Source organism: Dromiciops gliroides, chromosome 5, assembly GCF_019393635.1.
Source record: "Dromiciops gliroides isolate mDroGli1 chromosome 5, mDroGli1.pri, whole genome shotgun sequence".
In the NCBI taxonomy this organism is placed as follows: Eukaryota; Metazoa; Chordata; class Mammalia; order Microbiotheria; family Microbiotheriidae; genus Dromiciops; species Dromiciops gliroides.
The window spans coordinates 241,096,988-241,241,166 of NC_057865.1; the positions used below are offsets into that span (position 1 = coordinate 241,096,988).

At 40.1% G+C, this 144,179-nt stretch overlaps 2 protein-coding genes, 1 non-coding gene and 1 pseudogene across 3 annotated transcripts; 2 read left to right on the forward strand and 2 right to left on the reverse strand.

Annotated features, from left to right (window-relative positions):
- Positions 1-7,128: 7,128 nt before the first annotated feature.
- LOC122729005 lies at positions 7,129-30,857 on the reverse strand (annotated as a pseudogene).
- An 18,408-nt stretch (positions 30,858-49,265) lies between these two features.
- Positions 49,266-56,184, reverse strand: LOC122729978 (lysozyme C-like). Its single transcript, XM_043969139.1, has 4 exons — positions 55,981-56,184; positions 54,306-54,470; positions 52,753-52,828; positions 49,266-49,443 (listed from the first exon to the last, which is right to left on the reverse strand). The coding sequence occupies exons 1-4, from the start codon at positions 56,114-56,116 to the stop codon at positions 49,377-49,379; spliced, it is 444 nt and encodes a 147-aa protein (XP_043825074.1). The 5' UTR covers positions 56,117-56,184; the 3' UTR covers positions 49,266-49,376.
- Positions 56,185-59,593: 3,409 nt separating this feature from the next.
- Positions 59,594-59,696, forward strand: LOC122730314. The gene has a single exon (XR_006353498.1). It is a non-coding gene; the product is annotated as a U6 spliceosomal RNA (small nuclear RNA).
- Positions 59,697-121,375: 61,679 nt separating this feature from the next.
- Positions 121,376-124,604, forward strand: LYZ (lysozyme). Its single transcript, XM_043967205.1, has 4 exons — positions 121,376-121,555; positions 122,101-122,265; positions 123,638-123,713; positions 124,406-124,604. Exons 1-4 carry the CDS (start codon positions 121,420-121,422, stop codon positions 124,470-124,472), a joined length of 444 nt encoding a protein of 147 aa, XP_043823140.1. The 5' UTR covers positions 121,376-121,419; the 3' UTR covers positions 124,473-124,604.
- The last annotated feature ends 19,575 nt before the right edge of the window (positions 124,605-144,179 follow it).

Genomic DNA, 144,179 nt, shown 5'->3' on the forward strand with positions numbered 1-144,179 from the left:
TGATGAACTCGGTGCAAAAAGAAACATATTTGGATTTGACTACTGGGTGGATTTGGTTTGCTTGACTATGCTTATTTGTTACAAGGATTTGGTTTTGGTTTTGCTTTCCTCTTTGTATTTTCAATGGCAGGGGAGGGAGAGGAGAGATAAAGTTAGCAGTAAAGATAAAAACCAAAAGAGGGCCATTGTTAAAAATGCACAGTAGAGGCCATTTGGAAGGATGCAGAGACAAACAAGATGGTTTTGAAAATAGAAATTATTTCTTTTTTTAAAAAAGCAAATGATATGAATTGAAATTTTCATCAATGAGTGTGAGCCTTCCCTATGTTAAAAAGCATTGATGGCAACATTGTGTGATAATCAATTATGATAGCCTTAACTCTTTTCTGCCAAGACAATTCCAAAAGACTCATGATGGACAATGCTCTCCACATCCAGAAAAAGAACTATGGAATCTGAATGCAAATCGAGGCATACTGTTATCATTTTTCTCTCTAGTGGTTTTTTTCCCTTTTGTTCTGATTTTTCTTTTACAATTTAACTAATGTAGAAATATGTTTAACATGATTGTACATGTATAACCTTTTAAAAAGCATTGATGTATGCTAAAAATTATATTTATTTTTGCAAATGTTTATGTGTCTACTGCATACAGAGGACCGTACCAGCTGCTGTTATTGGTTGTCCATTTTCAAAGAGGACTAATGACATCACAGTGCGTCGGGGTCAGGGTACAGTGTATTCAGCTGTGACTGATCAGTCAAATATGAGCTCAGAAAGCTATTTAGCACAGGCCAGGCACAAATGATCTGTTAACGTTTGGTATGAAGATGTCTCTAGATTTGCTCAGCTCACGTTTCCTTTGTGCTACTGTGATTCTGCTTTGGTCATGGAGTACAGCCCTTTCTTTGAGGTGGGTATGCCATGCTAGCTGCTAAGAGAAATGCAGATATTAAACAAGACAAGAGTCTTCTCATCAAACTAGGCCATAGCCTAGCATGTGATAGAAACAATGCTCAAATTAAAATTTAAAAACACCACAAATGACAAAGATATGTTCAAAGTGCTATATGAGGTCTGAGGGGCAAAAAATGAGCAATTAAAAGGTCTTGTGGAAATCTTCATGGAGGAGTTGCCATTTGAATTTGACTTTAAAAGATGGATAGAATTTCATTAGTTAAGGGATTGGGGATAGGTAGGTAATTAACCAAGAGATTTGAGTGCTTTATTGTACATGGACTTGTCATCCAGACCATTCCCTTCTGTTTTTAATGTAAAATTCTTAAAATAAATTTTTATTGTTTCTCAATTACATGTAAAAACAATTTTAACATTTTTAAAAATCATTTTTGAGTTCCAAAATCCCTCCCTCCCTTCTCTCCTCCTTGAGAAGGCAAAATGCTTTGATATAGATTATACATGTGCAGTCAGATAAAACATTTCCATATTAGTCATGTTGTGGAAGAAAACACAGACCAAAAAAAAGAAAGAAAGAAAAGGGTTAAAAAGTATGCTTTGATTTGCATTCAGACTTCATTAGCAGGGGCAGCTAGGTGGTGCAGTGGATAGAGCACCAGCCCTGGAGTCAGGAGTACCTGAGTTCAAATCCGGCCTCAGACATTTAACACTTACTAGCTGTGTGACCCTGGGCAAGTCACTTAACCCCAATTGCCTCACTAAAAACAAAACAAAACAGACTTCATTACTTCTTTCTCTGGAGGTGAATAGCAATTTTTAATAAATCCTTTGGAACTGTCTTGGATCGTATTGCTGAAAATATCTAAGTCATTCATAGTTGATCATCATACAGTATTGCTGTTACTGTGTATGATGTTCTGGTTCTCTTCACTTGGCATCAGTTCATGTAATTCTTTCCATGTTTTTTTAAAGCATCCTGCTCTTCATTTCTTATAGCACAATAATATTCCATAACAGCCATATACCCCAACTTGTTCAGCCATTCCCCAATTATGGGCATCTCTTCAATTTCCACTTCTTTGCCACCACAAAAGAACTGCTGTAAATATTTTTGTACATATAAGATCTTGTTCTTTTTCTTTGATGTCTTTGAGCTACAGACCTAGTAGTGGTATTGCCAGGTCAAAGGGTATGCACAGTTCAAAATTTATTTATAAACTCTAGAAAAATTGGTAAATGAAAAAGAAGAATACATACATACAAGTACTGAGATAGAGCGTTTTAAGTTATTAATACTTCTGTAGATAAGTTAAGCAAATTTTGAAAACGTAATTTAATAAGAGAGGCACTATGACTGAGTACATAGTCACCCAGGAAGACTTGGTTTCCAGACTTCTGACCCTTACTGGCAGTTTGGGTGCTCACCATCCACAGGCAACTCTCAAAACTCAACCCTTGCCAAACCCCAACCCTGGATTATTCCCACCACTCCTCTTCTCTGCTGCTACTTAGATATTGCTGAAAAGAGCTGGAAGAAGTAACAAATATGACTGGGTATATTACAAATTCATGTTATCTAACTCCAACTGGGCCTTTGCTGCAGCAAAAATGTTTTTATTTCTCACTAATTAATTTCCTATCTCATGCCGAGTAGAAGATACTTTATTCCCTTTCCTCAATCTTCCTATACCTCCCCTTTCTTCTAAGGACTTTTTACTGAGAAAATTGAGACCATTTGCCAAGGGCTCTCTCTCTTCCTCTTCCTCTTATTCCTTTTCCTCTTCTTCTTCCTTCTCTTCCTCTTCCTTTCTCTCCTCTCCTCTCCTCTCTTCTCCTCTCCTCTTCCCTTAATCATTTCCTTCTCTAATTTTCCCTCTACTGATTCCTTTTGTAGTTCCTTCAAAAATGTCCAAGCTGCCTCCATCCTTCATATAACTTCACAATATCCTGTTGTCCATTCAATGCTATTGTCCTATATCTCTTTTCCCTTTCTCAGCCAAACTCCAAAGGGGTAAAAACTGTCCACACTTGTTGCCTCTGCTTTCTCTTTTGTTCATCAGCCCTTTACAATCTGGCTTCTGATCTCATTATTTGGCTGAAATTGCTCTGTCTAAAGTGTGATTTCTTAAACTGCCAAATCTGATCATCTTTTTTGGGTCTGAATCTTCTTTGACCTCTGCAGCTTTTGTCATTGTTGACCACCATCCCTTCCTGGGTACCTTTCCCTCTTTGTATTTCCATCACACTGTTATCTTCCTGGTTGACTCATCATGCATATCATGTCACTTAATTTGGGGGTCTATCCCAAGGCTCTGACCTTGGCTTTCTTCTCTTTCTCCAGATTCTTGGTGATCTCAACAACTCCTATTTGTTTAATAATCATCCCTATGTAAATGATTCACTGATCTATATATCCAATCCCTGACTTTCCCCTGACCATCATAGGAGCATAGATCATAGAACTATAGATTTTTATCTGAATGGAACTTTAAAAGCCATCTAGTCTGATCCCTTTAATTCCCAGATGAAGAAACTGAGGCCCAAGTCATACAGGTAGTAAGCAGCAGAACTAGAATTTGAACCCAGCGCCTCTGACTCTAGAGATAGCTCTTGTTCCACTGTATCACACTGCTTCCCCATTCCCATATGACCAATTACGATTGAACACTTCAAATTGTTTGTCCTACAAACTAACTCAACATATGCAAAACAGAACTTAGTGTCTTTTTCCTCAAACCCTTTCCTCTTTCAGACTTCTCTTATTCTATTGAAAACACTACCATTCTCCTAGTCTTCCAGGATCATAATTTTGGCATTATCCTTGACTTTTCACTCCACCTTACCCCACATATCTTAATTGTCTGTTATTAGTAAGATACTACCTCCACAGTATCTTACAGTGGATCCTTTCCTGCTCATACAACTATCCTCCCTAATTCTGCCCTCATCACCTGTCATCTAGACTATTGCAAAAGTCTCCTCCTTGGTCTGTCTCCTTGCTCCAAGTCTCGTCCCACTTTGGTCCATCCTCCTTGAATGCAGATCTGACCATGTCCCTCTAAATCCTAGTGGTTCTTTATTGCCTTCAGGATCAAATATAAATTTGGTTTATTTTTTTAGAATCCTTCATAATCTGAAGCCCTAGCTGCCTCATATATTAATCCTCTTCCTTCACTCTATCTTCTAGCCAAACTGGCCTTCTCTCTCTCCTCCTTACACTGAACACATCATTTCCCATTTCCTTCTTGTCTTTATACTGGTTGTTTCCCAAGTCTGAAGTGCATTCCCTTCTCTCCTCTGCCTCCCCTCTTCTTCAAGACACAACTCAAGCACTTTCTTCTTTTTTCTTTCTTTTTTTTTTTCAGAGGGGCAATGAGGGTTAAGTGACTTACCCAGGGTCACACAGCTAGTAAGTGTCAAGTGTCTGAGGCCACATTTGAACTCAGGTCCTCCTGAATCCAGGGCCGGTGCTTTGTCCACTGTGCCCCACTCAAGCACTTTCTTCTACATGAAGCCTTTTCTGATCCTCCCTGCTGTTAGCTTCTCTGCATAGTCACTTTGTATACTTATACATGTTTTTATTGTTTCCCCTATTTGAATGTAAGCTCCTTGAAAGTAGAGATTGTTTCATTCTTAGTATTTGTAGCCTCAGTGCCTAAAGCACCTGGCATGTAGGATGTGTTTAACAGATGCTTGGTTTTTTTTTTTTTTAAGTCAAGCAATTGGGGTTAAGTGACTTGCCCAGGGTCACACAGCTAGTAAGTGTTAAGTGTCTGAGGCCAGATTTGAACTCAGGTACTCCTGACTCCAGGGCAGGTGCTCTATCCACTGCGCCACCTAGCTGCCCCCTTAACAGATGCTTGTTAACTGATTAACTGATGATTACTGGTCTTCATTGATGGATGGAGTTTTCACTTTAAGATTTCTCAACAATGATGAAATCACAGGTCTAGATGAAAAACAACCACCACCACCCTAAATTTGGAAAGTACTACTTTCTCTCTCAAGTCTTAGATGTGTATTCTCGGTGAAACTTCCCCTGAAAGAAATACAAGTCTGGTGCCATGAAGCCATTCTGGCATCAAAATGGAATCTTTATAATTGAATGTGCAAAAGATTCTGTCTATTCTATATGTACTTTCATAACTGTGGGAGAGGTTATTTGAATGAAGTACTGTAGAGAGTTTCTGCTGGGCTTCTCCAAGAGAGCAAGAATTAGGATCCTTACTATTCTCGTTGGCAACCATCTTTGGGATGTGGACATCACCAAACTTTTCCAGATACTTCCCTTCTCTCATCAGGTATTACTTTATCTCCAGTCATCCAGACACTGTCCTTGGCTTTCTCCCCCAGATTCTCCTTGAACATGCTCAGAAATTGAGCTCTGGCAACAGCCAAGTGGCCCAAGACAGTAGCTTGCCCAAGCTTTGTGTTCCACTAGGCAGAAAAGTGCTGAATTCCTCCTTAACCTAGTGGATTCATGCTTTTGCCCTCATTTGGGAAGTTATAAAGGATGGATGGATGGATGGATGGATGGATGGATGGATGGATGGATGGATGGATGGATGGATGGATGGATGGATAGGCAGGTAGATAGCTAGATAGGCAAGCAAAAAGCTATGCAGACATAAAGAGAGGAGAGAGCATTTATTAAGTACTTACTGCATTCTAGGAATTGTGCTAAGTGCAAGATAGTCCCTGTCCTCGAGGCACCAATGCATTTACATTACGATGAGGGAAAACTACATATAAAGGAAAGCTGGAAGGGAATAAGATGTGCAAATGGCTGGTTGGTCGTGTAAATGAAATATTTGTAAAGTACTTAACACAGTGCCAGGCACAAAGAAGGTACTATGATAGCTATTATTGTTGTTGTTTGTTGTTATTAGAGGTCTGGTTCCAGGTAAGATAAAGCATAAACTCATCTATCAGAGCCTAGCATCCCAGGAGCAGAGTACAAGGTTCTGGTAGAAGGGGAAAAAAGAGATGACAGCCAAAGTGTGGGGAGCATGGCGCGGAGATGACAAGAAAGCGTTGAAGCCTTGGATTAGGAAGATCCCAGCAATTTACAATGGAATCTACTTTCTCCATCTCTATCTATTTAATTACACTCATCACTGTCTCCTCCCTACCCCCATTCCCATTGCCTAGCCTCTCACATTGCATCCTAACTCATGCAAATCAGAAATTACTATGGTTGACCACACTTTTGTCTTTCAATAGTAATTGAACAGAAAATGTAAACTCTGAGATGATCTCCAGTTTATCATGTACACGTCTTGTTTGTACATAGTGGTTTGCATATTCTTTCCCCCATTAGTTTGTAAGCTCTTTGAGAGTAAGGACTGTCTTTTGCCCCTTGTGTTCTTTTTGTTGTTGTTGTTGTTGTTGTTGTTGTTTTTATCCCTATCAAATAATGTGGTGTAGGTCCAAGGAGAAGGACAGGCAACAATCACCAGCTGATAGCTCTTCTCCTGAATGGAATTTTAGCAATGACCAGTCTATAAAGAAATGCCTTTCATCTGGGCCTGGTTCTACTCTCCCAGTGTTGGTGGACAGAGGAAGCAGGGGCAGTGGCCAGGGTCTTGTGACTGCTCTAACAACGGCAGCCATGTCTGTGTCCCATCATGCTCCAACTTTTTTCTCAAAACTTCCATGCAAGGTATCCAAGCCTACCCCTGGGATCACACACTTCTCACCTGTGATGGGATTTCTCCAGGGCAGGTGGAAAGAAAAGATAACTCTGTGTCTTTAATGAATATTCCCTCTGGCCAATGGGCGGAAAAAAACAACAAAACCACAACTGAATATTTCCATCCCACTCAGCAGGTTTTATGCCAACTGCACTAAATCCTTTGGTAGTTGGGGTATGATATCCCTCTCTGGAATCATGAATTGTGATTACAAATCAGCTGTGGTATATTTGACATCTGTATTCATGCATCGTAACATCAAAATGATGCCAGAACTTAACTGAATGAGATAAGTGCAGCATCAGCTGGCACTGTATAAAACATGACTTGACAGGTTACTTCAGTGGCAACCAGCCTAAGTGACATGTAGAATGTATTATATGTACATGTCACATCAATACATGAGTATCCATCAAGCACAAGTAAATATGCCTATTACCAGGCACCATGATAATTGCAGGAGGCAAAAATAATATAGTCCTTGATCTCAAGCTTAGTAGGCTTCCAGAATAACAAGTTACACCAACATCTGTGTAAACGGTGCAACTGTATAGCTATCAAAAATATGTTCAATACCTATGTGATAATACAAGCAAATAAGCACGAACAGCAAAGTAATAAAAAAAGAGTCATACTTCAATATACTAATTAATAAGGCATGAAGGAAAATATATTCAAGAATAACAATCTATGCATAAACTTTGGGACTGTCACATGGCTACACTGGGAATATTTTTTCTAGTTTCCCAAGAAATATCACAAGTTACTCTGGTCTCCAGTCAAATAAGCTTAGCTCTCTTGTGACCTGCTGATATCTCCTGCCCTTCTGCCTGAATTATGGTGGGTGCCGACCATCTTCATCAGAACTATAGCCTTACCTTCTTAAATATGACATTTTGGAGGACTCAGACTAGCTGGCAATGTTATTAACCATGTCGGGGAATGTCCATACCCTAGGAGTCTTTCTAGTTTTGAAGTAGAAGGCAGAAAAGTGATTGCTTCTGGTTGCAATTTCCTACCATTATTTGAATTGGTGTGGCGGTTATAGTACACAGAGCCTTCTTCATCTGAAATATGTTTCTCATCCATTGTTTGGTTCAGTTTATCTTTGTACTACTAGTACAGGTCTCATTTGCTTACAGTGTCTATTAGTTTCTACCTGCTTCCCAGCAAATCCCACTAACACCTATAAACAGTAAATGGTTGCATTGAATTATCATTACAGTGCCCCCATCTACCTCCAGAATTATTCTGCAAAATAGACAAGTTGCCCAGTCTTTTCACAACTCGTTATAGGATAGCTTTCCATAAATCTGACAATTTGTGTGTCCCATGAACACCAGGATTTCTCAGCAGAAACTGACTCCTTGTTGAAGATGTTTGGCAATGAATTTGGGCATTGTACCATTGTTTTTGTCATTAATCTTCTGGCTAAAGTTGTACCTAGGTGGTTAGCTTCTTAGTTGACAGTTGTATTGGTTGCTACTGTCTACAATTTCTCTATCCTTAGAGATCCCAAAGTACAAGTCAATAGGCAGGCATGACACCCAAATATCAAGAGATCAGTTGTAAAGTTTGTAGTATTATTACTAGTGGAGTTGGGCATATTAAAAAAAAAAAACTACTGAGGTTTTTGCTCTAGTCTCAGTGTTCTTGAAATATTTGTACAATGTTTCTCCATAAGGGTAATATAGTTCTGGACTTAACACAAAGCTGACATCTCCTGGAACAGTGTGCTTACAAAGTTTCTGATTTGATCCAAATGGATACTAGCAAGATGTCCATATACTGAAAAATACTTTCTCCCACAGAACCTGAGCAACTGTGGAACCTTTCTCATTCTAAGTTGGGCATGCCCGTGCACAAACTAGGAAGTTGTCCATCAACACCAAAAGATGGTTTATGAGCACTAATCACTATTATTGCACAAGTACCTTATTGCTTGAACCAGTAAAATTGATTTTGACAGCCTTTTTGCATCAAATGTCTAGTCATCATGTAAAGCTCTCATGGCCACCTCAGGAAATGCCCAGTTTCCAACTTATGCCATTGCTTCAAGAGTAAAGTTCTTTGGGAGCAGCTAGGTGGCAAAGTGAATAAAGCACTGGCCCTGGATTCAGGAGAACCCAAGTTCAAATCTGGCCACAGACACTTGACACTTAGTAGCTGTGTGACCCTGGGCAAGTCACTTAATCCTCATTGCCCAGAAAAAAAAAAGTAAAGTTCTTTCAAGATGCTGGCACTTGAGATCTTTACCATCACATCTTCACTTCTTGGCTTGGCTCACTTCAAAGAGTCTTTCATCAGTCATCCCTCTCTTTACCAATTGTCCACAGATAACCAAAGTGAAGAAGATTGGTTCAATGAAGCAGAGCTCATGCACACTACTGCTATGCTGTCTGGCACATTTCCTATACTTTGTGCTGGACCACCACAATTTGCTTGTAACTCAGCTCCTTGTCTGTTACAGATGGCTTCCACTCTTTCTTTAAATGACACTGTAACTTAACCATCATGTTGTATTCCAGACAAGTCACCTACCCATGTTAGTCCTCCCTGGCTGGTAATATGGGCTGAATTCATGATTGGTTAGTGATGCCACCCAACTCTGGGAAACATCACCTTAACTTGGCGCTAGTCAGAATATGTCAATGGAAGTCCATATTTACATCATTCCATACCTGCACTGGTCAGAATATGTCCATGGAAGTCCACACTTGCAATTCCATGTCCATTATCTTTGAATGTCTCAGTGACCACTTCAAAACTAGAAGACCAAGAACTTCAGAACAGGTTTAATATTCAAGCCAGTGCTGACAGATGCAACTGGTTTCTGGTGATCGAACCTCACTTGCCACTGTACTGTTCCTAAGCTCTCCAAGTTGGCATTTGTATGCACAACAAAAAGCTTGATTGGGTCTGCATCAGCCAGCACTGGCACATGTGGGGAAGACATTGACCAAGTCTTTGTTAGCATGTTCACATCTCTTCACAGCTAATCTCCACAGAGATTTGTAGGTTTTAAAGCAACGCATGAGCAAAACCGTTCAGTGGTTTAGCAGTGACAGCATAGTTCTTAACAAATTGCTGATAACCACTAAATCCTTGAAAGGTCCTTATAGACTTACACGGACTAATGTGAAGTGAAGTGAACAGAACCAGAACATTGCACTCAGTAACAGTAATATTGTATGATGATCGAATGATTTCGCTATTCTCAGAAATACAATAATCCAAGATGGTTCCGAAGGGCTTATGATGAAAAATGCTATCTCCAGAGAAAGAACGGATAGAGTCTGAATGCAAATTAAAGCATATATTTTTTACTTTGTTTATTTTTGTGTGTGTATGTTTTCTTTCACAACATAACTAATACGGAAATATGTTTTGCATGAGACCATATCTCTAATGTCTATCAAATTGCTTACCTTCTCAATGAGGGGACAGAAGAAGGCAAGGTGAAAGAACCTGCAACTCAGAATTTTTTAAAAAGTTAAAAATTATTTTTACATGTAATTAGGAAAAATAAAATGTTTAATTTTTTTAAAAGCCCTTTTATCTTGAAAGTTTGGGGTGGGGGTGGGGATGTGGCCCAGTCAGGGGCACTTTTTTTTCTTCTCTGGCTTGGAGTTTGTACCTTGTCTTGATACTATGTGGCACACTTACTTGACAAAAACTTTGAAAAGCTGGCACTTGTTAATGAAAAGGTTCACACCATCTTCTTCTAACTGATCCAACACTTTCATCAGTCTCTCCTCTTGTTCTAGGGTCTTCCTAAAGGCAATAATGTCACCAGGATCTATCAACACTTGAAGGTAGTTCACGTCTTTACTTTCTCCATCAATTGTTGGAAATTGTCAGGTGCCCTCAAGATGCATTGTGGCATGTGCTCAAACTGGTAAAATCTAGCTGGGAAGATGAAAGTGATCCTTATCTTCCTCTACTGTAGGAATATTTTTTAAATTAAAATATATGTATTTTTGTTTTTACAGGAATTTATTTCTTCTCCCTCCTACCCCTCTACTACCTCACTGGAAAAAGAGAAACAAAATTCTTGTAATAAAATTCATAGTCAAGCAAAACAAATTTCCATATTAGATGTGTGCAAAAAAAGTTTCATTTTGTGCCCCAAATCCATTGTCAGGAAATGGACAGCATGTTTCATCATCAATCCTTTGGAGTCATAGATGATCATTGTATTAGTCAGAGTTCTTATAGCTTTTAAAAGCTGTTGTCATGAGGCAGCTAGGTGGTGCAGTGGATAAAAGCTGTTGTCATATAAATTGTTCTGTTTCTGATTACATCATCCTGCTTCAATTCATACAAGTCTTTCTGCAGCTCTTTGAAATCATCTTTTTCAAAATTTCTTATGGCAAAATTGTATTTCATTAAATTTATATCCCACAATTCGTTTAGCCATTCCCCAATTGATGAACATCCACTTGGTTTCAATTTTCTTTGCCACTATAAAAAGAGTGATATAAATGTTTTTGTACATATAGAATCTTTTCCTCTTTCAGAATTATTAGATACATTCACCATTCTACCAGCAGTGCACCAGTGTGCCTGTTTTCCATAGCATATTCAATATTTGTCCCTTCCTTCCTTTCTTCTTTGTCATCTTTGGAGTTGTGTAGTGAAGTAGATAGAGAGTTACTATCATCAGGAAGACCTTAATTCAGATCTGTCCTTGGACATTTACTTGCTGTATGTCCCTAGGCAAGTCACTTAATCACTGTTTGCCTCAGTTTCCTCATCTTTATGATGAGGATAATAATAGCACCTCCTTCTGAGAGTTGTGAGGATAAAATATGTTAATATTTATAAAGCACTTTGTAAACCTTAAAGTGCTATGTCAATAAATGCTAACTATTGTTTGTTACCTTTGCCAATCCAATGGGTATATGGTGGAACCTCAGAATTGCTTTACTTTGTATTTCTCTGATAATTAGTGATTTGTAAAATATGCCTGTAGATACCTGTTGAGAACAACCTATTCATATCTATAGACCATTCATCAACTATGGAATGGCTCCTATCCTTACAGATCAATAGTGATTTAGGGCATTTTTTCATATGACTATAGATAGCTTTGATTTCTTCTTCTGAAAACTGATTGTTCATATCCTTTGACTATCAATTGGGGAATGGCTCTTATTTTTATAAATTTGACTCTGTTCACCATATATTTAAGAAATGAGGCCTTTATCATAGAAACTTGCTGTAAAAAAAGTTTTCCCGTTTCCTGCTTTCCTTCTTATCTTGGCTACATCATTTTTGTGTGTGCAAAAGTTTTTAATTTAATCTAATCAAAATTATTCATTTTACTTCCCATGATCTCTCTATTTCTTTAGGTCATAAATTCTTCCTTTATCCATGTATCTGACATAAAAATTTCCATGCTCCCCTAATTTGCTTACAATATCACCCTTTATGTCTAAATCATGTACCCATTTTGACTTTATCTTTGTCTATAGTGTAAAAAATGTTGGTCTATATTTAGTTTCTTCCAAACTGTTACCTAGTTTTTCCAACAATTTTTGTCAAATAGTGAGTTCTTGCCTCAAAAGCTTGAATGTTTGGGTTTATCAATTATTGTGGTTATTTATTACAATGTACTGTGTACTTAATCTGTTCCACTTATCCACCACTCTATTACTTAGCCAGTACCAGATTGCTTTCATGATTACTGCTTTGTAATACAGTTTAAGATCTGTATTGCTATGCTGCCTTCCTTCAAATTTTTTCCATTGATTTCCTTTATACTCTTGACCTTTTGTTCTTGCAGATGGATTTTTTTTCTAGCTCTATAAAATAATTCTTTGATAGTTTGATTGGTATGACACTTAGTGCTGTTTTATGCATGTGTATCTACTAAAGTAATTAAGGAACTAAAGCTTAAAACTGCCCTAGGACTTTTGGGATGCCCTACATGTCTTGGAAATAATATTTGTCAGAGAAACTTGCTATAAAGATTTTTTCCCAATTAATTGTTTCTCTTTTAATTATAGCTTTATTGTTTTTGTTTGTGCAAAACCTTTTTAATTTTATGTAATCAAAGTTATCCATTTTATCTTCTGTGAACCTTTCCACCTCTTCTTTGGCCGTGAATCTTTCCTCTATGTATAGATTTGGTAAATAATTTTTTCCTGTTTCTCTAAATTGTTTTTGATGTGAGGTGTTGGTCAAAATTTAATTTCTTCCATACTGCTATCCAATTTTCCCAGCAGATATAATCAAAAAATGAGCTATTGCTCAAGTAACTTGGGTCTTGTATTTATCAAATATTAAGCTATTTTGCTGCTTCTGTATTTTGTGTGGCTAATCTGTCCTATCGATCAATTCAAAAAAACAAAAAACCCAGTAGCATATTGTTTTGAGAACTACTGCTTTGTAATATGGATTAGGGCAGCTAGGTGACGTAGTTCCTAGAGTGCCAGGCCTGGAGTCAGGAAGATTCATCTTTCTCAATTCAAATCTGGTCTCAGACAGTTAGTAGTTGTTTGACCCTGGACAAGTCACTGTTTGCCTCAGTTTCTTCATCTGTAAAATGAACTAGAAAAAGAAATGGCAAATCACTCCAGTATCTTTGTCAAGAAAACCCCAAATTGGTTCACAAAGAGTCAGACTAAAAAAAACTGATCAGCAACAAAATATATTTTAAAACCCACTACTGGTGGCCCCTTTTTGTTCTTTTTTCCCCGCCATTATTTTCCTTTGAGATTCTTGGCCTTCTTTTGTCTCCATATGAATTTTATTTTTTTCTAGTTCTATAAAGTAATGTTTTGGCAATTTGATTATTCTGAGCTTCTAGGTCATATATCAACAAGATGGAGCATTTTCTCTATCCTCATGACCTCTCAAACTTCTCCAAAACAGAAATTCACCAAAGACAAAGCAACTTTAGCCATCTCCATGATCAGAGACACCAAGAACTCAAAAGAAGAATAAAAAGCAACAACAACAACTCAGTGAACTGAAGCCTAACCTGTGCTCACTTAGCAACAAACCTACAACAAAATACCTTGATCCCTGCATCTTTCTAGGGCCTGGATTTCCAAACCACAAATTACCGAGGCTGCTCTAGCCAGGGCAACCACGGCACACTGTGCTTCAATAAAACTGCGGGAGAGTGATGTGTCTGGGCTTATAATAGAGCTCCAATCTACAACCTGACCCGTGCCTCCTCCCTCTTTCCCAGAGATCCAAACTCGAAATGTGAGAAATTTGTCTAGGATAAAGCAGTGTGTTGATGTTTTGTACTGCTGGGCCAAGGAACTAAGGAAGAGGGGCAAGGAACAGGACACCATGTGTGTGGACACTTAGTAGATTGAGGAAAAGAGCCCAGCATCCAGCTGGGGCCAGTATTGTCCCACTAAAAGTCTCTTGGAGTAGAGACCTAGGCTGGTGAACTGTGAAGAATTGCTCAAATGGGAGGAGGCTGAGATTCTTTGAAATCCAGCCCCCAGGGGAAAAAACCACCACCAGAAGAGAGCCACAAGGTAATCAATAAGAGAAAATAAAGGGGAGAGAAGACTAAAAGAGCTCAGGAGGAAAAAATCTCAAAGACTTTGAGCATAAACATAAATCAACAGGGAAAACATTAAAAGCAGAAGGAAATTTGACCTCCATATCTAGTAAGTGAGTTTAGGCATCTATGAATAAATACTGTATAAACAAAGGAAAACAAGTCAATATTTGCAGATGCAGAGAACCCTGTGGATTTTGAGGGGAGCATGGAATTAAATCATGACACACTGTTCCTGAATGGTTTAAAACAACAATTAAGAATTGTGAAAGTAGAATTTATGTCCTGTGCAGCAGAAATAATTGGCAGAATAAAAAAACTTGAATCTTTGATGGTGTCTCACTGAAGAAACAAAAGAGTTCAATCTCAATTACTAATTGGGAATGGAAATACAGAAAAGTAAAGGACAGTCTGAAGAAGAGAAGCAGAAAGGAATAATATTAAAAGAAAACACGTTCTCTAATAAGAAAAATTAGTAGTCTTGAAGACAGGATGTGTAGAGACAACCTAAAGATTACAGGTCTCCCAAAAGAACACAAGTCAAAAAACGTGAACACCATAATGCAAGAAGTAATATTAAAAAATTGCCTGGAACTTCTGAACACAGAAAACAAAGTGCCAGTTAAAGGAATCCATAGGTCACCTCCAGGGAAAAAAAAAAAAAAAGAGGGAGGGGATACAAACTCCAATATATCATGGTTAAGCTTAACAGTCCCATTGAGAAACAAGTCTGCAGGCGAGAATCTGCAAGCTAATTTGATTGCTAAGGCATTGAGTTAATAAATTAATTTGTGTAGTATTCTCACTTTTATTGTTATCCTCATAAACAGTTAATATGTTTCCAATTATTTGGGTCTATTTCTATAAATAGTCGTTGTATTTGTATTGTTCTTGTGTATATCTTGGTAGATACACGCCCATGTATTTTATTCATTCAAAGTGATTTTGAATGGAATTTCTTCCCATTGGGTTTTATTGGTATTATACAGAGATGCTGATGATTTGTGTGAATTTATTTTATATCCTATAACTTTGCTGAAGTTACTATTTTAGTTAATTTTAGTTGACCTTGGGAAACCTATCATATCATCTCCAAAAAGGGATAATTTCCTTTTTTTACTATGCTTATTCCCTCAATTTTTTTTTTCTTTAAAAGGTCAACTAGATGGGGCAGCTAGGTGGTGCAGTGGATAGAGTACCGGCCCTGGAGTCAGAAGTACCTGAGTTCAAATCCAGCCTCAGACACTTAACACTTACTTGCTGTGTGACCCTGGGCAAGTCACTTAACCCCAATTGCCTCACTTAAAAAAAAAAAAAAGGTCAACTAGAAGTGGTGACAATGGATATATTTATTTCACCTCTGATTTTATTGGAAAGGATTCTGGTTTATTCCTGTTATATATATAATGCTAACTTGATTTTAAATATATTCTATTTATCATTTTGATGAAAGGTCTATTTATTCCTATGTTCTCTACTGTTTTTAATGGAAGTGAGCTGTATTTTGGCAAAAGCTTTTTCTGCATCTATTGATATAACATGATTTTTATTGTTTTTGTTATCAATATAGTCGCCAACATTTTTCTTTATATTAAGCCAATTCTGCATTCCTGATATAATTCCAACCTTGCCATGGTATACAATCTTTGTGATATGTTGTTTCAGCCTCTTTGCTAATATTTTATTTAAAATTTTTATATCATTATTCTTTAGAGATATTGGTATATAGCCTTCTTCATAGAAGAAGTTTGGTAGGATCATTGTTTTTACTATTTTTATAAACAGTTAATGGAATATTGAAATGAATTGTTCTCTTATTATATGATAGAATTCACATATGAATCCATGTGATCCTGTGATTTTTTCCTTTGGAAGTTCATTCATGGCTTGTTCAGTTTCTTCCTCTGACATTGAGTTGTTTAAATTCTCTATTTCTTGTTCTCTTAATTTGAGTATTTTACATTTTTGTAAATAATCACCTATTTCATTTAAATTGGTTTTATTGACATGTAGTTGGACAAAATAATTTGTAATAGTATCCTTTATTTTGTTGTGAATTCCAAATCTGACTTCTGGTACTGATAATTTGGTTTTCCTTTTTATTCTCTTTAATCAAATTAGATAATGATTTATCTTTTTTTAACTGCTGGTTTTATTTATTAATTCAGTCAATTTTTTGTTTTTAATTTTGTTAATCTCTTTCTTGATTTTCAGGATTTCTGTTTTAGAGTTTGATTAGGATTTTTCAATTCATTGGTTTCCTAATTTTATTTTAGTTGCATGACCAATTGTTGATCTGATCTTTTTTCTTTTTTGTTAATGAAAGTGTTTAGAGATAGCAGTTTTCCCTTAAGGACTGACTGTTTTGGCATACGTGTCAAAAATTGTGATATGTTGTCTCATTGTTGTACTTATCTTTAATGAAGTCATCTATTGTTTCTATCATTTATTCTTTGACCTACCAATTCTGTAGAATTGTAACTTAGTCTTCAGTTTATTTTTAGTGCTTTTTTCAGAGGACCATTATTTAATATAATTTTTATTGTAGTCTATGAAGCACATATTTAATATTTCTGTTTTTCTGCATTTGTTTGTAAGATTTTTATGACATAATACATGGTTGATTTTTGTAAAGATTCTGTGCACAGTTGAGAAATATGTTTCCTCTTTTCTCCCATTCAGTAATTCTCAAAGACCTAGCATAGCTCACTTTTACAAAATTCTATTCAGGTCCTTAACTTTTTTGGGGTTAGTTTTATGAAAGGGGGAACATTGAGGTTCCCTACTATTTTGTTTTGCTGTCTCCTTGTAATTCATTTACTTTTTCCTTTAAGTATTTGGATGCTATGCTATTTAGTCCATATATGTTAAACATTGAAATTAAGGGTTCATATGACCAAAAAGATCAAGGACTAGATACTTTCTGTGATCCTCACAATCTCTCAAACCTCTCTCCTACAAACTATAAAGTGTGTGCCAGAAATAAAGCATTTTAGCTGTCTTCATGATCTAAGACACCAAAAACCCAAATAAAGTAAGAACCCAAAACTAATAGCAAAAACCAATAGTCCCTAACCCATAATACTCAGCACTACTTTCCCCACCACCAACCACAATCCTGGCAGCAAGGTTGCACAAGTCAACCCACAGATTTGCAAAGGACCTCAAACCTACACTCTGACGTCCTCTACCTCCTCCCAGTGCCACAGAAATCCTAAATCCCAACAGCAGGAACTTGTTTAATAGTCTAGGCTCTAGAGCTCTGCAGGAGGGCAGAGGAACAGAGGCAATGGGGCAGAACACACAAATGGCCTTTTAATAGAGCTCAACTCTACAAACTGACCCTCTACCTTTCCTCCTCAGTGCCCCAGAGATCCAAACCTCAATAGATTAACTCAGACAGCTATAGGTCCGTAGCAGAATTCTGTGCCACAAACAGAGCTCTGCAAGAGAGTGGAGAAATAGGAAGAATGGAGCAGAACTCATGTCTGTGGTTGTAATAGAGCTCAACTCTACATCTTCTCTTCCCCGGTGCCTTGGAAATTTGCTTAAGCTGAGAAAACAGCATGACTGTGCTCTATACTGCTGCAACAACAATCTGAAGAACAAAAAAATGGAGTGGGCTATGTGTTGGGGTAGAGGGGGCTTGTGTAGCACTCCATTAAGCCTGAGGTAAAGAGCTCAGCATCTAGCTAGGGCCAGATGTGTCTCCCCTCCAAAGTCACTTAGGGCAGAAACCCAGGCTGATGAAGAATTGCTCAGCATGGGAGGAGACCAAGACATTTTTGAGATCCAACACTCAAGGAAACCACCAAGGGGAGAGGGCAGGTAGACTCATCTTCCTGAGTTCAGATACAGCCTCAGACACTTACTTACTAGCTTGTGTGATCCTGGGGAAGTCACTTAACACTGTTTGCCTCGCTTTCCTTATTTATAAAATGAGCTGCAGAGGGAAATGGCAAACTGCTCCTGTATCTTTGCCGAGAAAACCCCAAACGGGGTCACAAAGAGTTGGACTTGATGGAAACAACTAAACAACAAGGGGGGAAAGACCAAAATTACCAAAGATGTCTGGAAGAAGAAAATGCAAAGATCTTGAACATAAACAGTTAAACTAACAGGAAGGACATTAAAAGCAAAAGAAATGTGACCTCCAGATCTAGTAAATAAGTTAGGCGTCTATGAAGAAGTACTGAAAAACAAAGTAAAATAATTAAACACCTAATGAATGATTTAGAGGATCTATAGATTTTAAGGATAGCATGGAACAGCAGTAAACTGTTTCTTCATTATTTAAAAGAGAAATGATTGTGAAAACAATTTATATCCTCTGCAGCAGAAATAATTGGCAGAATATAAATTAATTCATTGTCTATATTACTTTTCTGCAAAATATAGTTTCCCTATTTATGTCTTTTAATTAAGGTTTTTTTGTTTTGTTTTGTTTTTTGCTGTAGCATTGTCTGAAATCATAACTGCTTCACCTACTTTTTTTTGGGGGGGGGTGTTCACCCAAGTCCTAAGAGATTTTGCTCCAACTCCTTATTTTAACTCTGTGTATTTATGTTTCTAGTATATTTATTGTAAATAACATATTGTTGGATTTTTGCATTCTAATCCATTGTTATCGTCTTCAATTTTAAGGGTGAGTTCCTCCCATTCACATCACAGTCATGATAGTTAACTGTATATTTCCCTCCATCCTATTCTTTTATACATTTTTCTACTCTTTTACTCCTTTATCCCTCTTTATTACATGCTTTTACACTTTCCTTTTAACAATTTCACTATCCCCCTTCAAGTTTAGAATTTGCTTATGACTAATTCCTCCCTAAATCTACTTTCTCCTTATATTACCTATTCCTATCTATGCCCCTGCTGAGTTGATTAAGTTCCTACACCAAACTCTTGGTGAGTGTGTTGTGAATTTTTGTATACTGCTATCTTTTAATCAATTTAGATGAATGTGAAGTTTATGTGTTACCTACTCTCCTGTCCCATTCTTCCATTTTTATATATTTATATATTCTACTTGCACATCCTGAGATATTAGATAATAAATTTCTCCAGCCTTCCTCTCATTTTTCTCCCAATATTCTCTTCTTTTGATGTGGCAAAAACAAAACTATTTCTAAGTCTTCTGTTTCATGTGACTACATACATAAACCCTTATGCTATTATGATTCTTAAAGGATCTTTTCATTGTACCCTCTTCCATTAGAATGCAAATAGTTCATCCTTATAAAGTACTATCTGATTGTTCACTAGTGTGTCTCTTGCCTCCCATATTTATATTTCAAAGTTCCTTTCAATTCAGATTTTTTTCATCATGAATGTTTGAAAGTCACCTATTTTTTTTGAAGGTTCTTCTCCCCCCCCCCTTTGTGGGATTATACTTTTTGCTTGGTAAGTTATTCTTGGTTGTTAGACCTTTATCTTTCACTTTCTGGAATATTTCATTCCATATTCTCTATTCCTTTATAGTGGTAGCTGATAAATCTTTTGCAATCCTGACTATTCTCTCAGCATGTGAATGTTTTCTTGATGCTTGTGTTATTTTTGTCTTCTATCTAGAAATTCTGTGTTTTAGTAATGGCATTCCTGGGAGTTTTCATTTTGGGGTTTCTTTTTATGTAAGAGATGCCTTACAGTTTCTTCCTTTCAATCTTTTGACTTATAACAAGTAATCCTTGTCTTCTAGACTCCTTAACTTCTATTTTGCCCACTATAATTTTTAGGGAATTTGTTAGTAGAGTAAAATTTTGTACCTCTTTCTGTTAAGCTGTAGATTCTTTACCCAAATCTCTCTTCCATGGCTCTAATTTTTTTTTATGATATAATTTTTTACTTTAAAAAATGACCCTTTCTAGTTATTCAAATTGTTCTTCTGGGCAAGTTGTATTTTTTTCTTTGATTTTGATTATAGGTGATCTTTAGTTATTCTTTCTGGTTTGTGTCTTAGTCGTCCCTAAAATAATTTTTAAAGCCCTTTATTTGCTTTGTTTGTTTATTTGTTTATTCATTCATCTATTTATTTACTTCACTTTTGGTGTTGAGGATTCAGGAGTTGAGTTCTAGTTCTTCTCTATTCCAGAGATCAGATCAAATTGAGACCATTTCCTTTGCCTCTAAGGTTTTTCTTTTGCCCAGACTCCCCCTTTCCTTCAGGGTCAGGTTTCTTTCCCTTCAAAAGGTCATGCCTTTTCCTTCACCATGGATGGCAAGGCTCTTCCTGTTTCTGGACTCAGTTGATGTCCATTCCTCTAGAGCTAGAGGAAGTCTTTTCTTTAATCCTCAATTAAATCCAAGGTTGCCCCTCCTCTGTTGAAACAGATCTAATTGTGGCCATTTCCTCGGAGGACAAGGTGTAGGGAGAAGTGAGACTTTGTTTTTATTTATCTTACTACCTTGAGATCTTCTTCTTCTGCAACCACCTAATGGCACCCTCCTTTATTTTAAAAAATCTTTCCCAGTGAAGGGTTTTTCCCCCTTAACCCTGGAAGTTTTTTATCTTCACTTTTCTTCCTCAAAGGATTTCTTTGCCTGTTGAGGCTTTTCTCATCTCCTCCCCTTCAGAATATTCCCCTACCCCCATCAGACTTTTATGTTCTTTTTTTTAAGGGTTTTATATTTTAATTTTTCCCATTTAATGTGTAATATATGAAATTTAGTTATCTATTTTGTTATAATGAACAAACACCTGAAGACACTGCCTTCTTTCTTGGTGAGTGCATGGACCTAGTTTATTTTCCTAACAGAAAATGTTAAGTGAATAAATTAAAGAGTAAAGTTTACTACATTGCAAATAAACTAGTTATGTGGATTACAACAGCACTCAGAGAGACCAGAATGGACCAAAATCTTGGACAATAAAACAATATCAAATATAAGTGGTTTTAGTGATTGTTAGAGTGATTATCTTGATTAACCTGCAAAATACACTCACCCGGCTGCTACATTTTATTCTAGTCATCAAAGGTTGTAGGAATTGTTGTTCCTAAAATACAAACCAAAAGGAAAACTCATAGGAAAATGTGATCAATGACTGACAACATTTTTCCAGGCATCTTGATCCTCAATTTTTTTTTCAGCAATGCTGCACTTGATTTTTTTTTTTTTATTGCATCTTTCATTTCTGGTGGCAGAACCAAGAAGGAAAGCTCGCAGATACGGAGCTGGATCTCCGTAGAAAGTCGGTGCTAAATTTGGTGAGATTAACTCTCTAGTGGCAGCAGATGCTGCATATCCCATCTTGGTACGTTAGCCTTCTTTCCAGCATTTTGCCTCTGAGCCCCTGAAGCAATTAAGGTTGGAGAGTTTGGCACTAGAGAAGGACCCGAACTTTTGAGAACCCTCCTGGGTGCTTGAAGGCCTGACTATGAACATGATCCAGGGAAGCTATCTCAGGAATATGGTCTTTACCCACTGGGGCATTGTCTGAGTCCTAGAAATTCAGTGGTACAACAGGACAAAGGCTGTGATGACCATGGACAGGGTGACAAAAGTCATGGAGAACAGGAGGTACACATTTATCAGAGGAATGACTGGAGACATGGAAGGGGTGGTTTCAGCGATCACCAAGAAGAACCCAGTTGAGGACAAGAGATGCAGAGTGTCACTTTCTCCCCAGAACTGAAGTACCAACATCACCAAAATGTAAATTAAGAGGCAGGGAATGATCATGTTAATAGTATAGAACAAATACAGGAGGTAGAGGTAAACAGAATAAGTGATAGCAAGGTAAACCTTCTCACAGCAGTTGTACTTGATATCCTGTTTTCATCACTTTCCCAGTACTTATACTGAGACCTATCTTCATAGAGGAGCCAGTCAGAACCAAGTCACTTTTGGCTTTTTGGGACCAGGAACTAAAACTTTCTGGTGCAATTTTGGTAGTCAAATGGGAATCGAATTATGTTTGTTTGATGGAAGGAGAAATCCAGATAACTTCTGTGTATTTCAGCAGTGCTTTGGTTGTGTGAACCTGGAAATCTCCAACTGCATTCTTTTTTTTTTTTTTTTTAGTGAGGCAATTGGGGTTAAGTGACTTGCCCAGGGTCACACAGCTAGTAAGTGTTAAGTGTCTGACTACAGAGCCAGTGCTCTATCCACTGCGCCACCTAGCTGCCCCTAACTGCATTCTTATATGACACTATGTAGAGGCTTCCATATCTTTTCAGAAGGCATAGGCATGAATTCAGTTCACCATAGCCAGAAGGATTCCACTTTAACTCATAGTCATTTCATCCATGTTTCATGCAGAAGTTGATCTGCATAGTCTAGTTGATTTCATCCACTTTTACTAACTGAGACACGGTCACTTCAAACTGGATGCTGAATAGGTCAGACACGTGGGCCAGATAAACTTATCATGGTCCTCAAACAGAGCCTCAAACAGGCAATGCTTTACCTCAGAGGCCCGGCCTGTCACGAAGCAGCCACGTCTGTGGTCCCATCAACTTTGCACTTCCTGGTCCCACAATGCAGCGCAGACAGAACCTCAAGGGTTAAAGGTGGGGAACAAAGGAGGTGAAGGCAACAAGACGCCAAGCTCCAAAATCTCCCCACAGCACTTCCTGTTCACAGCATGACAACCACCTTACACTCTATGCATGTTCCAGTGGCCCATCACATGCCATTCTTGACAGATGTCTATCCATCCATACCTTGAAGTGGGGTGGTAATTCCCCTTTGTGCTGAATGGTAATACCAAACTCTATCAATTAGACCAAAGTTACAAAAAGACTTGAGATAATTTAAGCATTCCTGAGATATGCTTCCGGAGTCTCTTTTCTTTAGACACCTCAGAAATTCAGCATAGGGTTTCCATTACTTTCCATTAGACAACTCATCTTGTCTCTATCAGATTGCTGCAAAGCCTGTTAGAAGTTCTGTTGCACATCCAGCACGGACCTCTATGTGGTCTTTTCCAGGAAGACAAATGTCTGTTCTTGAGGGGGTTCAATTCTTGATCGTATTATTGCTGTCCACCGTGAGATGTCTAGTCTGGAACCTGATGCAAGCCAGGCATCTCTGTGAAACCTGCATTGTCCATCCCTCACTTGACACACAGGTGAGCTCTCTCTGCCATAGAGCACACAGATTTAGGGGCAGCTAGGTGGTGCAGTGGATAAAGCACCAGCCCTGGATTCAGGAGGAACTGAGTTCAAATCCGGCCTCAGACACTTGACACTTACTAGCTGTGTGACCCTGGGCAACTCACTTAACCCTCATTGCCCTGCCAAACAAACAAAAACCAACACAGCTTTAGCCTGTATGTATGGATGGGCTGCTCCTTTTTGATGGAGTGGACTTAGCCTTGGTCTTCCCCCTTTCCACTCCAAATATTTCTCTCAACTTCCTTGCTGTAAGGTCTGCTTAGCACGTTAAGGCTCATTTTCTTGATTGAGTGTTCCTCAATACAAGGTTTATAGATCAGTTCCCATTTTTTGTCTCCCTCTGTCATATCCAATAGTAATTCATAGAATGCTGGTGGAATGCTTTCCCCAGTCCTGATCTTTCTATGAATTACCTTGTGATCTTTGACCTAATTTTCCTTATTATAATTTTATATTTATTTTTAAAATTCTGAACCTAACTAATGCCAAATAAGATGAAAATGTCCACACACTCCCCCTCTGCCCACCCTCCCCAAGTTTAAAGAAAAACAAAACTGTTATATCAGATATGCACAGTCTGGGGCAGCTAGGTGGCACAGTGGATAGAGCACTGGCCCTGGAGTCAGGAGTACCTGAGTTCAAATCCAGCCTCAGACCCTTAACACTTACTAGCTGTGTGACCCTGGGAAAATCACTTAACCCCAATTGCCTCACTAAAAAAAAAAAAAAAAGATATGCACAGTCAAGGAAAACAAATGTCTACATTGTCCATGTCCAAAAACATATGCCTCATTCTGTCCTTGGAGTTCATCACCACTCTTTTAGAAGCCAGGTAGTATGATACATCCTGGTCTTTTGAAATTGTGGTTGGTCATTGCATTGTTCAGAGTTTTAAGTCCTTCAAAGTTAGTTTATTTTTTCCCAACATTATTGTTACTGTCTAAATTGTTCTCCTGGCTCTTCTTGTTTCCCTCTGTATCAGTTCATACAGTCTTCCAAGGTATGTCTCAGGCCATCCCTTTTATCATTTTTCATGGTGCAATGATATTTCATTACATTTATATAGGGTATATGGGTATTCAGTTGGGACCAGCACCTCTGGTGTGAGGGCTTGCTGAGCTCTTTTCAGGGATGCTCATCTACCTTTGTTATCCATCTGTCACCCAATTCTAACCTGTGACTTCAAAAAGCTCTAGCATGTACAGCAGCCACAGCCCAGTAAAACTGTCTCGGCAGGTGGGCTAAACCAGGGTGAGGGTAACAGACAGGCCTTAAATCTGTCAATGAGTTAGGGGGATGTCTTTTTTGTGGTGCAATGAGGGTTAAGTGACTTGCTCAGGGTCACACAGCTAGTAAGTGTCAAGTGTCTGAGGCCAGATTTGAACTCAGGTCCTCCTGAATCCATGGCTGGTGCTTTATCCACTGCGCCACCCAGCTGCCCTGGGGTGACCACTTCAAGTATGTGAAGATTTCTCCCAGATTAATGGACAAATGAAAACAATCTGTTCTAATGGCCACAAAGACTGCTGAAGCAGGTGGTCTGGAATGCTTAGATCTTGACTAGACATTGAAGATGACAAGGCCACCCATTGCATCCTGGGCTGTCATTGGTCATTTTGACTTTTGTCGTGCCACTGGACTTCAGGACTCTAGAAGAAATAGTGAGGCCTACAACTTCGTGCAACTCACTTAAATACAATTCACATCACCCCATCATGTCATTGGTCCTTTTCTAAAATGAAGGATGCCCAACAACAACATCCTTATACCAGTACTTGTTGAGCCGTTCCCCAAGTGATGGGCATGCTCCCTTAGTTTACAATATTTTGCCACCACAAAAAGAATTGCTATAAATTTTTTTACACATAGGTCCCTTCCTTCTTTTTAAATTTTATTTTATTTATTTATTTATTTTGGTGGGGCAATGAGGGTTAAGTGACTTGCCCAGGGTCACACAGCTAGTAAGTGTCAAGTGTCTGAGGCTGGATTTAAACTCAGGTCCTCCTGAATCCAGGGCCCGTGCTTGATCCACTGCACCACCTAGCTGACCCCCCTTCCCTCTTTTTTTGACCTCTTTGGGATAGAGGGCCAGCAGTGGCATTGCTGCCTCAAAAATATGCAAAGTTTAGTGACTTTGTGGAATAGTCCCAAATTCCTTTCTAGAATAACTACCAATTCACAGCTCTACCAACAGTGCATCAATGTGCCTATCTTCCTCTCCAATATTTTTCCCTTTTTTGTGTGATTTTTGCCAACCTGATAGATATGAAATAGAACTTTAGAGTTATTTCACTTTACATTTCTCTCATCATTAGTAATCTGAAGCATTTATATTATTGAGGAATAGCTGTCATTCTTTGGATCATTTATTTATATACTTTGTATGCCAGATATTTTTCAGAGAAAGTTCTTACAAATTTTGGGGGGGTTTCCAGTTATGAACATCTTTTCAATGCCCTTATAATGTCTTTATTTTTGTTCACCTAAGATCAGTAGCCCCTTATAAATTTTGTATTAAAAAACATCACAATACTTTTCAAGTAACTTATACCGCCATCTGGTTTATAGACTAACCTATGAATTAAGCCATGAAAAAACCCCAATAGAATAATAGTAAAATGGTCATGCAATATTATAATACAAAAGGGGCAGCTAGGTGGCGCAGTGGATAGAGCACCGGCCCTGGAGTCAGGAGGACCTGAGTTCAAATCCAGCCTCAGACACTTGACACTTACTAGCTGTGTGACCCTGGGCAAGTCACTTAACCCCAATTGCCTCATTAAAAAAAATATATTATAATACAAAAAAGAAATAAAATGAATATGAAAATATAGTAGCAATAACAGTAATTGTATTCCATTTGCACACTGATAGGCAGTGTCATAACAGGTAGCATCATTAAATAATAGGCTTGCATATGCAAATGCAACATAGGACTGTTTAAGAGTGGATAAGATGGAGACAAGGAAACAAAATAACAGCAAAACAAAAGAAAACCAAAATTAGAGACTTCGTTGAAAATAAAATCAACTGAACGCTTCAGTGAGAGGGAGAAATAAAGCAGCAAAATGAGAGCAAAATTGTGGGTCAAAATTATAAAATCCAGAAAGCAGCAAAGCAAAATTATACAATTGAACAAAAATCAATCTTCCCAGTAATAACAAAAGTATTTCATTAAGTGACGTTCTATGAAATGGAAGTCTGGTGCATTCATAGATTCAGCTGATTCAACCTTTCTACTTTGAGGATGCTGAGAATATGGTTCCCAGAAGAATTATGGTGACCTGTGTCTTGGAGAGACTATGGAACATGGGTGAACATTCTGCAGCTGGTTTTGGTTAGCTAACCATGCGGTTGGGAGGAGGTTTGTTGTTTTGTTGTTTTGTTTGTTTCACTAAACCTGCTACATCTCCCTATCAGGGTTCTAGGGAACCCTGAAGGGTTGGAGGGGTCACTTTCCTGCTGCCATTGGTTCAAGCCTTCATCAGCTGTGTTTCTCCCATGGGTAGGGGGCAAGTGGCTAGCATCCCAATTCCATTTAATCACTTTAACATCATGTCATCATTGTTATTGTTCAGTCATTTCGGTTGTGTCTGACTTTGTGTGGGCTTTCTTGGCAAACATGCTGTAGTGTTTTGCCATTTCCTTCTCCAGCTCATTTTACAAACAGGGCTAAGTGACTTGCCCAGGATTACAAGTTAGTAAGTGTCTGAGGTTGGATTGGAACTCATAAAGATGACTTCATGTCTGGCACTCCATCCACTGTACCACCTAGCTGCTCCAAGTATAGTTTTTTGTTTTGGTTTGTTTTGATTCTTTTGGTGAGGCAATTGGGGTTAAGTGACTTGCCCAGGGTCACACAGCTAGTAAGTGTTAAATGTCTGAGGCCGGATTTGAACTCAGGTCCTCCTGAATCCAGGGACGATGCTCTATCCACTACACCATCTAGCTGCCCCCCAAGTATAGTTTTTACAAAGAGATATTTACTTCAAAGTTATAGCAAGAATAAACATATAAGCATTTCCCACAATACCTCTGAAGCATATTCTTCCTATATACCACCTTGGACTGCAGGAGAGTAGGTTCAAAACATTGTTCAGTTCCTACTTAGCATTGGTCCCACCAAAGTTCAGGTCCAGAAGTAGCCATGATTGTCAGGTGAATCTACTGTCATGGGTTCAGAACGTTGTTTTTGAAGATCTCTCCTTATTCCTTGGGTCATTGATGCTGGCCTGACTGCAACACCTAATACGGATTTGGACTCCCGTGTTCCTGTGACTTACTCTCCTGACCAAGATTGGAGACCACTTACTACAACAAGAAGAGGGGAAATGGCAAGAGCTAACTCAGGCCTTTTTGAAGACACTGACTGACATATTGGTAGCTAAATAGTACAATTAATTGGGCCTGGAGTCAAGGGAGATCTGAGTTCATATCTGGCCTCAGACATTTACTAGCTGTGTAACGTTGGGTGAGTCATTTAAACTCTATTTGCTTCAGTTTCCTTAACTGTAAAATGGGATAATGGCACCTCCCTGACAGGGTTGTTGTGAGGATTAAATGAGACATTCGAGGCAGCCAAGGGGCACGGTGGATAGAGCACTGGCCCTGAAGTTGGGAGAGGTCATGGTCCTATTCAAGAAAGGACAAACAACAACAAATGAAACATTTGTAAAGCCCTTATCACATGGCCTGGCACATAGTAGGCATTTAATAAATGCTTATTCCCTCCCCTCCTGCCCCCCAACAGTTCTAGCCGATGCAGTCAACCAAAAAATACTCCTATCATCCACTTGTTTAGCCAAACAGAACCAGTTACAGAGTGTCCACCCATGCTCCACAGTCTCTCAATTCTTACATGCCACCATGATTCTTCCAGGAGGTGACTCCCCAGTGTCCTCCATGTGGAGAGGTTGCAGTAATGGAGCAAGATGATGGTTCTGTGCATGCACCAGACCTTCATTACAGCTAAGGACAAATAACTAAAAAACATAAAAATCAAAATCAAACTGAAAAAAATCAAGTTAATGAATTTTGTAGCATTGATATCTTCAATACTTATAGGAATGATGAAGGAAAATTCTTCGAAAGAAGCACGGAGAATGAATTAAAGCAGTATTCAGACTCCCAAAGCAGGGCAGTGGAGGGGTGTGAAGTGTCCTATGATAAGGACCTCTATTTAGTGCTATGTCTGGGTGGGATTATTAATATAATGTGAAAAAATTTTTACCAGGCTACTTCCAGGGAGTAAGGATTAAGATTCTTATACTCTTGGGGCAGCTAGATGACGCAGTGGATAGAGCAGTGGCCCTGGAGTCAGGAGTACTTGAGTTCAAATCCGGCCTCAGACACTTAACACTTACTAGCTGTGTGACCCTGGGCAAGTCACTTAACCCCAATTGCCTCACCCCCCCCCAAAAAAAGATTCTTATACTTTCTTATACTCTCTTCCTTTAGCTCCTACCTTTGGAATGTGTCTTTTCCAGCCACAGCTTTTAATTTTCTAGTCTTCACTGTGACTCATCCCATGGAGTGTGTGTGTGTGTGTGTGTGTGTGTGTGTGTGTGTGTGTGTAAGCTTAGAGTAGAACAATTGAAATGGCCAAGGGTCCCACTGTAGCAACTTGTTCAGCTTTCTACCAGGCAGAAACAATTGCTAAATTCTGCCTTTGCCCAGGGAAAAACCAGATTCAAGTTTTTGCCCTGATTTGGGAAATTATGAAGTATAAATCAATAAAATTCTCTTTCATTTTGCTTTGGAGCCCTCATCCAAAAAGATCATGGCATTTTTTATAGAGTCTATTTTCTCTGTCTCATAATGAAATACATGCATATTAGATAGGTGATGGTTGACCACACTTTTTCAGGCTTTCAATATTAATTAAACAGAAATGTAAGCAAGCTTTAATGAATAGGGAAGCTTTGGATTTAACTGGGCAGGGAGAAGAGGGATATACAAAAATTGTCATCTGAGATCAGTTCTGAATGGAAAGTTCAGCAATGAGGAGTCTGCCAAAACCCACCTTTTGTCTCTTGTCTCTGATTGCTTTCTCAGCCTCATTGGGTGGAGGCTGCAGGAGTATCTGAGTTTCTGTGACTACTCAGGTCCCAGCAACCATACCTATCGCTATTCCCACTCCATTCTCTAGAAAAGTGGTTCTCAATTTGGGATTAATCCATAGATAGATTTCAGGGAGTCTCTGGACTCGGATGAGAAAAAATATTTGCATCTTTCTTTCTGCTAACCTAGAGTGAAAATTTGGCATTTCCTTTCATTATTAATTTTAAAATACGCACATTATTCTAACCTGAAATTCCATTTGTCTCATGCCAAAGAGGACCATGACATACAAAAATGTTAATCCCTGCTCCAGGAACTCTGAGCTCGCCCCAGCTCCCATGAACATTTCACATGAGATTTCGTCAGGGTAAGAGGAAAGTGGCACTGTGTCTTTAAGACATAATGAATCAACTGGGGGCAGCTAGGTGGTGCAGTGGATAAAACACCTGCCCTGGATTCAGGAGAATGTGAGTTCAAATCCAGCCTCAGACATGACAATTACTAGCTGTGTGACCCTGGGCAAGTCACTTAACCCTCATTGCCCCAACTGAGGGGAAAAAAAAGACATAATAAATCAAAAACCTGAAGATTTTTGTCCTCATCCAGCAGGCTTCTTCCCAGGTACTCTAAAATCCTATACGAGAGGGAATAGACCTTTGTATAATCTACCCCCAATAGATTGTAAGTGCCTTTACTACAAAGGTTGCTTTTTATTTTGGTCTTTGTATCCCTGGCACCTGGCACAGTGACTGGCATGTAAGGATTTAACAGATACTTGAAAGGATATTGCAAATAAAATGGATTTTTTTTTTTGTACTGCTAAACTAAGGATAGCTGAGTTTAAAACCATCGCATCTAACAGCAAACAGTATGATCAAAACACAATATTTGAGTTAACTTTCATTTCAATAGGTGTAAAAAGTCATGTCCTTTTTGGAATAGAAATCATTAACTAGCATGGAATGGGAAGAACACTGGGTGAAGGGTCAGGGTACCCAACTCTACCACCAACTAGCGCTGTGACCCAGAACAAGTTACCTAAACTCTGTCTTTCACTTTCCTCATCTGTAAAATAGAAAGAGTTGGACAAATTAGGAACCCCCAAAAGGCCCGTCCCAATGTACCAGTGTCTTTAGAAGCGCTATTTGGCTCATGTCCCAGTTGACTGCTATTACTATAATATTTTCTCTTCAGCTAAAAGGAATTTCCATTTGGGAAGGTAATGTCAGGACCCCTCACTGTGGCTGGCAAATGCCACCATCAGAACCCTTCTCAGTTACTTGCTCTGTCTCCATCTCTGCACATATTCCACATGATCAATGTGATGATAAGTTGTGGAATCAATAATAGCACCTTTGAAAAAACTTGGGGATCCCTGACCAGATGGTTTCTAAGGTGATTTCCAGCTCTAATATTCTAGGAAAAATTCATTCACCGATTGAATCTTTGGCATACCAGAGGCAGTGTGCATGGGGGCAGAGAGCTGGTCTTGAAGCCAAGAATATCTGGGTTCAAATTCCACATCTGACATATACTCATGCTGTAACCTTGGGTAGTATACAATTTATCAATGTCTCCACTCGATTCTGATGCTAAGTTTCAGAAAAGATACCTAACTACATTGGTTAGAGGACGTTTTATTGTCATCTAGGAGTTTTCTATACCTATGAAATCATAGGTCCAATCCCCAACCTCATATACTGTTAAGGGCTAAAATTCTAGCTAATCTGTCTAAAATATCTAATGAGTGGTCGCCAATAAATGATAAGCTTTAGCAAGAGTTAGGCTTTTAAGCATTTATTAAGTAGAATAAGAATTTGGTAAAGAGAGAGAGAAAGGCCTACATTCATCTATCTATTAAAGGGAGAGCGCATTTCTAGCTCCCGACTCCACCAGAGTCCTCAGGAAAAGGCTCCAGTCAGAGCACCAGGCTCCTCCCTTCTATCTCCCACAAGCAGATGTCACCTCCTGACACCAAAGAAAAGACTCCTGGTCTTGCCCTCAAAGACCTTCACTTCATGGGGAGCCTTTGTACAGTAAGTCTCCAGCAGGTGGCGCCATTCCAATCATTACAGTCCCTGCTTTGTTTCTTCAAGAAACGTGGAGTTTCCTTGATGAAACAGTCAAAAATAACAGAATATAATAACCTATACTAACTAACAATAACAATATAGAAAAGGGAGAGAGGAAAGTTTTGTCCAGAGGGGCGATTTTTTTGTCCTCATGAACTGGCGCTTTGACATTGGTCTTGCAAAGGGAGGGCCTCTGCAGAGAGTACATGTTACAGATGGTGTATATTATAACAGAAAGATAAAAGAGAAAAACAACAACAACAAAACTGTTCATTTAAAGTCTCTGAAAGTCTTTTCTCAGATGTCCTCTAGGTGTAGTCGTGGAATGGAAGTCTTTTCAGGGGTTGAGGTGTGGATGCTGGTAATCAGACAGGAAAACTTCCTACAAAATTGAGCTTAACACAACTTTAAAATAGCTTTGTCAATAATCAAATCAAACAATGAAAGTTCTCAAAAACATGTCTGAGGGAATTCAGAATCTTAGTTGTTACACATGAAACATGTAATAAAACAAAAATTGAAACATTCTTTAAAATTAATATTACTATGGTCCCCCCTTATGGAGGGTAAATCTGACAACCTTCTAATCAGATTGTAAAAGGATTCCAGACATGTTGGGAGCAAATAATGGTCTGTCTAGCTGCTGACTCTTTTCTTACTCATACTATTAAAACACCCCAGGTATGAGAGTCTCAAAGATTGAGGACTGCCTTTATTGCCTGATAGTTTATTATATAGGATCCCAGGGTTGAAATGGACTTTAGATATCAGTCTATCTCAAGCCTGGAAAAATGAATCTACCCTCTACACCATCAGTAACAGCTGTGCTCCTCTACCTCCTATAAGTGGAGGTACTTTTGATTGGTCCAAATGGACAAGTAATAGTTAGGAAGCTTAGGGCCGGCAAATAGGGAAAACCCCAAACGTCAAAGCCACATGGCAGGTGTGGGGCTGGGCTTCCTCTAAGTTGGCCCCAAAGAGGCCAGTATAAACAAGAAGCAAGATACAAAAGACCGAGCATTGGCAGCTCAGTTACCTCTTTGCCTCTTTTTGTTTGTTTGTTTTTTGTTTTAGTGAGGCAATTGGGGTTAAGTGACTTGCCCAGGGTCACACAGCTCATAAGTGTTAAGTGTCTGAGGCTGGATTTGAACTCAGGTACTCCTGAATCCAGGGCCAGTGCTTTATCCACTGCACCACCTAGCTGCCCCACCTCTTTGCCTCTTAACAAGCTCCCCTTTTTCTGTAGGGGAAAGTTAAGTTTTGTGATGTCAGATACATCACTGAGGACATTCATTGAGTAGACTTACATGCTCAACCAACCCCATTTGCCATCTCATTCCTCACATGAGTGGCATGAATGCCATTAATTGCCAATATCCATTAGGGATTATTTTAATTAGACTCTCCCTTATAACATATAACTTGGAGAAAGGGGATTCTGATGGTATGTTGGTAACCACTATCTTTTAGTAGGATAGGTTTTAGAGCTAGAAGAGACCTTTGAGGTCATCAGGTACAACACCTTAATTTTACAGATAAAGAAACTGAGGCCCAGAAAGAATGTGACTTGCCCAAGGTCACCCAGATAGTAAGTGGCAGAAGCAGGATCCAAGCCCAAGTCCTCTGACTCCCAGCCCAGTCCCAAAGAACCAGTTGCATCAGGGGTAAGTCAAGTGTTCTGTATCCTCCATCACTCTTCCACCAAGTTTTGGATTACAGATGAATCCAGTTCTATTCTTCTTGCTCTTCATTATCCTTTTCCCTTTTGCTTTATTGAGATGGTTTCCTGCAGTTGAATTTAGTTTTAAATCTATTTTGAGTTTCTTTTTAAACAATGGCACTTGGTAGTAGACTTCCATTTTAATTGTGTTGACTAAGGTCAACTTATCTCTATTGTAATCATAATGATTTTATGTCTTCATCGTGATTCTAAGGGAAATAAAAATAAAATTATCAGATTTAAGGAAGCAGGGGAGGAGAAGGGAGAGAGGAGGGATTAGTTCTTTGTAGTGACCGTTGTTTAGGACAGTGTTTCCTAAACTTGGTAACTCTTCAGCATACTTGTAAATCAACAAGTTTGCCATTGACAGGCATAGAAAGGATAATCTCCACATCCAGTGATGTGTGTGGAAACTAGGTACTTGAGAAAAGCAGGAAGGAAAGAGCATAGAATAATGAAGAGAGAGCAAACCTCAACTTCATGAAGACCCAGGTTCAGGTCCCATGTCTGATGCATACTAGTTTTGAGACCCAGGGTAAGTAACCTAACCTCTCCTTCCCCAATTCTTCTCTGAGGCTGGAAGTTGCTCATCGCATTAGTAAAAGTTTTTTCATTGGGAATTCCCTATACCAATGAAACCACAGGTCTGGTTTTAAAAGGAGGGATGGGGGAAGGTGAGGAAGGATCCGTGCCTCTAAAAGAATGTGAAAATGAAGAGACACTTCAATTGAACCCAGCATCAGACAGCGCACTTGCCACAGGAAATTCAACCTGGTAATTCTGACTGGATTGTTAGGGAGGAAATAAAATAGAGGTACAAGGCATGCAGATTCTCACTCCCCCTTATTGGCAGATCCAATGCTTGAGGGAGAACTTTATTCACAGTGACACACCAGTAATGTATTTATATAAAACAATTATGTTCCTAATACACTTAGCTGGGGAATGCCATCCTGTAGTAGATGACTAAGGAGGGCTTCAGCTGGGAGAATGTGGGTTTAAAGGTCAATATTTTTAAAACATGAAAAGCATGATAATGAAAGAATATGAGCAGGGCCCTGGGCTTCACATTGTAACTAAGAGGTGTAGTAAACTCATTTTAACATGGGGGAGCAGAAACATCCGGGGACTTGAGAGCCAAGAACTGGATAGAAGAAGCTTTTCTAGTGACATGAAGGAATCATGCTCCTTATCTTCCTATCCGAGGCAATCACCTAATGTATATGTATGTGTGTGAGTTCTTGGGCAAGGTAAAGAGCGGGGAGAGACAAAGACAGAGAGAGAATCTGAATTTTGTGCCTGAGGAGGTGAGAGGCCTCTATATGTCTTATTAGGTTTAATAAAGAATTCTTAGAATGAAGGAAATAGAGGAGGGTAAAACCAGGACATAAAGTTGATGAATGGGGGGAAAGAGGCACAGAAGAGAAAGGGAATGATAAAGTATTTGTGTAGCACTTTGCTTACAATAACCCTGTAAGATGAGTACTGCTAGTATTATTATACTTATCTTACATAATAGGAAACTGAGTTTTGGTAAGGTTAAAAAATTGTAGTCATAATAAAAGCAATTGTAGTCATATAGTCATATATAAGGGCAGAGGTAGACACAAACCTAAAAGTCTTCTATAGATACACTACTTCTCAAGGGAAGACATTCCAAAATACTAGGGCTGTATAAGTACAGAGTCATTTTTTTTTTTTAGTGAGGCAATTGGGGTTAAGTGACTTGCCCAGGGTCACACAGCCAGTAAGTGTTAAGTGTCTGAGGTAGGGCTGTATAAGAAACAGAAATAGAGGTCTTTCCAAATTAAGTGAATTGGAAATGACTAGGGGAGGAGCCCCCCAGAATGATACCAAGGCTCCATAGACACCAGTAGATGAAAGGACACCTTCCATGCATTGCAATGAGACTGATTCCCTGCTAAAAAGATGTGTCTAGTCAGGAGACACCCTGTTTTCCTAGTGCACAGATCCAGTCTATGAAGAAATTGCTGCTGAGAATTTACAAAGCCTGACCACTACCACCATCTTGTGGAGAAAACTTATATGATCAGAAGAAAAGGACTCTAGGAACTATTAAGTCCTGGATTAGGAAACTAATGGACTTGGATTCCAGGTATTATTGTTACAGTTTTTTCCTATCAAAGTCTGGAATTTTAGAGGAGAAAAATATCTACCAAGTGAACATTTTCATGTAGAAACCGTTTTGAAGAAAGAGATTAGGGTTAATGGACCATGTCCTGGTTAGTGACAGAGGACATCTAATGAGAACTGGGAAGAACTCAGACTGAAGATTTAGCATGATTGAAGGGTTTGTGAATTGAAGCTAGATGGGGAGGCGGGGAAGGAACTCTGACAAAACTACAAACCTTAGATAATAAGTTGGACAATAAATATGATAAGAAAGTATACCAGCAGAAAGAGGTGCCCAGGAATTCATTGAAAATAATTGGAAAGAGAGTTGAGAACAATGCTTATGGCCTCATATAGCTATACACCAATGTTTGGATATGGGCAATTAAAGGAACTTGGGAATTTAATGCTACAAAGTGGATATGAACCTATAGGTACCATTGAAAGTTAGTGAGGTGGGATTCATGGCTGAAATATAGCAATATCAGCTATATTAGCTTGGTGGTTTTTTTTAAAGACATGAAAGGAGTGGCAGAATAAACTCTATTGTAAAGACATACACCTTGTGTGGAAATCCCTGAACCTCATCAGACTGAGAGTGGGGAAGAAGTGAAAGTTGTATTGTTACTAGACAACCCAGCCAAACACAGGACATGGTAAAAATCTTCTGATGCCATTCACAAAACTGATGTAGAAGGAAGTAAAATAGTTTACAGGATGCTGCATCCACCTGTCTATTGGAAGACCCATTTGGCAGAGAATCTCATAAATTCTTCATTCTTTTTTTTTTTTTTTTTTGGTGAGGCAATTGGGGTTAAGTGACTTGTCCAGGGTCACACAACTAATAAGTGTTAAGTGTCTGAGGCTGGATTTGAACTCAGGTCCTCCTGAATCCAAGGCTGGTGCTCTATCCACTATGCCATCTAGCTGCCCCCATTCATTTTACTAACAATATCATTTTCTAAAAAGTCAAAGGAACAATTAAGATAACTACCATCAACTTAATTCTAATTAACCAGGAGGAACCAGTTGGTGTGGAAAAAAAAAATAGGAACACTGGAAGAAAGTAAGCAAGTTCAATTCTATTCAGGAAGCACTTAAAAAAGAAACACTTAAAAAGTGCCAACTATATGTGTGCACTATGCTAGGTGTTAGGGATACAAAGATGAAATTCCTCCCCTCAAGGAGTTTACACTATATTGGGGGAAACAAACACAGATAAGTATATACAAAACTCATATAAAGTAATTTTTGAAATGGAGAGAATTAACAACCTGAGGAATGAGGAAAGTGACATTTGAGTTGAGTTTTGAAAGGGAAGTGGAGCTAGGGGTTCTGAAAGATGGAAAGCTTTCTAGGCATGGGGGAAGCCTGGACCAGGGCACCAGGACAAGAATTGTAATGTCATATTACAGAGAACATTAAGTAAACCAGTTTAGCTTCAACAGAGAGTGCAAGAAGAGGAGAACTATACAATTTACCTGTAAAGATAGGTTAAAGCCAGATTGTGAAGAACTTTAAAAGCCAAAGGAACTTATATTTTATCATCGAGGCAAAAAGAAAAGCTGAAACTTCTTGAGTAGGGAAGCAACATGGTCAGACCTATAGTTTGGAAATATTAATTTGGAAGCAAATAAAATTCTATTCAGATTTTAAAAAATAAAATTAAAAAAAAGAATATATGGAGAAGGAAGAGACTGGATGCTGGGAAACCAACTTCAGAGACTCCTACAGTAATCTAGGCAAACAATGATAAGGGCCTGGATGGTCCTAGAATTTGTGATATCTGAGGAAGGAAACAGCTGGTATAGTTTAAACACTGCTATATACTTCAGTATGCTCAGTTTCAAAAAGTTCAGCAAAAAGATGGAAAGTCATCTCATCCAATACCCACATTTTACAGATGTGCAAACTGAGATCCATAGACATCATGTGACTCGCCCAGGTCTGAAAGAGAAGATGACTCAAGAGAGCAGAGAAGCTCTCAAAAATAAAATTCTTACCCTGCAATAATGAATGTTTCTGATAGAAAAAGAAAAGGGGGCAGAGGAGGTATGTAAAAAGGTTTATGGCACTGCATATTTGGGAAGAAAAATAAGACACAAGATAGAAAAGGAGACGTATAACCAAGGAAAAATACAAAATGTTTAAATTCCACATGAACTGAAGCTTGCCCCGCCCCCCCCAAAAAAGTTAAGGAAAATAGAAATGATCCTCCTAGGCATGCACATTCAAAGCAAGGAGGAAAGAAGCCTACTGTTGAGGACAAATTATTTAATGTTCGGAGATAACAGGCAAAGCAGAACTAGAAAATAAATTTCAAACTTGGCAGGAAGGAACAAATGTGTAAGTGTGGGATCAATTGAGTCAATCAAATTATACCTCCCCCCCTAACTGTGATCTATTCATGTAAGTGCTAAGCTCCTGGTATTTTAATCAGATGGGAACACATCCCTACTGAATCAAATCAAAAGCATTACAATGAAATGTGAAAAGTCTTTGATCAATTTATATGTCATGAGTCACTGAACTGGAGTGCTGTTGCACAAGAAGAATATTCAAATTGGCTAAAGAAATTTGCTCGGGGCCCACAGCTATGAAGCAAAGTAGTTGTTTTAAAAAGTCAAGTCAAGCTCTGTCATTCTATAAAATAGCAGACCAGTGCAAAGTCAAGAGATTCGGATTCCAGGGAGCATCAAACAAGGAGAGAACATTCCAGCTAAATCAGAAGGAGTTGCCTGGTGAGGATGGGGGAGATGAGAATATTTCTACTTCATTTGTGGTACCCTTTCCTCCTACCCCGACTTGGGCCAGAGGGGGACCTTGCAAACTTTGGAGGTCTAAGGACTTTCCATCATCATCCTGGCAATGTCCTTAGAACACCTACTGGCATTGGCTTCTTCAGGAACCAAGGACTGACTGGATACAAATTCGCACTTCTACAAAGAACCCAGCAAAGCAGCTATACGAGGCTAATGGGAAACATCTTGAGCACTCAGTAAAGGGGGGAAAAGATTGGGGCTTACTTCTTTGCTGCATGTGTTCTTACAGTTTTAGCTTACTTGTGCTTAGACTCTCTCAGTAGTGGTGGGAGGGTGTATCACAGACTTTTGGGAGATGACTTGTTATCGTGTATTTTTACAGTGCTGCCTTAGTAAATATCCCTTTCTAAAAACTAAATGAGGGGCAGCTAGGTGGTGCAGTGGATAAAGCACTGGCCCTGGATTCAGGAGTACCTGAGTTAAAATCCAGCCTCAGACACTTGACACTTACTAGCTGTGTGACCCTGGGCAAGTCACTTAACCCCAATTGCCTCGCAAAAACAAACAAACCAAAAAAAAACCTAAATGAGTCTGGCTGCCTAATGACATTAACTGATAATCATGGTATGAAGCACACCAGTGGGGACTCATGAGCTGTAAAAGACTAGAAAAGATTAGTTGGGAGTTAACCAATTCTAATCCTTTGGTGAAATGGAGAATCACAAGGTCCTCACCACCTGCTATGCCACCATATTCCAAGGTTCTCCGGGCCTTACTCCTGCCCTACCTCAACACCCTTCAGATCACCAGGCACTGTCAATCTGACCTCTAATCCCCCTGGGCCTTGCTCTCTGACTGCACCATTCTAGGCTTCAAAACTTCTAGGCTTTTCTATCCACCTTACAACTGAATTCTCTTTTTATATGTGATCTCTCCGAATAAGAGTATGAGTGGGGAGGGGGGGGGGCGCAGCTAGGCGGTGCAGTGGATAGAGCACCGGCCCTGGATTCAGGAGTACCTGAGTTCAAATCAGGCCTCAGACACTTAACACTTACTAGCTGTGTGATCCTGGGCAAGTCACTTAACCCTCATTGCTCTGCACCCCCCCCCAAAAAAAAAGAGTACAAGCTCTTTGACAGCAGGAATTGTCTTGGTTTTTCTGTCTGTGCTTGGTGCATAGTAAGTACCTAATAAATTATTTTTCATTTGTTCTTTCTACTTAGTCATGTTCTTGACATCAACTGTTCTAGATTCTTTGCTGTGGATTAGCTCTGGCTCAGTCCTCCAAAAGCTACCTCTCTAGCCTTTGACAGTAGATCAGGAGGCTAATACATAGAGGGATCATTTCCTGTTGAATCATTCTAACCCACCTTCTGTGACCAGCCTCCACCCTGACTTCTAGTGAGAGAGAAACCCTCCCCAGTAAAAGAAATGCCTCCTTTTCTCTCTCGAGCTTTAGCCCTGCCTCATCCTTTAGGAATAACTCACTTTGAGGTATACAGAGTACTTTAAATTCTTCATTTCTTTTGATCCACTTGAGACCCCAGGGAAGGAAGTAGTACAAGTGCAATGGTTCCTCTTTTACAGATGAGAAGTAGGGTGTTACAATGGATTGAGTTCACCTTGGAGTCAGGAAAACCTAGGTTCAAGTCTCAGATTCAATTCTAACCCTTTGACACTCACTTAATTTCTCAGTGCCCCTGGCAGTTATCTAATATTAAAAATTAGAGAGAAGGCACTGATCCACATTTGCAGAAATTTTCTCATTAGGAAATCAGAAATCCAGACCAGATCTGAATCCAAATATAGCCTTAGACACTTAACAAGCTGGGCCTGGAGTCAGGAAGACACAACTTCAAACCTGACCTTAAACACTTACTAGCTGTGAGACTGGATAAGTCACTTAACTGCCGCCTCGGTTTCCTTAACCATAAAGTGGGGATCATACTAGCACCTATCTCCCATGGTTGTTGTAAGGATCAAATGAGGTAATGTGTGCAAATCACTCAATGTAGTGCCTGGCGCATAGAAGGCACTTAAATTCTTATTTTTCTTCCTCCTATTTTAAGGTTTGCAAAGCATTTCCCATATGTTCTCTCATTTGACGCTCAAAACCATGGGAAATAGGTGCTGTGATTGTTTCCATTTTGCAGATAAGAAAATAGAGGCTTAAAGAGGCCAAGGGACTTGTGCAGGGTGCCACAGCTAGAAAGTGAGGCAGGTTTCACCCGGGTCTTCCTGATTTCAAATCCAATACTCCATTCATTATCCCACCTAGCTGCCTCCCATCTGTCAAATGTTATGATCTCCTTGTACGAGTTAAAGAAATGTGGACTAGATAATACTAACTAGCACTTATCTGGTTCTTTGCAAAATATTTTACACACGTGTCATCAGATTTGTACAACTCTGTGATGGAGCTCCTATTGTTTCTCCCATTTAACAAAAGAGGAAGCTAAGGTTTAAAGTTGTTAAGTGAGTTGCTCAGTGTTACCCTTCTATGAAATGTCGGAGGTAGTATTTAAACCTAGGTTCTTTTTGACTCCATTCTACCTATTATTCCATGCTATTATTACAGGTAGTTGGATTCACAGCTGGTCAAACAATCCAAATGGGGTAATTAACAAATCTGTATCAACCTGGAAGGAAGTCTCTAGTGTTACAGCACAGAGATTTGTCTTTTGCTCTCTTCTAGTTAATATTTATGTCAATAATTGGGTAACGGGGGCAGCTAGGTGGCACCACTAGTAGATAGAGAACCGGCCCTGGATTCAGGAGGACCTGAGTTCAAATCCAACCTCAGACCCTTGACACTTACTGGCTGTGTGACCCTGGGCAAGTCACTTAACCCCAATTGCCTCACTAAAAAAACAAACAAACAAACAACCAAAATAATTGGGTAATGACCAGATCTATAAGTAACATGAAGTTGGAAATCATACTGAATTCTTTGGATTAAAAAAAATCAGGACCAAAACAAGCCAAAATGATAAGCTGAATTCAACTAAATGGTGTTTAACAAGGATTAATGTAAAGTCCTATCAATGGAGGGTCCAGCCTAGAGAACCAATACTGTACTGTGTTCTGTACAGAAGTGCAAAGAAACTCATCAACCCCATATTCACTATCATGATTAATTCCAATTGATCTTGGTTTAGACCTGGAAAGGACTTCAGGAGCCTTCAAGTCCAGCCACCTCATTGCTTGAGTAATGCAATTCAGTTGTTATACAACTGGCACTCTCCAATAACTCCAGGCCCACCCCCAGGACAAAGAAAAAGGTCCCTTGTAACAAAGAAAATCAATTATGTTTTAAAAAAAACAAACATTACAGCACCCATGGGATCTGACTGCATATTCAATATTCTACACTTATAGTCCACCAACTCTTTATGAAGGGAAAATGAGTGTACCAATTTCTCAAAGGAAAGAAGAGAGATGAGAAAATACAAAATAATGTTTATTAACTAAAATGTTTTTTAAAACAATTGCTTTAAAAACTTTCTAAGAACATACTATTTCTAAAAACATGCTATACATTTACAACTATCATCTTTGTGTCTGCCACTATCATCTTTCTCATTTTATCACTTTGTCCTTATTCACCCATCTCTCCATCCTTCTCAGATAGTGAGGATTTAAGGCTTTAGATCTGGTCCAGAACAAACCCTCTGCCTTGGTTGCTAACCCTTAGCTTAAGCTCACCAATTTGATTCCTTCCCACCAAGTGCTAGTTGCATGAAATACTATCCTAAAGGAGCAGCCTGGTAATGCAGTGAATAAAGCACTGGCCCTGGATGCAGGAGGACCTGAGTTCAAATATGGCCTCAGACACTTGACACTTACTAGCTGTGTGACCTTGGGCAAGTCACTTAACCCTCATTGTCCTGCACAAAAAAAAAAATTATAATATATATGATTTGAGTCAGCTTTAGTCCTTGGGATTGCTAATGTTCATCTTTTTCTCCTCTCTTCCCCATAAAAATGTTTTACTGGTGCCTTCTGTTTTTATATTCAATTCATTAATTCAATTCAATAAACATTTACTAAGTGCCTACAATGTGCCAGGCATTGTGCTAAGCACTGAGAATATAAAAACAGGCAAAAGACAGTCTTTGTCTTCAAGGAGCTTACAATCTAATGGGGGGGACAACATGCAAATAAATATGTATGTACACACACACACACACACACACACACACACACACACATATATATACAGGATGAATAGAAATATATAAAAGAGGGAAATCACTTTTGAATATTCCATCCCTCTCTCAACCCAGAACTGAACTCTATCATGTAAGAAAGAAAAACATGATTTCATCTGACAATGTATGTAGCTTTCAGCTGTGAAGAGGGCATTATATTTCATTAACTAATTTCTACAATTATTATTGTTTTTCCAGTTCCTTAGATTATACCTTTCTTTTAGAAATTGTTTCATTTACTTTGTTTAGTCATTGTGTATGGATCCTACTTTTACTTTTTTTTTTTTTTTAATTCTGCACCAGTCCATATAAACTGTCTTGTTTGGAATAAAAGCAGATTAGAAGGAAGGCAGAAAATTGCAGGAAAATTTTCATAGATAATCTTTTAGATAAAAATCTAATTTCTCAAATATATAAAGAAGTTTGTCAAATTTATATAAGAATACAAGTCATTCCCCAAATGATATGAACAGGCAGTTTTTCCCCACTTACTAGTATTTTATTTTTTCTAATTACATGTAAAGATAGTTTTCAACATTAATTTAAAAAAGATTTTGAGTTCCAATTTTTTTCCCTCCTTTCCCATCACCCCTCCTCAAAACAGCAAGCAATATGATATAGATTATATATGTACAATCCTGTTAAACCTATTTCCACATTAATCTTGGTGTGAAAGAAGAATCAGAACAAAAGGAAAAAAAAAACATGAGAAAGAAAAAAAAAAAGGCAAAGTAGTATGCTTTGATCTACATTCAGACTCCATAGCTCTTTCTCTAGAAGAGGATAACATTTTCCATCACAAGTCTTTTGGAATTGTCTTATATCATTGTATTGCCAAGACGAGCTAGGTCTATCATAATTGATCATTGCACAATGTTGCTGTTACTATGTACAATGGTCTCCTGGTTCTGTTCACTTCACTCAGCATGAGTTCATGTAAATCTTTCCAGGTTTTTCTGAAATCCACCTGCTCATAGTCTATTATACTACAATAGTATTCCATTGCAATCATATACCACAACTTGTTCAGCCATTCCCCAAGTGATGGGCATCCCCTCAATTTCCAATTCTTTGCTACTACAAAAAAGAGTTACTATAAATATTTTTGTACATGTGGGTGAACAGGCATTTAGCTTTTTGATGAAGATATCAAAACTATATTCAGTCATTTAAAATGCTCTAAATCATTATTGATTAGAGAAATGTAAATTTAAACAACTTTCATATATCATCTCCCACCTATTAGATTGGCTAAAATGATAGATGCCCTTCAGTTGGAAAATGAATAAAGAAGTTGTGGTATATGATTGTGATGGAATATTATGGTACTATAAGAAATAATGAGTTGGTTGATTTTAGAAAAAGCATGAAAAAAATCAATACTGAAATGAGCCGTACCAAGAGAATGATGTACATAGTAACAGAAATACTGTCCTAAGAACATTTTTGAATGGCTATTTCACTGTCATGTAACGATTGGAATGATGCCACCTGCTGGAGACTTACTGTAGAAATGAGGTGAACATCTCTGAAGGCAAGACCATGCATCTTTTCTTTGGCGTCAGGAAGTGATGTTTGATGGTGGGAGGAAGAAGGGGGAGCCTGGTGCTCTGACTCTCTCTCTTTCCTGAGGACACTGGTGGAGAAGGGAGCTAGAAATGTGCTCTCCCTTTAATAGATAAATGAATGTAGGCCTTTCTCTCTCTTTACCAAATTCTTATTCTCCTTAATAAATGCTTAAAAGCCTAACTCTTGCTAAAGCTTATCATTTATTGGCGCCCACTCATTAGATATTTTAGACAGTTTAGCTAGAATTTTAGCCCTTAACAGTCAGTATCATAAATGTTCAAACCAATTACAAAGGACAATGCTATGAAGGAAGTATGTGTAGTATACTTAAATATGTGTGTGTGTGTGTGTGTGTGTGTGTGTATATATATATGTACATATATATTTTTCTTTAATTGTAACCTCTAAGGTGGTTGGGGAAGGAGGGAGAAAAAAGTGCACAGCAAAGAACACAAGAAAGCACAGAAAAGTTGGATAGCTTTGAAAACAATGTGTATATTATATAATAGTATATATAGTAACAATATTTCTTAGTTTTTTGAGAAAAAGTGAATAGTCTAAAATTGAAGTTCATGGTTTTTTATTGAATCCTCTATGGACTGCTGTATACTTGGGTATGTTCTTTTTTCCCCTCTTTTTTAATTTAAATTTAAAATTAATAAAACAAATAAATAAATTTTAAATGAATAAAAATATTTTTAAAAAGAAATTGGAATAAAGGAAAAAGTGAGGGAAGATGACATGGAGTTTTGAGACATGGAATAGGGGAGAAGAGTGGGTTCATGCTTGACTGATTTAAAATTCTAAATGTTGGTTCTAATCTGTCCTCCCAGTTTTGGGGGGAAGCTGACTAAAATCACTGATAAATGAGTTTAAGTTTTTTAAGGGTTTATTGAAAGATAGTAAAAGAAAGAGAAAGATTGAGAACAGATTTCTTATAACCTGGCAATCCTAGCCTTCCTAAACCTCCTACTTCTGAAGTCCTCTGCCACCATGCAGACCTCTCGCACCAAAAGAGGAAGAGCCCTCTCACCAGTGTCTGCTTCCTCTTCCATGTTCCCCTCCCAGAACTTTACTTTCTCAGTAAAGTAAGAGACAAGGTAATTTATTGAAATGAAGGGAGGAGGAAGGGGGTTGGGCAGGCTTGAGAGAAGAGGTTTAGAACATCTGCTCTAGGGAATGTGAAAGAGATTAATTCGAGAAAGGTAAAAAGATTGCTTTTCTGTAATGAGCACCTAATTGAGATTGGACTCGGCTAACTTGGTCATGTTAGCTTGGTCCTCTAGCGACAGCATATCAGTAGGAATGAAGAAAGCAAATGGGAGGGTGAGGGTAGGGCAGTAACCCATGGTTGGGATTTCACAAGGCATGAATAGTAATAAAATGAGGGAACAAAGTTGAAAAGTTGAAAGACAGAGTTGAACTGGCAGGGATGAGATTGGGAAAGGAGGAAAATTAAGTCAGAGCAAGTGTGATAGCTTGCAGAACACAGAGGGAAAGAGAGACTGGAGATCACAGTGAATACGAAGAATGTTAGCCTCTCTTGTATTCCTCTTTTTCAAAATCGGAACATCTGCTCTTCCTCAGTACCCTAGCCACTCTTCTGTTCCTCACAATCTTTCAAAAATCAATGGTGTAGGGACAGCTAGGTGGTGCAGGGGATAGAGCACCGGCCCTGGATTCAGGAGGACCTGAGTTAAAATCCGACCTCAGACACTTAACACTTACTAGCTGTGTGACCCTGGGCAAGTCACTTAACCCCAATTGCCTCACTAAAAAATAAAAATAAAAAAATCAATGGTGTAGCAATCACATCTAATTCAACAAGCATTTATTAGACATCTCCAATGTTAATAAAGTACAGCAAAAGATGCAGTGATAATTGCTCATGGTTAGAGACATTTTAGAGTTTTTCAAAGAATTTGGCATTGATATCTTTTGTTTTTATATCATTTTTGTATTGTTTTTCAAAATTTCTCCTCATTCCCCCATCCAGACAACCATGGGGTTGATAGATAACTTAGAGCAGGATCTAGATAAAGGGATCCATTAGGAGAGAGTAAACCTTTAAAGGAGGAGGGTTTGTGGAATGATGGCAGAGGGAGGGTCTGTTATTGGCAATGTTGAACAGGGAGTATGCCTCCTTCTGGTTCAGTGTGGGGAGTATATGAGAAGGTGCATCCAGTATGTGTCAAGATAATGAATGTGGTAGATGAGGAGATTTAGCAGATACTCAGGGGCCCACCTGGAGATTGATCTAAACTGATTGAATTGGATAAGGCGACTGACTGATGACTGGCTTACTTCCAGTTAACTAGATTGTAAGCACATCTGGCTGGTACTTAAGAGGGTATTGTTCTCAGGGGGCAGCTAGGTGGTGCAATGGGTAGAGCCCTGGCCCTGGATTCAGGAGTACCTGAGTTAAAATCCAGCCTCAGACATTTGACACTTACTCAACCCTCATTGCCCAACCAAAAAAAACCAAGAAAAACAAAAAGAAAGAAAAAAGAGGGTATTGTTCTCAGAAGCTAAAAAACTTTGACCTTTACATCGAGACCACCTTTAGGTCCAGTGAACCAATGAATCTGAATGACGTTATCCAATCAGCTTGAAGAACCTCCCATTTTCTGGGAGGGGAACATGAAGGAGGAAGCGGACTCTGGCGAGAGAGTTCTTCTCTTTCTTTTGGTGCAAGACATCAACTTGGTGGCAGAGGACTTTAGAAGTGGGAGGTTTAGGAAGGCGAGGATTTCCAGGCTATAAGAAATCTCAATCTTTCTCTTTCTTTTACTATCTTTCGATAAACCCTTAAAAAACCTAAAGTTTATCAGTTATTTTAGTCAGTTTCCCCCGAAAACTGGGGGGGACAGATTAGAACCCACATTTAGAATTTTAAATTACACAATTTGGCTCACCATGAAGAGGAAAGCTGAATCTTATGATCTTCTGGTTGGGTAAGATTTCCCTTCCCCTGTCCCCTTAAATTGGAAAGTACTGCTAGGTATCGGCTGTTTTCACTTAAAATTTTCAAATGGATCTTTTAAACTTCCTAAGTACCCCTTTTCTAGCTTTAGTTTTGCTAATCAGAGAAGTGGAAAAGATCACATGGATACTTGGTCAGTTTGAATTTATGAATATTTTTTATTCCTATTCTTGGTTTTGTGGGGCTTTGTTGTGTGATTTGGAAAATTTGGCATGTTGTGGATGATATTAGGATGAAGATTATTCCCCATTAGGAAAGCTACTCATGGGTTGGAATAAGGGAAAACTTAAATTCAACCATGACCAGAGGAAAGCTTATCAAACTGTATTTTATGTGGCATGAGGAATTACAGGGAGAATAGCCCAAACATGGGTCATTTGATCCCCAAACATTGAGGCATTTGCAAGGAATCCTACGCTAATGTCCACCTGGATGGGTAAAATCTAAGCCTCCCAAACCTAAATAATAAATGATCTGACTCATTCCAAGCCTAAGCTTAAAAACAACGCCTCCCAAACTGAAAGGCCCAATAATATAACTCAATCCAAACCCAAGATTGAATGCAAGGCCATTCAGACTGAAATTCCAAATGACCCAACTCCTATTGCCTCTCCCTCTATTTCCTCCATGCCAACCAAACAAATGATTCCCCTGTAGAGGAGACAGAGAAAATAAAAATCTTTCCCCTTCAAGAGATCCTCACCCATGGTCAAAAAAGTACTATATGTAAGTTCAGACAATACACACCTTTTGCACCCGAGGATTTAGTTTCATGGAAACAAAGTACTCCTAAATTTGATGAGGATCCCACAACAGTTATCAGCCAGTTTAGGACAATTTTTAGAGCATATCAGCCCACTTAGAATGATGTTACTGACCTTATGGAAACAATATTGTTCCCAGGGGAAAGAGCAGATATAATAGCTGCAGCAAATGGCGTGGAAGCCATGGGAAAGGTTGATATTGGGTGGCCTATTCAAGACCCTGACTGGGACCCCAATAACCCTAGGCATTTTGATATGTTAAATTACACAAGTAGGAGAGAGGAAGACCAGGGATGCAGTGTCTTCTGGGAGTTCTCTGTGACTCCTGGAACATGGAGAGGTAAAGGTCTAAGATAAAGGGACGTTTGTGAATGATCAAATGAAAGAAAACTCCAGAGGAAACCAGGGACCAGGAGGCAGAGAAGGATTGGGGTTTGAGAGGGGACATCCTGGGGTGGGTAAGGGGGAGAGATGGGGACAGGTAGCAGGGAGAGGGTAGTTTTGATTTAGGAAGCTAGGGATTCTGTATACCTGGGACCAGGAGAGGAGGAGGTAGGAGTTGACAGGTCAATAAGAAGTGGGGATAAATGTACTGGTGATCTTGCCTTTAAGAGTTTGTGAATGGCTGAGAATGGTCTGTGTCTTTCAAGTTCTAGGAAAGAAAGGAGATTGAGCTTTGTGCTAGCTGCCCATAGGTGAGATACTAACAGCAGAAAACTGGCATCTGAGTCCTTCCCCCTGATCTCTCAAGCCTGTTGTTGAAGGCTATGATCCTAGAAGTAAGGACTTTAGATATAATCTTGGATGATGGAATGAGGATCAAAAGGAGTTAATAACCTAGATTGTGAGTGTTTTAATTCATTTATTTTTTTATTTTTCTTGTCTATTCAATTAATATACTTTCAAAGTTTTCAGTGCATATTTATTTATATATAGATAACCTCATAATATTTACTTTTCTACTTTATACCCAGTAACAAAAACTTTGGGCAATTCCTATTTCATAATACAGTTGGAGGTCTAGAATTGCTATTTTTGCCTCATTCCTGCCATCTAAAATTAGTTCCCTTGACATTCTGGATTATTTTCTTTCTCCAAATTAATTTTAAAAATTATTTTCTCTGCACCTATAAATCATCCCTTTGGTATCTTGATTGGTATTTGACCATATCTGTATATTAAATTGGTAATATTTTCATTTTTATTAAATAGGTATGGCCAAGACATGGGCAATAAATATTTCTCTACCATAACATTTTAAAGAAAAAAATTTGAGGAAAAGGTGATAATTTGGCATATATAAATATATCTATATGTATATATATGAAGATTTAATTCAGATGTGGTTCTCAAATATAAGTACTCTTCTTTTCACACTTTGTATTATGTAGTTGCCTAATAAAGATACACCCACTTCACCCTTTCAGTAATTTCCAGTGATTTGTGAAGATAGAGGTGACAGCCAGCACCAGATCAGGATTTCATCTTACACATATCCACTCCAAGCTGTGGGCTCCGGAAAGATGTTTTTCCTAGAGCTGTAGAATTTCTGTATTCATGATACTAAATTATCTCTTCCCACCCAAACCTGAATATCATGTAGGTCTATGTGATAACTAGACAAGTTTCCTTTCAGCTTGAGTGTTCCTGGAAATTTAAAAAATGTAGCCAGTCATTAAACTCTGATTAAAAATTAAGGCTTTTGAAAACGAGTTACTTCATTCTGTGCCAACTTTATTTGAGAAGATGATTTTTTAAGACAGAAAAATACAGTATTAGATTTGAAAAAAGCTCCTTTACAGACAGAGGAATCATGATGAGTTGAAGCACCTAAAGGTGGCAGGTTACAGATTGCAACCATAAAGATAATGGGAAACATCTTTTCCTTGGCATTTTCTTTGCCAGCCCACCCTGCAGAGAAAGGGAGATGAACCAATGAAAAAGTGAGCAAAACTACTTGTGGATAAATGTTCCTTTTTGATATGTATGAATATGGAGATGTCTAGTAATATTCATGAAATGCAATTATCTATTTCAAAACTGGAAAAAAAACATTTTTAAAATGGTCCTTATAAAAGTTACTCATTAGGGTTTGACTTTCTCATTTTTAAAAAGAAGATTGGGCTATCAGATTTCAAAGGTTTTTACCAGGTCTGCAACTTCTGTGATTCTTAATGTTTAGGCAACCAATAAATGAATCCACTATTCTATGTTCTAACCAAACTAGATTCTTTATGTGTATTATTTCTCTGCTTTTAATCATGATGTCCCCCATTCACTGAATGGTCACTCACCTCTGCCCTGCCGTTTTTACCATATAAAATCACCCCTCTCCTTGAAGATTCATCCCATGTCTCTTCCTCCCTGAAGCTTCTCAAGAGCCACCCAAGTGAAAATGATCTCACTCGTCAAATTTCAATTAATATTTTTTTCTGCAGATCTCCTTTACATCTAACACATTTTGCCATGTTTCATAACTATTTGAAAATTTGACCTTTCCTTCCTATTTGTAAGCTTCTTGGAAATATTTTATCTCAAGCATTTACCAAAACTTCAGAACATGTTGCCCAATGCTGAAGAAATCAATTCAAAATATATTAATAGTCCTTTAAGGAACTTTCTTCCACCCTGCCCAACCCCAGTCCTTATGATTGTAGAGGATGTCACAATTCTCCCATTTACCCATGATTTCAATGAAGGAGTGATTTCTACTCCTCATTCCCTCTTTCACCGTATCTCATCCATTGCCAAGTCATCCATGGTCCTATGGCCCCCTCTCTATTCTGACATTTCCATCATCCTGCTGCAGGTACTTAGCACCTCATGCCTGGATTATGACAACAGCCTTTTGGTTGGTCTCTCTCACACAAGTTTCTTCCTGTTTCAGTCCAGACTGCATTCAACTGTCAAAAAGATCTTCCTAAAACACAAATCTCACCATGTCACCCCCTCTCCAATCAACAACTCCAATGGTTCCAAATTCCCTCCAGGATCAAACACAAAATCCTTTTATAAGCTGGACCAAACCCACCTTGCCATTCTTCTCATACTTTACACTCCTTGCCACAGTTCCACCATCCAGTGACACTGGCCTCCTAACTGCCTTGAGCAAGACACTCCACCTCTCAACTGAACAACCTTTTCTCTGCCTCTCCCCCATGCCAGGAGCTCTCTCCCTCCTCATTTCTTCTTCTTGGCTTCTCTGACTTCCTTCATGTCTCAGCCAAAGTCCTGCCTTGTGAATAAATTAAGATAAATGGCATCTAAACTCCAGGTTGCATGAATCTAAATACTTCTTGTTGTATGGGACTGTTGGCAAGAGTCCCATAATGGCAACTTATTGCCTACCAAACAGCATTCAAGCTCAGCCTGGTTCTCTATACCCCCAAATGGTACGTCCCAATTCTTTCAGCCTTATCTCATCAGAGACAACTTGCTTCAAGTGATACATCTCTATTCCCTCCTGTCCCCTGTCCATATCCTGTTGCTGTCCTGTCCCTGCTCTGCTCTGACTGCTCCTGAGGCATAGAATGGTGCATTTCTAACCATTTGATCCTATCCATCCTTCCCTTAAGGTCCATCCCAACCACCTTTTCTTTATCTCAGTGAACTCCAGAATTATCATTGCTGTTCTCCCTTTTGTACTTGGTTTGCATCTCACTTATGGACTTGTGGATCTTTTCGAATTTTAGCTATGTGGTTATAGGGCACATCAGCCTCCCAGATCCTAAGCTCCATGATGTCAATGATCATGTTTTATTGAATTTCTCAACACGTAGCACACTGCTTTATACACGGTAGGTATATAGTAAGTGCTCTTTTAAAAAATGTGAAGATCCATAGTCATGTCACGAAATGGATAAGGGGGCTATTCACACACCAAGAAGTCTATTTTTCACTTTCTTTCTTCCTTCTGCTGACTTGCTATTTGGACTTCCAGGAAAGGAGGGAAACAGGAAGAAAGAGCAAAGAAGGAGTCACATGGACAGGTAGAGAAATTAGGAGCTGCACTGGAAAAAACTTGAGGCTCCATAAAGAGATGATCTGAGGGCAGCTAGATGGCGCAGTGGATAGAGCACCAGCCCTGAATTCAGGAGTACCTGAGTTCAAATCCGGCCTTAGACACTTAACACTTACTAGCTGTGTGACCCTGGGCAAGTCACTTAACCCCAATTGCCTCACTTTAAAAAAAAAGAGATGATCTGAGCATGGGGCAGAGCAAAACAAGTGGAGGCCAGCACAGCCAGGAGAGATTTCCATCAGAAGGCAGAGATTGAGATCCAATCAATCAGGAGAAATGATCCCATCCTAATGAGAATTCCACCTCTCATCAATCCTGTTGTGCTAATGAGGAAGAAGGTAGATTTCTCTTGACCATGATTCCCAGATAGAGAGGGCATGCCCTACCATTATGGCTTTCCCATGAGTGTCTTTGGGATTCTCTCCACCTTCACCCAAATATGTGGCAGGACAGCCAATAGGAAATGATTCCAGATGAATAAATTGGGCTAGCTCTTTTTTGCTTTATTCTACACAAAATAACCTCCATAAGCATATGATTCCAAGTTTCTGAATGAATGGATGCAGTGGGCATTCTGGGAATGCCCTGGGAGAGGCTGGGAGGACAAAAGCCAGAAGGTAAAGGGGTTTATGAGGTAGTATAGGCCACAGACCTCATATTGTAATATTCTCAACAATGTTTCACTTCAGACCCTGTCATTATGAGCTTAATACCAGCTGCTTTGTGCTGAGAACACAGCCAGAGCATGACTGGAGGGTGGGCAGAAGAGCCTCAACATCTTCTGGCTGAGCATCCTCTGGTGACCAGAATGGATATTGCAGCCTCTTAGGAAAGGGCTGTCTCTACTATAGCCCAGAAAAAGGACTTGCAAGACCACTTGGTTGGTGGCTCAAGGAGAGAGCTTCCCAGTGGGCAATTCCAACATTGTACTTCCTTGCTGGATAATTATTACAGTGACATATTGTCCTTCTGTAGAATTAGGAAAGTGGCACCCCGAAACCCTAAGATCCTTGGCAGAAGAATTTCTCCCATAGAGTATTGTTACAAATGATTGCTAATATAAATATACCTACCAGCCTAGTTGCTATTATACGATACACAACAGAATGGACTTTGTTTTATCTTTAAACACCCTCTTGCACTGACCATGTCCATCACTGAAAGAAATGAGTTATCCTTTATAGTGATTGAATACATACCATGCCTGAATGCCTTGTTGATCTACAATCTTCTTGGCACAATTTGTTGCTTTAATGAGGTCATCTTCCTGAAGTTCTGAAAGAAAAATGAAAGAAGACATAAGAAACGTTTAAATTCAATTAATCTACAAGAAGCAATCCTCCTTGTTAAGGCAGAAGAAACAACATTGTAAGATTATTCCCCTAAATTTCAGAAAAATGGGACTGCAACAGATTAAGGCCAGTTCTCTAATTCATCTTGTTCTAGACCTAAGTGGAGCACAGCACTCTAATCAAGGTGACTTGTATTTATATATCACTTTAAGGCTTACAAAGTGCTTTTCCTCTTCATAACCCTACTGAGCAGGCAGTTACACCCATTTTTAGATGAGAAAATTGAGATTCAAAGAGATGTGAATTGTCTATGTTGCAAATAGGTAGTCAATGTTTATGTCAAAACTTAAAGCCTGAGGGCAGCTAGGTGGTGCAGTGGATAGAGCACCGGCCCTGGATTCAGGAGTACCTGAGTTCAAATCCGGCCTCAGACACTTAACACTTACTAGCTGTGTGACCCTGGGCAAGTCACTTAACCCTCATTGCCCTAAAAACAAAAACAAAAACAAAACAAAACAAAAAAAACTTAAAACCAGCTGTCTTAACTGCAAGCCCAGGGTGCAGGGTACAGGATAGCAAGTTGAGGGTCATCCATTTAAAAAATCAGAAACAAAATCAGTAATGAATGGAAATACTTTTTCATTATTTTTTCTTTCACATTACAAAGGGCAATAATTTTTTTTAACTCATCTTTAAAGCAAGTTAAGAGGAGATAAAGACAAAGGAGTTGTCTAAGGTGAAATGTCTTGTGTATGTTCACTCAGCTGTCAGTACAGATTTAAACCCAGGTCTTTCTGCCACCAAACCCAACCATCTAGCAACCATACCAACTTGACTGACCACACAGAACAGCAGCTTGAAAAAAAAACCATAACCGCTCACTGCTCTCAGAAAATAGGGCTAGAAGTAGCATAGCTACCCCTCTGAAGCACAAATTCTGGAGCTGAAAGACCCAGGTTCACCTTGGACACTTCTTCTTCCCTGTATGACCTTGGCCAATTCACTTTGCTTCCCTGAACCTCAGTTTAATCATCCGTGAAGTGAGCGTGATGTACTAGATGCCTTCTGAGATCTCCTCTACATCTGTGATCTTGTAATGTGAACTAATAGGATCAGTCTGAATTGATGAAAATTACCTTTACAGGCATTCCCTTGCCTAAGGGCACTTCTTGGTGCAAGCTACTTTATGGAACTACCTAAAAGAAATTTTGAGAAATTGTGGCCATTCCTTCTAATTGATCACGTACCAGTCAAAAGGACTAAGAAATAATACTCTCCTAAGGAAAGCTAGCCTTTTTTGGCTCGGAAATGAGGAGACAGAGATTCAAAAGTTAATCAGAAAATATGAGTTTCATACTGGCCTTTTGAAGTTTCTTCCCTTGTGTAAGTTTTTAATCTGAATAGCTCTCTACCTTGTTGAGCAGCATTATTGTTTCCCAAATGCATGAGATTGCTCTTACCTGAGCACTGAACATTACACCCATTTGATGCATCTGGAGTCTTGCCATCATTGCACCAGTAGTGACTATTGATCTGATATATCCCATAATCAGTGCTTTTATCTTCAGGGTTGTAGTTTGTAGCTTCAGTGTTAAAATTGCTCTCTGCCTCTACCAAGCAAACCCCTGTGAAGAATTTATTTTAATAGTGATTACTTCATATCCAATCATATTTATCCAGGAATAGCAATACACTTGAAGTGATGTCATCCTCCTTTGCCACTAATATATTCATTCTATAGGTGGTACAATTGATAGAATGCTATCCCTGAAGTCAAGAGGACCTGAGGTTCACTCTGACCTTGGACACTTACTAGCTATTTGACCCTGAGTAAGTCACTTAACCCTATTTGCCTCAGTTCCTCATATGGAAAAACAAAATGAGTTGGCAAACCACTCCAGTATCTTTGCACAGAAATCCTCAAAAAGGGTAACAGAGAGACAAACATGATTGAAATGACTCCACAACAGCAAAGCATTACTTTTCTTAAGAGAGCTGATGGTTAAGTTTTCAGTGTGAGCTTTTACACTTTGGAAATAGGCAAACACTGCAAGTCAGGGCTTAACTTGCTGTTTTGTTCATTGTCTGGACTTAAGAAAGTGATGGAGAAAATATTAATGGTTCAGATTAAACTTAAAAGTGTGTGCTGTGTGAATTTAAAACATTATTTAGATAGTAGTTCTTGTTTTTCTGTTGTCGTTAATGTAGATTCTCAGTCTGACTTTCAAAACTATTCATAACCTGGCCCTCCTTTTACCTTTCCCATTTTCTTCTACCTTATATACCCATATTCTTCTATTCATTGGCATTGACCTTCTTGCTCTTCCTTGAACAAGACATTCTGTCTCCTGACTGATTATTTTCACTGGCTGTTGCCCATGCCAGCAAGGAGATTATAGCAATATATCACAAAGATCTCACACAATGACAAGGTGGTATTTACAGTAGTAATGCAGGGTAGGTTCAATCTTAGGAAAACTATCAGCATAGTTCTGGAGAACGATTTGGAACTTTACCTCCCATACCAGACCATTATCTCCCACTTGGGTCTTTCAACCCTAGAGTGCAAGAGCACTTCTGAGGAGCTATACACTGAGGTAGAGGGGTCTTTTTGGCCAGAATTTGTGGCTCTTGTCCAAAACCCTTGATCTCTCTTCTAAGAGATAGATACCACCTTCTCTAATTGACTACACTATGACAGTGAATGACTACCAAATCAGCAATCTGTAAGGTTTCAGCGGACGGACGTTGAACTGGAGGAAGTTGGTGTGGATGAGGCACGGAGACATGGCTAAGGATCTAATAGAAAATTTGAGACTCAGATGATGCAAAGCCACCAGGAGATAAGCTTACTGATTTAGTATAATAGACTTGGAAGGAGACAGTAGGCCAAATTTTAAGTTAATTAAGCTTGAATTCCCTTTCCCCACCCAAAACATCTTACTCATTAAAATTTGGCTTCTGGGCAATCCAGGTGATGTTTTTAAACTGAGAGATTTTATTTCAAATTATATTAACACCCAAAGAAATTGAAAAAGTAAGAATAGCCAATCATGCATTTCTTTGAAACTGTCAGCCCCACCCTTAGCCCTCCTCTCCCAGTGTCTGTGGGGATCCATAGAAGATCAGACTTACAGGTAGCCAGGCTGATACCATGGTAGCCATCCATGCCTAGCTGTTTTATTCTTCTGGCAAATTCACATCGTTCCAATTGAATACCATGGACCACCATAGGCAGGAAGATCAATCCCAGAAGAAAGAGTACCTTCATGTTGTCTGAGTATTCGAACAGCTTGTACTGCTGAGGCTGAGTTGGGTCCCAGTATTTAACTTCTCTCTTAAATTCCTCTTCCTTGCAGTTTGAGGGTTCTACACCTAGCTATGTGGAAATCAAGGTCTCTTTATTGCTACATTTCCCCACTTTCCCTGAAGGCAGAAGACCTGGCACATGGCATGGCATGGTAATTCTCCCTCTATCCCCGAGGCCAGTTAGGATGGGGGGGGGGGCGGGGACAGAGTCTGCTTTTCTAGAGTTATACCAGACGGCCAACACTGGTACAACTGATTTACTAGTGTCTCAAAGGGTAAGAGGAAGATAGAGTTCAGATAAGAAGCTAAAAACCACCTTCCTCAAGACTAATGCCAGTTCAGATTCAGAGGATCACAGAAATCTTTAACAGGTGAAAGCCAAGGATAATCATAATCCACATATATACAAGACAAGAGAGCCAGAGAATCAAGAATTTCAGAGCTGGAATGGAGGCCAACCCATTCCCAACCTCTGTTCAGGCGGAATCTTCTCTGCCACAGAAGTGATGACTAGTCATACAACCTCTGCTGGAATCCAAAATCTATTTAATTTTTTTTTTTCAGGACAAGGGGGGTTAAGTGACTTGCCCGGGGTCACACAGCTAGTGTCAAGTGTCTGAGGTCAGATTTGAACTCAGGTCCTCCTGAACCCAGGGCCAGTGTTTTATCCACAGCACCACCTAGCTGCCCCTTTTAAAATTTTTAACAACTTTGAAACTTTTATTTACGTCATCTGAGATAATATATGCAAAGTAATTTATATGTTACAGATCACTATATAAAATCAGTTATAATTAGTCACAGAGAAAAACAAACATGGATATTGAAAAATAGAAATCATTTTTTTTTTTGGTGGGGCAATGGGGGTTAAGTGACTTGCCCAGGGTCACACAGCTAGTAAGTGTCAAGTTCTGAGGCCGGATTTGAACCCGGGTACTCCTGAATCCAAGGCCGGTGCTTTACCCACTGTACCACCTAGCTGCCCCGAAATCATTTAATAATTACTTTATATTTGGCTTTGAAATGTTTTATAATCAACAAATATTGTAATGAGGGTCATCAGAAAGGGATAGATCAGCCTTTGTGATGATAGCAGAGCTAGGAGCAATGTATGGTAATCGCAAAATGGTAGATTTCAGTCAGTATGAGGAAAAGGTTGCTGATAATCAGAGCTGTCCAAAAGTGAAATGAGTAACTCAAATTAACTCACTCTCCTGTTCAGTACTGAGAGGGAAATTCTTCATTTGGGCTTTCCCTCTGATTATGGAGAGAAAACCAAGGACAAAGGAATTTATTACCAGTAGGTCAAGGTAGCAGCAGACACTGGAGATCAGCAATGGCTTTAAGGTGGGGCCAGCTTTTATTGGGAACTTTCAGAATGAATTAAGACAATTAAGATAGGTCAAAGTCAGCAAAAGAGGTTGGGCCCTTTCATCTCAGGTAATGCAAAAAGTTGTGGACTTGGCTTCCCTTTGTCTTTCCCAACACTAGTTGACAAGTTGACCTGGGAACAATGGGTCACTGAGTCAACATAACTTTCAATGGTATACACCCCCTTGTCTCTTCTGAAACTGTGACTCCTGGTATAGGTCCTCACCACCTCACACCTTCCTCAAGTCTCTCCCCACTACAGTCCACCCTCCACTCATCTTTCAAATTAACTTTCTTAAACCACAGTTCTAACCATGTCACCTCACTCCAACCTACTTCAATAAACACCAGTGGCTCCCTATTATTTCTAGGATTGCATATAAAATCTCCTTGGCATTCTAAGCCCTTCACAACCTAGCTCCTTCCTAATTTTCCTTTTTTTTAAAAAATCCTTTACCCCCCACATACTCTGTGAACTGCTTCCATTGGCCTCTTGCTGAGCTTGAACAAGACACTTGACTCTGCATTTTCCCTGGCTCTCCCCCATACCTGGACTGCTCTCCATGCCCATCTCCACTTCCTGCCTTCCTTCAAGCTGCAGATAAAATTCCACCTTCTTTGGGATGCTTTTCTTGACCTCTCTGAAAGTTATTGCCTTTACTCTCTTAATTATCTCCAATTTATCCTGTATATAGCTTGTTTGTACATAGGGGTCTGCATGCTATCTTCCCCATCAGGCTGTGAGTTCCTTGAGAATTGAGAGTCACAATACTACCAAGAAAATAAAAGAAAGAATAGAGATTTTCTTTTCCCCAGGACATTGCAGAATGCCTGGCCCAATTGTTGCTGCTGTTGTTGTTGTTGTTTGTCCTTTGTTCTCAAAAAGGACCATGGCGTCATGGTGATATTATGACTTTCAGTGAATTGGATTTAACTGAGGGAGGGCTGTACAAGGTCACCAGCCTCACTCTCTCCTCTGGAGCCTTCTGGGTCCAGTGGCAAGATATATATCAGGATGGCTAGAGATGGTCCTGGATGTTTAAGGCAATTGGGGTTAAGTGACTTGCCCAGGGTCACACAACTAGTGTCTGAGGTGAGATTTGAACTCAGGTCCTCCCTACTTCAGGGCCAGTGCTTTACCCACTGTGCCACCTAGCTTCCCCTGGCCCTTAATAGGTGCTTAATAGATGCTTGACTGACTGACCAAACATTGTCAGGAAGTAATGAATTCTCAGGGAACTAGGTAGTACAGTATTTAGAGTCAGGAAGAATCATCTTCCTGAGTTCAAATCTGACCTCAGACACTTACTAGCTGTTGTAACGATTGGAATGACGCCACCTGCTGGAGACTTACTGTAGAAGAGTTCCGCCCATGAATGAAGGTCTTTGAGGGCAAGACCTCCAGGAGTCTTTTCTTTGGCATCAGGAAGTGACACGGGCTAGTGGGAGGAGGAAGGAAGAGACTGGCGCTCGCTCACTCTCTTTTCCTGAGGACTCTGGTGGAGAGCGGAGCTAGAAATGTGCTCTCCCTTTAATAGATAGGAATCCAGGCCTTTTTCTCTCTCTTTACCAAATTCTTATTCTCTTTAATAAATGCTTAAAAGTCTAACTCTTGCTAAAGCTTATAATTTATTGGCGACCACTCATTAGATATTTTAGACAGTTTAGCTAGAATTTTAGCCCTTAACACTGTGTTACCCTGTTTGCTCCAGTTTACTCTTCTATAAAGTGAGATGGAGAAGGGAATGGCAAACCACTCCAGTACCTTTTCCAAGAAAACCCCAAAAGGGACTCACAAATAATCAGAGATGACTGAAATGACTGTACAACAAGAGAGTTCTCAATACCTGCATGACAACTTCTCAGCAATATTGTTAAAGGGAAGGAAATCTGTTCATTTACAGATCCCCTCTGAGGTCTCTTCCCGTTCCCAATAGTATTGTCATCTAGTCCATATCTTTTTATTGTGTCCATAAGGACAACATGAAGCACTTTGTCAAATGCATTGCCTAAGTTTATAAATTCTAGGTATGTGGCATTTTCTTGAACAATAACAAAAGAATCGGGCTTGCTTTGGCAGCACATATACTAAAATTGGAATGATACAGAGAAGATTAACATGGCCCCTGCTAAAGGCTGACATGCAAATTTGTGAAGCATTCCATTTTTTTTTTTATGAGGCAATGAGAGTTAAGTGACTTGCCCAGGGTCACACAGCTAGTAAGCATCAAGTGTCTGAGGTCAGACTTGAACTCAGGTCCTCCTGAATCCAGGGCCGTCGCTTTATGCACTGCGCCACCTAGCTGCCCCCAAGCATTCCATTTTTTTTTAAAAGAATCAAAAAAGAAGTTAATGAGTATGAACTGCTCCTATGAACCCACGATAACTCCTTTTCTGAGCGCTCACAAACCATCATTTCAATGATCTGTTCTTTAATTTGGGGATAAGGGTATAAGAAGACTGAAAACATGGGAGAAGGAGACCTGAAAGGATTTGAACACCAAGCAGAGGGCAATTAAAAATTTAAATTTAAAAAGATAGTTCTAAAAGTTGGAAGGAAGAAGAGGACTTGGAGGATGAATAGATACCAGGAAATGCACTTGTAAGACTGGAGTCAAGAGGACAGATCACTGAAGCTAAGGCTACGATAGGGATTGAAATCCAAGTACGACAACAAGGGGCTTGAAAAACAGTAGACCCGGGGGCAGCTAGGTGGCCCAGTGGATAAAGCACCGGCCCTGGATTCAGGAGGACCTGAGTTCAAATCCAGCCTCAGACACATGACACTTTCTAGCTGTGTGACCCTGGGCAAGTCACTTACCCCTCATTGTCCCACAAAAAAAAGAAAGAAAAGAAAAGAAAAACAGTAGACCACTTCTGCAGCAGGCAGACGGTCAGTTCTCTGAAGCACAGCCTTGTGATGCTGAATACATTTGCTAAGAGACCTTTGAGTCATCCATGAGGGACGTGAGACTTCAGACTTCAAAATGAGAAGCAGGGATCCTTGACAAGACCCCACGTGTAGCCTATATAGACCCAGATCCTCATCCCAACTCCTAGGGTGACTCACTGTATCTTCTCTGAGAGGTTGGGGTTGTCTTGCTATGACTATTCAAGTGGGTTGTGCCTCCACTATCAATCTCCAGTAACAGTTATTTCCTTCCTATTGTCACTGATATCATTGATTTCTTCTTGTTGTTATGTTGATTTGCCATGACTACATTTGGCAAAGATCCTGGAGTGGCTTTCCATTTCCTTCTCCAGCTCATTTTATGGGTGAGGAAACTGAGACAAATGGGGTTAAATGACTTACCCAGGGTCACATAGCTAGTAAGCGTCTGGGGTCAGATTTGAACTCAAGGCTTCCTGACTCCAGGCCTACCACTCTATCCACTGTGTCACCTGGCTTCCCACCATTGATTAGCATCCCACTAGCAATTTAAGCACTTGATATTTCCTCAATACCACTGATGACCAGTAAATATCAATTACCTTTTATAAAGGGATATGTACTGAAAAGATAATAGCAAAAATACAGGAGGGCTATAAAAAAAAATAGGAAAACCAAAGTACAAAAGAGAAAGGATTATGAGCTCTTTGAGAGGGACTGTCTTTCACCTTTTTTGTATACTCAGAGCTTAGCACACTGCCTGGAACCTTGTGGGCAGTGATAAAAGTTTATTTATCTACTGATTGATTGGATGGCCTCCCTCATTCTGTTGATGCTGGCTGTACACCATGAGAAAGTTCTCATTGCCTCAAGGGCGTTGGATTGCACAATAAACTGTGGGCATGCAGCAGGTAGGAAAAAGTTTTGCATATACTCTGTACCCATAAGAGTAAGACCTAAAGATGATGAATAAAATAAATTTTCCATTGTTGAGTTTTCATAAATTTTATATTGGCAGTGACAATGATTGATGTGTCCATCCCCTAAAGCCTGTATTTGGGGGCTCGTCTAAGAATTGTGCCAAAGACCTGCTTAGGACATTTTAGATGGAATTTGGGAGTCTTTTGGACTGTGTGACATTCCTTGATGCAAGGTGGGGGGTGAGGAAGCATCTGAGAGGAAAAGACCTGATTCTTCCCACAACCCTAGACATCTTCTGGAATTGGGGCATGGACAATGTGCCAAAGATTCACTAGTTGGTTTGCTGAGAAGAGGAGAAGCTTTATCAATTTTCAAATTTTAAAAGAGATTTCTCTTATTCCTGTGAACTATAATTCTTTCTCTCTGGAATTTCTATTGAGGGACGAGTGAGGAGGCCCAGAAATGGTTCCCAGATCAGGTTTTCAAAGAAGGGGATGGCAGCAGCTCCCACTGGGGGTCTCAGCCTGGCAGTGAGGGGCAGTCCTCAGACTGAAAGAGTGGTAGAGCCTGAGGCAAGAATCTGGACCAGGCAGAAGGGCACATTAGCAGCACTCAGACCTCATCATTAGGGGTAGTTCTCAGGGGCTAACAGTGGCAGGGCCTGGGATTGGTCAGGTCCTGGAACAGGGGTCACTGTTGAGACTCCAACAGGACCTCCAGTGCCTGCAGCATCACTCATCCCCAAATGGGCACAGTGGTGCCAAACACAGTGGGGCTGAGCTTAAGCCCTGGCCAAGGGAAGAGGTGCCAGGACCCCATTGTGGCAGAGCCCCTAGCAGTACTTGGCCAGGTACAATGCTGGAGGAGCATGACTGTATCCTAACAGTGGGAGACTCTTCATCATTGTTCTACTGACACAGAGGTAAAGATCTCAGGTCAAGGAAAGAAGGGAGGGAGGGAGGAAAGAAGGAAGGAAGGAGGGAGGGAGGGAGGAAGGAAGGAAGAAAGGGAAGAAGGAAGGAGGGAAGGAAGGAGGGAAGGAAGGAAGGAAGGAAATGAGGGAGGAAGGGAGCAAGGGAGAGAGGGAAGAAGAAAGGAAGGAAGATGGGAGAGAGGAAGAGAGGGAGGCAGGGAGAGAGGAAGGAAGGAAATGAGGGAGGGATTGGGGGTGGGGAAGAAGCATTCATTTCACACTTCATACTTGCCAGGCACTGTGCTAAGTGATTTACAAATATTATCTTATTTGATCACACACACCCCTCTCCCACAATGCTCAGAGGTAGGTGCTATTATTATCCACATTTTACAGTTAGAGAAACTGAGGCAGGCACAGGTTAAGTGACTTGTCCAGGGTCAAACAGTCAGTAACTGAGACTGGATTTGAAATAATTTCTTTCTGACTCCAGACCCTGACCTCTATCTACCTCACCATCTAGTGCCCATGGCACTGGAGGACCTTGCTAGGAAGGCACAAAGCAGGGAGTGTGGAAATTACTTGGACCCAGTACAATGGACAGTGAGGATCCTAGTGGCAAGTGGAAGTGATGGGGGTCCAAGGGCAGCAGGCAGTGGAATGGCCCACGTCTCAGTCCCCGGTGGCAGCAGAGTAAACAAACATGCAGGCCTCAATGGAGTGGGCATTGCTATAGACACTGGAAAAGGCAAGCCAAGAGTAGCCCTTTGCTTACTGTGATCTGGAACTGATGGAAGCCCTCCCTGTTGCTGTCATTATGGTACCCACTGGACAGCTCTTTCCTAGGAAGGGCTCAGAGGATCAAGGGGTGGCTGTTGGCAGGTAGCTGCTTTCTGGTGTTGGAGGGAAGGGAGACTGTTGATTCACCTTCCACCCTCTAGGGGGCTCCCAAGGAAGGGAAGGTCTCCACTGGTGGGCCAAGAACCAATGAATGGTCAGTAGTATTTATGGATCCTTGGTAGCAAGTTTGCCTCGGGGACAGGAGGAAGGTTTGGAGATCTTAGCTCCCTTCCTCCTAGCTTCCTGGTGGTCTGAAACAGTCACCCCCAAAGCAAGGAGGGCAATAGATGGCTCTCTCTCTCCAGCTTGACCAACATACCGGAACCAGTGCAATATTCCTCTTGAGAATACCATCTTTGGTACTCCACTATTGAGTGCAGTACACGGGCCCCATTTCATTGCCATTTTGAACCTGATCCACTAGGAGAGGCCCAAATCAGACCTGGCCTACAGCATTTGTCCTACTAACAGCTAAGTAGAGGAGGGAAAATTCAGAGGAAGGAAGCTCAGGATGGCCTTCCTGCTTCTGCTGGTGCTGGCTGCCTCCCATAAGGAAGCTCCTCCTGCCCCAATGGGGATTGATTGCACAGTAAATTGTCTGTGGGCATTGAACAACTAGAAACAGGAGCAAGTATACTCTGTTCCTTTAGCACTCATGCCCTGAAGGTGATACCTGGTGTAAATTGTGGTTTGTTGAATTTTCATTTTACTTCCACCAGTGTCCAGTCAATCAATAAAGATTTCTAAAGCACTTTGTGTGCCAGGCACTGTACTAAGAGCTGGGGTGGAAAGAAGAGCAATAAGGAGACCCTGCTCCCATGTATGAAGGAGCAGAAAACATCCCAACTGATGCATATAAGCAAACTCTATGTATGGGATAGATAGGAACGGATTAACAGGGAAGACACAAGAATTCAGGGGGATTGGGGAAGGCGAAGGTGGGATTGGAACTGGGACTTGGAAGAAGTTGGGGAAGCTGGGAAAAGGAGGGAGAGGATTCCACACCTGGGGGGCAGCTATAGAAAATGCCCAGAGCCGAGAGAGAGAGAGACAGAGAGACAGAGAGAAAGAGACAGAGACAGAGACAGAGACAGACAGAAAGAGAGTGAGAGTGAGAGAGGGCATCTTTTCTCTTGGAATAGCAGTGGGGCTACTATCACTGGATGGAGGAGTAAGTGGGGAGATGTAAAGTCTAAGAAGACTGGAAAGGTTGGGATGGTGTTGTTATCAAAGGCTTTGAACACCAAAGAGAGGCTTTTGCATGTGATCCTGGAGGTGATAAGGAATCTCTTATTGAATTGGGGGTGGGAGGGGGAGTGTGGCTAAACCTCTGCTTTCAGAAAATCCCTTTGGTGGCTGAATGGAGGCTGGATGAGAGAGGGGAGAGACTTGAGGCAAGTGGTCCCACCAACAGGCTCTCACGCTAGTCCAAGTGGGAAGTAATGAGGGCCTGCACCAGGGTGATGACAGCATCAGAGGAGAGGATGGAGTGTGTTTGAGAGATGTTGCAAAGGTGAGATCAACAGGCATTGGTCACTGATTGGATATGGGTGGTGAGAGGAAGTGAGGAATCAAGGATGACACCTAGTTTGGGAGACTGGAAGGATATTGGTGCCCTCAAAAGTATGAGGGACATTTGGAAGTGGGGTGCATTTAGGGAGAAAGGGAATGAGTTCAGTTCTGGATTCATTGCGTTTAAGGTGTCTATGGAACATCCACTTTGAGATGTCTGAAAGTCAGAGATCTGAGACTAGATGTCAGCAGAGAGATTAGGGCCTAGATAAAAAGACTTGAGAATCATCTGTATGAGATAATAATTGAATCCTTGGCAGCTGATGAGACCACCAAGTGAACTAGTATGGAGGAAGGAAGGGAGGGAGGGAGGGAGGGAGGAAGAAAATAAGGGATTGAAGAAGTAAAAAAGTAAATAAGGAGAGAAGGAAAGAAAGGAAAAAGGAAAGAAAGAATGAAGATAAGCATTTATTTAATATGTATTTAATATGTACCAGGCACTGTGCTGAGTACTTTACAAATATTATCTCATTTGACCCCCACAAAAACCCATGGGAGGTACATGCTACTATTATCTCCATTTTATACTTGAGGAAACTGAAGCAGACTAAGGCTAAGGAACTTGCCCAGGCTCCAAAAACTAGTGTCTGAGGCCAGATTTGGCCTCTTTCTGTGACTCCAGACCCTAAGCTCTATCCATCTTTCCAGGGGGTGCCCATGGCATTGGGAGACTTTGCTAGGCATAATGCAGGGAGTGGGGACATTACTTGGACCCGGCACAATGGACAGCGAGGAGCAGTGGTGGGGGCTCCAATGGCAGCAGCTGGTGGAATGGACACTGCCAGATACATTGACAAAGGCAGACCTGGTGTAGACCTTTGCTTATTGTAATCTGTGACTGATGGAACCTCTCCATATTGTTGCCATTATGGTCTACACTGGACAGGTCTTTCATAGGAAGGGCTCAGGGGACCAAGGGGTCTCTGTTGGGAGGTGGCTTGCTTTCTGATAAGAGCAGGGAAGTGAGACACAGACCACTCTGAACAGCAGAGACCTTTAAAGGCTCAAAGATTTGGTGTTTCATCCTCCATCTCTCTATGGAATTCCTACAGAAGGGGAGGTCCCAACTGCTGGGCTAGGGAGGGACCACTGAATGAGTAGTGGTACTTGTAGATCCTTGATAGGGAGTTTGCTCATGAGACAGGCTTCCTGCAAGAAGGTAATGACCTCTTAGTTCTCTTCCTCCAGAAGACTGTGATGAAGCGATAGAAGTATATGCAGGATGTACTACTGCCAATGAGGTTTTAATTATGCTAAACAGAAGTATGGAATGTATAATATATACTTCCATATAAAAGTACTTTTTTTTTAAGAATTTGGGTCTAAGGGGCAGCTAGGTGGCACAGTAGATAGAACACCGGCCCTGGATTCAGGAGGACCTGAGTTCAAATCCGGCCTCTGACACTTATTACTTACTAGTTGTGTGACCCTGGGCAAGTCACTTAACCCCAACTACCCTGCAAAAAAAAAAAAAAGAAAGAATTTGGGTCTAGACTAAGCTTTAGTACTTGGGATTCATAACATTTACCTTTATTTCCCCTCTTCCCCATTAGAAAGTTTTATTGATGCTGTTTATTTTATATATATATTGTGAGAAAATAATTATTAATGATGGGTTTTGGGGGGACCCAGAGACCCCCCCCCAACTCAGGAACTCTGGCTGGTTTCTCAGAGCCAGCCCAGAGACAATAGAAATGGAAATCAAACTCCCCTCAGAAGGTCTATCTTTCACTTGACCCTGAGTAGCACAGCACTGCTCATTTTAATATGGACCACCCTCAGGTCCTGTCAACCAATGGATTTGAATGATGCTAGCCAATTAGCTTTGAACGGTATATAAGGGCCACCTCTCCTGTGGTCCACAAAGGGCTTACACGTTCTTGGCCTGGGTCACTGGAGGAGGCAGCCATTCGTCCCCCCATCTTGTGGCTCTCTAGCTGTACATAATGTAGGACTTGTGAACTCTGGAGCCATGTGCTCTAGCTCTACGATGCTGTGAGGTTTTGGCTTGTGTTTAATGTGGTCAACTCTTTACTAACATTTAATATGATTTAATAATAAATTCTTGCTGCCCAAACTGGTGTAATAGCCTCTAATTTATAAGTAGCAATATATTAGAAACCCCAGCTAAGTTCCCCAATAACTTAGAACAGAGACAGTCTTCCCCCTAGTATTTCAGATGACACAAGATAGATATATAGATATAGATATATGTGTGTATGTATATGTGTATGTATTTGTATATATAAACACACAATGTTTATGTATATTATAATATGATACTGTATGTTTATGTATTTAATTTGATTCAATAAACATTTACTAAGTGCCAGGTAATATGCTAAGCACTGAGAATACAAAAAGAAGGAAAAGACAGTCCTTTTCCTCAAGAAGTTTACAATCTAATGGGTGAGACCACATGCAAACAAATATATACACAGCAAGCTATATACAGGATAAATAGGAAATAAATAAAAGAGGGAAATAATTTCTAAATACTCCATCCCTCTCTCACCAGAGAACTGAACTCTGTCGTGTAAGAAAGAAAAACGTGATTCCATTTGACAAGGTATACAGCTCTTAGCTATAAAGAAGGTGTTGTGTTTCACTGGCTAATTTCTATAATTATTGATTTTCCAGTTACTTAAAGGATATCTTTCTTTTAGAAATTGTTCCATTAGGGCAGCTAGATGGCACAGTGGATAGAGCACCGGCCCTGGAGTCAGGAGTACCTGAGTTCAAATCTGGCCTCAGACACTTAACACTTACTAGCTGTGTGACCCTGGGCAAGTCACTTAACCCCAATTGCCTTACTAAAAAACAAACAAACAAAAAAGAAATTGTTCCATTTATTTTGTTTAGTTACTGCGTATTGGTCCTACTTCTACTTTTTTTTATTCTGTACCAGCCCAAACAAATCTTGTTTCTTCATGTTCCTTCTATCTGTCATTTCTTACTACACAATGATATTCCATTATATCCATCTACAACATTCTTTCTGTTCTTTGTTTATTTGGAATCTTCCTGTTTAAAGGTTAAGTTCATAATAAAAAAAGAATTTTTACAAATTGTGTGTCTCTCTTCTTCCAGCTCCTCTGACACTAACTTCTCCATTTGTTTGTTATCTTTGCTAGTCTGTAGCATGGACATTTAGCTCTCTGTTACTTTAGTGACCCATTTGTTTTGTACCCGTATTGGTTTTTGTTTTTGTTTTTTGCAGGGCAATGAGGGTTAAGTGACTTGCCCAGGGTCATACAGCTAGTAAGTGTCAAGTGTCTGAGGCCAGATTTGAACCCATGTCCTCCTGAATCCAGTTCTGGTGCTTTATCCATTGCACCACCTAACTGCACCCCCCCCCCAGTATTATTCTGTTTTGTTTTATTTTGTTTTTTAGTGAGGCCATTGGGATTAAGTGACTTGCCCAGGGTCACACAGCTAGTAAGTGTTTAGTGTCTGAGGCCGGATTTGAACTCAGTTCCTCCTGACTCCAGGGCCAGTGTTCTATCCACTGTGCCACCTAGCTGTCCCCCAGTATTGTTTTAATAGATTTGAAATGTAGTAGAATCAACAGAATGTAAACTTCTTGAACACATGGACCGTGTCACTTTTCTATTTCCATCTTGAGTGGTTAACACAGTGATTGACATATAGTTGGCATGTAATAAATGTTTATTGATTCAATTATTTAATATAGGGTTCTTTCATTGGTCTCTCACCCAGTGAGAATTCTCAGGTTCTTATTTCTTTTGTTATACTTTATAGGTATGTAAAACTTTAATTACATCTAAAGAAAGGGTTCCTTGAAATATATATCTTCATACAACAGGTGTTATTGGTTTCTTGGTGAAAAAACAGCCTAATGATTTCCTCATTGACATTTACCTAGTTTTCATTACCAAGAACAGACTTATTAACATATCATGCTATTTCTTTTTGCATACATATATCTTTTCCTGAACAAGAATTTCATAATGTGGGCAATGGCAAGGGCTCAGGTATATAATGCCCCAGTACCCAGATGAAAACTCAATCCCAAAGAAAGCCATTGGCAGCTCCAGGGTGAAAGAGATAGAATTTATTTAAACAAGACTTACTTACAGGGGGGTCAGTGTGTCCATGGTGGCAGGTGTACATTGTGAATTTCTTTGAATTCCCACAAATTCCCTCTATTCCCCTCTGATATTTATACATGTAGGTTACCTAGGGAAAGGAGCCTTCTTTATTCTAACTAGTGTAACGATTGGAATGACGCCACCTGCTGGAGACCTACTGTAGAAGAGTTCCACCCATGAAGCGAAGGTTTTTGAGGGCAAGACCAGGAGTCTTTTATTTGGCGTCAGGAAGTGATGCGGGCGAGTGGGAGGAGGAAGGAAGAGACTGGCGCTCTTTCCTCTGGACTCTGGTGGAGAGCGGAGCTAGAAATGTGCTCTCCCTTTAATAGATAGGAATCTAGGCCTTTCTCTTTACCAAATTCTTATTCTTCTTAATAAATGCTTGAAAGTCTAACTCTTGCTAAAGCTTATAATTTATTGGCGACCACTCATTAGATATTTTATACAGTTTAGTTAGAATTTTAGCCCTTAACACTAGCATTATTCATTGGTTGCAGTACTCATGAAGAAGATACTGATTGCTTTAAATTGTGACTATATGTACTTTAAGTGCAACATGTATGGCTCTTCCTTACATGGATATTCATACTGCATGTCTTGGAATCCACATTCCATCCTTTATATAGATATTCCATTTTTTTAAAGTGAGGCAATTGGGGTTAAGTGACTTGCCCAGGGTCACACAGCTAGTAAGTGTTAAGTGTCTGAGGCCAGATTTGAACTCAGGTCCTCCTGAATCTAGGGCCAGTGCTCTATCCACTGTGCCACCTAGCTGCCCCAGAATATTTTTCATAAGAAGATAACCTATGGGGGAGAGCCAAGATGGTGGAGGAGAGGCTGTGACTCCCACAAGCTCCAGATAAACCCGTCCATTCACGCCCAAATAATGCAGCAAAAATCAAAACTCAGAACAGCCTAATGCACATAAGAACAGAGTGAGACTGTTTCTCCGCAAAAGAGGGCAATTCTGATCACCTACTGATCAGGCTGAACAGCTCAGCCCGCGGTCCGGACCCAGCCAGGGACAGTGCTTCCAGCACATCAGAGTCTTCAGCACCAGCAGCTTCTGAGGCTCTGATTAGGGACTGGTGAGGGGGTTCGGCGGTAGGCCGGGGTAAAGTGGAGGTAGTATCTACTGGAGTTGGAGCAAAGCACTCTGGGTCTGAACCAGTGGGCTGAATCAAGTGGTGGTGGCCCAGTGGGGGAGGGGTAAAAGCACGCCAAGCTTCCGACCATAGAGAATCAGAGTTCAATCAGACTTCTGTTTCCGGGTCAAAGAGAAAGTGGCTGTGATTACTCACAAGCCAGGCAGGCTGAAAAGAAGCCCATTCAGCCTCTGGGCCACGCTGTAGCACGAACAGTGTGTCCTGGAAGCAGCCCTACACTTTAAGAAGGAGTAAAAAGCTAAGAAATAGTAAGCCAGGATGAGTAGGCAGAGAAAGCAGAAGACCATTGAAAACTTCTTTGGGGGAAAGGTAGACCACAATACATCCTCAGAAGAAGAAGATAATAATAGGGTCAAAGCTCCAACATCCAAAGCTTCCAAGAAAAATATGAACTGGTCTCAGGCCATGGAAGCTCTCAAAAGGGACTTTGAAGAGAAAGTAGGAGAGATAGAACAAAGATGTAGAGAAAGAGAGGAAGGAATGGAAAGAGAAATGAGAGCGATGCAGGAGAGTCATGAGAAAAAAGTCAACAGTTTGAAAAGCCAAATGGAAAAGGAGATTAAAAAACTGTCTGCTGAAAATAATTAGAATTAGGATTGAACAAATGGAAGCTAGTGACCTTATGAGAAACCAAGACACAGTAAAGCAAATCCAATTGAATGAAAAAATAGAGGGCAGTGTGAAATATCTCCTTGGAAAAACAACTGACCTAGAAAATAAATCTAGGAGAGATAATTTGAAAATCATTGGACTACCTGAAAACCATGACCAAAACAAGAGCTTAGACACCATCCTCCAAGAGATTGTGAGGGAAAATTGCCCTGATATTCTAGAAGCAGAAGCTAAAATAGAAATTGAAAGAATCCATCGATCACCTCCTGAAAGAGATCCCAAAAGGAAAACCTCCAGGAATATTATAGCCAAATTCCAGAACTCCCAGGTCAAGGAGAAAATATTGCAAGCAGCTAGAAAAAAGGAATTTAAATACTGTGGAGCTCCAATAAGGATAAAGCAAGATCTAGCAGCTTCTACATTAAAGGACCGGAGGGCATGGAATATGATATTCCAGAGGGCAAAGGAACTGGAACTACAGCCAAAAATCACGTACCCAGCAAAACTAAGCATCATCTTTCAGAGGCAAACATGGAACTTCAAGGAGAAAGAAGACTTTCAGGCATTTGTTATGAAAAGACCTGAACTGAATAGAAAATTTGACTTTCAAATACAAGACCCTGGAGAAGCATAAAAAGATAAACAGGAAAAAGACTTCATGAGGGATACTAAAAGATCAAACAATTTATATTCCTACATGGGAAGATAACACTTCAAACTCATAAGAACTATGTCAGTAAGGATTTAATAGAGGACACAGGTCTGAACTGAATACGAAGGGATGTTATGTTTTGTTCTTTGTGGGGAGTCTTATGTCTGGGGCCAGATTTGGGCTTGGGGCCTCCTGGGTCCAGGGCTGGTGCATTGTCCACTGTGCCACCTAACTAACCCATAATGACATCCTTAAAAATAGGGTTGAGGTGTAGGAGAAATAGACTGGGGGAGGGGGAAGGGGAGAGATGGTCTGGGGAGAGGTTGTTCACATAAAGGAAACAAGAAAAAAGCTTATGGAGGGGAGGGGAAGAGGGGGAAGGAATTGGGGAGTGAGTGAACCTTAATATCATCAGAATTGACTCAAAAAAGGACTAACATACATACCCAAGTGGGTATAGTAATATATTTTTGCCTTGAGGGAGGGGAGGGAGATAAGGGGGGGGAGAGGGGAAGGAGGGAAGGGCAGATTGGGGGACAGAGCAGTAAAAAGCAAAATACTTTTGAGGAAAGTAAAGATGTTCTGTGTAACAGCACATTGAATTGCTTGATTTCATAGGGAGGGTTGAGGAGAGAGGGAGGAAGAAAATTTGGAACATAGAATTAGCTCGAAGACCTTAAACTCATCAGAGTTGGCTCATGGAGGGAATAACATTCACACCCAGTTGGGAGGAGTAATCTATTTAACCCTAAAGGAAAGTAGGAGGGGAAGAGGATAAGGAAGGAAGGGTGAAAAAAAAAGGGAGTGCAGAGTAGGGGAGGGGACAGTCAGAAGTAAAACACTTTTGAGGAGGAATAGTTTAAAAGAAGATAGAAAACAGAGTAAATAGCATGGGAAAGGAATAGTATGGAGGGAAATAGTTATGATGACTTTGCTGGGCTAATATGAAGAAAATTCTTTAAGTTTAAAGTACATTATTTAGGTTATGATGAACAGGATACTATTAGAAAAACCTGGAAAGACATACATACATATCTCTCCTAGATTTACTTTCTAGGTCAGTTGTTTTTCCAAGGAGAGTGAAATGCACTGTATACAAAATAACAGCAATAGTGTAAGATGATCTGCTGGGAAGCCTGTGGTTATTTTCAGCAAGGCAATGGTCCAATATAACCCTGAAGGACTTATGAAAATGGCAACCCATCTACAGAGAAAGAAGTGATAGTATCTGAAAATAGATGGAAACACGTTTTTTTTCTTTTCTTTTTTTTTCTTTTTTGGTGAGGCAATTGGGGTTGGGTGGCTTGCCCGGGGTCATGTGGCAGGTGGGTGTTGGGTGTCTGGGGCCCGGATTTGGGCTCGGGTGCTCCTGGTTCCAGGGCCGGTGCTCTGTCCACTGCGCCACCTAGCTGCCCCTGGAAACACATTTTTTTTTTTAATTTTTTTCTCTTTGACAATTCCTCAGTCTGAAGTTTTGGGAGTTTTTTGACTGTTGTCTCTCACAACCTAGCTGATGTGGGAATGTTTTCCATGACTACTCATGTATACCTTATTTTGAAATGCTTGAGTTCTAGTGGGTGGGGGGTGGGAATGGAGGAGGAAGAGAAGTTGGAACAATTTTTTTTTTTAATTGATGTTAAAATTTGTTTTTACATATATTTTGGAAAATAAAATTCTATTCAAAAAAAAAAAAGAAAATAACCTATGCTGTGCAAATGAGTTCATGTAAAATTTGCCAAGTTAACTTCAACTGTAGAAAAGGACTTTAATTTCTGGGCTAAATAGCATAAATTTTATGCTTGCATATCACTATGTTAACCCATAGTTCACTTGGAACTTCGGAGAATTTAATGTCCCATTAGAATAATTTCCATCTGACATGCAGGGTTATCTGGTGTTGTTGCTTCCTCAAAAATCTCTACTCTAATTGATTCCAATTGCTTTAGGAGGAGCAGATGCAACCCAGGATTCCATCCTGTACATAAAACCATAAGTAACAGTACTCTTGTGGGTAGAGGTTTTCCACCCCCAGCTTCAGTGGTTACACAAATAAATGACTTACAAGAGGTTGACTTTACTCCAATTGTAATTGTTAGGTAACAACAGGCAGGTGATAAGCCCAAGTACTAATTTGCTTAGTATTTGGGATAAGGAATGACTACACATTCAGACTGAAAACAGTAAGATCTTATATACTTGCATTGTGCTCACATCTTCTACTGACCCCTTGCTCTGATTATAGAAATCTGCTATAAAAGAAAAAGCAGGGATATGATTATAACAGCATCAAATTGGTCCTTCAGGCTTAAGCCTAAGGGCACATATATTGCAAGATAAAGCATCCTTAGCTCTGTTTGACTTCAGGTAAGAGTCACAGGTGACAACCAGTCATGTAGTAACAACTCTATCTCTTAGCCAGACTCAGAAATAGCCACGTGGGAAACATTCCTGTTCAACAGGAACACAATGGGAAAACTGAGCCAGAAGGATCCTGCCTTAGGCGGTAACCAAGATCATCCTCTCAGCTTTTTTTTTTTTTTTCCAGATACAGACTTCCCTCCACCTGTAACAGTTCAAGATCACATTCCGTCTAAGGAACTTGTGGCATTTCTATCAAATTGTGGATTACTGACTTAACGATCCATCAGACAGCTATACCTGAAATCAAAACTCAAAAACAATATCAGTTACAGTCCCCAGAGAGCTTAAATAGCAAGTTTCACCAATCACAGCTTAGGGCAAGATACAGTTATTTTTCTACTCTCATGTACTTGCAATGAGCAATAAAAGTTTATCAGGCGACACATGCACATAAGAGGTTTCACATAACATCTTTCCCTTATTTTTTTCTTTTCTTCTTCTTCTTGATTTTAAACTTATCCCAGTGTAAAAATCAATCATTAGAGATTACTTCTATATAATAAGCAAACTGATAAATTCTCAGTAAGAGCATTTCCTTGTTTAGGAATTTTATAACCCACAATAAGCTCTTTTCTCAGGGTGGATGAAGAAACCTTGCAAGTTTACAAATTAAGGGGAGTCAAAACAAAAAACCAAACCAAACCAAAAAAGGGGGCAGCTATGTGGCGCAGTGGATAAAGCACTGGGCCCTGGATTCAGGAGGACCTGAGTTCAAATCCAGCCTCAGACACTTGACACTTACTAGCTGTGTGACCCTGGGCAAGTCACTTAACCACTTAACCCTCATTGCCTGCCAAAAACAAAACAAAACAAATTAAGGGGAGTCTGGAATCTCTCTCTCTCTCTCTCTCTCTCTCTCTCTCTCTCTCTCTCTCTCTCTCTCTCTTTCCCTTTAAAACTGCTGAACTGTTTACTCTCAAATTCCCGGTTCACCCACCCCACATAACACCACTGCAGTAAGTATCAGGAAGGGAAGAAGGGAGGGAAAGAGAGAGAAAAATATTTTCCTCTGTTTCCCTTTCCTCTAAACCATCTCTATCCTCTTCCCCAGCTTTCTATTCTTAGCTTCTATCTCAAGCACCATCCGGTGCAAGAGTTTTAAGGCAGTGAGGATGGGCCACCTCACCAAAGCTCTGGACTACACTTTCAATCCTTCCCAATCTTGTGATCCCCTGTTCGGCAAACAGCCACTCGAATCCTAGCCACATTTTCAGGCATCCTGTGCTCTCATGGCAGCTCCCAGCCACCCAGAAGGGCAGCCAGCCCATACTACATGAATGATTGTGGCCACCCGGGGATTTCCCTGGGTCACCACTCCCTTTCTCCCTCCTGGGTGCAATAGTCTCAAATATTAGTTCTGTGACCCTGATCTTTACCTCCCTGGGCCTCAGTTTCCTTATTTGGAAAATAAAATGGGGCAGCTAGGTGGCGCAGTGGATAGAGCACCGGCCCTGGAGTCAGGAGTACCTGAGTTCAAATCCGGCCTCAGACACTTAACACTTACTAGCTGTGTGACCCTGGGCAAGTCACTTAACCCCAATTGCCTCACTAAAAAAATAAAATAAAATAAAATAAAAGGAGTACACTTGATGATCTATACATCCCTTCCCCTTGTAAATCTGGGAACCAATGATTCAGGACAAGGCATTGTTCAGCATCCATTTGAAGACTTCCAATATCCCCCATTGCAGCACATTTCACTTGTGGACTCATCAAAATGTTAGGGTGTTTTTCCTCATATTGAACAAAGCTCTCCCTTTCTGAAACATTTCCATGTCTAATTCCTCTTCCAAGTGACAACCCTTCAAATACTAAAAGGCATCTTGTGTATCCATCATGTCAGATCTCTACTCTAGACTAAACACAACTTTTTTCCACTGAGTCTCTTACAGCGTGGGTCATAGACCAGACAGGTCTATGCCTCAGGTTTGGAACTGGAACAAAATGAAACACTCAGAGCAGAACCAGGAGAACATCGTACACAGCAACGGTAACATTGTGTGATGATCAACTGTAACAGACTTCGCTCTTTTCAGCAGTGCAATGATCCAAGACAATTCCAAAGAACTCATGATGGAAAATGTTCTCCACATCCAGAAAAAAGACCTGTGGATTTTGAATGCATATTGAACCATACTGTTTCTACTTTTTAGTTGTTGTTGTTTTTTTTAAGTTTTTCCCTTGTGTTCTTATTCTTCTTTCACAACATGACTAATGTATAAATATGTTTAATGTGATTGTACATATATAACCTATATCATATTGCTTTCTGTCTTGGGGATGGGAGAGGGAAGGGAGGGAGGGAGAAACATTTGGAACTAAAAATCTTATGAAAACAATATTTACATGTAACTGATAAAAAACAAAAACACTCAGACCATATGATGGTTAACTAAAGAAGGTTTACTTAGTCATATCATGGAAAGGATACTCAACAAGATTAAATCATGGATTCCATTGAGCAGAACTTCCCTGCCTCTGTGAAGGCCATGCTGATGTGTTGGTCAAGACTGAGGGAGAGCCACCCTAGGCATCCTTGTTTTGGGGATAATTTTGTACTTAGACCACCAGGAAGCTAGGTCAATGACTATGTCCTGAACCTTAGTTGCATGAGAAAGTAAACCGCGAAGATGGTTTTGATGCTATTGAAGAAAAACTAGCATAATCTATATAGCTGATATGGCTTCTGCCAAATAATATCCCTTCATGGGAAGTTCTCTTTTTTTGGTAATAAATATTTTTATTTAAAGTTCTGAGTTCCAAATTCAATTCCTCCTTCCTTCCCTCTCCTCCACCCTCCCTAAGGCGGTAAGCAATCAAATGTGGGTTATACATGTGCAATTATATAAAACATTACCATATTAGTAATTTTGCATAAGAAAACTTGAATAAAAGGAAAAAAATGAAAGGAAGTGAAAAATAGCAAGCTTTAGTCTGTGTTCCATCAATATCAGTTCTGTCTTTGGAGGTGGATATGTTTCATCAATAGCCCTTTGGGATTGTCCAGGATCATGGTATTGCTAAGAATCGTTGTCATTCACAGTTCTTCATCAAAAAATACTGTGCACAACATTCTCCTGGTTCTGCTCACCTCACTATACATCAATTTCATGGTCAGTTCTTATCTTCCATCACTTAAATGGTTTTAGATCCAATACTAGGCAAGCCTAATCTCGGGGATGTGAGTATCCTGGAGTAGGTAGCAACAGAGTAGGAAAAAGAAATGCTAAAACAGAGAGAAAAAAAGAACACCCCAAACAAACACACAACAAGAAGAAGCAATACAACAGGCCCCTGAAGGAGTGACGGAATATGGAGCAGAAAGTAGATCAGAAATCCCAGGCTTTGCTTCCTTCTTGAGAAGGGCTGAGTGTCTGATGGTAACAATTTGGTCTCTCTGATGGGTGATGCCAAATCTGTGCCATTCATAGTGGTTCTCCCAATGTAAAGCAAGAAGGAGGAGCCAGAGAAGCACTAAAATGACTGGGCTTCCAAGAGAACTGAGGGCCCTCATTGCAGGATCACCAGGCTTCATCACACCTTAGTTAGGTCATTACCCTCTTGTAGGAAGCCCATCTCAGGAGCAAACTCCCTATCAAGGATCTACAAGTACCACTACTCACTCAGTGGTCCCTCCCTAGCCCAGCAGTTGGAACCTCCCCTTCCATAGGAAGCGGAGACAGAGAGAAACACCTCAAGAGGTCTTTGCCTAAAGAGACAAAGTGGCCTCCATTGTTCAGAGTGGTCTGAGTCTCACTTCCCTGCTCTTATCAGAAAGCAAGCCACCTCCCAACAGAGACCCCTTGGTCCTCTGAGCACTTCCTATGAAAGACCTGTCCAGTGTAGACCATAACGGCAGCAATATGGAGAGGTTCCATCAGTCACAGATTACAATAAGCAAAGGTCTCTATACCAGGTCTGTCTTTGTCAATGTATCTGGCAGTGTCCATTCCACCAGCTGCTGCCATTGGAGCCCCCACCACTTCCAATTGCCACTGGTGCTCCTCGCTGTCCATTGTGCCGGGTCCAAGTAATGTCCCCACTCCCTGCATTATGCCTAGCAAAGTCTCCCAATGCCATGGGCACCACCTGGAAAGTTGGACAGAGCTTAGGGCCTGGAGTCAAAGAAAGAGGTCAAATCTGATCTCAGACACTAGTTTTTGGAGCCTGGGCAAGTTCCTTAGCTTTAGTCTGCTTCAGTTTCCTCAAGTATAAAATGGAGATAATAGTAGCATGTACCTCCCATGGGTTTTTGTGGGGGTCAAATGAGATAATATTTGTAAAGCACTCAGCACAGTGCCTGGTACATATTAAATAAATGCTTTTTAATCTTTCTTCTTTCCTTCCTATCTTTTTTATTTCTCTCTTTATTTCCTTGCTGCTTTTTTTCCTTCCCTCTTCATATCCTTCCTTTCTCCCTTTGTTCCTCTTTTTCACCCCTTCCGTTATTTCTTTCATTCTTTGTTTCTCTCCTTTTTTCTTCCTTCTTTGGTCCAATATCTTCACTTCTATGTCAGTAGGTCGATGATAGACTGCTTCCAGAGAAAGAATTGATAAAAAGAAGTATGTATAGAATTATTTATTTATATGTGTGTGTGTGTATGTGTGTATGTATGTGTATAGATATCTATCCATATACACACATATTTTAGGATTAATAGTAGCTATTTTTATGGCGGGGGGAGAAAAAGAGGGTAAAAGAAATGCTCTTGAGAACTTTATTATCTATTTAATATAATTGCAAATCTCTTTTATGTTCAGTTTGCCTTTCTTGGGAGGGTAGGGCAATGAGGGTTAAGTGACTTGCCCAGGGTCACACAACTAGTGTCAGGTGTCTGAGGCCGGATTTGAACTCTTCCTGAATCCAGGGCTAGTGCTTTATTCACTGCACCGCCTAGTTGCCCCCTTTATTATCTATTTAAAAGGAATTGGGGCAGCTAGGTGGCACAGTGGATAGAGCACCGGCCCTGGATTCAGGAGGACCTGAGTTCAAATCCGGCCTCAGACACTTAACACTTACTAGCTGTGTGACCCTAGGCAAGTCACTCAACCCCAATTGCCTCACCAAAAAAAAAAGGGGGGGGAGGATGGCAAGTTATGTATAATAGATTTGCAGTTTCACATGCAATCACCTTTTTCATTATAATATATTATGGAAATGCTTGTTTTATTTCATAAATTAAAAATAAAATAAATACAATTTAAAAAAATAACAGTCTCATATTTATCTTTCCAGTCTTCTTAGACTTTATATCTCCCCAATTACTCCTCCATTCAGTGATAGTAGCCCCACTGCTATTCCAAGAGAAAAGATGTGCTCTCTCTCTCTCTCTCTCTCTCTCTCTCTCTCTCTCTCTCTCTCTCTCTCTCTCTCTCTCTCGGCTCTGGGCATTTTCTATAGCTGCCCCCCAGGTGTGAAATCCTCTCCCTCCTTTTCCCAGCTTCCCTGACTGCTTACAAGTCCCAGCTCCAATCCCACCTTCTGCAGGAAGTCTTCCCCAATTCCCCTGAATTCTTGTGTCTTCCCTGTTAATCCGTTCCTATCTATCCCATACATAGAGTTTGCTTATATGCATCAGTTGGGATGTTTTCTGCTCCTTCATACATGGGAGCAGAGTCTCCTTATTGCTCTTCTTTCCACCCCAGCTCTTAGCACAGTGCCTGGCACACAAAGTGCTTTAGAAATCTTTATTGATTGACTGGACACTGATGGAAGTAAAATGAAAATTCAACAAACCACAATTTACATCAGGTATCACCTTCAGGGCATGAGTGCTAAAGGAACAGAGTATACTTGCTCTTGTTTCTAGTTGCTCAATGCTCACAGACAATTTACTGTGCAATCAATCCCCATTGGGGCAGGAGGAGCTTCCTTATGGGAGGCAGCCAGCACCAGCAGAAGCAGGAAGGCCACCCTGAGCTTCCTTCCTCTGAATTTTCCCTCCTCTACTTAGCTGTTAGTAGGACAAATGCTGTAGGCCAGGTCTGATTTGGGCCTCTCCTAGTGGATCAGGTTCAAAATGGCAATGAAATGGGGCCCGTGTACTACACTCAATAGTGGAGTACCAAAGATGGTATTCTCAAGAGGAATATTGCACTGGTTCTGGTTCTGGTTCACTTTCCGCCCTCTCTGGGGTTCCTTAGGGAAGGGGAGGTCCTGTTGTAGTCTCAACAGTGACCCCTGTTCTAGGACCTGACCAATCCTAGGCCCTGCCACTGTTAGCCCCTGAGAACTACCCCTAATGATGAGGTCTGAGTGCTGCTAATGCGCCCTTCTGCCTGGTCCAGGTTCCTGCCTCAGATTCTACCACTCCTTCAGTCTGAGGACTGCCCCCCCCACTGCCAGGCTGAGACCCTCAATGGGAGCTGCTGCCATCCCCTTCTTTGAAAACCTGATCTGGGAACCATTTCTGGGCCTCCTCACTCATCCCTCAATAGAAATTCCAGAGAGAAAGAATTATAGTTCACAGGAATAAGAGAAATCTCTTTTAAAATTTGAAAATTGATAAAGCTTCTCCTCTTCTCAGCAAACCAACTAGTGAATCTTTGGCACATTGTCCATGCCCCAATTCCAGAAGATGTCTAGGGCTCTGGGAAGAATCAGATATTTTCACCCTAGATGCTTCCTCCTGCCCCCTTGCATTGCTTTTTTGTTTGGTTTTTATTTGATTTTTTTGTGGGGCAATGAGGGTTAAGTGACTTGCCCAGGGTCACGAAGCTAGTTAAGTGTCAAGTGTCTGAGGCCGGATTTGAACTCAGGTACTCCTGAATCCAGGGCCGGTGCTTTATCCACTACACCACCTAGCTGCCCCCCGCCCCTTGCATTGCACCAAGGAATCCCACACAGTCCAATGGACTCCCAAATTCCATCTAAAATGTCCTAAGCAGGCCTTTGGCACAATTCTTAGAGGAGCCCCCAAATCCAGGCTTTATAGAGTACCCATGCATGCCACAGGGGATGGACATGCCAATCATTGTCACGGTCAATACAAAATTTATGAAAACTGAACAATGGAGAATTTATTTTATTTATCATCTTTAGGTATGACTCTTAAGGATACAGAGTATATGCAAATTTGTTCCTACCTGCTGAATGCCCACAGTTTACTGTGCAATCCAATCCCCTTGAGACAATGAGAACTTCCTCATGGTATACAGCCAGCATCAACAGAAAGAGGGAGGCCATCCAATCAATGAATCAGCCAATAAACATTCATTAAGTGTCACCCAGGTGCGAGGTACTGTGCTAAGCCTTGAGTGTACAAAAACAAAAGGCAATGGCTCTCAAAGAGCTCATAATCCTTTCTCTTCTGTATTTTAGTTTCTGCATGCTTTTTTCAGGTTTTTTGCCCTGAGTTTTTGCTTTTATCTTTTCAGCAACTATCTCTGTGTAAAAGCTAATTGATGTTAACTGGTCATTAATGGTATTGAGGACATATCAATTGGTTAAATTGATAGTGCGATACTAATCAGTGGTGAACAGCTACATGGTACAGTGGATAGATGCTAGAATTGAGTTCAAGTAGAGCCTCAGATACTTACTAGCTATGTGACCTTGGGCAAGTCATTTAACTCCATTTGCCTCAGTTTCCTCATCTGTAAAATGAGCTAGAAAAGGAAATGGCAAACCAGTCCAGTATCTTTGCCATGAAAACCCAAATGGGGTCATGATGAATCAAGTAAACAACAACAAACCAATGGTACTGGTTGTAACAATAAGGAGGAAATAACTTATTTAAGATTGATATTGGGGGCAGTTAGGTGGCACAGTGGATAAAGTACCGGCCCTGGATTCAGGAGTACCTGAATTCAATTCCGGCCTCAGACACTTGACACTTACTAGCTGTGTGACCCTGAGCAAGTCACTTAACTCCCATTGCCCCGCAAAAAAAAAAAAAAAAAAAAAAAAAAGATTGATATTGGAGGCACAACCCACTTGAATAGGGGTTTGTGCTGAAAGCAGTAGTAAGGGGCAGCTAGGTGGCACAGTGGATAGAGCACTGGCCCTGGATTCAGGAGGACCTGAGTTCAAATCCGACCTTAGACACTTAACAATTACTAGCTGTTTGACTCTGGGCAAGTCACTTAACCCCAAATGCCTTACCCAAAAAAAAAAAAAAATTAAAGCAGTAATAAGACAACCCCAACTCCTCAGATAAAGTAGAGCCAGCCCCAACCTTTGGTCCTGCCAACTTGGTATTGTCAAATAAAAGTTAGGATGAAGATCTGAGTGTATATGGGCTCCATTTAGGCTGAAGTCCCATGTTCCTCATGGATGTTATATTCAGTGTCACAGACTCAAAGATCTCTTAGCCAATGTACTTAACATCACAAAGCTGTGCTTCAGAGAACTGTCCTGCCTGCCTGTTGCAGAAGTGGTCTACTGTTTTATAGCCCCTTTTGTTGTATTTGTGTTTCAGCCCCCACCTTAACTCACTCTGAGCTTCAGTGATGTGTTCTCTTGACACCAGTCTTACAAGTCCATGGCATCATATTCATCCTCCAATTCCTATTCATGCTCCTGACTTTTATATCTATCTTTTTTATTTTTAATTTATGGAATAAAATAAACATTTTCATAATATAATATAATAAAAAGATAATTGCACATTAAACTGCATCTCTTTATGTACAACTTCTCATTTCTTTTAAATATATAATAGTTATCATGTAAATCTCTTTTTTCTTTTTCCTTTTTTTCTTCCCTCCCTGCCACCCCACCCTAGAGATGGCTACCATTAGACACAAATGGGGATATAAGTCAAATTATTTTATACATATTTCTATTTATCAGTTCTTTCTCTTGATGCAGGTAATATCTTTCTTCATATACCCTCTATAATTAATTTGTATATCTATAAATAGTCAGTGATTTAGTCACTCAAAGTAGTTCTTAAAACAATATTGCTCTGACTGTATACAGTATTCTCTTGGTTCTGCTCATTTCACTCTTCATTTCATGCAAGTCTTTCCAAGCCTCTCTAAGTTCTTCGAACTCATCATTTTTTATAGCACAGTTGTAATCTATCACAACCATAGACCAGAACTTGTTCTGTCATTCCCCAATTGATGTTAATCCCTGAAATTTCCATTCTTTGCCACCACAAAGAGAGGTACTGCAAACATCCCATTCACATTCAAAGTTAGATTACTATTTGTGAATTTCCCTCCATTTTATTAATACTCACTATTTTCTTTCTCAGCCTCTTTTTATCCTATCCCTGTTACCTGATCTTCTCCCTTCACCCTCCCACTCCCCATCCCACCCACTCCAAGAGCCCCCTTATCCTCTACCCCAACCCTTCCCATCCCAATCCACACACCCCTCTAAGAGTCCCTCCCCGACCCTGTCCCCCAGTTTTTTCTCTGCATGTTCATAAGATTACACCTTTCTAGATGTACACATGGTTTCTCCTTCAACCCAGATGAGAGCAAGGTTTCAACATTACCAGCTCTCCATCCCCACCTTCTTCCTCTGAGGAGTTCTTCCTGTCATGCCCCACTTTTATAGTATAATTGCTCCTTTTTACCTTTTCTTACCCAATTTTGCTTTTTAGAATTAAACCATCAAACACAACTCAGCCCCAACCTTTCTTTCAAACTGCCTTAGTAAGGATGACAGTTTTAAGATTACTCATAACACTTTCACATATGTAATAAGTAAACAGTTTTACCTTAATCAGTGTCTTATAATTAGTCTTTAATGTTTTCCTTATATTTCTTTTTGATTTTTATATGAAGTTTTCCATTCATTTCTGGTCTTTTTTTTCCTTTAGAAATACTTGAAAATCTTTCAATTTGTCAAATGTCCATTTTTTTCATTCAGGATTATATTCAACATTGCTGGATAAGTTATTTTTGGATATAACCCCAGCTTTTTTCTCTTTGAAATTTATTGTCCCAAGACCTACAGTCTTTTAGAGCAGAAGCTGCTAGATCTTGTGAAATCCTTACTGAATTTCCTTTTTTAAAAATATTTAGCATTTTATTTCCCCCAATTACAAGTAAAAACAATTTTTAACATCCATTTTAAATACTTGGTGTTCCAAATTCTTTCCCTTTCTCCCTCACCACCCTACCTGTGTAGCAATGCAAAACATTTCTATATTAGTCATGTTGTGAAAGAAAACAGACCAAAAAAACTCAAGAAAAATAAAGTTAAAAAAAATTATGCTTCACCCTGTATTGTATTCAGATACCATCAGTTCTTTCTCTGGGGATGGATATCATTTTTCATCATAAGTCCTTTAGAATTGTCTTGGATTTTTGTATTGCTGAGAATAGCTAAGTCATTCACAACTGCTCATCTCATAATATTGCTTTTACTTTGTACACAGTACATTTTAATTTGCATCAGCTAATGCAAGTCTTTCCAGATTTTTCTGAGAGTGTCCTGCTCATCATTTCTTCTAGCACAATATTATTCCCTCATAATCACATGGCACAATTTCTTCAGCCATTCCCCAACTGATGGGCATCCCCTCAATTTCTAATTCTTTGCCACCAGAGAAGAGATGTTATAAATATTTTTGCATATGTAGGTCTTTTTCCTTTTTGTTTTTTATTTATTTTTGGATACAGACATAGTACTGGTATTGCTAGGTCAAAGAGTATGCATGATTTTATAGCCCTTTGGATATAGTTCCAAATTACTCTATAGAATGGTTGAATCACTTTAACAATTCCACCAAAAGTGCATTAATGTCTCATTTTCCCCATATCCCCTCCAATATTTGTCATTTTCCTCTTCTGTTCTATTTGTCAATGTAAGAGGTATGAGGCAGTACCCCAGAATTGTTTGGACTTACATCTCTCCAAATCAGTGGTGAATTAGAGCATTTTTTCATGTTATAGGTAGCTTTGATTATTTCATCTGAAAACGTCATATCTTTTGGTCATTTATCACTTGGGGAATGCTTTTTTTATTTTTTGTGGGACAATGAGGGTTAAGTGACTTGCCCAGGATCACACAGCTAGTAAGTGTCAAGTGTCTGAGGCCAGATTTGAACTCAGGTCCTCCTGAATCCAAGGCTGGTGCTTTATCCACTGTGCCACCTAGCTGCCCCTTTTGGGGGGGGGGGGGGAGAATGCTTTTTTTTATAAATTTGACTCAGTTCTCTCTATGTTTGAGAAATGAGGCCTCTATCAGACAAACTTGCTTCAAAATTATTTTCATAGTAACTATTGTTATATTTTTCTATCATATTCCCTCCCCGTACCATTTATTCTATTCTCTATCTCTTTTTGCCTGTCCCTCCTCAAAAGTGTTTTGCTTCTGACTACCCCTTGCCCCAAACTGTTTTCCCGTCTATCACCCCTCCTTATCCCCTTCCCCTACTACTTTCCTGCAGGGTAAGATAGATTTCTATACTCAGTTGAGTGTATATGGGGGTAAGGTATAAAAAAAAAGGGAAGTTAGGAAGAGGCTCAGGTGTGAAAGGCTTAGAATGCCAAACAGAAGATTTTATATCCAATCCTAAAAGTAATAGAGGGCCACTAGAATTTATTGAAGGGGGTTTGAGTGAAGTGACATGATCAGACATGTGTTTTAAGAAGATTGATTTGAAAGATGAGTGGAGGGTGGATTGTAGAGGGGAAAGACTTGAGTGATGAAGGCCTATACCAGGGGGATGAAGTATCAGAAGAGACAAGGGGGTATATACCATTGAAAGTTATGTTGACTCAGTGACCCATTGTTCCCAGGTCTACTTGTCAACCAGTGTTGGGGGAGGTTCTGTTAGGAAAGACAAAGGGGAGCCAAGTCCACAGCTTTTTGTATTACCTGAGATGAAAGGGCCCAATGTCTTTTGCTGACTTTGACCTATCTTAATTGTCTTTACTCATTCTGAAAGTTCCCAATAAAATCTGACCCCACCTTAAAGCCATTGCTGATCTCCAGGGTCTCTTGCTACTTTGACCTACTTGTAATAAACTCCTTTAATTCTCTTTGTCCTTGGTTTTCCCTCCTTAATCAGGGGGAAAGCCCAAATAAAGAATTTCCCTCTCAATAATACAAAAGATGTTACTGTACTGAATGGGATAGTGAGTTAATCTGAGTTACCCATTCTACTTTTGGATAGCTCTAATTATCAGCAACCCTTTCCTCAAACTGACTGAATCTACCATTTTGTGATTCCCATGCATTACTCCTAGCTCTGTTATCACTACAGAGGCTGATCTATCCCTTTCTGATGACCCTCATTCCAATATATGTTGATTATAAAACATTTCAAAGCCAAATATGAAGTAATTATTAAATGATTTGCCATTTTGTAATATCCATGCTTCTGTTTTTTTCTGTGACTAATGATAATAACTGATATTTATATAGTGACTTAAAGTCTATAAATTACTTTGCATATAGTATCTCATATAAAGTAAATAAAAGTTTCAAAGTTGTTAAAATGTAAATAGATTTTGGATTCCGGCAGAGGTTGTATGACTAGTCATCACTTCTGTGGCAGAGAAGATTCCGCCTGAACAGAGGTTGGGAATGGGTTGGCCTCCATTCTAGCTCTGAAATTCTTGATTCTCTGGCTCTCTTGTCTTGTATATATGTGGATTATGATTATCCTTGGCTTCCACCTCTGAACCTGAACTGGCATTAGTCTTGAGGAAGGTGGTTTTTAGCTTCTTATCTGAACTCTATCTTCCTCTTACCCTTTGAGACACTAGTAAATCAGTTGCACCAATGTAGGCTAAGTCTGGTATATCTCTAGGAAAGCAGAATCTATTCTTCCTCCTCTCACCCTAATTGATCTTTGGGATAGAGGAAGAATTACCATGCCATGCCATGTGCCAGGTCGTCTGCCTTTAGGGGAAGTGGGGAAATATAATTTTTAAATGTTTAGAATTTTATTTTTTCCAAATTACATGTAAAAACAATTTTTGACATATTTTTTAAACTTTGTGTTCCAATTTCTCTTCCTCCCTCCCTCCCCACCCCCCCAAGAACTAAAGCAATTCAATATAAGTTATATAGGAGTAGTCATGCAAAACATCTCCACGTTAGCCATGTTGTGAAAGAAAACAGACAAAAACAAAACTGCAGATTAAGGAACTATCAAAAAAATTATGCTTCAATCAGTTTTCAGATACCACCAGTTCTTTCTCTGTAGATGGATTGCAATTTTCATAAGTCTTTCAGAGTTATCATTGCTGAAAATAACCAAGTCATTCACAGCAGACCATTTCACACTATTGCTTTTATTTTGTATACAGTACATTTCACTCTGTATCAGTTCATGTAGGTTTTTCTGATAGCAGCCTGCTCATCAAATTTTTTTTGGAAGTCTCTGAATCAGCTGCAGCAGTAACTGCTTCTGGAACTCAGCCCACAGATGGTAAGGGGGTTGAACAATTGGCCAGAAGGAGATTACAAGGATCTCTTTGCCAGCACTGAGGCAGAATCCAGGCCACAGTCTTGGGTGGCAGAGGAACAAAAGCACACAACAGCTTGCAGCCACAGAGAAGCAGAACTCTGCTCATAGTTCCAGGGCAGAATAGCAGGCCTGTTGTTGCATGTAGCCCAGAGCACAGTCCAGGAGAGTAGTTAACATACCTCTCCTTAAATCATACAACCTTGGAAGAACTAAAAACTTACAAATCCCTAGAAGTATCTCTGAAAACAGCTGCACAAACACCCTGAAGCTTGGGACAGTACACCCTCCACCCTGGAAGCAATGCCCCACTTTAACAAGAGTTAAAAGTCAAGAAATAGGCTGGGAAAATGAGCAAACAAGAAAAAATGCTGACCCTAGAAAGTATCTATGTTGACAAGGAAGATCAAAACACACCCTCAAAAGAAGATAACAAATTCAAAGCTCCTACACCCAAAGCATCCAAGAAAAATATGAATTGGTCTCAGCCCATATAAGTGCTTGAAAATGACTTTGAAAATAAAGTAAGAGAGGTAAAGGAAAATAGAAAGAGAAATGAAAGTGATACAAGAAAATTATGAAAAAAGTCAACAACTTGGTAAAGGAGACACAAAAAAATACCAAAGAAAATAACACCTTAAAAAACAGACTAGGCCAAATGGTAAAAGAGGTACAAAAAGTCAATGAGGAAAAGAATTCCTTGAAAAGCCTAATTAGCCAAATGGAAAAGGAGGTACAAAAGCTCTCTGAAGAAAATAACTCTTTAAAGGTTAGCATTGAGCAAATAGAAGCTAATGACTAGGGGCAGCTAGGTGGCGCAGTGGATACAGCACTGGCCCTGGATTCAGGAGGACCTGAGTTCAAATCTGGCCTCAGACACTTGACACTTACTAGCTGTGTGACCCTGGGCAAGTCACTTAACCCCAATTGCCTCACTAAAAAAAGAAGAAGAAGAAGAAGAAAAAGAAGAAGAAGAAGAAGAAGAAGAAGAAGAAGAAGCCAATGACTTTATGAGAAATCAAGAAACAATAAAACAAAACCAAAAGCATGAAAAAAATAGAAGACAATGTGAAATATCTTATGGGAATAACAACTAACATAGAAAATAGATCCCAGAGAGATAATTTGAAAATTATTGGACTACTTGAAAGCCATGATCAAAAAAAGCCTAGACATCATCTTCCAAAAAATTGTCAGGGGAAATTGCCCTTATCTTCTAGAACCAGAAGGTAAAATAAAAATTGAAAGAATCCACCTCCTGAAAGAGATCCTAAAATGAAAACTCCCAGGAATATTATGCTAAATTCCAGAGCTCCCAGGTCAAGGAGGAAATATTGCAAGCAGCCAGAAAGAAACAATTCAAGTACTCTGGAAACACAGTTGGAATAACACAAGATCTAGCAGTTTCTACATTAAAGGATCAGAGGGCTTGGAATATGATATTCCAGAGGGCAAAGGAATTGGGATTACAACCAAGAATCACCAACTCAGCAAAACTGATTATAATCCTTCAGGGGAAAAATGGATATTCAAAGAAAGAGAGGACTTTCAGGCATTCTTGATGAAAAGACCTGAGCTGAATAGAACATTTGCCTTTCAAATAAAACACTTAAGAAAAGCATAAAAAAGGTAAACAGGAAAAAGAAATCTAAAAAAAAAATCATAAGGAATATTAAAAGGCTAGACTGTTTACATTCCTACATAGGAAGATGATACTTGTAACTCATAAGAACTTTCTCATTATTAAGGCAGGTGGATGGAGTATATTTAAACGGAAGGCACAACTGTGAGTAGAATATGAAGGGATGATATCTTTATTTGTTTCATCTTTTTTTTTTTTTGGTGAGACAATTGGGGTTAAGTGACTTGCCCAAGGTCACACAGCTAGTAAGTGTCAAGTGTCGACTGGATTTGAACTCAGGTCCGCCTGACTCCAGGGCCAGTGCTTTATCCACTGCACTACCTAGCTGCCCCGGGATATCTTTAAAAAATAAAATTAAGGGGTAAGAGAGGAATGCACTGGGAGAAAGGGAAAGGGAAATGTGGAATGGGGTAAAGTATCTCACATAAAAGAAGCAAGGAAGAACTTATAAAAGGGAGGGGAAGATGAGGGAGGTGCTGGGGAGTGAGTGAACCTTACTCTCACCAGAATTAGTTCAAACAGGGAATAACATACACACTCAATTGGGTTTAGTAATCTATCTTACCCTGCAGGAAAGTAGGAGGGCAAGGGTATAAGGGGTAAAGGAGGTGATAGATGGGAGGGCAGATTGGGGGAGGGGGCAGTCAGAAATAAAACACCTTTGAGGAGGGAAAGGGTGAAAGGAGATAGAGAATAGAGTAATTGACATGGGGATGGAGAGAAATTCAGTTAACAATAGTAATGGTGAAAAAAATTTGAAGCAAGTTTGTCTGATAGAGGCCTCATTTCTCAAACACATAGAGAACGGAATCACATTTAGTAAAATAAGAGCCATTACCCAATTGATAAATGATCAAAAGATATGAACAGTTTTCAGATGAAATAATCAAAGCTTATCTATAGCCATATAAAAAAAATGCTCTAACTCACTATTGATTAGAAAGATGTAAGTCAAACCAATTCTGGGGTACTACCTCATACCTATTGGATTGCATAATAGGACAGCAAAGGATAATGACAAATGTTGTATGGAATATGAGGAAAATGAGACATTAATGCCCTGTTGGTGGAGTTGTAAACTGATTCAAACATTCTGTAAAGCAATTTGGAATTATAGCCATAGGGCTATAAAACCATGCATACTCTTTGACCTAGTAATACTACTACTACTACTACTAGGGCAGTATCCAAAAAGAGATTTTTTTAAACCCCAAAAGTTAAAGTACCTATATGTACAAAAAATATTTATGGCAGCTCTTTTCTGGTGCAAAGAATCTGAAATTGAAGAGATGCCCATCAGTTGGGGAATGGCTGAACAAATTATGGGATGAGATTATGATGGAGCACTATAGTGTTATAAGAAATGATGAGCAGAAAAATCTGCAAAGACTTACATGAGCTGATGCAAAGTGAGATGTACTGTATACAAAGTAACAACAATATTGCAAGATGATCATCTGTGAATGACTTGGCTATTCTTAGCAGTGCAATAATCCAAGACAACTGTAAAGGACTTATGAAAAATGTAATCTATCTCCAAAGAAAGAACTGATATATCTGAATAGAGAATGAAGCATATTTTTTAGTTTCTTTTTCTTAAGGTTTTTTGTCTGTTTTCTTTCACAACCTGACTTATGTGGCAATGTTTTGCATGACTACACATTTATAACATATTGAATTGCTTGCTTTCTTAAGGGTTGGAAGGTGGGCAGGGTGGGAGGAGGAGAATTTGGAACACAAAGTTTTAAAAATGGATGTTAAAATTGTTTTTACATGTAATTGGGGGAAAAAGAAAATTCAATAAAGACATAAAAAGGAAAAAAAACAGTCGCTACTGGCGTGATGATAGCAAGACTCCAAATACATCAAATGAGTCTAATGTCCAGTGCTCAGGTAAGAGCAACCTCATACATTTAGGATATAATGATGCTACTCAACAAGGTAGAGAATCACGCAGATTAAAAACTTGAACAAAGGAAGAAGCTTTCAGAAGACCAATATGAAATTTAGATTTTTAGATGAATTTTCCAACTCCCTGTCTCATTCCCAAACCAAAAAAGGCTATCTCTTCTTAGAAGAATATAGTTTCTTAGTGCTCTGGATTGGAATGTGATCAATCAGAAGGAATGGCCACATTTCTTCAAAGTCTCTTTTCATTTTAGGTAGCTCCCTAAACTACTTGCACCGAGAAATGCCCATGGGCAAGGAAATGCCTGTAATAGAAATTTTCATCAATTCAAGCTGATCCTATTAGTCCACATAAGAGGAACATAGCTGTAGATAAACTGAGATCCAGGGAAGTAAAATGATTTGTCCAAGGTCATACAGGTGGGAGGAAGTGTACAAGGTAAAATTTGAACCTGGGTCTTTCAGCTCCAGAATCTGTTCCTCAGAGGGGTAACTCTGTTGCTTCTAGTCCTGGCTATTTTCTGTGACCAGGGAGCCAAGTTATTTTTTTCCCAAACTGCTCTTCTGTGTGGTCAGTCAAGTTGGTACAGTGGCTAGAAGGATAGGTTTAGTGGTAGGAAGAACTGGGTTGAAATCCTTCATCTGTCACTAGCTGACAGCTGAATGACCATACACAAGGCACTTCAACTCAAACAACTCCCTAGTCCTTATTTGCTCTTAGCTTATTTTAAGGATGAGTTCAAGAAAACAAATAGAATTCACTGCCCTTTGTAATCTAACATAAAACAATAATGAAAAAGGATTTCCATTCATGCCTGACTTTATTCCTGTTTTTTTAAATTGATGGCCCTCATCCTGCTTTCCTATACCCTGTACCCTGGGTTTAGAGTTAATACACCTAGATTTAAGTTTTGACATTAACATTGACTACCTCTTTGACCATGGACAATTCATATCTCCTCTTTGAGTCTCAATTCTCTCATCTAAAAATGGTTATAACTGCCTGCTCAGTAGGGTTATGAAGAGGAAAAGCACTTTGTAAGCCTTAAAGCGATATAGAAATACAAGTTACCTTGATTAGAGTGCTGTGCTCCACTTAGGTCTAGAACAAGATGAATTAGAGAACTGGCCTTAATCTATTTCAATACCATTTATCTGAAATTTAGAAGAATAATCTTCCAATGTTGTTTCTTCTGCCTTAACAAGGAGGATTGCTTCTTGTAGATTAAATGAATTTAAACGTTTCTTATGTCTTCTTTCATTTTTCTCTGAGGAGTTCAGGAAGATGACCTTATTAAAGCAAAAAATTGTGCCAAGAAGATTGTAGATCAACAAGGCATTCAGGCATGGTATGTATTCAATCACTATAAAGGATAACTCATTTCTTTCAGTGATGGACATGGTCAGTGCAAGAGGGTGTTTAAAGATAAAACAAAGTCCATTCTGTTGTGTATCGTATAATAGCAACTAGGCTGGTAGGTATATTTATATTAGCAATCATTTGTAACAATACTCTATGGGAGAAATTCTTCTGCCAAGGATCTTAGGGCTTCGGGGTGCCACTTTCCTAATTCTACAGAAGGACAATATGTCACTGTAATAAGTATCCAGCAAGGAAGTACAATGTTGGAATTGCCCACTGGGAAGCTCTCTCCTTGAACCACCAACCAAGTGGTCTTGCAAGTCCTTTTTCTGGGCTATAGTAGAGACAGCCCTTTCCTAAGAGGCTGCAATATCCATTCTGGTCACCAGAGGATGCTCAGCCAGAAGATGTTGAGGCTCTTCTGCCCACCCTCCAGTCATGCTCTGGCTGTGTTCTCAGCACAAAGCAGCTGGTATTAAGCTCATGATGACAGGGTCTGAAGTGAAACATTGTTGAGAATATTACAATATGAGGTCTGTGGCCTATACTACCTCATAAACCCCTTTACCTTCTGGCTTTTGTCCTCCCAGCCTCTCCCAGGGCATTCCCAGAATGCCCACTGCATCCATTCATTCAGAAACTTGGAATCATATGCTTATGGAGGTTATTTTGTGTAGAATAAAGCAAAAAAGAGGTAGCCCAATTTATTCATCTGGAATCATTTCCTATTGGCTGTCCTGCCACATATTTGGGTGAAGGTGGAGAGAATCCCAAAGACACTCATGGGAAAGCCATAATGGTAGGGCATGCCCTCTCTATCTGGGAATCATGGTCAAGAGAAATCTACCTTCTTCCTCATTAGCACAACAGGATTGATGAGAGGTGGAATTCTCATTAGGACGGGATCATTTCTCCTGATTGATTGGATCTCAATCTCTGCCCTCTGATGGAAATCTCTCCTGGCTGTGCTGGCCTCCACTTGTTTTGCTCTGCCCCATGCTCAGATCGTCTCTTTATGGAGCCCCAAGTTTTTTCCAGTGCAGCTCCTAATTTCTCTACCTGTCCATGTGACTCCTTCTTTGCTCTTTCTTCCTGTTTCCCTCCTTTTCTGGAAGTCCAAATAGCAAATCAGCAGAAGGAAGAAAGAAAGTGAAAAATAGACTTCTTGGTGTGTGAATAGCCCCCTTATCCATTTCGTGACATGACTATGGATCTTCACATTTTTTAAAAGAGCACTTACTATATACCTACCGTGTATAAAGCAGTGTGCTACGTGTTGAGAAATTCAATAAAACATGATCATTGACGTCATGGAGCTTAGGATCTGGGAGGCTGATGTGCCCTATAACCACATAGCTATAATTCAAAAAGATCCACAAGTCCATAAGTGAGATGCAAACCAAGTACAAAAGGGAGAACAGCAATGATAACTCTGGAGTTCACTGAGATAAAGAAAAGGTGGTTGGGATGGACCTTAAGGGAAGGATGGATAGGATCAAATGGTTAGAAATGCACCATTCTATGCCTCAGGAACAGTTAGAGCAGAGCAGGGACAGGACAGCAACAGGATATGAACAGGGGACAGGAGGGAATAGAGATGTATCACTTGAAGCAAGTTGTCTTTGATGAGATAAGGCTGAAAGAATTGGGACGTACCATTTGGGGGTATAGAGAACCAGGCTGAGCTTGAATGCTGTTTGGTAGGCAATAAATTGCCATTATGGGACTCTTGCCAACAGTCCCATACAACAAGAAGTATTTAGATTCATGCAACCTGGAGTTTAGATGCCATTTATCTTAATTTATTCACAAGGCAGGACTTTGGCTGAGACATGAAGGAAGTCAGAGAAGCCAAGAGGAAGAAATGAGGAGGGAGAGAGCTCCTGGCATGGGGGAGAGGCAGAGAAAAGGTTGTTCAGTTGAGAGGTGGAGTGTCTTGCTCAAGGGACAGTTAGGAGGCCAGTGTCACTGGATGGTGGAACTGTGGCAAGGAGTGTAAGGTATGAGAAGAATGGCAAGGTGGGTTTGGTCCAGCTTATAAAAGGCTTTGAATGCCCAACAGAGGATTTTGTGTTTGATCCTGGAGGGAATTTGGAACCATTGGAGTTGTCGATTGGAGAGGGGGTGACATGGTGAGATTTGTGTTTTAGGAAGATCTTTTTGACAGTTGAATGCAGTCTGGACTGAAACAGGAAGAAACTTGTGTGAGAGAGACCAACCAAAAGGCTGTTGTCATAATCCAGGCATGAGGTGCTAAGTACCTGCAGCAGGATGATGGAAATGTCAGAATAGAGAGGGGGCCATATACGAGAGATAGTGGACAATGGATGACTTGGCAATGGATGAGATACGGTGAAAGAGGGAATGAGGAGTAGAAATCACTCCTTCATTGAAATCATGGGTAAATGGGAGAATTGTGGCATCCTCTACAATCATAAGGACTGGGGTTGTGTGGGGTAAAGGAAAGCTCATTTAAGTACCTTTAATATGTTTTGAATTAATTTCTTCAGCACTGGAAAATGTGTTTAGATAGTTTATAAAATTCATTTTTAGTTAGAAAAGGCACTGTCAACTCTATCTCCAAGAAGCTTACAAAGAGGAAGGAAAAGACATTCAAATGGTTATGAAACATGGCAAAATGTGTCAGTTGTAAAGGAGAAAGATCTGCAGAAAAAGATATTCATTGAAATTTGACGAGTGAGATCACTTTCACTTGGGTGACTTGAGAAGCTTCTGGGAGGAGGAGACATGGGGTGAACCTTCAAGGAGAGGGGAGATTTTATATGGTAAAAATGGCAGGGCAGAGGTGAGTGACCATTCTATGAGTGGGAGACACCATGATCAAAAGCACAGATACAGTAGACACGAACAATCTAACAGAAGAGAGGATTCATTTATTGGTTGCCTCAACATTAAGAATCACAGGAGTTTCAGACCTGGTAGAAACTTTTGAAATCTGATAGCTCAATCCTCTTTTTTTAACAATGAGAAAGCCAAGGCCTGATGAATGACTTCTCTTAGGACCCTTTAAATTTTTTTTTTGTTTTGAAATAGACAATTGCATTTCATAAATATTACTATATGTCTCCATATTCATGCATATACAAAATGAACATTTATCCACAGGTAGTTTTGCTCACTTTTTCATTGCTTCATCTCCCTTTCTCTGCAGGGTAGGCTGGCAAAACAACTCCCAAAGAGAAGGTGTTTCCAAATCTCTCAAAGGTTGCAATCTGTAATCGGCCACCTTTAGGTTGTTCAACTCATCATGATTTCACTGCCAATAAAGGAGCTTTTCCAAGTCAAATATTGTATTTTTTCCCTTAAAAATCAGTTTCTCAGGGGGCAGCTAGGTGGCGCAGTGGATAGAGCATCGGCCCTGGATTCAGGAGGACCTGAGTTCAAATCCGGCCTCAGACACTTAACACTTACTAGCTGTGTGACCCTGGGCAAGTCACTTAACCCTAATTACCTGACCCCCCCCCCAAAAAATGTTATTCTGGAAAAGTATTCAGTGCCTATTTCTGGACCATGTCTATTTGATAAAAATAAAAATATAACCAAACTTACCCTACAGATATAGTCAAATACCAATCAAAACACTAGAGAGATGGTTTCTATATGCCCCCAAAATAATAATGAAATTAATTTGAAGAAAGAAAATAATCTAGAATGCCAAGGGAAATATTTTTAAATGGTAGGAATGAAGGAAGAATAGCACTTCCAGATCTCCAACTGTATTATAAAATCGTAATTGTCAAAAATATTTGGTCATGGTTACAAAGTAGAAAAATAAATGTTATGAGGTTTGAATGAGTAAACGGATAGATGGACAGACAGACAGACAGATAGCAAACCTTCAAAGTATATGAATAGAACAGAGAAGACAAGGAAGAATAAGAAATAAGTGAACTCAAAAACTTACATTCTAGGCTGTTAAGACCTTTTGATCCTCATTCAGTCATCCAAGATTATAGCTATTCTCAGCTTTGTATTCTCTAAAAATATAATGGGCTTGGGGCAGCTAGGTGGCGCAGTGGATAAAGCACCAGCCCTGGAGTCAGGAGGACCTGGGTTCAAATCCGGCCTCAGACACTTAACACTTACTAGCTGTGTGACCCTGGGCAAGTCACTTAACCCCAATTGCCTCACCAAAAAAAATATATATATATATATAAAATGGGCTTGGGTCCTAAACTCCTTACTTCCAGGACCTTCAACAACAAGCTTGAGGGATGGGGGGGGAAGGACTCAGATACCAGCTTTCTGCTGTGCCCTTTCAAACCCCAGTCCCTCTCTGCCACCTGGTCCCTAGTTCCCTCTGGAGTTTTCTTTCATTTGATCATTCACAAACTTCCCTTCATCTTAGACCTTTACCTCTCATACTCCTTCCATGTTCTAGGAGTCACAGAGAACTCCCAGAAGACATTGCATCCCTGGCCTCCCTCTCTCCTACTGCACACACCTTCTCATATACTCCCCACACTGAACCAGAAGGAGGCATACTCCTTTCTAATCATTTTGTTTGTTTTTTGGTGAGGCAATTAGGGTTAAGTGACTTGCCCAGGGTCACACAGCTAGTAAGTGTTAAGTGTCTGAGGACAGACCCGAACTCAAGTCCTCCTGACTCCAGGGCTGGTACTCTATCCACTGTGCCACCTAGCTGCCCCAGGAGGCATACTCCTTGCTCAACATTGCCAATAACAGACCCTCCCTCTGCCATCGCTCACAAATCCTCCTCCTTTAAAGGTTTACTCTCTCCTAATTGATCCCTCTATCTAGATCCTGCTCCAAGTTCTCTACCAACCCCATGGCTAAAATGTCTCTAAAATGTCTCTATCTAACCATGACCAATTATCATTGAATCTTTTGCTGTACTTTATTAACATTGGAGATGTCTAATAAATGCAAGTTGCATTAGATGTGATTGCTACACCATTGATCTTTATTATTATTATTATTTTTTTTTTTTTGGTGAGGCAATTGGGGTTAAGTGTCTTGCCCAGGGTCACACAGATAGTAAGTGTCAAGTGTCTGAGGCCGGATTTGAACTCAGGTCCTCCTGACTCCAGGGCCAGTGCTCTATCCACTGTGCCACCTAGCTGCCCCCTACACCCTTGATCTTTGAAAGATTGTGAAGAACAGAAGAGTGGCTACAGTTCTAAGGAAGAGCAAATGACCTGATTGTGAAAAAGAAGAATATGGGAGGGGGCAGCTAGGTGGTGCAGTGGATAAAGCACTGGCCCTGGATTCAGGAGGACCTGAGTTCAAATCCAAACTCAGATACTTGACACTAGCTGTGTGACCTTGGGCAAGTCACTTAACCCTTATTGCCCACAAAAATAAAAGAAGAATATGGGAGAGGCTAACATTCTTTATCTTCACTGTGATCTTCAGTCCCTCCTTCTCTCAGTGTTCTGCAGGCTATCACACTTGCTCTAACTTCATTTTACTCCTTTCCCAATCTCAACCCTGCCAATTCAACTCTATCTTCAAATACTTTGTTCCTTTATTTTACCACTATTCATGACTTGTGCAATCCCAGTCCTGAGTTACTGTCCTTCCTCAACTTCCCATCTGCCTTCTTCAATTTTACTGACATGCTATCACTAAAGGAAGTTATATGACCAAGTTGGCTGAGTCCAATTCATGTGTACGTGTTTGAATCTGAACTGGGTGTTCATCACAGTAAAGCAATCCTTTTACCCTTCTGGAATTAATTCTCTTTCACATTCCCCAGAGCAGCTGTTCTAAACCTTCTCTTCTCTCCTTAACCCTGCCACACCCCCTCTTCCTTCCATTTCAGCAAAGTACTTTGTCTCTTACTTTACTGAGAAAATACTGGTCAGTCAGCATGAACTCTCTCTTCTCCCCTTTTCCATGTCTCAAAACTCCATGTCATCTTCCCTCACTTTCCTTTATTCCAATTTCTTTTTTTTAATTTATTCATTTTATCAACTGGGCAAAGCCCACCCCTCAAAAGTGGAGTCTAAGCTGAGTTGAAAGCAGAAAAATTTTATTAGGAAGAAAATCAGATGCCATTGTGGAGGCACCCCAGTCAGAAGAATAAAGGAGCTCAGAGTCCAGGCTATTGAGATTTATGCTTGAAAATCCCAAGGGGGAAATTTAGGGAGGTGTAGAAAAAAGGAACGGACAGTCTTTCCCAGGGACAGGTGAGACATAGACACAGGAAGTTTTGCAGGAACAGTTCAACATAAGACTAGTTTGCACCTCTTTGGAGAGGAGAGGGGACAGCTTGGCATTTTCAGCCAGAGAACACGAGCAAAAGCATGTGAGTGAGCAAGACTTTGGCTCACTACAGGCTCCCGATTGCCTTCTTTCAGCAAACAGGCTTACTCTGTGTCTGGTGCACCTGCCTGGTAAGGTAACTCATAGAAAACAGACATATTCATCTTAGGGGTGTATCCACAATTTTAAACTTGAATAGAAAAAGAGAAAATGTATATAACATTTCCATGTGCACTGCAGAACATAGAGGATTCGATACAAAACTGTGAATTTCCATTTCAGATTGCTTCTTTTTTTTTTAATGATGTAAAAAGGGGAAGCTAGGTGGCGCAGTGGATAAAGCACCAACCTTGGATTCAGGAGTACCTGAGTTCAAATCCGACCTCAGACACTTGACACTTACTAGCTCTGTGACCCTGGGCAAGTCACTTAACCTCGAATGCCCCCCCCCACACAAAAAAATATGTAAAAAATACTAGGAAAAACATCATTTTCAAAGCTATCCAGCTTTTCTATGCTTCCAAGTGTTCTTTGGCTCTCTGCTACGTACTTTTTTCCTCCCTCTGTCCCTTTTGGCCCTCTGCCCTAGAGAAGACTACAATGAAACAGTAGTATATTTGTACAGATATATACACACATACACACATACACTCACACATATATGTAAAACTGTACTATAAATACTTCTGCTTTTTTTGTTTTGGTTTTTTTGTGGGGCAATGGGGGTTAAGTGACTTGCCCAGGGTCACACAGCTAGTAAGTGTCAAGTGTCTGAGACTGGATTTGAACTCAGGTCCTTCTGAATCCAGGGCCAGTGCTCTATCCACTGTGCCACCTAGCTGCCCCATACTTCTGTTTATTAGTTCTTTCTCTGGGGGTGGATAGCATCTCCCTTCATAGGTGATTTGTAGTTGGTTTGAATGTTTTTGATACTCAAGATGAATTAGTCATTCACAGTTGTTTTTAGGACAGTATTTCTGTTACTATGTACATCGTTCTCTTCGTACTGCTTATTTCAAGTTGTTTACCTATGGAGCAGGCGTGCCAGAGAGCACAGTAGAAGGGGTGGCTTTGAACCAGTACCACTCCTTTGACAATGGAATTTTAGCCTGTTATGCCTTTTTAACACTTATCACAGTGCCTGGCATGTAGCAGGTGCTTAATCCATGTTTATTGACTGACTATTTGTTGATTGACTTATCTGGACCATCCCTCTACTATCCTTCTGCTTGCTGGTAAATCAGGTCCATTAATGTTAGACAAATCTGGTCAAACACTCAGAAAACAGAAACTGTTGCTCCCACTCTCATTCTGCCTTGAGGGTGAGAGGAAACCTGCCATGCAGTTCCATGTGCCAGGCCTCCTACTTCAGGGGAAAGGAGGCAATGTGGCTGTAAACAGATCTCCATTTCTACATAGCTAGAGAAATGGAACCCTGAAACAAGTAAGAAGAGGAACTGAAGAGAAAAGTTAATTATCCAGGTCCAGGTCAGGCTCGGCAGTTGGAGCAGTTTGACTGGCTATTTGGACAACACGAAAGTACTCCTTCTGGGGTTCCTCTTCCTTCCCAAGGTCATGAATTTGCTGATGCTCTGAAAGATAATGACATGGACAGCTCCAGTGGAATCAGCCTGGCTGACTGTAAGTCTAATCTCCTGTAGGTCCTCCACAGACTTCAAAAAGAATTCCACAGTTTTGTCAATTCCTAAAATATATTAAAGCCATGAGTTGAGGAATAAAGCATCTTTAATTGAGATAAGAGGGCAGCAGATCTGCCACCCTGGGGCATATCCAGTGGATTTCCCAACTAAAGAGACCCAGGAAAATATTTTTATAGCTTTAGGGAGAGTAAGAGTGGAAGCAGTATGAGGTAGCAATGCCTGCTCATGAGACCCCAGTGACCCTTGGAAATCCAGGCAAGGAAAACCATTTCATTCTGGCTGTTTTGCCCTTCATGCCATGAATATCAATGGAAAGGGACAAGGATATCAAAGGCCTAAGTCCAGCTTGAATCAGGTTCCCCCACAAGGTAAGATCTCAGGATGGGGTGACCTGGGGTGTGGTTTAACTCAATCTAATCAAGAGTAAATATCTTAAGAGTAGGAATGTAAGAATCTATATCAGATTGCTTACTGTCTTGAGTGGAAGGAGGGAAAGGAGGGAGGGAAAAAGTTGGAACTCAAAATTTTACAAAAATAAATGTTTAGGACAGCTAGGTAGCAAAGTGGATAAAGCACCAGCCCAGGATTCAGGAGGACCTGAGTTCAAATCCAGCCTCAGACACTTGACACTTACTAGCTGTGTGACCCTGGGCAAGTCACTTAACCCCCATTTCTTCACCCCCCAAAAAAATAAATGTTTAAAATTATTTTTACATGTAATTGGAAAAAAACAAAATACTATTAAAAATAAAAGAAATCAGACAAGTTTTTTTTAAAAGATTAGGAATTTAAAGACATTCCTGAAATTCTGACATTTAAAAGGAGCATCAAAAGGAATGGCAAGAAATATGACTTTTGGTATTAACAATTTCTGTCCTTACATAAATAATTATATTAATAATTTTCTGTCAATTTAAAAACATTAACTGAATCACCTGGAAACCAATTTTTTAAGGAGTGAAGCTTTAGGGTTAGGAAAAGGTAATCTATGCCTTAGTAAAGTCAAACATGAGTTATCATGTCCAGAATCCACTGAACAAAACCAGCTAGCTCCCTATGGAGCTGCATAATCTGAGTCTCAAATTTTCTACTAAATCTTGGTCCCTGTAATCCCAGCTACTTCAAATTCATCACTTAGGTACTGAAGCCTTCCAGTATTGCTGAATTGAGGAGTATTCCTTAACCCCAATTGCCTCACTTAAAAAAAAAAAGAAAGAAAGAAAAAAAAAAAGAATGAGCACTTTGCTCTTGGTGTAGGTTATTCCCTACAAATAAGAGAGTGAGCAATGTTCAGTATGAATTTTGTCACTGGTTAGGTTCCTTGGAGAGTATAGAATATTTTTAGGGTTATATAGATCTAAAACTATTGCAGGTCATTCATTATACTCCCCCCACCCCATTTTAAACAAATGAAGAAACTGATGTCCCAATAGGATGAGTTGCCCTAGGTCATAAAAGTAAGAAGCTTCAGAGGTGTTGTTAGTTTAAGTTTTGGTTCAGGGTGTGGAAGTAAGACAGGATGAATTTAATGTAATTATGCCACAGGATCAGTATCTAGACAGAGTCCTGATAGTTATAAAAACAAAAATTTAATGCATTTAAGTGCCAGACACTGGGGACACAAAGATGACAAAACTAATGGTTTCTTTTCTCAAGGAGCTTACAGTAAGAGTGAAGGGACATGGTGGGGCAGTACCAAGATGGAGAAAGAAAGGCAGCTACTCACCTGACCTCTCCGAAGACCCCTCTAAATATTTTTAAATAATGCTATAAGAAAATTTTTAGAACAACAGAACCCACAAAATGACAGGGTGAAGTAATTTTCCAGACAAAGACAACTAAGAAAGTTGTCAGGAAAGGTCTGTTGTACCAGAGTGACAGTAGAGTTCATTCTAGCCCAGGCAGTGCCAGTACAGACCTAGTACCAGCAAATGAGGAGAAAGCCTTGGGAACCACTGAATCAGCAGTGGTACTGACTACTTTTGGAACTCTCAGCCCACCCACTGACAGTAAAGGTGTTGAACAACTGATTAGAAGGAAATTACTGGTACTAGGGACAGGACTCTTGCTTTGCTCATATGCAGATCCAGATTGCAGTCCTGGGTGGCAGCCTCAGGGCAATAAGGAGCACTAACACACCAGAGCTTGAAACCCAAGTGGAACAGGGACCCTCATTACCATTCCAGGGCAGAATGGAGTGTTGTCATCACTCACAGATCAGAGCACAGGAAAGGAGAGTAGCAAACACACCTCTCCTCAGATCATACCACCTTGGAAGAATTTAAAACTTATAGGTCCCTGGAAGTATCTCTAAAAACAGCTGTACAAAACCCCTGAAGCTTGGGACAGTGCACCCTGAAAGCAGAGCCCTACTTTAACAAAGAGTTTAAAAGTCAATAAATAGGCTGTAAAATGAGCCAACAACAGAAAAAAAAATCTGACCATAGAAAGTTACTATAGTGACAAGGAAGATCAAAACACACCCTCAGAAGATTAAAAAGTCAAAAATTCTACATCCAAAGCCTCTAAGAAAAATATTAATTGGTCTCAGGTCATTGAAGGGCTCAAATAAAATAAAGTAATAGAGGTAGAGGAAAAATTGGGAAGAAAAATGACAGTGATGCATGAAAATCATGAAAAATAGTCAACAGCTTTGTAAAAAAGACAAAAAATACTGAAGAAAATAACACCTTAGGGGCAGCTAGATGGTGCAGTGGATAAAGCACTGGCCCTGGATTCAGGAGTACCTGAGTTCAAATCCAGCCTCAGACACTTAACACTTACTAGCTGTGTGACCCTGGGCAAGTCACTTAACCCCAATTGCCTCACCAAAAAAACCAAAACAAACAAACAAACAAACAAAAAAACACCTTAAAAACAGACCAGGCCAAATAGTAAGAGGTACAAAAAGACAATGAAAAGAAGAATGCCTTGAAAAGCAATATTGGCCAAATGGAAAAGGAGGTACAAAAGCTCACTGAAGAAAATAATTCCTTAAAGATTAGATTTGAGCAAATGGAAGCTAATGACTTTATGAGAAATCAAGAAACAATAAAACAAAAACAAAACAATGAAAAAAATAGAAGACAATGTGAAATATCTCATTGGAAAAACAACTGACCTGGAAAATAGATCCAGGAGATATAATTTGAAAATTATTGTACTACCTGAAAGCCATGATCAAAAAAGGAGCCTAGATATGATTTTCCAAGAAATTATCAAAGAAAACTGTCCTGATATGCTAGAACCAGAGGGTAAAATAGAAATGGAAAGAATTCACTAATCACCTCCTGAAAGAGCTCTCCAAACAAAAACTCACAGGAACATTCCAGAGCTCCCACATCAAGGAAAAAATATTGCAAGCAGCCAGAAAGAAACAATGCAAGTACCATGGAGCCACAATCAGGATTACACAAGATTTAGAGCTTCTACATTAAAAGATCAGAGGGCTTGGAATATGATATTCCAGAGGGCAAAGGAACTGGAATTACAACCAAGGATAACCTACCCAATAAATTGAGTATAATCCTTGGCAGGAGGGGGGCAGGGAAGGGAATGGGCATTCAATTTCAAGTCAAATTCATATTCAAGTCAAAGGACTTTCAGGCATTCTTGATGAAAAGATCAGAGCTGAACAGAAATTTTAACTTTCAAATACAACTCTCAAGAGATTCATAAAAAGATAAACAAGAAAAGGAAATCATAAGGGATTTTAAAAGGTTAAACTGTTTACATTCCAACATGGGAAGATGATACTTATAACTAATAAGAACTTTCTCATTATTAGGGAAGCTGGATGGAGTATATATAGAAATGGGGCATAGGTATGAGTTGAATATGAAAGTATATAGAAAAAATAAAATTAAGCAGTGAGAGAGATGCACTGGGAAAAAGGGGAAGGGGGAGGTGAAATGGGGTAAATTGTCTCACATAAAAGAAGTAAGAGAAAGCTTATACAGTGGAGGGGAAGACAGGGAAGGTGATGGGGAATGAGTGAATCTTACTCCCATCAAAATTGGCTCAAAGTACATTCAATTGGCCATAGAAATATATCTTACCCTGCAGGAAAGTAGGAGGGGAAGGGCATAAGAGAAAGTAGAGTGGGTGATAAAAGGGAGGGCAGATTAGGGAAAGGGGTGGTCAAAGGCAAAACACTTTTGAGGAAGGACAGGGTGAAAGGAGAGAGAGAGAGAATACAATAAATGGGTGAACAGAATAGGGTAGAGGAAAATATATTTAGTAATAGTAAATGTGAAAAAAAATTTTGAAGCAAGTTTCTCTGATAAAGGCATAGACAATGGAGTCAAATTTGTAAAGTGAAGAACCATTCTCCAACTGATAAATGATCAAAAGATATGAACAGTTTTCAGATGAAGTAATCAAAACTATCTATAGCCATATAAAAAAAATGCTCTAACTCACTATTGATTGGAGAAGGGCAAATCAAAATAATTCTGGGGTGCTTACCCCATACCTATTATATCGACTTATAGGATAGAAAAGGAAAATGAGAAATATTGGAGGGCCTGTGGGGAAAAAATAAGACATTAATGCCCTGATGGTAGAGTCGTAAAGTGATTCAACCATTCTGTAGAGAAATTTGAAACTATGCTCAAAGGGTTATAACACTATTCATACTCTTTGACCTAGGTCTATATCCAAAAAGAGATTTTTAAAAAAAAGGTAAGTAATGGGAGTTCTCAGGAGTCTCTAGGTAGGTAAGCTGAAAATCATGGACAAGCTGAGAAGCCAGCTTTCCCTACATGTCTACTTCTTCTAAAGCTTTTGTCTCTCTACATTTCTCTCCCAAGGTGAGTCTGGAACCAGACATGTCTCTGTCCTCAAGAATCTCTGGCACTAGTGTAGGAATTAAGATGGTAGAGTGGGAGGAAACATTTTTGCTTTGTTCTCTCAACATAGCTCCTTCACAATAATCTAGAAAATGTGCCTGCCCAAATTCTGATAGGGAAAGTCAAGAAATTGTCACCATGAGTCATTTTTCTCCATCCCAGGAAAGAAAAACAGGTGTCTGTGGAGCCAGGTGGGGGCTGGCCAGGAGAACAGCACAGTGGCAGTGGCAGTGGCAGTGGAGGCTGGACCTCTTACATTCAAGTGCCCAGACATGGGGAAGGAACCAAGATAGAATACAAGGGAAGGAAGCCCCAAGACAGAAAAAGATCCCAGGAAACCCCTTGACTAGTGCTAGGAGCAAGAGCGGGTGCCATCTGACAGCTCTGGGGCAGCTAGGTGGCACAGTGGATAGAGCACCAGCCCTGGTGTCAGGAGGACCTGAGTGCAAATCTGGTCTCAGACATTTGACACTCACTAGCTATGTGACCTTGGGTAAGTCACTTAACCCTCATTGCCTCACCAAAAAAAAACCAAACATCTGACAGCTCTGTGACACATTACGAAATTCTGGGGCACAGATTCATGGTGAAGAGGAGTGACCAAACCCAAGCCTGGGGCCCTGGCTGAGTATTGAGCACAAAAGAAATTCCAGAAACTTAGGTGTGTGACTGGGAATAGGAGTAGAACATTGACTCAGACTCACAACATCAATTCATTGCCTCACCTTTGGGGAGAATAGGAGCAGAGTGTAACTCAGTTCTAATCTTTAGCCCAGCACATAAGCCTGCAGTAGAAAAATCAGGGCTTCAAACCAAGGCCAAAGTGGAGCCAGCACTCTGAAACTCTAGAGCCTGCCAGTATGCTAACAATAACTGAGTCCAGCAGTAAATCTACTGAAACTACACACAAGCCAAAAGACTCAAAACTGGATCAGAAACTTGTAGATCTCAGACCAGGAGGATAATAAACACACCTCTCCCAGGATTGCATCTCTTTGGAAGCAATGAAAACTTGCATGCACCCAGACTGATCTATGAAAGCACCAGAAGCCCAGACCAGACATCTCCCCCCAAAAGTAAGCAGAGTCCAACACTAACATAAAGTACCAAGTCAAGAAATAGACTGAAAGAATAAAGAAACAAACAAACAAAAAGAACCTGATCATAAAGAGCTATTTATGGTGATAGGGAAGTTCAAAACACAATCACAGGAGATAATGAATTGAAAACACCCACAAATAAAGCCCCACTCCTCCCAAAAAGAGAAATGCAGATTAGATACAAGTCTAACAAGAATACCAACAAGAGGGGTGAATGAAAGATTTTTTTTTTTGCAGGGCAATGAGGGTTAAGTGACTTGCCCAGGGTCACACAGTTGGTAAGTGTTAAGTGTTTGAGGCTGGATTTGAATTCAGGTCCTCCTGAATCCAGGGCTGGTACCTTATCCACTATGTCACCTCACTGTCCTGAAAGAGATTTTTAAGAAAAAAAATAATTTTAAACCAAATAAAAACAATAGAAGAAAAAGTGGGGAAAATATAAGAGACATCCAAGAAAGTTGTAGAAAGAGAATTTATGGCTTGGGAAAAGAGGTGCAAAACCTTACTGAAGAAAATAACTCCTTAAAAATTAGGCTTGGGAGCAGCTAGGTGGCGCAGTGGATAGAGCACCAGCCCTGGAGTCAAGAGTACCTGAGTTTAAATCTGGCCTCAGACACTTAACACTTACTAGCTGTGTGACCCTGGGCAAGTCACTTAACCCCAATTGCCTCACTAAAAACAACAAGAAAAAAAGAAATTAGGCTTGGCCAAATGGAAGCTGATGACCCTACAAGACATAAAAAGTAATAAAGTCAAGTCCAAAAGCTAAAAAAATAGAAGAAAATATGCAATGTCCAATAGGAAAAATGGGTGACCAGAAAAATAAATCCAGGAGAGAGAATTTTAAAATTATAGGTTTACCTGAAAACCATTAACAACAGCAATAAAAAAAGAACCTGACATCACATTTCAAGAAATTATAAAGGAAAACTGACCAGATATCTTAGAACAAGAAGGAAACGCAGAAATGAAAAGAATCTACCAGTCACCTCCTGAAAGAAACCCCAAAATGAAAATTCCCAGAAATCTTGTAGCCAAAATCCAGAACTCCCAGGTTAAAGAGAAAACAATGCAAGCAGCCAGAAAGAAAGAATTCAAGTACTGTGAAGCCATAGTACTCGTACAAGATTTAACAGTCACTACTCTAAAGGAATTTAAAGGGTTTAGAATAGGATATTCTGGAGGGCAATTCTACAGTTCCAAAGAATTCATGAAAAAAATATGCTATCTCTCTCCAGAAAGAGAATTTATGGACTAGGAGTTCAGGATGAAGTATATTTTCTTCTATTTCTTTCTTTTTCTTGAGGGGTGGTGATGAGGAATGGGTAATGTGGAAATTTGTTTAGCATGTCAATAAATATTTGGAATGAGTTGTATATCTTTCTTGCCTTCTCGATTGATGGGGAAGGGGAGTGGGAGAGGAGAGAATTTAGAACTGAAAATAAAATAAAATCGTACAACAAGGACAAATTGTACAACTCTAGCATTGACTTTGCCCCTTACACAAGTACTCAATACCATGTCAAAGTCATCATTCTCTCTGCCAATCTGGAGTCATATCTCCTACAATTGTAATAGCATGCAAAATGCCCCAGGTTAGTATGAAAGCTGTTAGACATACAAACTAGCTTCACTGAATATGATCTCATGTAATAGTCTAGACATTGTGCTGACTCCTGATCCTGAACCTTCTTCATTGGCCACCCAGTCCTGCAACTTCCTATAACCTAATGAATCCATCTACATCCCTGTGTGGAAAGGGTTAGAGGGATGAGAAAGCAGGGAAGCTGCTGTCACCTACATCCCCAATTACCAGGGCTGTGTCTTCAGCTGTAGGGCAAAATGGGTTATTCCAGTCACTGCATTACTGGCAGTGAGCAGAAGTGAAGGGTGTGGGATAAGGGAAGACCTAGTTTCTTCTGCTTTTGGTTAGGAGGACATGCAGGGTATACTATAGCCAAGGAGGTTTGAAATATGTTAAACAGAAGGATGTGAATGTATAATATATTCTCCCTAAAAGAGTAGATGGTTTTTGAAAGAAATTTGGGTCTAGACTAAGCTTTAGTCCTTGGGAATGGTAACAACCACACTTACCTTTATCCTCCAACACCCCACCCCATTCCACTCCATCTGCTGTGAAAGCTACCAACCTCCCTCCTTTCTAAGCTGTGTATCAGTCTTTCAGGGCTCCCAAGTACCTATAACAACACTTGGGCAGGTATCATGAAAAGTCTAACCCCATACCCTACCCAAGGATTACTTAGGGCTACAGCAGATGCTCCTGGAAGGGCAGATTCTGTACTGGGGCAGTAATGGGAGAGCATGGTCCCTGTCTCATCCCTTTTATTTTGGATGACACAAAATCAATCACAAAGGATAAGCAGACTTAAAGAGATTGTGATCTGTTTGGACAATATCATTACATTTCTTTACCCAAAATCTATCTCTCTTCTAAACTTCCCTCTTATTGTCAAGGGCATGGCTATGTTTCCAATCAATCAAGTTTTCATATCAATTCTGACCCCTCACTTTCCCTTCCCCCACATCCTCACCTTCATCCAGTTGCCAAATCTCATGAGTTCTGCCTCCACATTCTTTCATATATGTCCCCTTCTATCTACTCACTCATCCACCGCTTGGTTTGAATCCTTATCCCCTCTTGCCCACACAATCATAATATTGGTCTCCCTGCCCTGAGTTTTTCTTAACCTTCAATTCATTCTCCACATAGCTGGAAAAGTGATTTTCCTAAAGCAAAGGAAAGACCATGTCACTCCCCTACTCAAACTTCAGTGACTCTCTCTTGACTCTAGGACAAAATATCCATCTTTATCTCCTTTTCACATTTCTTCTTGGGGGGAACTTTATGATATAAATACTTGTTAGTCTAGCAGCACATTGTACAATTCTTAAATAAGTTGTATATACATATGGGGGACTGTGCTCAAGAATTTTTTGTTGATAAAGATGTTCTACCAAAAAATACCCATGATGCTGTAGACAGAATACTGGAATAAGAGTCAGAAGACCAGGCTCCTCTCTCCCAGTAACTATGTGATTGGGGGCAAGTCACCAAATATCTGTGTCTTAGTTTCTTCTTTGGTAAAAATAAAAGGGTTGTATGAGCGTTAGCATCCCCTCCAGTTAATCTGTGAGTCTAAAAGCTGGTAATCTCTTCCAAGCACCTGTCTCTTTCTGCATGCTCATATTCCCACTCTCGAAATTACAAATAGCCCTCATGGTAGAGAAGGAGTATAAATGTCTAATTACTTTGTGATTTCAGTACTTATGAATAATTTGCTTAATAAGTTGCTTTTTCTGCTAATTTCTACTTTTAAGGACTATAAATATCAATTTTAAGTAAATGGAAAGGATTATAAAAACCCTATTTCAGAAAAAAATAAGAAAAAACTAGTAGGCATAATTAGAAATTTTCATATCTTTAGGGTTTTTTCCCCTTCAGATTACACTCTTTTCAATATCAAAGAATCTGGCTAGGAAGGAACTGTGATGTCCATCAGGAATTCCCCCTAAGATGCAGATAGGGCACAAGATAAGAAGGACTAGATTTTCATTTTTACCTCAAATATTAGCTATGACCCTGACCTTTACAAGGGCCGCAGTTACCTTGTTTGGAAAATAAAAGAACTACACTTGATCTCTACATCCCTTCCCTTTATAAATCTGTGAACCAATGATTCAGGACAAGGCTTTATTTAGCATCCATTTGAAGACAGCCAAAATCTCCCATTGCAGCACATTTCATGTGAGGACATAGCAAAGTGTTAGGATGTTTTTCCTCATGTTGAACCAAGCTCTTCCTTTCTGAAATATTTCTATGTCTAAAAGGCATCTGGTATATCTGTCATGTCAAATCTCTTCTCTAGACTGAACATCACAACTTTATTCCACGGAGTCTCTTATGACACGGGTCATGGACCCGACAGGTTTCAGGCCTGTTGGATGCTCAGACCATCAGATGGTTAACTAAAGGAGATTTACTTAGTCATATCATGGAAAGGATACTCATTGAGATTAAATCATGGTCTCTACACGGCAAGGTTGCGAAGATGGCGGAGGAAAGGCAGTGAGCTTCCGGAACTCATGACACGATCACTCCAAAAAACATCCAAATAAGGTCATAGGAAAATGCCCAGAGCAGCAAAACTCATAGAAGAATGTGCTGAAATCATTTTCTAACCAAGAACGGTTTGGAAGGTCAGAAGGAGGGAGCTGCTGTGCTGATACAGGAATTGAGCCCAACCCCACAGTCACCCTGACACAGATCCAGTCCCAGGAAGGCCTCACCAGAGAAGGAGACCCCCAGAGCCTCTGAATCAGCTGAAGCACCAGTGTTGTCAGGAACTAAACTAACAGTCTGGTGAGTGGGCTGAGCCCTCGGCTAGGGATAGACTACAGGGGTCTATGCTGGTGCTAAGGCAGAACTTGGATTTTACACCCCTACTGACAACCAGGTGGTAGGCTCGAGTAGAAGTGGCCCAGGTAGGGGAGGGGCACAGGCTCGTCAGAGCTAACAGCCACAACACACAAAGCTGGTTGATTGGCAAGTTGGTCTGGGGTCATCTAGGACCAGGAAACAGGCCAGGGGAGGGAAGAACGTGATTCTCCTTCAATCATACCATCTGGGACTTCTTAAGCTTGGGATACTGCAGCCTAGAAACAGTGCTGCACTTTAAGGAGCTAAAAGTCTAGTAAAAGAAAGGCAAGATGAGCCGACAGAGAAAAGTGAGGACCAGAGAAAGTTTCTTCAGTAACAAGGAAGACCAAGGGGCACCCTCAGAGGAAGATGTCAACATATATCTAAAGCTTCCAAGAAAAATACGAATTGGTCTCAGGCCCTAGAGGTGCTCAAAACGGACTTTGAAGGTAAAGTTAGAAAGGTAGAGGAAAAAATGGAAAGAGAAATGAAGGTGATGCAGGAAAGACATGAGAAAAAAGTCAACAGCTTGAAACGTCAAATGGAAAAGGAGGTACAAAAGCTCTCTGATGAAAATAATTGCCTAAGAATGAGGATTGAACAAGTGGAAGCCAGTGACTTTATGAGAAACCAAGACACAATAAAGCAAATCCAAATGAATATAAAAATAGAGGGCAATGTGAAATGTCTTCTGGGAAAAACTGCTGACCTGGAAAATAGGTCCAGGAGAGATAATTTGAAAATTATTGGTCTACCTGAAAACCATGATCAAGGAAAGAGCTTAGACACCATCTTCCAAGATATTCTCAGGGAAAATTGCCCTGAAAATCTAGAAGAAGAAGCTAAAATAGAAATTGAAAGAATCCACCAATCACCTCCAGAAAGAGATCCCAAAAGGAAAACTCCTAGAAATATTATAGCCAAATTCCAGAGCTCTCAGGTCAAGGAGAAAATATTGCAAGCTGCAAAAAAGAAAGAATTCAAGTACTGTGGAGCCCCAGTCTACATTAAAGGACTAGAGGGTATGGAATATGATATTCCAAAGGGCAAAAGAAATGGGATTACAACCAAGAATCACCTACCCAGCAAAACTCAGCATTATCTTTCAGTGGAAAAAATGGGACTTTAATGAAAAAGAAGACTTTCAGATATTTGTGATGAGATTAAATCATGAAAAAAAACACCAAGCCCTGGGGCAGCTAGGTGACGCAGTAGATAAAGCACCAGCCCTGGATTCAGGAGGCCCTGAGTTCAAATCCAGCCTCAGACACTTGACACATTTACTAGCTGTGTGAACCTGGGCAAGTCACTTAACCCTCATTGCCCTGAAAAAAAAAATTAAATCATGGATTCCATTGAGCAGAGCTTCCCTGTCTCTATAAAGGCCATGCTGATGTGCTGGTCAAGCCTGAGAGAGAGCCACCCCAGGCATACTTATTTGGAGGTGATTTTTGTACTTAGACCACCAGGAAGCTAGGTCAATGACTGTGTCCTTAACCTTAGTTGCATGAAAAAGTAAACCTCGAAGATGGCTTTGATGCTATTGAAGAAAAACTAGCATAACCTATATAGCTGATATGCCTCCTGCCAAACAACCCCCATTCATGGGAAGTTCTTAAAAGTCTGCCAGAGAATCTTCTATCCCTTAAGTAGCTTTAGGTCCAATATTGGACAAGTCTAATCTCAGGGATGTGAGTAGCCTGGTGAAGGTGGCACCAGATTAGGAAAAGAAATGCTAAAACAGAGAGATAACAATAATACCCCAAACAAACCTACAACAAGGAGAAGTAATATAATGGGCCCCTGAAGGAGTGACAGAATATGGAGCAGAAAGAAGACCAAAAATCCCATGCTGTGCCTATCTCTTGAGAAGGGCTGAGTGTCTGTAACAATCTGGTCTCTGTGGTGGGTGATGCCAAATCTTTGCCATTCACAATGGATCTCCCAATGTAAAGCAAGGAGGATGATCAGGAGAAGTACCGGAATCACTGAGCCTCCAATTGGGCTTCACTTGGTGATCTCATCAGCTGCCAAGGATTCAATTATTATCCCATAGACACCTTAAACGCAATGAATCCAGAACTGAACTCATTCCCTTTCTCCCTAAATGCACCCCACTTCCAAATGTCCCTCATACTTTTGAGGGCACCAATATCCTTCCAGTCTCCCAAACTAGGTGTCATCCTTGATTCCTCACTTCCTCTCACCACCCATATCCAATCAGTGACCAATGCCTGTTGATCTCACCTTTGCAACATCTCTCAAACACACTCCATCCTCTCCTCTGATGCTGTCATCACCCTGGTGCAGGCCCTCATTACCTCCCACTTGGACTAGCGTGAGAGCCTGTTGGTGGGACCACTTGCCTCAAGTCTCTCCCCTCTCTCATCCAGCCTCCATTCAGCCACCAAAGGGATTTTCTGAAAGCAGAGGTTCAGCCACACTCCCCCTCCCACCCCCAATTCAATAAGAGATTCCTTATCACCTCCAGGATCACATGCAAAAGCCTCTCTTTGGTGTTCAAAGCCTTTGATAACAACACCATCCCAACCTTTCCAGTCTTCTTAGACTTTACATCTCCCCACTTACTCCTCCATCCAGTGATAGTAGCCCCACTGCTATTCCAAGAGAAAAGATGCCCTCTCCTCTCTCTCTGTCTCTCTGTCTCTGTCTCTGTCTCTGTCTCTCTCTCTCTCTCCCTCTCTCTCTCTCTTGGTCTGAACATTTTCTATAGCTGCCCCCCAGGTGTGGAATCCTCTCCCTCCTACTCCCAGCTTCCCTGACTTCTTCCAAGTCCCAGCTCCAATCTCACCTTCTGTAGGAAGCCTTCCCCAATCCCCCCTGAATTCTTGTGTCTTCCCTGTTAATCAGTTCCTATCTATCCCATAGACAGAGTTTTGTTGCTCTTTATTGCTGCCATTCTTTGCATCCTCTACACTTAGGACAAGGCCTGGAACATAATATACATTAGAAATGTTTATCTAGACTGGCCCCTAATACAAAAACTATGAAAGTCCAACAAACCTCAATTTACATGAGTGATGGTGATCAGGGCATGAGTGGTAAAGATACAGACTACACTTACACCTGTTGCTAATTGCTCAATGCCCACCGACAGTTTACTACCCAATTCCCCTTGGGGCAATAGGAACTTCCTCATGGGATGCAGCCAGCAACAACAGAAGCAGGAATTGTACCCAGGGCTCTCTTTCTCTAAATTTCCCCTTCTCTACTTAGCTGTTACCAATAGCTTTGACCACAACAAATACTGTAGTCCAGGCCTGATTTGGTCTTTTCCTAGTGGATCAGATTTAAAATAGCAATGAAATAGGGCACTTGTATTCTACTCAATAGTGAACTAAAGGAAGTTTACTTAGTCATGTCAAGCATGAAACCAAATGACCAAAAAGTTACTGAGGTCAAGCAACCGCAATTTACTCTGAAAATACCAAAGAGCTCATATGGGTCATCACATCCACAGTTAACTCTAAGAAATGAAATTAAATAAAAATGAAATTAAAAATAGGACCAACAACGGTCATAAGCAACAAGCTTTTTTTATTCCCTCGGAGGAAGGAAACTACAGACATGTGCCAGGACTTCCCTTAGTGAGGCCAAATCTCAATACTGATACAATACCGATACTGAGACAAGTTTGATTCATAGCAGGGTTTCATGACAAGAATATGAGCCCTGAACATGCTTATCCAAGCTCAGGGACTATCTGGGGCTAGGGGGAAACAACTCTGGGATTTTGTTGTGGCAGAATTTATCCAGAGGGTGAGTGAAGAGGATTGTTGTCACGTCAAGTTCAGGGCACCCCTTGCTTTGGGGGCCTTAGCTCTGGAAAATAAGGAGTCTCCTAATAGCAAAAAGAGAAGAGTGGTCTTGGTATGGTGACCCTGACAGTCAGATCAGAGACAGGAACTTCAATAGGAATGTTGCATTGATTCTATGGACCACAGGTTCCAGGCCTCGGTGTTGGTCATGCTGGTATGTTGGTCAAGCCTGAGAGAGAGCCGCTAGGAGGAAGGGAGCTAAGATCTCCAAACCTTCCTCCTGTCCCCGAGGCAAACTTGCTACCAAGGATCCATAAATACTACTGATCATTCACTGGTTCTTGGCCCACCAGTGGAGACCTTCCCTTCCTTGGGAGCCCCCTAGAGGGTGGAAGGTGAATCAACAGTCTCCCTTCCCTCCAACACCAGAAAGCAGCTACCTGCCAACAGCCACCCCTTGATCCTCTGAGCCCTTCCTAGGAAAGAGCTGTCCAGTGGGTACCATAATGACAGCAACAGGGAGGGCTTCCATCAGTTCCAGATCACAGTAAGCAAAGGGCAATTCTAGGCTTGCCTTTTCCAATGTCTATAGCAATGCCCACTCCACTGAGGCCTGCAAGTCTGCTTACTCTGCTGCCACCGGGGACTGAGATGTGGGCCATTCCACTGCCTGCTGCCCTTGGACCCCCACCGCTTCCACTTGCCACTAGGATCCTCACTGTCCATTGTACTGGGTCCAAGTAATTTCCACACTCCCTGCTTTGTGCCTTCCTAGCAAGGTCCTCCAGTGCCATGGGCACTAGATGGTGAGGTAGATAGAGGTCAGGGTCTGGAGTCAGAAAGAAATGATTTCAAATCCAGTCTCAGACAGTTACTGACTGTTTGACTCTGGACAAGTCACTTAACCTGTGCCTGCCTCAGTTTCTCTAACTGTAAAACGTGGATAATAATAGCACCTACCTCTGAGCATTGTGGGAGAGGGGTGTGTGTGATCAAATAAGATAATATTTGTAAATCTCTTAGCACAGTGCCTGGCAAGTATGAAGTGTGAAATGAATGCTTCTTCCCCACCCCCAACCCCTCCCTCATTTCCTTCCTTCCTCTCTCCCTCCCTCCCTCTCTTCCTCTCTCCCATCTTCCTTCCTTTCTTCTTCCCTCTCTCCCTCCCTCCCTCCCTTCCTTCCTTCCTTCCTTCCTTCCTCCCTCCCTTCTTTCCTTGACCTGAGATCTTTACCTCTGTGTCAGCAGAACAATGATGAAGAGTCCCCCACTGTTAGGATACAGTCATGCTCCTCCAGCATTGTACCTGGCCAAGTACTGCTAGGGGCTCTGCCACAATGGGGTCCTGGCACCTTTTCCCTTGGCCAGGGCTTAAGCTCGGCCCCACTGTGTTTGGCACCACTGTGCCCATTTGGGGATGAGTGATGCTGCAGACACTGGAAGCCCTGTTGGAGTCTCAACAGTGACTCCTGTTCCAGGGCCTGACCAATCCTAGGCCCTGCCACTGTTAGCCCCTGAGGACTGCCCCTTTTGATGAGGTCTGAGTGCTGCTAATGTGCCCTTCTTCCAAGTCTAGGCTCCTGCCTCAGATTCTACCACTCCTTCAGTCCAAGAACTGCCCCTCCAGGCTGAGACTCTCCAATGGGAGCTGCTGCCATCCCCTTCTTCAAAAATCTGCTCAGGGAACCATCCCAGGTCCTCCTCACTCACTCCTCAATAAAAATTTCAGAGAGAAAGAGAATTATAGTTCATAGGAATAAGATAAATCTCTTTTAAAACTTAAAAATTGATAAAGCTTCTCCTTTTCTCAACAAACCAACTAGTGAGTCTTTGGCACATTGTCCATGCCCCAATTCCAGAAGGATGTCTAGGAATCTGGGAAGAATCAGGTATTTTCACCTTAGATGCTTCCCCCCTTGCATTGCACCAAGGAATCCCACACAGTCCAATGGACTCCCAAATTCCATCTAAAATGTCCTAAGCAGGTCTTTGGCACAATTCTTAGAGGAGCCCCCAGATCCAGGCTTTATGAAGTACCCATGCATGCCACAGGGGAGGGGCATGCCAATCATTGTCACAGTCAATACAAAATTTATGAAAACTTGACAATGGAGAATTTATATTATTTATCATCTTTAGGTATGACTCTTAAGGATACAGAGTATATGCAAATCTGTTCCTACCTGCTGAATGCCCACAATTTACTGTGCAATCCAGTCATCTTGAGGCAATGTGAACTTCCTCATGGTTTACAGCCAGCATCAACAGAGAGAGGGAGGCCATCCAATCAATGAATCAGCCAATAAACATTCATTAAGTGTCACCCAGGTGCCAGGCACTGTGCTAAGCCTTGAGTATATAAAAAAAGCAAAAAGCAATGGCTCTTAAGGAGCTCATAATCCTTTCTCTTCTGTATTTTGGTTTCTGCATGATTTTTTTCAGGTTTTTGCCCTGAGTTTTTGCTGTTATCTTTTCAGTAACTGTCTCTCTGTTAAAGCTAATTGATGTTAACTCATCATCAATGGTATCGAGGAAGTATCAACTGGTTAAATTGATAGTGAGATGCTAATCAGTGATGGACAGCTAGGTACCACAGTGGATAGATGCTAGGCCTGGGGTCAGGAAGACCTAAGTTCAAAAAAGCCTCAGATACTTACTAGCTATGTGACCTTGGGCGAGTCATTTAACTTCTTTTCTCTCAGTTTCCTCATCTGTAAAATGAGCTGGAGAAGGAAATGACAAACCATTCCGGTATCTTTGCTATGGAAACCCAAATGGGGTCATGGCAAACCAAGAAAACAACAATAAATTCATGGTATTTGTGACAATATGGAGGAAAGAACTGTCATTTAAGATTGATATTGGGGGGCAGCTAGGTGGCACAGTGGATAGAGCACCAGCCCTGGAGTCAGGAGGACCTGAGTTCAAATCCAGCCTCAGACACTTAACACTTACTAGCTGTGTGACCCTGTGCAAGTCACTTAACCCCAATTGCCTCACCAAAAAAAAAAAAAAGATTGATATTGGAGGGACAACCCACTTGAACAGGGGTTTGTACTGAAAGCTGTAGCAAGACAACCTCAAACCCTCAGAGAAGTTAAAGCCAGCCCCACTCTTTGGTCTTGCCAACTTAGTGTTGGCAAGGAGGAGTTGGGATAAGGAGCTGGGTCAATAGGCTATGTGGGGTTTTGTCAAGACTGCTTCTCTCTCTGAAGTCTGAAGTCCCACATCCCTCATGGATGCTATATATTCAGTATCACAGACATAAAGGTCTCTTGGCATCATCATAAGGCCATGCTTCAGAGAACTGACCACCTGCCTGATGCAGAAGTGGTCTACTCTTTTATTGTACTTGGATTTCAACCCCCTTCAGCGATCTGTCCTCTTGACTCCACGCTTAACAAGTGCATCCCCCAGCATCTATTCATCCTCCAATTCCTCTTCTTGCTTCTAACTTTTATAATTATCTTTTAAAATTTTTAATTTCCCTCTGCTTGGTGTTCAGATTTTTTCATAGTCTCCTTAGCCCATGTTTCCAGTCTTCTTACACCCTCATCTCCAAATTAAAGAACAGATCATTGAAATGATGGTTTGTGAGCACTCAGAAAAGGAGATGTAATGGCTAGGAGTTATCATGGGTTCCTTAAGAGCAATTCATACCAAATTAACTTCATTTTTTGGTTCATTTGTGGGGGGATGTTTAATAAACATTTTTTTTATTTAAAGTTTTGAGCTCCAAATTCTGTCCCTTCCTCCCTCCCTCCTCTCCCTAAGATAGTAAGTAAGTAATCAGATATAGGTTATACATGTGCAATTATGTAAAACATTACCATATTAGTCATTTTGTATAAGAAGACTCAAATAAAAGAAAAAAACTTTTAAAAGTAAGTGGAGGGGGCAGCTAGGTGGTGTAGTAGATAGAGCACTGTTCTTGGATTCAGGAGGACCTGAATTCAAATCCAGCCTCAGACACTTGACACTTACTAGCTGTGTGACCCTGGGCAAGTCACTTAACCCTCATTGCCCCACCAAATATTTAAAAAAAAAAAAGTAAGTGAAAAGGGACAATGAGGTGGCGCAGTGGATAAAGCACTGGCCCTGGAGTCAGGTTGAGTTCAAATCCAGCCTCAGACACTTAACACTTACTAGCTGTGTGACCCTGGGCAAGTCACTTAACCCCAATTGCCTCACCAAAAAAAAAAAAAAAAGTACCCGCTCAAGGCCAGGCATTGTGCAATGTGCTGGGGAAAAGAAAGTCTCAGTTCTCAAGAAGCTCACAACCTGATTGGGGAGACAGCATGCAGACCCCAATGTACAAACAAGCTATATACAGGAGGAATAGGAGACAAGTAAGAGAGGAAAGGCAACAACTTTCAGAGAGGTCTAGAAAAGCATTCCATAGAAGGTGGGATTTTATCTACAGCTTGAAGGAAGGCAGAAGGTGGAGACCATCATGGAGAGCACTCCAGGTATGGGGGATGGCCAGTGAAAATGCATAGAGTCAAGGGCAGCTAGGTGGTGCAGTAGATAGAGCACCGGCCCTGGAGTCAGGAGGACCTGAGTTCAAATCCAGCCTCAGACATTTGACACTTACTAGCTGTGTGACCCTGGGCAAGTCACTTAACCCCAATTGCTTCACGTAAAAAAAAAAAGAAAAGAAAAGAAAATGCATAGAGTCAAGAGATAGAGTGTCTTCTTCAAGGAATAGCAGAGGCCAATGGAAGCAGATCACAGAGTATGTGTGGGTAAGGGATAAAAAAAAAAAAAGAAAATTAGGAAGGAGCTAGGTTGTGAAGGGCTTAGAATGCCAAGGAGAAGATTTTATATCCAATCATAAAAGTAACAGGGAGCCAGTGGGGTTTATCAAAGCAGGTCAGTGTGATGTGACATCGTTAGATCTGTGCTTTAGGAAGGTTAATTTGAAAGATGAGTGGAGGGTGGATTGTAGTGGGGAGAAACTTGAGGCAAGAACACAGAGATTTTACAGTGGTTCAGGTGTATTCTGGAGAGTGATTTGGAACTATGCCCAGAGGGCTATAAAGCTGTGCATACCCTTTGATCCAGGAATACCACTGCTAGGTTTATATCCCAAAGACATCCCAAGAAAGAGAAAAAGACCTATTTGTACAAAAATATTTATGGCAGCTCTTTTTGTGGTGGCTAAGAATTAAAAATCAAAGGGATGCCCATCAGTTGGAGAATGGCTGAACAAGCTGTGCTATATGATTGTAATGGAATAGTATTGTGCCATAAGAAATGACAAGCAGAATGATTTCATAAAAGCTTGAGAAGACTTGTATGAGTTGATGTATAGTGAAGTCAGCAGAACCGAGACAACGTTGTGCACAGGGACAGCAATATTGTCTGATGAAGAACTATGACTGACAACTATTCTCAGCAATACAATGATTCAAGACAATCCCAAAGGACTAAGGATGAAGACCCCCAAAGACAGAACTTATAGTGATTGAACACAAACCAAAGAATGCTATCTTTCACTTTATTTCTTTCATTTTTTCTTTTATTCAAGTTTTCTTATACAAACTAATATGGTAATGTTTTACATAATTGTACATGTATAAACTATATCTGATTGCTTACCGCCTGAGTGAGGGGCAGGGGAGGGAGGGAAGCAGAGATAGAATTTGGAACTCAAAATGTGAAATAAAAATATTTATTATCAAAAAAACATGGCTGATTATAGTGGTAGTATCATGTCCTTATTTCTGAGAGCTATCCCATTTCATTGGTTGGAAAATTTTCCCAAGGTTTTGTTTTCTACTGATAAAATGTGATAATCAATACTAATTATATATATATATATATATATATATATATATATATATATATTTTAGTGAGGCAATTGGGGTTAAGTGACTTGCCTAGGGTCACACAGCTAATAAGTGTTAAGTGTCTGAGGCCGGATTTGAACTCAGGTACTCCTGAATCCAGGGCCGGTGCTCTATCCACTGCGCCACCTAGCTGCCCCTATATTTTAGTATTAATTAAAAAAAAAAAAGTAGTTCAGGTGTGAGGTAATGAGGGCCTATACCACAGGGGTGACCATATCAGAAGAGAGAAGTGGGCATAGACTATTGAAAGTTATATTGACTCGGTGACCCATTGTTCCCAACCCAACTTGTCACTCAGTGTTGGAGGAGGCTCTGTTGGGAAAGGTGATACAATGACATGAAGTCTATAGCTTTTTGTATTACCTGAGATGCAAGAGCCCAACCTCTTTTACTGACATTGACCTATCTTAATTGTCATTATGCATCTTAAAAAATGCTAATAACAACTGGCCCTATCGGGAAGCCATCACTCATCTCCAATGACATGTTGTTACCTCAACGTACTTGTCATAAACTTTAATTCTCTTTCTCCTAAGTTCTTCCTCTTTAATCAGGGGCAAAGCTCAAATGAAGAATTTGTCTCTCAACAATACAAAAGATGTTACTGTACTGAATGGGATAGGGAGTCAATTCGAGTTACTCATTCTAATATTGGACAGCTCTAATTATTAGCAACCTTTTCCCCATATTGACTGAAATCTACCATTTTATGATTCCCATGCATTGCTCCTAGCTCTGCTATCACCACAGAGGCTGATCTATCCCTTTCTGATGACCCTCATTCCAATATTTGTAGATTGAAAAGCCAAATATAAAATAATTATTAAATGATTTGCCATTTTATACTATCCATGCTTCTTTTTTCCCCATTAGTTATATTAATAACTAATATTTATATACAGATTATAGAGTATGAATTGCTTTGTATATGTTATCTCAGATAAAGTAAATAAAAGTTTCAAAGATGTTAAAAATGTTCATAGGTTTTGGATTACGGCAGAGGTTGTATGACTAGTCATCACTTCTGTTGCAGAGAAGATTCCACTTAAACAGAGGTTGGGAATGGGTTGGCCTCCATTCCAGCTCTGAAATTCTTGATTCTCTGACTCTCTTGTCTCATTTATCTGTGGATTATGATTATCCTTGGCTTTTACCTGTTAAAGATTGCTGAGATCCTCTGACTTCTAATTGGCATTAACATTGAGGAAGGTGGATTTTAGCCTGTTATCTGAACCCTGTCTTCCTCTATTACACTTTGATTCATTGGCAAATGAATTATTATTATTACTATTAGGCTTGGGTAAATCTGATGTAATACCAGGAAAGGAGACTATGTCCCCCTCCCCTTACCCTAATTGGCCTAATCAGGATAGAGGGGGAATTACCATGCCATGCCATGTGCCAGGTCACCTGCCTTCAGGGGAAGTGGTGAAATTTAGCAATAAAGAGACCTTGATTTCCGCCTGTCTGGGGTGTGGATCCCTCAAACAACAAGGAAGAGGAACTGAAGAGAGGTTAAATACTGGGACCCAACTCAGCCTTGGCAGTTTGAGTAGTTCGAATACTCAGACAACATGAAGGTACTCTTTTTTCTGGGATTGATCTTCCTGCCTATGGTGGTCCATGGTATTCAATTGGAACGATGTGAATTTGCCAGAAGAATAAAGCAGCTAGGCATGGATGGCTACCATAGCATCAGCCTGGCTAACTGTAAGTCTGATCTCCTATGGATCCCCACAGACACTGGGAGAGGAGGGTTAAGGGTGGGGCTGACAGTTTCAAAGAAATGCATGATTTGTTGTTCTTACTTTTTCGATTTCTTTGGGTGTTTGCCCATTTCTGAAGTGTAAAAGTTCACCCTGAAAATTTAACCATCAACTCACTCCAGCAAAAGTAATGCTTTGTTGTTGTCGAGTCGTTTCAATCATGTCTGACTCTCAGTTACCCTTTGCGGGGATTTCTTGGCAAAGATACTGGAGTGGGTTGCCATTTCCTTCTCCAGCTCATTTCTTTTACAAGTGAGGAACTGAGGCATACAGTGTTAAGTGACTTGCACAGGGTCACACAGCTAGTAAATATCTGAGGACAAATTTGAACTCAGCTTGTCCTGTCTCCAGGGTATGCACTTTATTTACTGTACCATTCATGGAATATATCAGTAATAAAGGAGGATGACATCACTTCAGGCATATTGCTTTTCCTGGATAAATATGATTGGATATTAAGTAATCACTATTAAAATAAATTCTTCACAGGGGTTTGCTTGGCACAATGGGAGAGCAGTTTTAACACCAAAGCTACAAACTACAACCCTGGAGATAAAAGCACTGATTATGGGATATTTCAGATCAACAGTCACTACTGGTGTGATGATGGCAAGACTCCACATGCATCAAATGGGTGTAAAGTCAAATGCTCAGGTAAGAGCAACCTCATGCATTTGGAGCATAATGACAATGCTCAGCAAGGTAGAGAACTGTGGGGAGTTAAAACTTATGCAAGGAAAGAAGCTTCAGAAGACCAATGAGAAATTCCTAGTTTCTAATTCACTTTGTATTCCCTGTCTCCTCATTCCCAAATGAAAAAAGACTATCTCTTCTCAAGAGAGGATCATGTCTTCCTCTGTTGACCGGTATGTGGTCAATGAGAAGGGATGGCCAGAATTCTTCAAATTCTCTTTTCATTTTAGGTAGATGCCTAACCTAGCTTCCACCAAGAAATGCCCTTAGGAGAGAGAATGCTTGTAATGGAAATGTTCACCAATTGAAGCTGATCCTATTAGGCGACATTGTAAGATCATAGATGTAAAGAGGCTCTCAGAAGGCATCTAGTGCATCACCCTCACTTCACAGATGATTAAACTGAGGTCTAGGGAAGCAAAATGATTTGTCCAAGGTCATACAGAGAGGAGGAAGTGTCCAAGCTTAGATCTGAATCTGGGTCTTTAGGCTCCAGAATGTGCCTCACAGAAAGGGAGCTATGCTCCTTCTAGCTCTGACTCAGTTTTTTTGTTTTGTTTTGTTTTGTTTTGTTTTTTGTGACCAGTGAACCAAGCTGTGTTTTTTTCCAAGCTGCTGTTCTGTGTGGTCAGGAAACTCAGCTAGAGGACTGGCATTGGTGGTAGGAAGCCCTGGGTTTCAATCCTTCATCTGTCACTAGTCGACAGCTGATTGACCATACACAAGCTACTTCATCTCAGACAATTCCCTAGTCTTCATGTCCTCTTAGCTTTTTTTAAAGATGAATTAACAATAACAAACTGAAAGAATTTTTTAATTTGGAAGAAAAAAATGAAAAAAGACTTCCATTCATTCCTGACTTTGTTCCTGATTTTTTCAGTGGGTGAATCTCAAGCTATTGTCCTATACCCTGCACCCTGGGCTTGGAGTTAGACACCTGGCTTTAACTTTTGACATTAACATTGACTACCTCTTTGACCATGGACAATTCACATCTCCTCTTTGAGTCTCAATTTTCTCATCTAAAAGATGGATATAACTGCCTGCTCTCTAGGGTTATAAAGAGGAAAAGCACTTTGTAGGCCTTTAAAGTGATATAGAAATATAAGTCACCTTGATTAGAGTGCTGTGCTTCACTTAGGTCTGGAACAAGATGAATGAGAGAACTGGCCTTGATGGCAGTCCCATTTTTTCTGAAATGTAGGAGAATAATATTATAATATTACAATATTATAAGATTACAATTGTTCTTTCTGCCTTAACAAGGAGGATTGATTCTTTTAGATCAAGTGAACTTAAACATTTTTTATGTCTTCTTTCATTTTTCTTTCAGAACTTCAGGAAGATAACCTTGTTAAAGCAACAAATTGTGCCAAGAAGATTGTAGATCAACAAGGCATTCAGGCATGGTATGTATTCAATCACTATAAAGGATAATTCATTTCTTTCAGTGATCGGCATGTTCAGTGCAAGAGGGTGTTTAAAGATAAAACAAAGTCCATTCTGTTGTGTATTGTATAGTAGCAAGTAGGCTGGTAGGTATATTTACATTAGCAAATCATTTGTAACAATACTCTATAGGAGAAATTCTTCTGCCAAGGATCTTAGGGTTCTATAGTGCCACTTTCCTAATTCTACAGAAGGACAATATATCACTGTAATAATTATCCAGCAAGGAAGTACAATGTTGGAATTGCCCACTAGGAGTGACCATACTATGCATGGGGGACACCATGATCAAAAGCACAAAGATGGTAGACACTGGGACAAGAACAGGAGATAATGAAGAGTCTAGTTCGTTCAGAACATAGAATAATAGATTCCTTTATTGGTTGCCTCAACACTAAGGATCACAGAAGTTTTATAACTGGTAGAAACCTTTGAAATCTAAGAACCCAATCCTCTGTTTAAAAATGAGAAAATCAAGGCCTAATGAGTGGCTTCTATTAGGAACATTTGGGGTTTTTTTTTGTTTTGAAATAGACAATTGCATTTCATAAATATTAATGCATATCTTCATATTCATGTATATCAAAAAGGAACATTTATACCAGCGTAGTTTTGCTGACTTTTGCATTGCTTTATTTCCCTTTCTCTGTAGGGTGGCCTGGAGAAACAAGTGCCAAGGAAAAGATCTTTCCCAATATCTCAGAGGTTGCCATCTGTAACCAGCTACCTTTAGGTCCTTCAACTCATTGCGATTCCTCTGCCTATAAAGGAGCTTTTTCCAATCCATCAAATATAATACTTTATCTCTTTAAAAAAAATCATTTTCTCAAATAAAGTTGGTACAGAATGAAGGATCTCGTTTTCGAAAGACTTAATGTTTAATCAGAGTTTAACGCCTGGCTACATTTTTTTTAGATTTCCAAGTGCACTCAAACTGAAAGGAAACTTGTTTGATTAGCATACAAACCTCCATGACATTCAGGTTTGGGTGTGAAGAGACAAGTTAGTATCATGAATATAGAAATTATCCAGTTCTAGAAAAAACATGTTTCCAGAGACCACAGCTTAAAGTGGATGTGTGTTAGGTGAAATCCTAAACTAGTACTGGCTGTCACTTCTATCTCTTTCACAAATCACTGGAAACTACTGAAAAGGAGAAGTAGGTGTATCTTTATTAGGCAACTACATAATGCAAATGTGAAAAGAAGAGAGAGAATATATCCAAGAATCACATCTGAATTAAAGAGAGAGAGAGAGAGATGCAGATTAAGTCTAAGTAAGAAGTGAGGCAAAGAATGGCCTCCGTTACCCAGCCAAAATAAATAAATAGAGACAGACAGACAGACAGACAAAGAGGGAGGAAGGGGGAGAGAGAGAGAGAGTCTGGGAGGGGAATCCGGTCCTCAGGGTTTCTCCTAGATATAGATATAAATATTGCAAACCTTCAAGGTATATGAATGGAACTGTAACGATTGGAATAACGCCACCTGCTGGATACTTACTGTAGAAGAGTTCTGCCCATGAAGCGAAGGTCTTTGAGGGCAAGACCAGGAGTTTTTTCTTTGGCATCAGGAAGTGACGCGGACTAGTGGGAGGAGGAAGGAAGAGACTGGCGCTCACTCTCGCTCTTTTTCCTTTGGACTCTGGTGGAGAGCGGAGCTAGAAATGTGCTCTCCCTTTAATAGATAGGAATCTAGGCCTTTCTCTCTCTTTACCAAAATTCTTATTCTCCTTAATAAATGCTTAAAAGTCTAACTCTTGCTAAAGCTTATAATTTATTGGCGACCACTCATTAAATATTTTAGACAGACTAGCTAGAATTTTAACTCTTAACAGAACAAAAAAGACAAGGAAGAATAAGAAATAAGTGAACTCAAAAACTCACACTCTAGGCTGTTCATTCAATCATCCAAGATTATATCTATTCTTATCTTTGTATTCTCTAAAAATATAATGGGCTTAAGCCCTAAACTCCTCACTTCCAGAACCTTCCACAACAGGCTTGAGGGATCAGGGCAAAGGACTCAGATGCCAGCTTTCTGCTGTTAGTACTTCACCTAGCAGCTACTAGCACAAAGCTCAATCTCCCTTCTTTCCAAGAACTTGAAAGACAAGACCATTCTTAGCCATTCACGAACTCAGTAAAGGCGAGACCACCAATAAATTCATCCCCACCTCTTAAGACCTGTCAGCTCCTCCCTCCTCCTCTCCCAGTCCCAGCTACACAGAATCCCTGGCTGCCTAAATCAAAACTACCTTCTCCCTGCTACCTGTCCCCATCTCTCCCCCTTACCCACCCCAGGATGTCCCCTCTCAAACCCTAATCCTGCTCTGACTCCTGGTCCCTGGTTCCCTCTGCAGTTTTCTTTCATTTGATCATTCACAAACTTCCCTTCATCTCAGACCTTTACCTCTCATACTCCTTCCATGTTCTGGGAGACAGAGAGAACTCCCAGAAGACACTGCATCCCTGGCCTCCCTCTCTCCTACTGCGCACACCTTCTCACATACTCCCCACACTGAACCAGAAGGAGGCATACTCCTTGTTCAATATTGCCAATAACAGACCCTCCCTCTGCCATTGCTTACAAACCCTCCTCCTTTAAAGGTTTACTCTCTCCTAACTGATCCCTCTATCTAGATCCTGCTCTGAGTTCTCTGCCAACCCCATGGCTATCTGGATGGGGGAATGAGGAGGAGATATATTAAGAATTCATGCAAAAGTGATATGACAACAAAAGATATCAATGCAAAATGCTTTAAGAAAAACTCTAAAATGTCTCTATCTAACCATGACTAATTTTCAGTGCATCTTTTGCTGTACTTTACTAACATAGAAGATGTCTAATAAATGATTGTTGAATTAGATGTGATTGTTTCACCGTTGATCCTTTTTTGTGCTTCCTTCTTTTTATAATTTTTTCTTTTATTTTTCCTAATAATAAACATTTTTATTTATAGTTTTGAGTTCCAAATTTAATCCCTCTTTCCCTATCTCCCCTTTCCCCTCCCCCTGGGTGATAAGCATTCAGGTGTGGGTTATACATGTACAATTATAAACCATTGATCTGGGGCAGCTAGGTGGCACAGTGGATAGAGCACGAGCCCTGGATTCAGGAGGACCTGAGTTCAAATTCGGCCTCAGACACTTAACACTTACTAGCTGTGTGACCCTGGGCAAGTCACTTAATAAAATAAAATAAACCATTGATCTTTTTTTTTTAACCATTGATCTTTGAAAGACTGTGAAGAACAGAAGAGTGGCTACAGTACTGAGGAAGAGCAAATGTCCTAATTTTGAAAAAGGAGAATATGGAAGAGACTAATATCTTTGTCTTCACTGTGATCTCCAGTCCCTCCTTCTCTCAGTGTTCTGCAGGCTATCACACTTGCTCTGATTTCATTTTACTCCTTTCCCAATCTCAACCCTGCCCGTTCAACTCTATCTTCTAGTACTTTGTTTCCTGATTTTCATCACTATTCATGCCTTGTGAAATCCCAACCATGGGTTCCTGCCCTACCCTAAACTTTCCATCTGCTTTCTTCACTTTTGCTGACATCCAACTGCTCAAGGAAGTTACACGACCAAGTTGGTTGGGTCCAATTCAAGTGTATGTGATTGAATCTGAACTGGGTATTCATTACAGTAAAGCAATCCTTTTCCCTTCTCGAATTAATTCTCTTTCTTTTTTTTTTTAATTCTCTTTCACAGAGCAGCTGTTCTAAACCTTCTCTTCTCTCCTCAACCCTGCCACACTATCTCCTCTTCCCTCTGTTTCAGCAAAGTACCTTGTCTCTTACTTTACTAAGAGAATAGTGGTCAGACAGCATGAACTCTCTCTTCTCCCCTCTTCCATGTCTCAAAACTCCATGTCATCTTCCCTCAATTTCTCCTTCTTTATTCCAATTTCTGATGAAAAAGTGGACCTTCTTATTACCAACACCAAACTCTTTCTATGTACCCTTGCTTCCCTTCTTCAACAGATTGCTATGACAATCATCCTTTCAATCTCTCTCTAGTTATTAGTCTCTTCTTATCTATCAGTTTATTTCTTATTATTTCTCCTTGTTGGCTTCTTCCCAGAGTCTCTCCTTCAGAGATCTCTCCCTGAAGAGTAGCTGGAAACCAAGATACCAAGCTATCCTCTCTTGCCAGCTCTTGTGAACTCTATCTCTCACTCCAGACATGTGGCATTGAGGTATCACCCTCCACCAATGAGCAGAGTCTTATGCAAATGACCTTGACCCATGGTTGCATTTGAACGAAGGCAAGTTGTTTATCTACAGAGCAGGCGTGCCAGAGAGCACACACAGTAGAAGGGTTGGCTTTGAACCAGGACCAGCCCTTTGGCAATGGAATTTTAGCCTGTTATACCTCTTAACACTTAGCACAGTGCCTGACATGTAGCAGGTGCTTAATCCATGTTTATTGACTGACTATTTGTTGACTGATTTATCTGGACCATCCCTCTACTATCCTTCTGCTTGCTGGTAAATCAGGTCCATTAATGTTAAACAAATCTGGTCAAACACTCAGAAAGCAGAAACTGTTGCTCCCACTCTCATTCTGCCTTGAGGGTGAGAGGAAACCTGCCATGCAGTTCCATGTGCCAGGTCTCCTACTTCAGGGGAAAGGAGGCAATGTGGCTGTAAACAGATCTCCATTTCTACATAGCTAGAGAAATGGAACCCTGAAACAAGTAAGAAGAGGAACTGAAGAGAAAAGTTAATTATCCAGGTCCAGGTCAGGCTCGGCAGTTGGAGCAGTTTGACTGGCTATTTGGACAACACGAAAGTACTCCTTCTGGGGTTCCTCTTCCTTCCCAAGGTCATGAATTTGCTGATGCTCTGAAAGATAATGACATGGACAGCTCCAGTGGAATCAGCCTGGCCAACTTTGTCTGATTTCCTGTAGATCCTTCGCAGAAGAGGAGGGCTAAGAATATGTTACAGTTTCAAAGAAATGCATCATTTCTTCTCGTTTTAAAAATTTCTTTGGCTGTTAATATAACTTAAAATAGAACTCCCAAGTTTAAAAACATTAACCAAATAACCTAAAAACCAAATTTCAAGGAGTAAGGTTTTAGACTTGACGGAAAGGAATTCAAGGCTTCATATCATCAAACACAATTTATTGTGTCCAGAATCCACTGAACAAAACCAGCTAGATTAGCTCCCTATGGAGATGCATAATCTGAGTCGCAGATTTTCTACTAAATTCTTAGCCCCTCTGATCCCAGCTAGTTCAGATTCAATACTTAAGTGCTGAAGCCTTCCAGTATGGCTGAATTGGGGGTATTTCTTGTTAAAATGTGTTGAATTTGAAAAGGTAGTCTCTCTTACAACAAGAATTCAAGTTCATTTTCACAAAACCCAGAAATTCTGGCCCAAAAGACTGTTCTGGCTCTATATACAGCTCATCAGAAGAGTTCCTGCATTTGAGTGTGGAAGGGTCCAAGCTGGAAGTAACTTGCCTTCATCCCTAATAGTGTCATTACATTATCACCCATAATATTTATGTATGGATTGAGAGGCAACGTCAAGAGCCTCCACCCCTATATCTTTAAATCTCAACATTTAAGAGAAGAACCTTTGCACTAACTACTGAAACTCACATGAAACTGAAACAGTACTAAGAAAATGGCCATTAAACCTCTCATTAAGAATGAATCCTGGGGCAGCTAGATGGGGCAGCTAGATGGCGCAGTGGATAGAGCACCAGTCCTGAAGTCAGGAGTACCTGAGTTCAAATCCGGCCTCAGACACTTAACACTTACTAGCTGTGTGACCCTGGGCAAGTCACTTAACCCCAATTGCCTCACTAAAAAAAAAAAAAAAAAAAAAAGAATGAATCCTTTGTTCTTGGTTTGGGATATTCCCTACAAATGAGAAGGTGAGCAGTGTGCAGTATGGATTTTGCCACTGGCTAGGTTCCCTGGAGTGTTAAGGGCTAAAATTCTAGCTAAACTGTCTAAAATATCTAATGAGTGGTCGCCAATAAATTATAAGCTTTAGCAAGAGTTAGACTTTTAAGCATTTATTAAGGAGAATAAGAATTTGGTAAAGAGAGAGAAAAAGGCCTAGATTCCTATCTATTAAAGGGAGAGCACATTTCTAGCTCCCTTCTCCGCCAGAGTCCAGAGGAAAGAGCCCAGAGTCAGCGCCAGTCTCTTCCTTCCTCCTCCCACTAGTCCGCGTCATTTCCTCCCGCCAAAGAAAAGACTCCTGGTCTTGCCCTCAAAGACCTTCGCTTCATGGGCAGAACTCTTCTACAGTAAGTATCCAGCAGGTGGCGTTATTCCAATCGTTACAGTCCCCCCTGTTGTTCCTCAAGAAACAAAATGTTTCCTTGACGGAACAGTAAAAACAATATAATAACTATTGCTAACTAATAATATGTGAACAACAATATAGAAAAGGAAGAGAGGAAAGTTTTGTCCAGAGGGGCGATTTTTTTTTTTGTCCTCATGAACCGACGCTTTGACATTAGTCTTGCAAAGGGAGGGCCTCTGCAGAGAATACATGTAACAGATGGTGTATATTATAACAGAAAGAGAAAAAAAACAACAAAAACAACAAATCAAAACTGTTCATTTAAAGTCTCTGAAAGTCTTTTCTCAGATGTCCTCTAGGTGTAGTCGTGGAATGGAAGTCTTTTCAGGGGTTGATGTGTGGATGCTGGTAATCAGCCAGGAAAATTTCCTACAAAATTGAGCTTAACACAACTTTAAAATAGCTTTGTCAATAATCAAATCAAACAATGAAAGTTTTCAAAAACATGTCTAAGGGAATTCAGAATCTTAGTTGTTACACATGAAACATATAATAAAACAAAAATTGAACCATTCTTTAAAATTATAATATTACTATAGTCCCCCCCTTATGGAGGGTAATTGAGAAGACAATTGCTGCGATATTAATTATTAAAAATAATTTTTTTATCTTTGTTTCATCACTTTTTGCATCATCTGCCTAATTATCCTCATGCCATTATGAGAAATTTTAAAATCTAATATAATTGGTAACAGGTGTCAAGGCCAAATTCAACACTGTATTTATCATGACACCTGAGATAATTATGGGGGTTACCATAAAAGAACAGAGAAATGATGGGATATGAGCATTCCCACACTTGAGCAATATGTACTGCTCATACAGTATGCCAGGCTTAAAATAGGTGGATGGAATATATGTCCAAGCCACCGAACATATTGGAAGAAACTGAGTCAGACTTAATCAGATGCATGGGATTGAGATGTCCATGGCATCAGGCATATAGGAGGGAGCATAGAAGCCAGGTGTAGAAGTGAGATGGGTGGGATCAATACTTCCAGCCATCTGTACAATATTGTGGGGAAAAATAAAATAAAATATTAAACCAAGAGAATCCAACCTCAACATTTGTCAAAAGCCGTTCCCTCGGCCATACCTTGACTTCATGCATGTCTCCCCTCATGTGACAGTTCAGTGTCTGCTCTTGCACATATTCCTCTTGTGATTGGACTGGCATCTGATAACTCAGAATAAAGGCAATTAATGTCTTAAATGATAAGTTCCCATAATCCAAGTCTCATATGGATTTAAAAATTGAGGATAATAAATGATTGCAAAAAATGTGAATACATCTTGACTCAGAACACAATATATAATTATGCAACAATTTCAAATAATACCCCTTTTTTGTACTTAGTATACAATTACCTTTGTGAAAAATCAGAACATATTTAAATACAAGTTAAAGCACAACAGAATCTCAAAGAAAACTTTTTTTTTGAAAAAAGAAAACTTTTACAAATGTTCCCCTCTTTTTTTTTTTGAATATGCTTATCAAAAATAATACTTCTAGAATCAATTTACACTTGCCATGGCAACCAATTTGCCAGGGAAATGCTTTAAAGAGTTTGATCAAATAATCAGTTGAGAAAAAATAACAAAAACAAACAACTCAGAATATGGGAGCACAATACTCCTAGAATTAACATTGTATAATAAAATCAAAACCATCTTGCAATTTTTTAAAATTAGATAAATGTATAGAAGAAAATACACATGGAACAATAAAAGACAGTGAAATTCAAACTAAGGAAATCTAAATGAGCATGAACTTAATATTAATGAGTATTACAAAATATAAACTTGATCGCATGACTATAAAAAGCTTTTACAAATATTCTCCTTGTTTTAGAAACTAAGTATAAGACACAATCTCAAAAGCATTAAAATCTCTATGAAAATAAACCCATACCATTAATTTCAAAATGTATATGTAATAGCATAGAAATCCTATGTAACCTCTGAACTGATATTAATACTCTGAGTGAATTCAGAACACCTTTGATTCCAATATCTAAAATCCCCAATACTCATATCAATACCTTGCTGCTTACTTCTACATTTCTGTAAAATATATACCCTTCCATGGCAAAAGAGGCAGAGTCTTGAACTATGTTGATTGTCATTCTTATTCAGCTTAAGTTTTTCTTCTTTAACCCCTCTATATTGTCTGTCAGTCTTTCCACCATACAAATGCTTTATAAGATTACTAATTAAAGACAAAAGCAGGTTAGCAAAATTATGAACAAATCGAGCATATCTGGAATTTAAAGGGTTTTCTAAGGTTGTCTCAGAAGCACAGCCAGGCTGGGGAAGGGCTGAGCCTAAAGCTGCAAATGCAGGTAGAAAAAGTTGAGCATGAGCATCAGATCTCTGGACTTCCCAGGCAGGGGAAGCTATGGGCTTGGCCATAGGAGGAGTAGAGGGTGGGGTCTGGAGAGGAGGGGAGGGACCAGCACAATTTGAATCACACTTGATTTTGAACTCAGGCCTGGATTCCTCTTCCCCCACCTTGCCTCCAGGTGCTAGGGGATTAAAAGCTTCTAGAGGGTGGGTCATTGCCTCCAGGCATGCAAAATTAAAGCAACAATTAGTGTTAGAACTGGGAAAAGCTGCAGGAATCTCTTCAGGTTTCTCTGAAAAAGCATGGTTGGGAGAGGGAGAGATATTTCCTTGTGTGAGTAAGTTGCTGGCTCTTTTAACAAAAATAAAAAGAAAAATAGAAAATCCACAAAAACAAAGCATTAACATGATCTTATCTCCCATTTGTCTGGTTAAACAGACCAAAATCAAAAATAGGATAATTAGGGAGTTTAAAAGGTCCATTCGAAAAAATTCAAAGGAAAACACAGCCAGTACACCAGTACTTAGCAGTTAAAGGGAGAGGGAGGGGAAATTTCTTACCCAACCAGAAGATCAGAAGAAGACTGAGGGTTAGCTTTCCTCTTCGTGGTCAGCCATCTGTTAAGGGCTAAAATTCTAGCTAAACTGTCTAAAATATCTAATGAGTGGTCGCCAATAAATTATAAGCTTTAGCAAGAGTTAGACTTTTAAGCATTTATTAAGGAGAATAAGAATTTGGTAAAGAGAGAGAAAAAGGCCTAGATTCCTATCTATTAAAGGGAGAGCACATTTCTAGCTCCCTTCTCCGCCAGAGTCCAGAGGAAAGAGCCCAGAGTCAGCGCCAGTCTCTTCCTTCCTCCTCCCACTAGTCCGCGTCATTTCCTCCCGCCAAAGAAAAGACTCCTGGTCTTGCCCTCAAAGACCTTCGCTTCATGGGCAGAACTCTTCTACAGTAAGTATCCAGCAGGTGGCGTTATTCCAATCGTTACAGGAGAATATAGAGTATTTGTAGGGTCCTATAGATCTACAACTGAAACAGACCTCTGAGGTCATTCATTATACTCCACTCATTTTTGTTTTGTTTTGTTTTGGTTTGGTTTTTTGGTGAGGCAATTGGGGTTAAGTGACTTGCCCAGGGTCACACAGCTAGTAAGTGTTAAGTGTCTGAGGCCGGATTTGAACTCAGGTACTCCTGACTCCAGGGCCGGTGCTCTATCTACTGCACCACCTAGTTGCCCCACTCCACTCATTTTTAACAAATGAGGAAACTGAGGCCCCAGGAGGCTAAATGAGTTGCCCTAGGTCATACAAGTAAGAAGCTTAAGTTTTGGCTCAGGGTGTGGCAGCAGGACAGAAGGAACTTAATGTAATTGTGCCCTAGGGTCAGTATCTAGCCAGAGTCCTGAGAATTATGAAAAAACAAAATGTTAATGAGTCCTAAGTGCCAGACACTGGGGACACAGATGATAACAAAACAAATGGTTTCTTTCTTCCAGAAGTTTACAATTAGACTGAGAAGGCATGACTTGCAAACAAATAAATATATTAAAAGATAAAATTTGTCTGTCAGGGCAAAAAAGAGGTCTAGACCCAGAAGACCTCTAGGCCAATTTGAGGAAGGGAAGAGCACATTCATCTGGAAGAGAAGAAGCAGTGGTCAACAAGGTCAAGGTCAAGAGGAGTGGTCACCAGCAATGGCAGAGGCTCCAACCAAGTCAGTGAGGACACACACTGCTGAGACAGGGTCACTGGGTTTGGTCCCTAAGAAGCCAATAGCCCTTGAAGGGACAGCTTCAGCAGAAAGAGTGGCAGGGTCAGGAGGCAGATTGTCTGGGCTGGAGGAGTAGAAGGAGTAGCAAGCAAGTACAGGCAACATAAACCATAGATTCAAGCTGGAAGAGACTTTAGACAGGCTTTACGCCAACTGTTTCCTTGTCCAGTGGAAGAAACTGAGGCCAAGGGCAATTAAGTGTTATGAAAGACACTGTGGTGCCCAAATTCAAATCCTGACTATGCCTGCTGTGTGAACTTGGGCCATCCAATTCACCTCAACAAGTATTCATGAAGCGGGGCAGCTAGATGGCACAGTGGATAAAGCACCGGCCCTGGATTCAGGAGTACCTGAGTTCAAATCGGGCCTCAGACACTTAACACTTACTCGCTGTGTGGCCCTGGGCAAGTCACTTAACTCCAGTTGCCTCACCAAAAAAAAAAAAAAAAAGTATTCATGAAGCATTTACTTTGGGCAAGGGACTGGGAATGTAGAAATGAAAAGTAGCCCCTACCCTCAAAGAGCTTCCATTCTACTGGGGAAAAGCAGGTCACTTAACCTCTGACCCTCGGTTATCTCCTCTTTGAGATATGGCCTTAGACCAGATAATCTTTAAGAGGCAGACCACTTCCCAGTCTATGATCCTACAAAGTGACTTGCCCATAGCTACTGTAAGTGTTTTCTATAAGAGACATTCAGTCATTTTAAAGAGTTTTATAGAACACGAGTGAATATTGGTTTGGGATGATGGGGCAAAGAGTTTGCTTGGCTGCACTGAGTTTTAGGATGTGATGTGGCTTTTTTGGGGGAAAGAATTCTTGCACTGAGCCATTAGAGACCACAAGTCAAAGATAACAGAGCCAATCATCTCATAGTCCTGTCATGTTCAACAAAGTTGAACACATGATCAATGTATTAACAAAGTTAGCAATTGCCAATAAATGGGTTCCAAGACTACTCAGTAATGAAGGACCCTGTAGAGAGGTTACAGAGCTTTCTGATAGTCAAATAAAGAGGAACTGAGGCAAATTACAATATCTTAAGTAACATGGATGTTAAGCAATCTCTGATCAGTTAGCACAGAGGATGCTAACCACAAATTGTATCAGCTTACCACAGGTAGGCTACCACATCCTGGGCACTTCGGACAAGGACAAGAATAGAGAAATCATGATTTTGGGGATTGGGAACTAAGATCTCTCAGTGGTAAACACTTCTTTTCTCCAATTGGTTAGGCATTTTACAAGCTTATTGATCAATGAGCCATTGACTACATCAGTTGGAAGTTGGAAGTTTCCATGAGTCAAAAGAAGAAATTAATTCACACTAAAAGGGAAATTCTAACTTACACAGAAAAAAGAGGAAGTCTCACAAAACAGAGCTTAGGGTCACAAGAGTGAGGAACAACTAACAACTTATTAATATAAGCTAGTTTGATTAAGTTGAATAAATCATAGCAGGTTTAGCTAAAAAAATCAGTCAGATACCATTGATTAAACATGATTTCTAATTTTCCTTTCTCAGTCAGGAAGAACATGGGTTCAATTCCACCTCTGACCCAGGCTGATTTTGTGACCCCACACAAGTCAGGGTTCCAGGTAACTCTCAAAGACTGAACCACAGAACAAACGTTTGAGGGAGCTCCCTCAGGTAGAATTCCTTCTGCCAAACTGATCATAAGTGTGGTCCAAAAGAAAATAAAATAACAAAGACAAAGGGGCAGCTAGGTGGCACAGTGGATAAAGCACTGGTCCTGGATTCAGGAGGACTTGAGTTCAAATCCGGTCTCAGACACTTGACACTTGCTAGCTGTGTGACCCTGGGCAAGTCACTTAACCCCCATTGCCCCACAAAAAAACCCCCAAAAAACCCCAAAAAGCCAAAATAAAATAACTGAAAGGAGCAGGGGACAGTTGTTCAACTAATTCAGGTAGTTTTGATTTTTCCAGTTTATTTTCTACTAATAGACATGACATCTGCATGTGGCTTCTTGAAAGAGATACAAGGAAGGTGACGTGTTTCTCTCTTCCCAACCACAATCTAGGATCAGAATGATGCTAACATCAGAAAGACCTTACAGAATTACCCGGTCTCACCTTATCATTTTACACATTAAGAAACTGAGTCTCAGAGAGAGAAGTAACTGACTCAAGGTCACACAGGCAGGAATTTGTAAAGCTGGGATTTGAACTCAGGTCCTTCAACTCCAAACACAGCATTTGGGATAAATGCTGATATTGCACCTAAGTTTTACAATATATGCATAGATTTCAAAGAGAAGGTGGGTGACCTTGTATAATATGAGTTTGGGGAAAACATCTGCCCCCCCATAAAAGTAACCTCTGAGACCAAGTAAACCAAGCTACCAGGTTGTGTAAAGAGACCATAAGATTATGTTTTATTCCCTTCTTTTTTGTCAAGAGAATGAACCTGACTGATTGGTTCTGCCTTGAAGGAACCCTTCACTGTCTTAAAGATTTCTTGCCAACAATGGTAATTCTGATAAGGCTGGCCTCAGAGAAATGCATTTCCCAAAGTGACAAGCTGGACTTTTAGCAACTCCTATAACCCCCAAACTTGCACATTTCCCTCTTTTTTCATGAACAGCTGATTGGCTATGTTCCCTAAACTGAGTCATTTCAGTCGAATTTGATTCCTCATGACCTCATTTGGGATTTTCTTGGCAAAGATACTAGAGTGGTTTGTCATTTTCTCATCCAGTTCATTTTACAGATGAGAAACTTAGGCAAACAGATTAAGGAACCTGCCCAGGGTCACACGGCTAGTAAGAGTCTGAGGATGAATTTGAACTTGTGAACATGAGCCTTCCTGATTCCAAGCCTAGTGCTCTATCCACTGCCCTCGACTATGAAGTAATCCCTATGAAAATAAACTTCATGGTGTTGTACTTGGGAAAAGTGCAATTGGAATACAGAGAGTATAAGAATCAACTCAAGATCAAAGCATTGATTTTGAAGTATGTCACATCAGCAGTCACCACTGGTGCTATGGTGGAATGATACCTAGATTTGGGAATGAATGTAACATTCCATGCACTGGTAAGAGCAACTACATGGATTTGGGGGCACAATCACACTGCTCAGCAAGGTAGATACCAATGCAAATAAAAATGCACACAGTAGAGGTTTTAAAAGGTCAACAAGAAACTCCTTGCTCCCCATTAACTTTCCAGTCCCCACCTTATCCCCAAGCAAAAAAGGTTATTTCTTCTTAGGACAGTTATCTCTTCGTGGTCCTTTTGACTGTTACATTGTCAGTCAGAAGGAATGGACAGAATTTCTTCAGATTATCTTCTATATTTTCAGATACTTAAACTAACTTTCACCAATCGATGCCTTCAGGTAAGGTATGCCTGTATGGAAATGCTCTCTAATTCAGGTCGACCCTAATAGTTCACGTTATGGGAGCATAGATCTAGAAGAGGTCTTATAGGCCATCTACTCCATCTCTTTCACTTTACAGATGGATAAACTGAGGCCCATGGAAGTAAAGTGACTTGTCCAAGGTCATGTCTGTAGGAGGAAGTATCCGAACTGAGATTTGAACCTTGGTCTTGCAACTCCAGATCCTACGTTCCTCCCACTCCCCTACACCGATCACTTCCAGACTTAGAAGGTGTGGCTATGCTACTTATATGCCTGACTGTTTTTATATTTTATATTTTCTTCAGGTTGCTGTTCTGGGTGCTCATGCAACTTGGTGCAATGCATACAAGGCTGGGATTGGTGGCAGGAAGACCCCCGTTTAAATCCTGGAAGTGTACCTCAGACAACTCCTTAGGATTCATCTCTCTACTCTTAGCTTGTTCTAAGGATATCGATTAAAAATTCACTGTTTGCGGCAGCTAGGTGGTGCAGTGGGGGGCAGCTAGGTGGCACAGTGGATAAAGCACCGGCCCTGGAGTCAGGAGGACCTGAGTTCAAATCCAACCTCAGACACTTAACACTTACTAGCTGTGTGACCCTGGGCAAGTCACTTAACCTTCGTTGCCCCGCCCCCCCACCCCAAAAAAAAGAGCATCAATAAAAGAATTCACTGTTCTTTCCATTTGGCAGCCTTCCTCAACCCCTTTTTTTTTTTTTTTTTTTTTAGTGAGGCAATTGGGGTTAAGTGACTTGCCCACGGTCACACAGCTAGTAAGTGTCAAGTGTCTAAGGCCAGATTTGAACTCAGGTACTCCTGAATCCAGGGCCGGTGCTTTAACCACTGCGCCATCTAGCTGCCCCCCTCAACCCCTTTTAATTCCAGGGCCTTCTCTTTTTTTTTTCAAATGATTTTCTATTTATCCTGTATATAGCTTGCTTTGTATATATTTATTTGCCTGTTGCCTCCTCGATTAGATTGTAAGCTCCTTGAGGGCAGGGACTGTCTTTTGCCCCTTTTTGTATCCCCAATGCTTAGCATAGAGCCCAGCACATACTAAGTGCTTAATAAATGTTTATTGATTGAAAGAAAGAAAATTAAAGAAAAGGATTTCAATGCATGTCTGACTTTATAGCTGTTTTTTTAAAAAAAAAGATGACCCTCATCCTTCTGTCAGAATAACTGGCCTATTATTCCAAACATGTTGTCTTTGTTTAAGTGTTTTATCATCATCAAATAACCTACTGGAGTAAACCCACGTCATAGAATCCTGACTTTTCATTACTGCTTGTTCCAATCAAAACTTGGCTTCTTTCCTCACATCAGAGAAAGCTATGACTATTCATTCTCTTTAAACTAATAATGGTCCAACATTGATTAGCTTGAGTCTTTTCTTGGGATCTCACTCATCCTCTCTCTTTTTTTTCTACATCTGACTCATAGTGCCCCCATTTGGGGTTTTCTCGGCAAGGATAATGGAGTAATTTCCCATTTTCTTCTCCAGCTCATTTTATGGATGAGGAAACTGAAGCAAACAGGGTTAAGTGACATGCCCAGGGGCACACAGCTAGTAAGTGTCTGAGGCCAGATTTGAACTCAGGTCCTCCTAACTCCTGGCTGGCACTCTGCCCACTGTTCTACCTAGCTGCCCCATCCTTTCTTGTGCTCCTCTTCTGGAAGTGTCCAGAACCCCTCGGTCAAAAAGGCTGTGGTGATAGTAACAACCCTCTTGCTCCCCACACTGTCCTGGCTGCAATCTCTCTCTCCACAATACTGGCATTGCATTTCCAAAGGACCTGAAGACCACCCTTCAGTGTACATCCATACACTTCTTGCCTTCTGACAGATTTGAGTTCTCCCCTCCCCCAAAGGACTGGGAGAGAGCCATATTATTGGTCACAGTGTCAGTTTTCAGAGGCTCAAGTAGGGGAGACATTGGAAGCCTCTTTTGTCCAGCAGATATTGTCTCAAGTGCTCTCTTACAGTAGAACTGAATATACCTTCAGTTTAATGAGAGAAAGAGTGGTACACTGGAAAGCACCCTAGACCTAGAGTTAAGACACCTGGCTTTAAGTTCTGGTATTAATATTTATTAATTGTATGGCCATAGACAATTCATCATATCTCTCTGAGCCTCAATGTTCTCATCTGAAAAATGGGGATAATTTTGTGCTCCATTGGGTGATGGAGAGAAAAGTACTTTGTAACCCTTAATGTGCTATATAAATTCAAGTTACCTTAATTAATGCTATGTTCTGGTGAGGTCTGGGAGAGGATGAATGACAGAAAAGGCCAACATTCACACCACTTCCTTTTATTTTGGAATTCAGATGGAAAATCTAACAATATTGTTTCATCTTGGGCAGCTAGGTAGCACAGTGGATAAAGCACTGGCCCTGGATTCAGGAGGACCTGAGTTCAAATCCAACCTCAGACACTTGGCGCTTACTAGCTATGTGACCCTGGACAAGTCACTTAACCCTCATTGACCTGACCCAAAAACAACCAAAAAATATATTATTTCATCTTTCTGAACAAGCAAGAATTGTTCTTTTAGATGAAATGATCTTGAAATTTCCTTATTCTTATTTCATTTCCCTTTTAGCACTTCTGTTAGCAAGTCTCACTTCTGCAATAGATTGTATGAAAAAGATCATCAGTCAACAAGGCATTGAGACATAGTATGTTTTAAATCATTACAAAGAATTTCTTTATTTCCTATATTTGGAGAGAGGTGTGTGTTTAAAGACAAAAACAAAAACCATCCTAATGTATACAGTAGGGCAGCAACCAGACTGCTTGAGGATATTCCTACATATAATCATTACTTACAATACCATATGTGACATCTATTCACCTAACAAACAGCTAACAGCTGTGTGATGTGGCTTTTCTTAAGCAATCAGAAGGACCGCATATCTCCGTAATAACTATCCAGCAAGGGAGTACAATATCAGAATTGCTCAGCAGGTGACTATATCTTTGAAACACCCACCAAGTGGCCTTGTACTTTTTCTGAGACATACTGGAGATAAACCTTTCCTGAGGGGCTGCAATATCCATTCTGGTCATCTGAAGGTGCTCAGCCCAAAGATGAGGGGCCTACTCTGCCCACTGTCTAGTCATGCCCAGTTGGTAGTGTCAGCACAAAGCAGCCTGTATTAAGCTCATGCTGGTTGGGTTCAAAATTAAGCTATGATCTTAAGTGAAAATATTGATATATGAGGTCACCCTTACAGTTTACAAAGTTGAAGGCCTTTGTACTTATGTTATCAAATGTTGCAAATAGATTTTGATGTAACCTGTGCCCCTACCTGCCTTTCCATCTTTTGACTTGTTCTCTTTTAGGCCCTGGGGAGATGATTCATTGTGAGAGAAAGAGCCTGGCAGAGCAATTTCTGAGGACAGTCAATGGGAAACTAATTGACTCCCCCCTTTGTGTGGGGAGGGGTCCAAGTCAGTCATTCACCAGGATAAGGGATGCTATCTTACTTCAGTGCCAGGAAACAGGTGTGTTTCTCCTCAGAAACACTTGGATTCATGTCCCACCATATGGATTGTGTGACTGTGGGCAAGGCGCTTAACTTTTTGATGCAACAGGCAACTCTCAAGGTTATTAAGCTTCAGAAAAGGTGTCAACTTTCATTAGGAATAGGAGTTTCCCTTCCTGGGAACTAACTGGGAAATAACAGATCCATTCCCTATCCCCACGTCCTGAGCCAATCCATTTTAATTGTTTAATTGTTAAGATTTTTGTTTTTTGTAATTACCATGCATTTTCTTTCTGGGTTTTGTTTTTTTTTTTTTTGGTGGGGCAATGCGGGTTAAGTGACTTGCCCAGGGTCACACAGCTAGTAAGTGTCAAGTGTCTGAGGCCAGATTTGAACTCAGGTACTCTTGAATCCAGGACCAGTGCTTTATCCACTGTGCCACCTAGCTGCCCTACCATGCATTTTCTAGCTCCACTATCTAGGGAAAAGCTAAAAAACAAAATTCATCTTTCCCCATGACAGCCATTGAAATACTTAAAGATTACCAAAAAAAAAATAGACAAAGTTTTGCATTATCCATGCTTCAGGTCTTCTCCCTTAGTAATAATATTAACTGATATTTATATAGTGATTTGGGTAATTAGGTAGCACAGTAGATAGTATACTGGGCCTGGAATTAAGGAGACTTGAGTTCAAATTCAGCCTCAGACACTTACTAGCTATATGATCCTGAACAAGTCTCTTAACCGTTTGCCTCAGTTTCCTCATCTGTAAAATAATCTGGAGAAGGAAATGGCAAACCCCTCCAGTATCTTTGCTGAGAAAATCCCAAATGGGGTCACAAAGAGTTAGACACATCTGAAACAACTAAACAACAAAAAAGATAATAATTCAAAGTGTAAAAATTGTGGCATATACTATCTCAGATGAAGTAAAAGTACCAAAGTAGTTAAAAACATAAAGAGGTTTTAAATTCAAGCAGAAGCTATATGCCTACTCGTTAATTTATGTTGTAATGAGGATTCTTTCTTGGGCATAGGATGGGAATGTATATTCTAACTCTGAATTTATGATTCCCAGACTCTATTGTCTTGTATATATGATAATTATTAGAGACAGTATGTCAAAGTGGACAGATAGCTGTCCTCATGAGGTCAGGAAGACCTCTCAAATCTCACCTCTGACCCATACTGGTTTTATGACCCTGGGTAGGTCACTTAACTACTCAGTGTCCCAGGCAATTCCCAAAAACTACGAACTGCAAAATGGTCTGCATTATTTGAGGGAATTCCTTTTACTGAAGAAATCACAACTCTTGTCAAAAAATATATGAAATAATAAAGCCAAAGTCTTATCCTTCTCATTCAGTCTTTCAATGTGAAATATAAGATCACAAGGTAAAACAATAAAGGGTATAAAACTACAATGTGAAACAACAGGAAGAATAAAACCAAAATGTTTTCACCTCTTCAATGGGAAATTTAAAAGTTCCAAGAAATAGAACATTCTATACAAACTTCTGTTTGGTCTCCTCCTTACAAGTAAATTGAAACTGGGTAAATAAATCATGAATGGCAGCGGTCACTGTTTCCCAGAGTGAGGTTTGCAAAGACTGATGAAAACAGAATGGAATTCTTCTTCCAAGGCAACAGATATTCCTTAGAAAGGTTCGTACGGCTGTAAGGAACAATAGGATTTATTCCCACTCATTGACAAATGAGGAAAGAAGCTCCAAAAGTTTAAGTGATTTGACCAAAGTCTGTGGCATTTTGAAAGTTTGAGAGACACAATTTCTGGGGAATTTCATCATTTTATGTATTCAGAATGTTTATTAATAAAAGGATGGTTGTTTGGCCATCTCTCTTAGACCAAAGATCTCTCATAATAGTGGGCTCACAGTTTATATGCTCTTGCAAGAGTAGGTATTCCTGAGGGAGACAATCAACTCTGATTGGTTAACAATTAATGAGAAAATAAATATTACAATGAGGGTCTTGGGGTAAGTGACTTGGATAACCCAAATCTTGGTCAAAGAGACTTATCAAAGAGGTACTCACTCTACTTCTACCCCAGATCTGTTTGACTGAACACAATGAACAGGAACCCTCCTATTACCCAAACTTAGAATTTCTTTTACTGTCTGATTAGATCTTAGACTGGGTAAATCTTTGAGAAAGATTTCCCATAGTGGTTGATTTCTGGATAAGGAAGTACAAAAGGAGAAGAGCCTTGGTCTCAACACAATAATTAGTTATTAATACCAGAGATAAATAATCATTTCTCTCAGGTCATATGAGAAATAAATGACAAAGTTAGGATTCAAACCATGTCCTCTGATTTAAAATTCAGTTCCATATTTCTTAGAGGGGGAGAAGAGTGGGAGAGAGAGAGGAGGAAAGGAAGAGAGAGAGGCAAAGACAAGAGGGGGAGAGAGACAGAGACAAATAGACAGAAATAGAGAGAAAAAGATGACACACTGGCACGCAAATATTAAACGTAAAGGACTTACTTCTAGGATTATAATATCATAGACTTGGGGCAGCTAGGTGGCGCAGTGGATAGAGCACCAGCCCTGGAGTCAGGAATACCTGAGTTCAAATCTGGCCTCAGACACTTAACACTTACTAGCTGTGTGACCCTGGGCAAGTCACTTAACCCCAATTGCCTCACTAAAAACAAAAAATAATAATAATAATATCATAGACTTGCAGCTAGGAACATCTAGATCAACTCCATTGTTTTAGAGGGGAGAAAACAGGCCCTGCAAGATTAATCAACTTGTCCAAGGTCTCACAAATAATGACAGAGTTGGAACTGAACCCAGATTCTCAGATTCCCCAATCCAGCAGACTTTCCTCTAATTGGTTGGTTCACAGTTCCTTAGCTGAGAAATTTCATGAGGTTTTTATGAGGAGATATTGCATTAATGACAACAACAATAACATTTTCAGGGAAGTTTAATGTTTGCAAAGTGCTCTAACCCTTATATATGTTAACAGGTTATGTGGATAGAAAAGGGTAGCCCTTCCTGCTGACTAGTATGTTAGGATTTTCCTCTTGTTTCCTTTTACCAAAACATAGCCCATTACTGTAAGTCCCTTAAA

Bases quoted from the DNA above. Each gene is read 5' to 3' on its own strand.
- LYZ (XM_043967205.1), top strand. From the start codon at position 121,420: ATGAAGGTACTCTTTTTTCTGGGATTGATCTTCCTGCCTATGGTGGTC. The intron at 121,556-122,100 runs GTAAGTCTGATC...AATTCTTCACAG, and splicing joins TAGCATCAGCCTGGCTAACT to GGGTTTGCTTGGCACAATGG. The intron at 123,714-124,405 runs GTATGTATTCAA...CTTTCTCTGTAG, and splicing joins CAACAAGGCATTCAGGCATG to GGTGGCCTGGAGAAACAAGT.
- LOC122729978 (XM_043969139.1), bottom strand. From the start codon at position 56,116: ATGAAGGTACTCTTTCTTCTGGGATTGATCTTCCTGCCTATGGTGGTC. The intron at 54,471-55,980 runs GTAAGTCTGATC...AATTCTTCACAG, and splicing joins TGGTATCAGCCTGGCTACCT to GGGTTTGCTTGGTAGAGGCA. The intron at 49,444-52,752 runs GTATGTATTCAA...CTTTCTCTGCAG, and splicing joins CAACAAGGCATTCAGGCATG to GGTGGGCTGGCAAAGAAAAT.